The sequence below is a fragment of the Artibeus jamaicensis genome, unplaced genomic scaffold, assembly GCF_021234435.1.
Source record: "Artibeus jamaicensis isolate MK-2021 breed Jamaican fruit bat unplaced genomic scaffold, CSHL_Jam_final contig_447, whole genome shotgun sequence".
NCBI lineage: Eukaryota > Metazoa > Chordata > Mammalia > Chiroptera > Phyllostomidae > Artibeus > Artibeus jamaicensis.
The window spans coordinates 2,320,503-2,429,964 of record NW_026521834.1 but is presented as its reverse complement, the minus strand read 5'-3'; the positions used below and the strand labels follow the sequence as shown (position 1 = coordinate 2,429,964).

Here is a 109,462-nt window from a genome sequence, read left to right as displayed (position 1 = left end):
CCCTTCCCCTCTAAAGATAAATAAATAAAAAATTTAAAAAAATGGTGGTACATTTACACAATGGAATTCTATGCAGCAGAAAGAAAGAAGGAGCTCCTACCCTTTGTGACAACATGGATGGATCTGGAGAGCATTATGGAAAGTGAAATAAGCCAGGTGGTGAAAGACAAATACCATATGATCTCACTTTTAACAGGAACCTAATCAACAAAACGAACAAGCAAGCAAAATATAACCAAAGACATTGAAATTGAGAGCAGACTAACAGTTACCAGAGAGGATAGGGGAGGGGAATATAGGGGAAAAGGGTTTGCAGAACAATTATGAAGGACACATGGACAATAACAAGAGGTGACAGAAACAGGGGAAGGAGGTAGGGAGGGCTGGGGTGATGGGGAGGGGTGGGAAGAAAAGGCAGAAAACTATACTTGAACAACAATAAAAATGTTTAAAAAGCATTAATATTATATTATTAAATCAAATATTTTAATAACCAGATAAATTGGCCCTGGCTGGTGTAGCTGGGTGAATTGAGCATGGGCCTGGGAACCAAACAACCATGGTTTGATTCCCAGTCAGGGCACATGCCTGGGTTGCAGGCTAGTTCCCAGCAGGGGACACACACACAAGAGGCAACCATACATTGATGTTTCTCTCCCTCTCTCCTTCCCTTCCCCTTAAACACAGATAAATAAAATCTTTAAATAAATAAATAAATAAATATTTTAATAACCAAGATTGCACTCAGTATAGGGTGATAGATATACCACAATTGCTATTTAGACATAAAATGTATTTTAGCTGTAGAAACAAGAGATAAAAGATATTCTGCCTCAGGGATTTTTTATTTGTAGAATCTGAACAGAATTTATGAAACTTACAAAGCAGGAAACATGTGCTTTTCGATTAGATTTTACAATATGGCTTTTAGCAATTTCTTGTGAATCACAACTTCAGTTTCTCCTTATAGAAATGTATTATGTCCGAGATCAGATACACCTATAAATAGTAGGAATATATACAACAGAAGTTTGTTTGTGCAAAGGAATCAAGTATTATGACTCTAGTTTTATCTTCATTTTTCTCTGAGCTATACATGAGTGCAGCATATGGACTTGTGACTTCATATTAACCTAGTGCATACACGTGTGTGCACATATCTCTAGTGTCACTCAGGGAATGTTCTTGCACTATAGGCACTGAATGAAATTTTAACATATTGCATGGTTTTTTGAAATTATTTTAGTTATTGTACTATATACTTTACTTAATGCATCCCAACATCTACTTGAGGATTAATTTAATAATTTTGGTTCTGAAATAAGAGCAAAATTGGTTAAAAAAATTTAAAACCTTCTACTTGTGACTTCTCTGTGATGTCATTATCAACACATCATCTTTAGCTCTGAAAGATACAGAAATAAATACATCAGCCTATTTTTCTCCTAGTACTATGAAGTTCCAATTATATAAAAGTTTCTGCCCTGGCTGATGTAGCTCAGTGGATTGAGCATGGGCCTATGAACTGAAGTATCACTGGTTCAATTCCCAGCAAGGGCACATGCCTGGGTTGCAGGCCAGTTCCCCAGTTGGGGGGGTGGGAGGGGCAACCACACACTGATGTTGAAAAACAAATAATTTTTTTAAGTTTCTAAAGGAAACTTTAGCATTTGTCTCTGCTTTACTTTTTATTTTTAAATTGAGTTTATTGGGGTGACCCTTGTTAACAAAATTATATAGGTTTCAAGTGCACAGTTCTATAACACATCATCTGTACACTGGACTATGTGTTCACCACCAAGTTAAGTCTCTGTGCATCCCCATTTTATCCCCCTCCACCTCTCCCTATTCTTCTTCTCCTGGCAATCACCACATTGTTGTCCAGTCCATGAATTCATTCTCTCTCTCTCTCTGTCATTTTTTTTAGCTCAATTCCTCCAACCCTGCCACCCAGTGTCCCTCACAATTGTCAGCTTGCTCTCTGTAAGTCTGTCTCTATTTTGCTTATTAGTTCATGTGTTCATTAGATTCCATATATGAGTGAAATCATAAATCATTTGGTACTTGTCTTTCTCTGACTAGCTTTTTCAGTTAGCATAATAATCTCCATGTCCATTTACACTGTTGCAAAGTGTAAAATTTCCTACTTCTTTTTTACAGAAAAGTAGTATAACTTTGTGTAAATGTGCCCCAGTTTTTTTATCCAGTTATCTATTGAGGGACACTTGGGTTATTTCCAAATCTTGTCTGTTGTAAATAATGCTACAATGAACAAAACAATACATATATTCTTTCAAGTTAGTGTTTTGGATTTCTTCAGATGAATTTCCGAAAGTGGAATCACTGGGTCATAAGGCAGTTCCATTTTTACTTTTTGAGATAACTCCATACTGCTTTCCACAGAGGCTGCACCAGTCTGCATTCCCATCAACAATGCACAAGGGTTCCCTTTTCTCCCCATCTTCACCAACACTTGTTTGCTGATTTATTGATAATAGCCATTCTGACAGGTGTGAGGTGATATCTCATTGTGGTTTTCATTTGCACTTCTCTGATGATTAATGACATTGAGCATCTTTTCATATGCCTTTTGTTTTTCTGTATGTCCTCTTTGGAGAAGTGTCTATTCAGGTCCTTTGCTCATTTCTAAATTGGATTGTTTGGATTTTTTTGGTGCTGAGTTATATAAGTTCTTTTTTAAAAATTTTATTTATTGTTGATTTTTAGAAAGAGAGAGAGAGAGAAAGAAACATCAATTTGTTATTTCACTCATTTATGTATTCATTGGTTGATCCTATTTTTTCCACTGGTTTGTTCTTGTAGGTGCCCTGACCAGAGACCAAACCTGCAACCTTGGGGTTTCAGGATGATGCTCTAACCAACTGAGCTACCTGGTCAAGGCAGAATTTTATAAGTTTGTTATAAATTTTGGATATGAACCCTTTATCAAATGTATCATTGGTGAATATATTCTACCATTCAATGGGCTGTCTTTTCATTTTGTTGATGGCTTCTTTTGCTGTGCAAAAACTTTGGTGTAGTTCCATCTATTTATTTACTTTTTTCTTTTGTTTTCCCTGACCAAGGAGATATATCAGAAAAAATATTGCTATGAGAAATGTCTGAGATTTTATTGCCTATGTTATATTCTAGGATTGTTATGGTTTTGCGTTTAACATTTAAGCCTTTAATTTATTTTGAGTTTATTCTTGTGTATGGTGCGAGAAGGTGGTCTAGTTTTAATTTTTTTGCATATAACTGTCCGATTTTTCCCAACACCATTTATTGAATAGATTGTCTTTACTGAATTATATGTTCTTGCCTCCTAAGTAAAATATTAATTGACTGTTAAGGCATGGGTTTATTTCTGGGCTCTCTATTCTGTTCCATTAATATATAGGTCTATTTTTATGCTAGTACCATGTTGCTTTGATTACTATGGCCTTGTAGTATAGTCTGATATTAGGTAGTGTGATACCTCCAACTTCGTTTTTCTTTGTCAAGTGCCGCGGTCCGGCCGCAGCGGGTCAAGGGGTCCCACAGGTGAGGGTAAGGCGTCGGCGCTGGGTAACAGACGACATCACGCCTCAAAGGACAGTGAAGCTCTGTTCCATTTATTGCAAGTACAAGCAGGTTTTTATATTTTCATTTTAGGTAGTGTTAACATTTGCAGTATAACATGATCATTTAAGCAGAAAAAATTAATACAAAGGTAATCAGTAAAAGTACGAAAGTTCTCATAGATTTAAAGATTATTTTAATTAGGAGAGCCATTAATCAGACAATTAGAAGTATCTTATTGTATATTAAAGTTTTTCAGAATTTGTCATAGGGCAAAAGGATACGCTAGATTGAGTAGAGAAAATAGGAGATTTATTATAAGGCCCTTGTGATGTCTAACTTAGCTATCTACCTTTTTTTTTTTTGCTTAAAATGTTTTTCTGTGTACTATAAATTCTGACTCCCTAGTGACTGTTTAGTTTGTAATAACTAACTAGCTTTTGTTATTTCTTTGCCTGTCTAGTTGATATATATTCTTATTCAAGGTAAAGGAGGGGCTATTCCTATGTTGCAGGGGGCTTTTAAGGGTACTTCTTTTAAGTTTCTCTAGGAGTTCTTTTATAGACATGTTTTGTACTTTGATACCCTCTAAGAAAGTAGTGAGATCATCTCCTGATTTCCTAGAGTATTCTATCTTATCTTGGGTGTTTTTCCAATGATCTGTTATTGATTAAGCTTGAATTCTCAGATTGTTCTGGTTGTTTCCTTGTGCCTATATTCCCTGACGTTCTAGTATGATATTATTATTCTGTTCATTGAGCCGGGAAAGGTCCAGGCACACTATCTGAATCACTGCCAGGGTATTCATAATGATTAAAGCAAAAAGGGTCATGATCCCCAAAGCAAGCACAATCACAATAGGTATTGCAAGGCCTTCCATGCCACGTCCACCAGGTTGTAAACTGCTTCCTTGAAGTCTTACACCCCCTCTCAGGACCTTGTCACGGAGAGAGGGATCCAACAGTGGACGCGGCAGTGGACATGGCAGTCAAGATTGCTGTTGACAAAGTCTTTGACAAGATTTCTTCATCAAGATTGCTGTACTCAAGGTCTTTTGTGATTCCATATAAATTTTTAGAATACTGCCCTGACTGGTGTAGCTCAGTGGATTGAGCACAGGTCTATGAACCAAAGGGTTGCTTGTTTGATTCCCAGTTAGGGCACATACCTGGGCTGCAGACCAGGTCCCAAGTTGGGGGCACATGAGAGGCAACCACACATCGATGTTTCTCTCCTTCTCTTTCTCCTTCCCTTCCCTTCTTTCTAAAAAATAAATAAGTAAAATCTTTAATTTTTTTTCGGAATACTTGTTCCAGCTCCGTGAATTATACCATTGTTATCTTTTTTCTGTGTAGCAATTTTTTAATTGTTGTTCAGTTACAGTTGTCCCTCCATTTTCCCCATTGCTCTCCCCTGTCCTATCCCTCCCCATTCCCACAGTCAGTCTCTCCCCCATCGTCCATGAATCTTCTATTTGTGTTCCTTGGCTTGCCTCTTCCTCTTCTTTCCCCAGTTATTCTCCTCTCCCCTCCCCTCCAGTTGCTGTCAGTTTGTTCTTTTTTTTTTTTAAGCTTTTGTTCATTTATTTTTAGAAAGAGGGAAAGGGAGAAAGAGAGGGAGAGAAACATCCATGTGTGGATGCCTTGGTTGTCCCCGATTATAGGGTTGCACATGCCCCACCAGGGACCTGGCCTGCAACTCAGTCATGTACCCTGACTGGGAATCAAACTAGCGACCCTTTGGTTTGCAGGCCAGTATTCAATCTACTGAGCAACACCACCCAGGGAGTTTGTTCTTTATTTCCATGTCTCTGGTTCTATTTTGCTCATTTATTTGTTTTGTTGATTAGGGTCCTCTTATAGGTGAGATCATATGGTATTTGTCTTTTTACCACCTGTCTTATTTCACTTAGCATAGTACTCTCCAGTTGCATCCATGCTATAATGAAGGGTAGGAGTTATTCCTTCTTTCCTTACACAAGGAGTTCCATTGTGTAAATGCACCACAGAGTTTTGATCCACTCATTTACTGATGGGCACTTAGGTTGTTTTTAGCACTTGGCTATTGTAAATTGTGCTGCTGTGAACATTGGGTTGCATAGGTTCTTTTGAATTGGTGATTCTGGATTCTTGGGGTATAATTCCAGCAGTGGGATTGCTTGATCAAAAGGCAGTTCCATCTTCAGTTTTCTGAGAAAATTCCATACTGCTTTTCACAGTGGCTGCCCCAGTCTGCATTCCCACCAGCAGTGTACCAGGGTTCCCTTATCTCCAGAACCTCACCAGCACTTACTATTTGTTGATTTGTTAATGATGCCCATTCTGACCTGTGTGAAGTGGTATCTCATTGTGATTTTAATTTGCACCTTTCCAACAGGTAGTGATGTTTTATGTGTCTATGGGCCTTTTATGTGTTCAGGTCCTTTGCACATTTTTAATTGGATTACTTGTCTTCCTGGTGTGGAGTCATGTGAGGTCTTTATATATTTTGGAGATCAAACCTTTGTCTGAGGTATCATTGACAAATATGTTTTCCCATACAGTTGCTTCCCTTTTCATTTTGTTGATTTTTTTTTTAGCTGTGAAAAAGCTTTTTAGTTTGATGTAGTCCCACTTTATTCTTTCCTTTATACCCCTTGCCTTCAGGGATATATCAGTGAAAATATTGCTGCATGGAATATCTGAATTTTCCTGCTTATGTTCTCCTATAGGACTTTTATGGTGTCATAATTTATATTTAAGTCTTTTATCAACCTTGAGTTTATTTTGGTGTATGGTGTAAGTTGGTGATCTAGTTTCATTATTATTATTTTTTGCGTGTACTTGTCCAGATCTCCCAACACCATTTATTGAAGAGACTATTTTTGCTCCATTTTATATTCCTGCCCCATTTGTCAAATATTAATTGACCATATTGATATGGGTTTATTTCTGGGCTCTCTATTCTGTTCCATTGATCTATGTGTCTGTTCTTACACTGGTACCAGGCTGTTTTGATTATACCAGCTTTGTAATACAGTTTAATATTAGGTATTGTGATTCCCCCTACTTGGTTCTTCTTTTTCAAAATTGCTATGACTATTCAGGGTCATATAAATTTTTGAAATATTAGTTCTATATCTGTGAAATATATCATTGATATTTTGATAAGGATTACATTGAATCTATAAATTGCTTTTGATGGTATAGACATTTTAATGATGTTAATTCTTCCAATCCATGAACACAGTATACGATTCCATTTATTTGTGTCTTCCTTAGTTTCTTCCTTCAGTGTTTCATAGTTTTCTGAGTACAGGTCTTTTACCTCCTTAAGTTAATTTTATTCCTAGATATTTCATTTTTCTTGTTGCTATTGTAAATGGGATTTTTCCCTCTAATTTCCCTTTCTGATATCTCATTAATGTATAAAAATGCCTTCAATTTCTGAATGTTGGCTTTGTATCCCACTCTTTTGCCAAATTTATTTATTACATTGAGTAGTTTTATGGTGGAGTTTATAGGGTTTTCTATGTATACTATCATGTCATCTGCAAATAGTGACAGCTTTACTTCCTCCTTTCCAATTTGAATGCCTTTTCTTTCTTTCTTTCTTTCTTTCTTTCTTTCTTTCTTTCTTTCTTTCTTTCTTTCTTTCTTTCTTGTCTGATTTCTATAGCTAGAACTTCCAATATTATCTTGAATAGAAGTGGTGAAAGCAGACACCCTTGTCTTGTGTCTGATCTTAGAGAAAAAGCTTTTAGTTTTTGCCCATTGAGTATGATGTTGGCTGTGGGTCTCTTGTATATGGCCTTTATTATGTTGAGCTATGCTCCCTCTACGCCCACTTTGTTGATTTTTTTTATCATAAATGGGCGCTGTACTTTATCAAATGCTGTTTCAGCATCTATTGAAATGATCATGTAGCTTTTGGATTTCACATTATTTATGTGATGTATTACATTTATTGACTTGTATATATTGTACTATCCTTGCATCCATGGAATGAATCTCACTTGATTATGGTATATAATAGTTTTAATGTATTGCTAGATCCATTTTGCCAATATTTTGTTGAGGATTTTAGCATCTATGTTCACCAGCAATATTGCCTGTAGTTTTCTTTGAGCATCTTTATCTAATTTAGGGATTAGGATGATGCTGGCCTCATAAAAAGAGTTTGGTAGTCTTCCCTCTTCTTGGATTTTTTGGAATAATTTGAGAAAAATCGGGGTTAGCTGTTCCCTAAATATTTGGTAAAATTCTCCTGTGAAGCCATCTAGCCCACGGCTTTTGTGTACCAGGAGTTTCTTGATTGCTACTTCAATTTTACTAGCTGTTATCTGTCTATTCAGGCTTTCTATTTCTTCTTGACTCAGTTTGGGAGGATTATATATTTCTAGAAATGTATCTATTTCAACTAGGTTTTCAAACTTCATAGTTGTTTGTAGTAATTCCTTATAACTAATTGTATTTCTGTGTTATCAGTTGTCATTTCTACTCTTTCATTTCTGATTTTATTTATTTGGATCCTTTTTTTCTTTTCTTAATGAGTCTGGTTAAAGGCTTGTTGATTTTGTTTATCTTTTCAAAGAACTATCTCCTGGATTTATTGATATTTTGAATTGTTCTTTTAGTCTCCCTGTCATTTAATTCTACTCTGATCTTGATTGTTTCCTTCCTTCTACTTACTCTGGGCTTTGTTGTTCCTCTAGTTTGTAGATTAGTGTTAGGTTGTTTATTTGAAAATGTTCTATCTTTTTTAGGTAGACCTGTATTGCTATGAATTTCCTTCTCAGGACTGCCTTCACTGTGTCCCATAGGTTTTGGACTGTTGTGTGTTCATTTTGTTTCCAGAAAATTTTTTATTTCTTCTTTGATCTCATTGTTTACCCATTCATTATTTAATAACATGTTATTTAGTCTCCATGGGTTTGATTGTTTTTGAGTTTTTTTCCTTGTTGGTTTCTATTTTGAAGCCATTGCAATCCAAGAAAATGCTTGATATGATTTCAATTTTCTTGAATTTGTTGAGGCTTGTTTTATGTCCTCTGATGTGGTCTGTCTTTGAAAATGTTCCATATGCACTTGAAGAGAATGTATATTTTGCTTCTTTGTGGTGAAAGGTGCTGTATATATCAGCTAAGTCCATTTGATCTAGCTTGTTGTTCAGTGCCACAATGTACTTGTTGATTCTTTGTTTGGAAGATCTGTTCATTGTTGATAGTGGGGTGTTAAAATCCCCTACTATAAGTGTCATGCTGTCTATATCTTTCTTGAAGTCCTCCAAGGTTTTCCTTATGTATTTGGGTGCTTCTATGTTGAATGCATACATGTTTACAAGGGTTATGTCTTCTTGATGGATTACTACCTTAAATATTATGAAGTGACCTTCTTTGTCTCTTTTTGTGGCTTTCATTTTGAAATCTATTTTATCTGATATAAGGATTTCTACCTGGCCGTTTTTTCCTGTCGACTCGCTTGGAGTATTTTTTCTCAAATCTTTACTATCAGTATATGTAGGTCTTATGTTTTGAGGTAGGTCTCTTATAAACAGTATAAATGCAGGTCATGATTTCTTATCCATTTAGTTACTCTGTGTCTTTTGATTAGAGCATTTAATCCATTTACATTTAAGGTTTTTATTGATACATACTTGCTCCTTGTCATTTTTTCTCTTTGTACCTGTGATCCTCTCTCTCTCACTCTATTTCCTTATCTTCTTATAGCAGTCCTTTTAGCATGTCTCTCACTGCTTGTTTAGTGGAGATGTATTCTTTTAAATTTCTTTTGTCTGGGAAACTCCTTATTTGGCCTTCCATTTTAAATGACAGCCTTGCTGGATAGAGTAGCCTTTGTTGCAGGCCTTTGGCTCTCATTACTTGGAATATTTCATGCCATTCACTTCCGGCTTGTAGTGTTTCTGTTGAGAAAACAGCTGCTAGCCTTATTAGAGCTCCCTTGTATGTTAATTCCTGTTTCTCCCTTGCTGCCTTTAAGATTCTCTCTTTGTCTTTAAAATTTAGCATTTTAATTATTATGTGTCTTGGAGTAGGCTTCTTTGGGTTCATCTTGATTGGGACCCTCTGTGCTTCCTGAACTGCATGGCTTTTTCTCTCTCCAAGTTAGGGATGTTTCCTGTCATTATTTTTTCAAACAAGTTTTCTATGCTTTGCTCATTTTCTTCTCTTTCTGGTATTTCTATGATACTAATGCTGTTATGTTCCATTTTGTCCTGAAGTTTCCTTAAGCTATCCTCATACTTTTTTAGTACTTTTTTATTTTGTTGCTCTAACTGGGTATTTCTTTCTACCTTGTCTTCCAGCTTGCTGATTCAGTCCTCTATTCCACCCAGTGTGCTTATAATTCCTTCTAGTGTATTTTTTTTCTTTCGGCTATTCTATTCTTAATTTCCTCCTGGTTCTTGTTTATAGTTTCTATTTCCTTTTTCATGCTGTTGTAGTTCCCACTACAGGATGGTTCCTTGTAGTTTCCAATGAGTTCCTTGAGGATCCTTATAACCATTTTTTAAAATTCTAGATCTGATAGGCTGCTTGTCTCAATTTCATTTAGCTCTTTTACTGGGGATTCTTTCATTCCTTTTGACTGGAGCTTTTTTCTTTTTCTTTATTTATTTTTTTAAATATTTTCTTTATTTATTTTTCGAGAGAGGGGAAGGGAAGGAGAAAGAGAGGGAGAGAAACATCAATGTGTGGTTGCCTCTCAAGTGTCCCCTGCCGGGAACTGGCCTGCAACCCAGGCATGTGCCCTGACTGGGAACCGAACCGCGATACTCTGGTTCGCAGGCCCGCGCTCAATCCACTGAGCTACGCCAGCCAGGCTGGAGCTTTTTTCTTTGTCTCCCCATTTTAGGTGACTCTTTTTGTTTGTTTCTGCATCTCAGGGTGCTCTGCTTTGCAATCCTGTCTTCATGGGGTGGACCTCTGTGGTAGGAGTTCTGTGGGACGCAGTGATGCATTCTCTTTGATTTCCTTGTCTGGATACTCTAGGGTTGGCCTTTATTCCATTTGTATGGGCTCTCTTGTACTTGGGTTTTCCTTGTTGGTGGCTACTTTGTTTATGAGTTCTCTCCTCCAGCAGGCTTACTAGTAGTCACAACTCCCACTTGGTCTTATATGCTTTTGTACAGATGTGATTAAAAAAAGAAGTATTACCATACAACCAAACCTGCACCAGCAAAAAGAATCCCCCGACCACTTCAGCAATCTCAACTGTAATTGAACAAAGATTAATAAAGGTGAAGAGAGATTACAAATATTATAGGACAAAGGGAATATAAGATGACTAAAAGAGGGGAAAACGTTTTTGAGTGGGAAGAGGGAGCAGAATTGATAAAATAGAGACAGAACCAAGGTGAAAAAGGAGAGAGAACAAAATTTAAAACATAAGTAAAACACGGAAGGATGATGGCAAAAATGGGGTAAGAAAAAGGAAGAGTATACTATAAGGTGTGAAGTAAAATTAAAAAGGCACTGGACCAATGGGAGCAAAATTGCAGAAAAACCACAGCAGGATCAATAGCAATGACAGCTGAATGAATTTAATAAATGTAGAACTGTAATAAGAACATTGTACAGATGACTTCCACCAAGATGGAGGCGTAGGTGGAAGCACTGTGCCTTCTCGCACAACCAAGCTTAAAAACAACAAAGTTTTAGCAACAAAACGCAGCCAAACCACAGAAAATTGAACTACAGGGAAGTCTGACAACAACGAACCCTTCAGCCAAACCAGTAAGGGGCAGAGCCAGCAGCAGAGCAGGGTCGGGCAGGAAAGATCCACCGAACCAACCAGGGCACTCGACCCAGGTGTGCCAGCAGCCGTGGGCGGATCCCAGGTGTGGAGTAGCGAGCGGACCCACTGAGGGCGCAAGGCATTGGACCCACTGAGGGCTGATCTCAGTCACACATTCACGCGCAGATAAACTGGTAAAGTAGCTAGCAGTGAGATGGATCCCGCAGGCCCCAGTGGCAGGAAGCAGCAGAGGGAACCACCATTGTCCCTCTCTGACCCGGCCCCCACATGTAGCATCACAAACCAGCGACCTGAGTGGCCCGACCCTGGTGAACACCTAAGGCTCTGCTCCTCATATATAACAGGCACGAACAGATCAAAACATGGCTGAAGAACAACTCAGAGCCCCTGGGCCGATAAATCTAAGTGATGAAGAAATAGCTAAACTTTCAGATGCACAGTTCAAAACACTGGTGATCAGGATGCTCACAGAACTGGTTGACTTTAGTCACAAATTAGAGCAACATTTGAAGGCTAAACTAATTGAAATGAAGGGAAACACATAGGAAACCAATAGGGATGGAAAGGAAACTGGGACTCAAATCAAAGGAGTGGACCAGAAGGAAGAAAAAAATGACCAAACAGAAACAAGATGAAGAAACAAGAATTCAAAAAAAATGAGGAGAGGCTATAGAACCTCCAGGACATCTTTAAATGCTCCAACATTTGAATTATAGGGGTACCAGAGGGGAAGAGGAACACCCATGAGTGGAACACTTATTTGAACAAATAATAAAGGAGAACTTCCTCAAGCTGGCAAAGGAAATAGACTTCCAGGAAATCCAGGAAGCACAGAGACTCCCAAAGAAGTTGGACTCAAGAAGGAACACACCAAGGCACATCATAATTACATTAGCCAAGATTAAAATGAAGGAGAGAATCCTAGAAGCAGCAAGAGATAAGGGGACAGTCACCTACAAAGGAGTTCCCATCAGACTGTCAGCTGATTTCTCAAAAGAGACCTTACAGGCAAGAAGGGGCTAGGAAGAAGTATTCCAAGTCATGAAATCCAAAGACCTACATCCAAGATTGATCTATCCAGCAAAGCTTTCATTTAGAATGGAAGGGCAGATAAAGTGCTTGTCAGATAAAGTCAAGTTGAAGGAGTTCATCATCACCAAGCCCTTATTATATGAAATGTTAAAGGGCCTTAGGTCAGAAAAAGAAGATAAAAAAGATGAACAGTGAAAGGACAGCAAACTCACAGTTAGTAAGAACCACACCTAAAACAAAAGCAACTAAGAGGATAGCTAGATCAGGAGCAGAACCATAGAAATGAAGATCACATAGAGGGTTAGCAACAGGGGAGTGGGAGAAGAAGAAGGGGGGAGAAGGTACAGAAAATAAGTAGCATAGACGGTAGGTAGAAAATAGATAGGGAGGAGGGCAAGAATAGTAGGGGAAATATAGAATCTAAAGAACTTGTGACATGTGGTCATAAACTAAAGGGGGGAATGGTGAGGGAGTGGGTGTGCAGGGTGGAGGGGAATGAAGGGGGAAATAAAACAATTGTAATGGCATAATTAATAAAATATATTTTAAAAAAGAACACTGTACAAACAAAAAAGTGAATATGAGATGTCTATGGTAAAGAAAAAGGATTTTGAGAAGGTGGGAGAAGCAAACTACTAAGATGAAGGAGTTAAGCCCAGGCTGAGAGAGGGGGAAAATTGAAATAAAATTTCTCACTCAACTGATCAGGGGCAGGGGGAAGACGCAATGGAGTCAGACAGGGGGAGAGTGTAATATGGGATTTAAAGTACAAACGAATAGTGAAGAAATAGAAGTTCCATTTGAGAAGTACATCAATAACCACAGTATTTCACACAACTAGGTACAGTTTATAAAGGTGGAAAGGAAATAAGACTATTATAAGAGGGGGAAAAGAATGTGAACTGACTTAAGAAAGAAGAGCGCCTATGCGAGGTTAGATGGAGGAGAAATAGTGAGAATAAGGGGTAGAAACTTGGCATAGTGTGAGAGAAAATAAAGCTTACAACAACAGTGATAAAACTCAGGAAGATGGAGAAATGGAGTAAGACCAGGAAAGGGTGCTGTGTGGGATTTGGAATGACAATAATATAAAAAATATACATAATCTGAATAAAAAGAATAAAAAATAAAAGACCAAGAGTAGTGAGTTATTTGGAACACAAGTGAAAAAAGAACAATTAAAATGTTATATGAAAAGGAGCAAAACAAACAAAAAACTAAAATCACAGAAGAGAAAAAATTTTTAAATCCAAGTTCTGATCAAAAGCAAGGTGAATTTTGCCTCATCTATTGGTGTCCACCTTTCTGCATCCCGTTTTCTCTCAGTTCCAGGTCCCAAGTGGGTCTTCTGTTAACACTGCCTGTATCTCCTTCCCCTGCCTCTAGAGGGAGCTTCTGTTGCAATTGAGAGGGTGAGGTCCCTGTGTCTCCCCTGGGAGGCACTTTCAGACTTCCGGGAAAATTGTGGGTGCGTTCCCCACCCCCGCTCCATACACCTCTCATCTTAGTCTGTCCCAGTTTATTTCCAATAATGTACAGTTTCTGCTTAAATAGCTGTCCGTTTCATGGGGGCAGGGGGCAATCTGTGTAAGAGTATCAGCTTTCTTCTGCTTGGTATAGTCTGCGGCTCTGTGTGCAAGCCAAGTCTGGGCATTGCCCTGAATCCACATTTTTGTACCTTTTCCAAACTTCCTGTTTTGATGGCCTCAGTAAAATAGGGACCTAGGATCCAGTGTACTTTGTCTCTCCGTGGAGAGTTCAAAATGAGCCCTTTTAGGCTGTCTCACTCTTGGGAAAAAAGGCCCCCAGCTGGTTGTTAAGCCTGCCCAGCTGGTTTTGCAGATCTTCCCGGCTTCTGCAGGTAATGGGGGGATTTGGCTCAATTTTCCCTTTCTGTTGGTTCTAGGAAAGGGGCCTCAGTCTGGCCTACAATAATCCCAGGTACAATTTCCAGCTCACTGACCTTAAAGACACCTCTGAAACTACCTCTCTTTGCATCCCTTTGATCAACTTGCCAGGTGCACTGATTGGGAGCAAATCATGCCTACGATCCTTCCTCTCTGTTGGCTAGGCAGCTGCGCATAGGAAGACGCTGCCCAGCCCACATCAGTACCCCTTTTCAAAAAGGTCTCTGTGGGTTCCACTACCACTCTGAGCCACTGCCAGGCTTTCCACCACTCTGACTCTCTGGTAAGTTAAAAGTCTATCTCAGCCATGGCCCTCCCCTTCCCCCACCTCCAGGTGCCACCAGAATTCCACGCCCCCCCCCCCACACACACACGCTCTCTAGCACTGTCCCAGCCAATGACTGCTACCTAAGCTTCGGTGCACCCCCAGCTGTGTGTGTGTGTGTGTGTGTGTGTGTGTGTGTGTGTGTGTGTATGTGTGTGTGTGTGTGTGCAGCCTGTTCCTCCATGGTGACTGTGCACACTCAAGTCGCTCCCTGAACAAGTCTGTGGTTTCCTCTCCCGCAGAGGGGAGGGAGCGCTGGGCTGCTATCCCTGACATGGCTTTTCTCCTCCAATGTTAGGATTAATTTCTAGTTTCATATCATTATAGTCAGAAAAGACGCTCGATATAATTTCAGTCTTCTTAAATTTGAGACATATTTTGTGTCCTAACATGTGGTCTATCCTGTAAAATGTTCCATGTGCACTTGAAAAGAACATATATTCTTCCACTTTGGGATGAAATGCTCTGACAATATCAATTAAATCCATCAATCTAGTGTCATTTAAGGCTGCTGTTTCCTTTTTTAATTTTCTCTCTGGAATATCTATCCATCGATGTAAAGAGGGTGTTAAAATCCCCTACTATGACTATATTACTGTCAATCTCTCCCTTTATGTTCATCAATATTCACTTTACATATTTAGGTACTCCTCTGTTGTGCGCATAAATGTTTACAAGTTATATTCTCTTCGATTGCTCCCTTTATCATTACATAGTGTCCTAATTTGTTTCTTACTATAGCCTTTGTTTTAAAGTCTATACTGTCAGATATAAGTATTGTTATCCCAGCTTTCCATCCTTTCCATTTGCATGAAATATCTTTTTCCATTCCTTTACTTTTAGTCTGTGTGTATCTTTCATTCTGTGGTGGGTGTCTTGTAGAAAGCATATATATATGGGTCTTGTTTTCTTATCCATTCACCTACCCTACATCTTTTGATTGGATCACTTAAGCCATTTACATTTAAAGTAAGTATTGATAGGTATGTATTTATTGCTCTTTATTCTTTTTTAAATATATTTTATTGATTATGCTATTACAGTTGTCCCATTTCCCCCCTTCATTCCCCTCCACCCTGCACTCCCTCTCCCACCGACATTCCCCACCTTTAGTTCATGTCCATGTGTCATAAGTTCTTTAGCTTCTACATTTCCCATACTATTCTTGCCCTTCCCCTGTCTATTTTCTACCTGCCACCTATGCTATTTATTCTCTGTACCTTTTCCCCCTCTCTCCTCCTCCCACTCCCCTGCTTGCTAACCCTCCATGTGATCTTCATTTCTGTGGTTCTGCTCCTGTTCTAGTTGTGTGCTTAGTTTGTTTTTGTTTTTGTTTTAGGTATGGTTGTTAATAATTGTGAGTTTGCTGTCATTTTACTGCACACATTTTTTATCTTTTTCTCAGGTAAGTCCCTTTCACATTTCATATAATAAGGGCTTGGTGATAATGAACTCCTTTAACTTGACCTTATCTGAGAAGCACTTTATCTGTCCTTCCATTCTAAATGAAAGCTTTGCTGGATAGATCAATCTTGGATGTAGGTCTTTGGATTTCATGACTTGGAATACTTCTTCCTAGCCCCTTCTTGCCTGTAAGGTCTCTTTTGAGAAATCAGCTGACAGTCTGATGGGAACTCCTTTGTAGGTGACTGTCCCCTTAGCTCTTGCTGCTTCTAGGATTCTCTCCTTCATTTTAATCTTGGCTAATGTAATGATGATGTGCCTTGGTGTGTTTCTTCTTGGGTCCAACTTCTTTGGTACTCTCTGAGCTTCCTGGATTTCCTGGAAGTCTATTTCTTTGCCAGATTGGGGGAAGTTCTCCTTTATTATTTGTTCAAATAAGTTTTCCACTGGTGGGTGTTCCTCTTTCCCTTCTGGTACCCCTATAATTCGGATGTTGGAATGTTTAAAGATGTCCTGAAGATTCCTAAGCCTCTCCTCATTTTTTTGAATTCTTGTTTCTTCATCTTGTTTCTGTTTGGTCATTTTTTTTCCTCTTTCTGGTCCACTCCTTTGATTTGAGTCCCAGTTTCCTTTCCATTACTATTGGTTTTCTGTACATTTTCCTTTATTTCACTTAGTGTAGCCTTCATTTTTTTCATTTAATTTGTGACCAAATTCAACCAATTATGTGAGCATCCTGATCACCAGTGCTTTGAACTATGCATCTGATAGGTTGTCTATCTGTTCATCACTTAGTTGTATTTGCCATAGAGCTTTGAGCTGTTTTTTCTTTTTTTTTTTAAGATTTTATTTATTTATCTTCAGAGGGGAAGGGAAGGAGAGAGGGAGAGAAACATCAATGTATGGTTGCCTTTTGTGCATCTCCTGCTGGGAACTGGCCTGCAGGGAACAGGTCTGCAACCCAGGCATGTGCCCTGACTGGGAATCGAACCGCGATTGTCTGGTTCGCAGGCCCGCGCTCAATCCACTGAGCTACACCAGCCAGGGCGAACTGTTTTTTCATTTGGGCCGCTTTTTTTTTGTCTTGTCACACCTGTTACATATGAGGGGCAGAGCCTTAGGTGTTCACCAGGGTGGGGCAACCCATGTGGCTGGGTTGTGACACTATATGTGGGGGCGGGGTCTGAGAGGGAACAATGGTGCTTGCTCCACTCTCTCTGTCGGATTTCAGTCCCTTCTGCCACTTCCCCCAAGCAAACTGGGCCTTTCTAATGCTGATTCCCGTGTGGGTGGGCTGTGTACATTCTAGGACCCTGTGGGTCTCTCCAACGAACTCTCCTGTGAGGCTGGGAGTCTCTCCCTGTGCCTCAACCCACACAGATGTTCTCAACTGGTGTTTTGAAGCTTTATTTCCACACTCTGGGACCCTGGGTTGCACGGTCTGTCTTGCTCCCCAATTTCGCCTGGTTTATCTGCACACCAATGTGGGACTGCCAGTCAGCGGCCTTGCGTGCAGTGCTTCGCTTCACAATCGCCACCTCGCTGGGTCTGCCTATTGCTACCCCATGCCTGGGGTCTGCCAGCCACCACCTGAGTACCCAGGGTCCACCCGCTGCCTTCTTGCATGCCCAAGGTGTCTTTCCACATGCCCAGTGCCACCACTTTTTGTGCTGTGACCCTTCTCTGCTCGGCCACCCAACTCCGCCCCGATTACCAATCTGGATGAATGTGTCTGTTTTATCTCCTTGGTTGTCTGACTTCTATACAGTTCAATTTCCTGTCAGTTCTGGTTGTTATTTTGTTTCTAAATGATTTTGTCCTTATTTTGGTTGTGCAAGGAGACACAGTGTATCTACCTATGCCTCCATCTTGGCCAAAAATCCTATTTATTCCTTTAATCATGTTCCTTCTCCTCCTCCTTCTTCTTCGCAGATCTTTTTACATTTCTTGTAATACTGGTTTAGTGATAACAAACTTCTTTAGCTTCTTTTTTCTCTTCGGGAAGCTCTTTATTTCTGCTTCAATTTTAAATGACAGCCTTGCTAGGTATAGTAGCCTTGGTTGTAAACCTTGCTTTTGATCACTTTGAATATTTCATGCCAATCCCTTCTTGTCTGAAATGTTTCTGTTGAGAAATAAGCAGTCTATGAGAGCTCCCTGGGAGGTAACTAACTGTGTTTCTCTTGTAGCTTTTTAAGATTTCCTCTTTGTCTTTAATTTGTGACATTCTGATTATGATCTGCCCTCGTGTGGGCCTCTTTGGGTCCGTCTTTTTTGAGACTCTCTGTACTTCCTCAACTTTTTTCTTACACCAGTTTGTGGAAGTTTTCAGTCATTATTTCTTCAAATAGGATATTGACCCCTTTCTCTTTCAGTTCCACTGCTGGTATCCCTATGATGTGGATGTATTTTTGCTGGATGTTGTGCGAGAGGTCCCTTGAACTATCCTAACTTTTTAAATCTTTTTTTTCTTTTTGCTGCTCTGATTGGGTGTTTATTTCTACCTTGTCTTCCAAATTGCTAATCTGATCCTCTGTTTCATCCAACCTATTGTTTATTCCTCCTAGTGTATTCTCCATTTAAAATATTGTATTCTTCATTTCTGACTGGTCCTTTTTTATGGTTTCTGTGCCCTTTTTCATGCTGTTGAGCATCCTTATAATCATTACTTTGAACTCTACATCTACTAAATTGCTTGCCTCCATTTAATTTAGCTCTTTTCCTGGATATTTTTCATTCTTTCATTTGGAGATTGTTGTTTTTTTTTTTGTTACCCCATCTTGGTTGCCTCATTGTGTTTCTATGTATTATCTAGAGCTGCTATGATTCCCAGTATTCATAGGTGACTTTATGTTGTAGGCGTCCTGTGGAACTCAGTGGTGCAGTCTCCTTAATCACCTGAGCTGGATGCTCCAGGGATATCCCTGTGTGAGTTATGTGGGCCCTCCAGTTGTAATTGACTCTTCATTGCTATTGGCCTATTCATGGTTGGGATCAACCTGCAGCTCGGCTGATTATAAGGCTCAACCCCAGAAACAGTGCACAATTTGCTGTTTAGGTACTGACAACATGAAGTGGAATTTGCTTCAGAGATTTGCAAAGGGAGATTTGCTGCTGAGATCTCCCTTTGAATATGCTGCTTGTGAAGCTTATTAGAACCTGCTCTGTTGTTGTCTGAAGCTGGCCACTGAATGTGTTGGTCTGGGCCTCTTGTGAGAGACTCTGGTGTAGGTTACTATGTGACACTGCTTGTGACTGGCCCTGGGCAACCTGTTTGGAGCTACCAGCAATCCATAGTTTGTGGTTGCCTCTGCCAGGTCTAGATGCATGCAGGAAAAACCAAGCCGCTCACCAAAGCTGGCTTTTACCGGCACTGGTCTCAGGGATAGGTCGGGAAAAGTTCCCAAGCACCCCAAGATTTGCCTCGGCCTACATCTGCCTGACAGGTATCTGTTAGACTCAGTCACTGAAATAGCCTCTGGCTGTACTCCTCAACAGAGCATAAGCTCCATGGGATGGGGCTAAAGGAAGCCCAGAGAGTGGGGCTATTGTTTTTCTCCAGGCTGATGTATAAAGGAGGGGAGTGTTCCACCCAAGAAAGATGATGTCAGTTCTCTACCCAGGGCCACAAACCCCAGACTCTTCTCATGCAACATTAGTCCACTCCACCCTTCCTCCACTGGAGCCCAGGGTGAGCGCTGCAAACAAAATTTCATGTGTTGGTCCTTTAAGAGGGTGCTTGTGTCTCTATCCACCTCTCTGGTGTACAGAAAGCCCTTCTTTTCACAGCTAGATATTATGTGAATACCTCTTCCTGGCACATGTGCTCTGGGCTGGGGAGCTCAGCTTGGGGTTTAGACGCAGGCCCCTTAGGGGGAATCCCCCACCAGAGCTAAGATATCCCTCCAGAACCTAAACTACTACCCATGGGAGTGAGGCAGCCCTTTTTGCATCTCTGTCCTTCATACAATTTTAATGTCACTTTTTCTGTAAATTGTTGGTTATAAGGCTTCTCTTCAGCCTGTCTTCAGTTGCTTATTTGTGATGAGTGTTCTATAATTTAGTTGTAACTCCAGTTTGGTCCTGGGAAAAGGTGAGTGTAGCTTCCACCTACTCTGCTGCCATCTTGGATCTCTGTCTCTGCCTTACTTTTTGATGCCGTTAAACTGTTTGAAAGGTAATCCAGCTTTACTTTAATTTTAAAAAGTGCCATTCAACTGACAGAAATTAAAACTAGCTAGATATACAGTGATTGGAATCAGGGCCCATGTTAGTAAATTTTCTCAAAGATTAGTCTAATTGTTGAATGGTTAATAATTCTTTATCAATTATTTCTAGATATAACTTTGAGATTTTCAAAAATATTTTTTGTATTAGGCTGCTGAAGTTTTGTATTAATAAATCAATTTAAATTATAAATTGAAAAGGCACAAATGATTTCTTTAATACTTTAAGTTATTATTAGAAGTTATTTTAAAAAGATTACTGCAAATTTTGTCCCTCAGTTATGCAAACTTAGGGAAGTTTAGAAAATAACTCAGGTACAAGTAGACAAAACAATTATACATCCAAGAGATGAGTAACATAAAACATTATTTTTATAATTTATAAGCAAATGGTAAAAGATGTTTCTCCTTTATATTTAGAACACATTTGCATTACATTCCTTGGATATAAGATCTGGTAAATTAGCCCTGGCTGGTGTGACTCAGTGGATTGAGCACCCACCTGTGAACCAAAGGGTTGCCAGTTTAATTCTCAGTCAGAGCACATGCCTGGGTTGCTGGCCAGGTCCCCAGTAGGGGGCATGCAAGAGGCAACCACACATTGTTGTTTTTCTTCCTCTCTTTCTCCCTCCCTCTCTTTTTCACTCTATAAATAAATAAATAAATAAATAAATAAATAAATAAATAAAATATTTTAAAAGATGTAAATTTTTGTGAAAATATTCTAGCTTAGGAGTTCTTGCCCATATTGATAGATTGTCTAGCACTGACCACAGCATCAACTATTTTGAACAGTCATTTTGTTCATAGACTAGACTTTGTCAACAGATTTGGCCTCCCAGCTGAGGTCTATCTGTGAGCCTGTTCATCAGATTGAGTATGTCATTTACCTCATCAGTGAGGGCTTCTAACTTCTCATACATGTGTTTGTCAAAGACAAGGTGACAAATAAAGCAAGCCGAGGTTCCCTCACATGCATCCAAACGATCATTTTCTAGATTATTTTCAACCACAACATCTAGCAGAGAATCACCAACTCTTCCTTTGATTATTAACGTTTCACCATCGCAGTTTAAAAAGTAGACTATTTTATATACCCACTGTTGTATATGCTAATATTTACTAATAAAATATCATTGTCTTTAAAAATTAGACTTTTATTTTACTTGGTATGATATTCTCAAGATCCATCCATGTCACAAATGGCAGTATTTCATTTTTTTTGTCTGAGTAGTATTCCATTGCATATATGTACCATATCATACTATCCAATCATCTATCAAGGGACACTTTGGTTGTTTCCACAATCTGGGCACTGAATAATGCTTCAATAAACACAGGTGAGCATGTATCTTTGGGGATAAATGTTTTCAAATTTTTTTGGTAGATACCCAGAAAAGGGGTTGCTAGGTCATATGATAACTCTATTCTTAATTTTTAAAAGATTTTATTTATTTATTTTTGGAGAGGGGAAAGGAGGGAGAAAGGGAAGGAAGCATCAATGTGTAGTTGCTTCTCACACAGGAGCAGATTCACAGAAATGGAGATCACATGGGGGTTCTCAGTGGGGAGGGGGAGTGGGAGGGAGAGAGGGGAAAGTACAAGGAAGAAGCATAGATGGTAGGTCCAAAATAGACAGGGGAGGTTAAAATATAGGAAATGTATAAGGCAAAGAACTTATATGTATGACCCATGGACATGAATTAAGTGGGGGGATGGGGTGGGAGGCGGTGTGCAGGGTGGAGGGGAATAAAGGTAGGGTGAAATGGGACAACTGTAATAGCATAATCAATAAAATATATGTTTTTAAAAATCCCAGGTTACAAATGACAGTAGGAAACAAATTAATTGATTTCTTAGTCTAATGTACTTTCATTTGTAACTCTGAGTGTTATTTTAAAAAGTTATTACTATGGATTGAGCGCGGGCCTGCGAACCAGACAATCGCGGTTCGATTCCCAGTCAGGGCACATGCCAGGGTTGCAGGCTGGTTCCCTGCAGGCCAGTTTCCAGCAGGGGACCCACGAAAGGCAACCGTACATTGATGTTTCTCTCCCTCTCTCCTTCTCTTCCGCTCTAAAGATAAATAAATAAATAAAATCTTTAAAAAGTTATTACTAGAAAAAGCAAATTCCTTTGTCAATCGCATTGTAATCGGATTGGTAACTATGTCATTTAAAATATATTTTTGTCATTTAGAGATAGCATTTTTTTCTGATGCATTTGCAAAAATGTTTTGTCATCAAAAAGATCCATGGAAAGAACTCTTGACTTATTGTAAAATATGAGAGGGGACCCCAAAAATTTATTTATAAAAATTGTATATTTATTCTTAAATGTTTAAACTTCAGTCACCATCAAAGTTCCCTCCACTTAATGCAATACACCCACCAACATGTCCACTGCTCAAAACAGTTTTTGAACTCATCGATTTAGATGCCTTTAGTGCTTCTCTGCTGTTTTTTGTTTCCCCTCTTCCACACCAGGAAAATGTTTCCCTTTAAGGACTTTTTACATCCAGGGAAACAAAAGTAAAGTGGCTTGGGATGAGATCGGATGAATGGGGAGGGGAGGGCACAGGGGTTATGCTGTTTTTGATCAAAACTGCTGAACACTCACCAAAATATGGGCAGGTGTGTTTGTAAATCACCCATCATGAGATGGGCAAATGAGTTGCATCTTCAAAAAATTTTACTGACCCTAAACACAGCCTCTCACAATAACACCGGCTGGTACAGTGATACAGTTGGGTTCCTAGAACACTCACTGAGCAGGGGAAGCCTGTACTACAAGGGGTCTGCCCTCCAGAAGATGATTTCATTTTTATAGGGGTCCCCTCTCATACGAGTTTCTGAGAATAAATTTTCAAATCATACCTTTGAAATAGATGGGAATTTGTAGGGTTCTAGTAAATGACTGGGTTCATAGAGATATTGGTAAAAATCAGGATAAAAAATTTAATATGGGACTGAGTGAACTGATAACTACTGTTCTTATAACTTTGTTCAAATTACTGATTTTTAAAAACTTGTTTTCTTAGAGCAATGTGCTACATTGTCAATATTGACACATTTATATTTTTCTCCCTACTTAAACCTTTAAGAATATAAAAGCTTTTAATGAGTATTATTATTTTCATGACAATGTTTATTTGCATAAATCCAATAGGAATCTGATTTTTTCCAGTTTCCGATTGTGGTTTTATTAACCCAGACTTTGACTGGAGTGTCACATCTGAGACAGACACACCTAGATTCTGGATATCAGCAGAAAGCTTTAAGGAATAAAGATTGACTTCGAAAGTCAATAAAAGCCCTTTGGAGCCCAGGCTGGTGTGGCTCAGTGGATTGAGTGCCAGCCTGGGAACCAAAGGTTCCCCTTTTGCTCAGTGGAAAGGTTACTGGGACCCTCCTGCCTCCCCACCTCCCATCCTCTTTGCCTAGGCTCTGGAATGCAGGGACGGGGGGTGTGGGGTGGAGAGACTTGTGGGCTGAGGGAAGGGTGGCTGGATATTCAGTAATGAGGGAAGGCCTAATCATTAGAAGTCAGACAGACACTGTAACCTCCTGCTACAGGCCTTTGTGCTCTATTGAGATAGGAAATGGGGCCAGTGAAGTATATGAATGTGAGGAACCATGAAGTCTTTTGTTGAATCCAGTTCCTCATCTCCCAGCAGCTGTGAATAAAAACCATCTAGCCCTGGCTAGTGTAGCTCAGTGGATTGAGCACGGGCCTGTGAAGCAAAGGGTTGCCAGTTCAATCCCTGGTCAGGGTACATGCCTGGGTTGCAGGCCAGGTCCCCAGTAGGGGATGCGTGTGAAGCAACTACACACTGATGTTTCTCTCCCACTTTCTCTTTCCCTTCCCGTCTCTCTAAAAATAAATAAATATATTTTTTAAAAAGAAACTATATGTTAAAAAAAGAAAAGAAAAGAAAACCATCTAGAGCCCTGGCTGGTGTGGGTGGCTCTGTGAACTGAGTGCTGGCCTGCGATCTGAAAAGTTGCCAGTTCAATTCCCAGTCAGGGTACACGCCAGGTCCCCGACCAGGTCCCCAGTTGGGAGCATGCAAGAGGCAGCCAGTCCATCTCTTGCACACGTTTCTCTCACACACTGATGTTTCTCTCCCTCCTTTACCCTCTCTCTAATATAAATAAACTGCACTGTCCCTCTCTACATATCCTGTCTCCCTCTGCAGCCTAAAAGTTTCCCAAGGGAAGGCACTGGTGCTTCTTGTACTCAGAAAAGGGGAAGAGATTATAGATGGAAATACCTAAAGGGTTTAGTGACATAACGGTAAGAGCCACATTCTAGGAGTCAAGAGACTTTTAACTCAAATTCTGGCTCTGCCACCACTTCCAATGGTGGCCTTGGGCACATCATTTTCACTCCTTATAAAATCATAACTTGAACTAGATGATCTTAAAGATCCCATTCATCTAAAAAAAGTTTATTATATTTTATGAGACAAGAAACCTTATGAATTTTATTAAATGCAAGGGCCCAAAGTGAGGTTCTTATCTTGGCCAGCTGGTGGCATTATTTCTCTACATAACCACAATCTGGGGTTGCGAGGTGGTTGGGGGGCATGCAGTGCTGATAGAGCAAGAGAAAGGATTTACATTAGAAATTTAGAAAGGTAGAAAGGTAGAAAAAGAGAGAAAAGAGAAAAAGGAAGAGAAAGAAAAGAAACGAAGGAAGGAAGGAAGGAAGGAAGGAAGGAAGGAAGGAAGGAAAGAAAGAAAGAAAGAAAGAAAGAAAGAAAGAAAGAAAGAAAGAAAGAAAGAAAGAAAGAAAGAAAGAAAGAAAGAAAAAGAGAGGAAAGGAAAAAAGGAAGGAAGAGGGAGGGAGGGGAGAGAAAAAGGAGAGGAAAGGAGAGGAGAGGAAAGGTAGAAAGAAAAAAGGAAAGTGAAGAAGAGAAAAGAGAAAAGGAAAGAGAAGAAAAGAAAAAGACCTGGCTGGTATGGTTCAGTGGATTGAGGGCGAGCTGTGAACCAAAGGGTTGCTGGTTTGATTCCCAGTCAGGGCACATGCCTGGGTTGTGAGCCAGGTCCCCAGTCTGGGGCATGCAAGGGGCAACCACGCGTATTGATGTTTCTCTCCTTATCTTTCTCCTCCTCTTCCCCTCTCTGTAAAAATAAATAAAATAAAATCTTAAAAAAGGGAAAAAGAAATGATCAGAGAACCAGCTATTTCAAAGGACTAGGTGAACCCTGGAATCTGAGCCGGCTTCTTTTCTCCAAGGCAATAGAAAAAAGGTCTAATGCAATCAGTAGCCACCTTCACTGCTAGACTGGCAAAGTGACATTTGGAGGGGGGAAGAGTAAACATGGTCATGAGGCCAGGGGGTAAACCACAGGATGAACCTGAACTTGGGCTGGGTACTCCCCTTCTGCTATCTCCTTTACACCCATTCCTTGCTGAAAAACCCAAACATCCTGGCACTCAATCTGCATCTCTTTACCTGTGGGTTTCTTCTAGAGGGTTCATCGAACCCTCTGCTGATTTATTGTCCTGAAGGGCCCCTCCCCTCACTCCAAGAGAACTGAACATCAAACATTGTAATTAGTTGGCAGAGGGCAAGATGTTGGATATTTTAGGATCTGAAAAAGATTCACTCTTCTATCTACCCTACCTCCCACCCCTTCTTTCCCATCAAAGCAAGGGGTAGGGATGTGGGCACCAAAGGGGGGGACCCAGTGAAGCACCTTCTCCAGTTAGGCCTGCAATCATGAGGAGACGGGATGAGGTGTGGTGAGAACCATAGCTCTAAAACAAGGTTTGGGGACTGGAGAAGAGAGTGCAGGTGCTACTGACCTCCACAGACTACAGCAGGAAAAGTGCAAAAGCAGAGGTTAGCAGGACTACTTAACACTCGGGAGCAGGAACAGAAAGCGAGGGCATGCCCGGGTCTGCCTGGTCCTCCCGGGCTGTGTGCCCAGCAGCGAGGGAACAGGAAGCTGTGATTTCCTCTCGCCTTTCCCTCCCTGCTCTTAGCCTCAAGGTCACTTGCTGCTGTAATGAATTCCGACCTGTGTTTTAGTTGGCACTGTTCCCTGGGCTTGGTGATAACTGCTCAGTACTCTGCTCCCTACTGCCACGAACACCTCAAACTTTTCCTTTGAAACAATCATCCATTCAAACAGCAATGTACAAAGTGCTTTTTTCCCACCTATTATATAATTTCATCATACCAATCTTGTGAAGCAGAGACTTTTATCTGAAAATTTTAAGAAAGGAAACGAAGGCTCAGGGGAATAAAGTAACTGACCCAAAGTCATGCAGCAAGCAAGTAGCAGATCTAGAACTCCAGAACCTCTGCGTGCTCTCTCTCTCTGACACCCATTCTGACTTCCTGTCACGTGCCCCCCCCCCCCCCCAGGTACCTTCCCCCAGGCCTAAGGATGCACTTTCTGCTGAGAAGGGGTCCCTGTGCACTGTTAGGAAGTGGGGCTGCAGTTTGGTTTCTGTCATCCCTGCAATGGGACATTTCTGGTTCTCTCCCCAGGGTGGAGGCTTGGGGCTACCCTTCATAATGTGGCAATTCCCCCTTTTCTCCTCCCTTTCTGCCACAATAGCCTTTCTACACACAGGCTTGTGTGCACACACTGATCTCCCCGCCCTCTCTCACCCTGCCCCACCCACCACCAATCGTCCCATCTACACCCCGCCCTCAGAGGTCTGGGGCCTCCTGCTGAGAGCCCTCCCCCACCTCCCACTCCACCCTGATGTCCCCTGCCAATCTGGCCCTGCCAGGCACTGCGACTTCTGATGCCCTGAGATGCCCACACCCAATAGCTCTGCCCCGCTGCCCAGTTCCTGGGTCAACACCTCTTCTGCAGGCAGTACGCTGAGTGTGGATGATGCCGCGATGCCTGTCGAATTCCTATCCCTGAGGGCTGTGGTTGCCCTGGCCTATGGGCTTGTAGGGGCCATTGGATTCCTGGGAAATTTGGCTGTGCTGTGGGTGCTGGGTAACTGTGCTCAGCGGGCCCCTTGCCCACCGTCCGACACTTTTGTCTTCAACCTGGCTCTGGCAGACCTGGGGCTGGCACTTACTCTCCCGTTCTGGGCAGCTGAATCAGCACTGGCCCTCCACTGGCCCTTCGGAGGTGCCCTCTGCAACACGGTCCTGACGGCCACTGTCTTCAACATCTGTGCCGGCATTTTCCTCGTCACAGCGCTGAGTGTTGCCCGATACTGGGTGGTGGCCATGGTGGCAGGACCCGGCACCCACCTCTCGCTCTTCTGGACCCGCGTGGCCACCCTGGCAGTGTGGGTGGCAGCTGCCCTGTCGACAGTGCCTACGGCGGTCTTTGGGGCTGAGGGGAGGCGTGGGGTGTGCGTCAGTGCCTTCTGCGCTTCCCCGGCAGGTACTGGTTGGGGGCCTACCAGCTGCAGAGGGTGGTGCTGGCCTTCGTGCTGCCCCTGGGCACCATCACCACCAGCTACCTACTGTTGCTGGCCTTCCTGCGACGGCAGCAACGACGACGACGGGATAGCAGGGCCGTGGTCTCCGTCTCCCTCTGCTGGTTCCCCAACCACATGGTCACTCTCTGGGGTGTCCTGGTGAAGTCTGACCTGGTGCCCTGGAACAGCACTTTCTACACCATCCACACCTACGTCTTCCCTGTCACCACCTGCCTGGCACACAGCAACAGCTGCCTCAACCCAGTGTTGTACTGTCTCCTGCGGCGGGAACCCGGCAGGCCCTGGCAGACACCTTCAGGGACCTTCGAGCACGACTGTGGCCCCAGAGCCCTGGCTGGGTGAAGCAGGTGGCCTCAAAGGAGGTGGGCAGAGTGGACAGCACCCCACAGGAGAGTGGCCCTTCCACCATGCTCAGCACCTTGGACACAGGAGCACCTGGGTGAAGGTACAAGCCAAACACCCTCTTTCTGGCACCAGCCGGGCACAGCATCCATGCATCCTAGGGAGAGACTGGCTGGCTGCCAGGCTGCGTGCGATGCCCTCATGGGACGTCTGATTGGTGATCTCACTCTGGGTGTGGTGGAATCGGGGAGGCCTGGGCCCAGGTCAGGGCTGGGTATGTGTCTCATTTGGAGGTGGGAAAGAAGAGGATCTTAAAATAAACCTCTGGATCACCCGCAAATTGCCTTGACTTTTCCTCCCAATTCCAGCTCCATTTCAGTGTAGACAAAAGCATTCTTGCTCCACTTCTGCCTCCCTTGAGGACCCCCAGGAAACTTTCCCTCGGGGTTCTAAACTCACGGACCTGAGGTCAATGCCTGTCTCCTTCTACCTGTCCTCCCTGCCCCCACATCTCAAACAGGGTGTGCTCCTGTCCTCTGGTGCCGGGGACCAAAATGCCCACCTCCCCTGGCTATCTCCACCTTCTTACCCTCACCGGTGTCCCGAGGCCAGCACCTCCAAAGACCTCAGCTGCAAAAGCTATGATCAACCTGCAGGAAGATGCCCCATGTGGAATCTTGCTGGATTCCTGGCACCAGCCAAGCCTGGAGTGTAAAACCCTGGTGGTGGCTGGGAGCCCCTGTATGTCTCCCTTAAATGGGGATTTAGAGGGAGAAGTGAGGACAAGTCAAGGATGTGGGTGAGGTAGAGTGAGGTGAGAGATGCAGAGACAGGGTGGGGGGAGAAGAGGAAGCCAAACGTGGGGCTGGAGAAGTGGAAAGCAAGAAAAGTGGCGCTCACCTTCCCCACCCCACGATCTTCTCTCAGCCTCAAGGCCTGGGGATTCATTCCCATCCTAGCTCCAAAGGGACTCAGTGAGTTACTCTCTCTGTACCTGTACTCTCATCTACAGAACAGACTGCTGCCTGAAAGAGTGCTAGCCATTGTCCTTATACTCCATGTAAAGTGGAGACAGAGAGAAAAGAAAAAAAAATGAGGGGGTAGCTGGGAGATGGGGCTGGGAGGCCATAGCGGTCCTATCTGAAAAATTTTTAAAGATTTTATTTCTAGATATAGAGAAAAGGAGGGAGGGAGAGGAAAATGGGTGTGAGAGAGGCATTGTTTGGTTGCCTCTCACATGCACCCCCAGTCAGGGACCTGGCCCACAACCCACACCCTGACTTGGAATGGAACCAGGGACCTTTCACTTTGTGGGACGATGCTCAACAAGGGAGCCGCCACAGGTCAGGACTCATCTGGAATGAATTTTACATGTTCTGGAGTAAAATGAAAGCTTTCCTTAAGAACTGAGTGAGCAGCTGGCTCCTCAAGCCCCTCTTGAAGATGTGTTCTTTGGAGCAGGGGGTTCCCATTTGGTTTCCAGCTTCCGGAGACCCAGCAACAATAAAGGTTGGCTGTCACAGGGACTTTCTGGGAGGCAGCCCCTGGAAATGAAGGTGGCAGGAAGATGGGGCGGAGCTCCCACTTCCATTGCCCCACCCCCAAGCTCTGGCATATCCTGTGGCCTGAACAACTCTAGCTACTCAAGGTCGACCCCAGCGGCTGAGAGCAGCGCCTGCGTGCAGGGCTGCTCTGGAGGGCAGCCACAGGGTGGGCGGGCACGCTGCTCCGGCTGCGTCCAGCTGCTGAGAGGTAAACAGCCACCCAATTCACCATATATTGAGTAATATATTTAATTAGCCTCTTGATGTTCAATTTCCGTTTTCGATAATGTGTAAACTGGTTCTAACACTACAGGTCTGTTCCCAGCCAGTTCAGGATGGGAAACCCTTACCCACCCGAGTACGCTTTTGCCACCCCACGCGGAGCCCCTCCAATGGCCCTGCCTCTGCGGGGCCCCGGATATTGGCTCCTCTAGGGGCCTCTGCCTCATGGGACCCAGAGGTAAATATTGACACAGTTGAAACAGGTCCAATCCAGAGATCAATGCGCGTAGGCTCACCTTTAGAAGGGGTCGGGGAGGTGGGGGAGGTGCAGCAATGGAGGATGTGGCTGGGCAGTGCCTCTCGAATGGAAAGGCACTGTTGTGGCAGAGCTGGGCCCTGGCTGCCGGCACGAGAAGGCAAAGAGCTTTGAAACTGCAGGAAGTAGTTAAGACCGTTTCCAATGTGGGATTAGGGAATGGGCAATGTGACATCATGTTTCCGATGAGGAGGGGGTTTTGGTCAGGGGGCTGCAGGAGGGGTGGCACTACCAGGAATAGAGGTGGGTTTCTCCACACAAGCTCTGGGCCTGACCAGCATCCTTTACTGGGTCCCGGTGAGCATGTGGGAGGAGGCTGTGTTCCCTTCAGTGGTCTTTGGACCCTAACACCCTCCTCCCACCCAGCACTGGTCTTTTTCGGTCCTCTCCACCTGTACAGTGGGTCCCAACTGACATAGCAGAGGGCTGCTGAGCTGCGTACGGCCCGCGGGTTTGAGCCTGGAGCTCTGGTATTCTTAGGCAGAGTTGGGCAGGGCAGGGGGGAGTGAAGGACTGACCTCTTCCTGGACCCTATCTGGGTCTGGCAAGCCGTTTGCACCTAGATTTCCATGTCTATAAGATGACAGCCATTCCTACTGCAGACTGTGTGATGGGTGAGAAAGCACCTGGGAAAGCCTGACGCTGCTTGAGAATCAGAGGGTCCGAGGGCAATGGCTGCTCCCTAGTCCCACCGCCCACCATGGGATTCAAATTCCTCTTTCCAGCAGGAGGTCTCAAGCCCCATTCTCATCTCACCCCCCTGGCCCCCATGGAGGTACGTGCACGCAGGCCAGCATTTCTACACTCACCTCCCCCACAGCCCCGGGGAGGGTATTAACCAGAAACGGGAAGTACAAGTAATCAGAATGAGAAATGAAATCAACCTAATCTGTCAAAGAGCCAAAATGCAAGTAAACAGCTCCTCCGAGGGGAACCATCTTGAGAAGATACCCCAGGGCTCCGACTGAAGCACCAGGGTAGGTGGGAGCTCAACCTGGAAACAAACAACTCATGCAACGGGACGGGCTCAAAAGGGCAGGAAGGCAAGAGGCGGACGCAGCCTGTGGCACAGCGTGCAGACGACATGAAGACAAGTTTTCTAGCACTGGAATCCCCAACAGCCCCTGGAACCCACGCACCCCTTCATCTCTATCCTTGTGTTCGTGAGTATCAACAATAACAAAAAAGTTGGTAGCAGTTTCTTTTGTTTGGTCCCCTGTCTTCAGGGAGGCCACCTGCCCCTCCTGTGACAGGAAAAGACCCCTTTGGGAGGAACACAGGGTGCCACCTTCAGAACCAGCAGGCAGTCAGACAGTGCTCCATAGGGTTCCAGGTCTTTAATTCTCCTTGTTTTATCTTTCACTTGTTTCTTACAACCAAACTGGCAGACAAATGGCTGGGGCTGGTGGGCACTGGGGGTCCATTGAAAAATCCCCCAAATTCAGGCTGAGGTTCCAGCATTGTTGGTGAGGTGCAGGATAAGGTCAGGGCTTGTAGAGATTTCCCAAGGCGCCCTCGAACTGTTTCCAAATGGTTGGGGGAGAGGTCACACTAGGTCCCCCATTACTAGAGAGGGGGGGAGAGTCATTATTCCCCCATCCCTCAAGTTCTTCAGAGATGTGGAGATAGAAGGCTGCAATTTCTAATTGCCTACAATCTTCTGTTAAAAATATAAAACACGTGCAGTTGGCTTTGGTACAAAAAAAGAAAACAACAATAAGACATTCTGGCCCCTGTGGGTTTTTCCCTCAACCCCAACCGACCCTCATGGCCACCTCAACCTCTACTCCATCAACTCTAGGAAGCCGAGCTCTATCTCCTGGGGCTTCCACGGAGCACGAGAGAGAAAGAACAGCGGTACAAGGTTGAGGGAAGAGGGACATGGCCTTGCCCACAGCCCTTCTCGAAGGGGCAGTAGGGTCCTATGGTTGCAGCCTGCCTGTCTTTAAAGAGGCTGTTGCCGGAAAGGTGTCAGGGCAAGAACCTAGAGGCGCACGGTTCAGCCTGAGCAAACCCCAGTAGTGTTAAAGGGCAAGGCCCCCAATCCCTATGGCTTGGTTCCCATGTCCCTGGTCCTCTAATCTACCCTCTCCCTCCATAACTAATAAACAATAAATAAATAAATTTTCCTAAAGTAGAGGGAAGAAGGCGTGAAAAATTGGCATCTGTGGTGTAGTTTATGGATGCCACCAGGGGGCACTGTGGCCTAATTCCCCCAGCTTCCTAAATGGCCCCTGATATCCAAGAATCCCAAGAGCTGGCAGGGACAATCAGCAGTTCAAATGTTCCCTGGTCATTGGCAGGCTGGAGTCCCCAAGGTGTGCCTCCCTCAGTAACATTCTTCAAGGGGCACAGGAAGGAGGGAGGGGCCACCTTAGCTCTCCGAAGCTACAGACTCCCCATCGCGGCTCTCAGTCTCCTCTGGGATGTCCTGCATTCGGGTGAAATCTGAAGGGGACAGGGCAGAGTCAGTGAGTGAGCAGGCGCTCCCACGAACACCCCTACCCTGACGCCATCTGCAGGCTGAGCAGCTGAGGCTAGGAACCCCTGGGTGGGGGGAAAACTTCTGTCAACAAAGTAATGTGCCCACACCTAGGTACTTTATACACTTTGTAAATACATGAAGATAAAATTTGATTAATAAGATTCAAACTCTTTTCAGATTAACTATATGAAGTTACAGTAGCTTTTGGTTACTTTGTATTTCCTGATCCAACTATAAGAATTTGGAGGTCTTTGACTTTTGTTTTTTACTTTAAAAAATCTATTTCTACTTGAAAAGTTTGGGAATCACTGACTTATTGGAGAAGTGGTCCCTACATTCTTTGCTTCCTGGAGTTTCACCACTCATTCACGGTCAGACAAAACAGGAAATCCTCGTGTCCATCCCAAGAATTCCTATAGACCTCGGTGGTTAGTTAGGAACTTCCCAAATGTTTCCCATGCTCCCGGATGCAGGCTCCCTTTGGAAAGCACAGCCCAAGGGCCTGAACTCAAGCTGCACCCCCTTCTATTCCATGTCTCCGCCAGGATCTCACCTCGTGGACTATGGGGTGGAGACAGACGGCTGCTGCTTTCCTCCTCACTGCCAGTGTCAGGGTCACTATCTTGTAGCCGCTCCTCAGGGCTGCCCAGCTCCTGCCTCTCTCGATCTTCAAAGGGTCGATGGACAGAGCGACTAGTCACAGGCAAATCCAGGCGGTCATGGCCTCGGCTGGGCTATGGATGGTGGGCAAGAAAAGCAGCAGGCCGGGGAATGAGAAGTGGGAAGACAGCAGGCCCTGCTCAGCTGGAGGCAGTGTGCCCCATGGGGTCCCATGGCTGAATGCTCTCAGTAGATCCATCACTGACTTCTTTCTGCACCCACCTAAAAGTTCTAGCTCTCTAACTAGTATCCTAATATCCTTCAAGTCTGTTGCCCAATTTCACCTGGGCTCAAATCCCCAGTTCCTTTCAGGTTTTCCCATGGACCCAGATGTCCACCCCAGGTCAGTTCACTGCTCCAAGCTTCCTTACCTGTGGTGGAGTAAAACTCAAGTACAGGGCATCGCCTGCAGGGAGGCTCCGACGCCGAGGATCTAGAGGCCTGCGGGCCCAGGGGGCCTCCAGGGGGAGGGGGTCGGCCTGGCCCAAGGCGGCCAGCTGCCTGCGAGCCTCTTCAGCCTCCCGCTCCAGCAGAGTCCGGGCCTGCTCGCTCTCCCGGAGCCGAGCTTCCAGGCTGCCAGCCTCAGCTGCCCGCTCTTCGCCAAGGCGCCGGCAGCGCCGCAGTTCTTCCTGCAGCAGCGTGTGCTGCCGTTGCAGTAATGCCAGTTCTGTGGCCTGCTTTTCGGGAGCCACAGAGGTAGCCCCGGCTCTGCCAACCTCCCCATCCCGAGAGTTGGCTCGGGTCAGTTTCTCTCGTCGCTCGGGGCCCTCAGGAAATCGGGCTTCCATCAAAGTATCCTGCTGGGCCACAGCCGCCTGGCGTGGAAGGTGCACAGGTGAGTATATGAGACCCCACCCTGTTTCTTCTAGCCCCCACCCTCAGCCCCAGGGGCCAGGTCAGGATTCCTGGAGTGCTCCAACTGGGACAAGGTGCAGAAAGGCCAGTCAGAGTGACTCTGCCCGACCCGAGCAGCTCTGCTCTGGCTCCTCCCCTTCCCTATTCTAGCCCCTGCCCCACTGACCTGCAGGCCATGTAGAAGTCCATAAAGATTGACCAATCGCTGTAACGCTTCCTGAGGATAGAGGACAGAGGAGAGGGTGGGAACAGGGCCCAAGCTGCAGGATGAGAGAACTGCCTGGAAGCTAAGTGTGTGTGTGGGGACAGTAAGACTCGACACTCCGAGGTATGCACTCCCACACCCCTCCAACCTGCGCTCCAATTGCTCAGACTGAGAATCTCCTCCCTTCAGTCTCCTACACCATCAAATTCCCATCTCACCTCCTGGGGAGATCTCAGCTGATTTCCATTTCGATCCTGCAGCAAGGGGCAAGGGTAGGAGTCAGCAGGCATGCACGTCTCTAGTACGTGTCCCTGATAGTTCTGTGTCAAGAATCTATAGGCCAGCTGTCCCTTTCCCATCCTCTAGCCAAGTCCCAACACCTCCTGAGGACCAACCTTCTGGCTGGAGTCCGAGTCGGCTCTACAGAGCTCAATCGAGCCATTGAAAGTTCTGGCCTCGCCATCTGTTGAAAGGAGAAAAGAACAAGCCAAGCTCACTTCCCTAGGACCCTGACCACTTGGTCCCTGCTGCCACCCCTACGTTGGTCCCCTGCCCTGGCACTCACTGGCAGTGATTCCAGGACTCGTGTTACCACCACTTTCTGCTTCCATGGGCAGAGCTGGTTCCCGGGGTGTCAGGAGCAGCTCCACTCCGGGCCCCACCAGCAGGTCTTTCAGGCCCTCCACTAAAGGGAAAGAGTGAGAGGTGAGGGCAGAGGCAACACAGAAGCCTGTGGGGAATGGGAGGGGACGCCACTTGTGCAGCACAGGTGGGCTACGAGGGCTACGAGGCTGTCCAGGGGAACGGCCCTGCAGAGGCGAGCTCTTGCTCACACCGCCACGCACGAGGCAGAGTTCATCAAAGGTGCCCAAGGGCAGCCCACGTGTGTAGCATGAGAGGAATCTAACAGAAGTAAGAATCACGTCTCTTCCCCTGACTTTCCCAGCACCTGGCACACAGCGGGCATTCAAGGGAGCTTAGGGACTGTGAGGTTGATACCCCACAGCCCCTTTGTCTGTGTGCATCCAGGTCTAGCCACGTGTCCACATTCTCTGACAGTGAGTGGATGAGCGGGCACTCTTCCCTAGGGCTGCCTCACCCTCACGGATGGCATCCTGCAGCAGCCGCTCGCCACGAGGGGACTCGAGGGACTCGGAGCGGAAGAGGCTCCTGGGCAGGGTGGGCATGGGCCTCCCGCTGCTGCCATCCTCTTCCACCTGGAAGTGGGTCATCTCGGCGAATAGTCCAACCTTCTCTTGCAGCAGCTCCACCAGCGCCCGGTCTTTCTGTTGCAGCTCCACTGTGGAGAAGGAACCGGTGAGCACACAGGTGAGCGCACCGAAGAGCCAGCAGCGGAGCGGCAGCCCTCCCAGAGGCGGCCCCAGGGATCGGGGCCAGGCCTGGGCGGAGGAGCATGACTGACTTTGAATTTTTTGGTAATTATGAAAAAGTGTTTTGGGGAAAAGTAACATAGGTATTTTTGTTTTAAAAACAAAAGTAAAAAAGATTTGCAGCCTGAACCGAAGGCTGTCCAACAGCTTTCATCCCCGTCTTCGTTTAGTTAGAAAATGCACACGAGTTTCATCTGGGCACGTGGTACCCAGCTAGGCCTCATTTCCCAATCTAATTTGCAGCTAGAATTTGCCACATGACTACATTTTGGGTGATGGGTGTGCCTTCCAGGTCTACCCTCAAAACAAAGGGTACAAACTTTCCTTGTTCCTTGCTCCTCCCTGCCCCCTGCTAGCTGGGGTGCAGGCCATACCCTAACTAATATAAGGCCCTCCAGTAAAACAGTAAGTTACTATCTCAATCCTGGTCTTCCTAGTTCCCCTCTGCAGAGGCAGCCATAGTAATATCTTATCTTTGAAGAGACATTATAAACACACACATAATACCTTTGATGTATATTTATCCCCATCATTTTTACACCAAAGGTAGCATATACTTTATGCTGTTTTAAACCTTGTTCTTCTTTTTTAAAAGAAGACTTTATTTATTTATTTTTAGAGAGGGAAGGAAAGGAGAAAGAGAGGGACAGAAACATCAGTGTGCAGTTGCTTCTTGAACTGCCCACACTGGGGACCTGACCTGCAACCCAGGCACATACCCTGACTGGGAATCGAACAGGTGATACTTTGGTTCACAGGCCGGCACTGAATCTACTGAGCTACACCAACCAGGGCTAAACCTTGCTCTTTTCCCTTAATGATATATTTTAAGTATTGATCTACATCAGCCCTCATAGAGCCATCTCATTTATCAAAATAGTTGCATATAATTCCACTGTGTGAATGTATCATAAATTACTTAACCAACCCCTTGGGTGGACTTACTCTTAATTCGCCGCAGGTAAGCCTCATCCTCTGTCTCAATCAGGGGGAAGTCCTCCCTGGATGGGCAGCTGGAAGCATAACAGATCGGGTGAGAGTAGTGAAAGGAAGCGGTTACAGACCAGACATGTGCTGTGCTTTCCTGGTAAGACTCATTGGCTACATGCCCTGGTTTCCTTCCTTCGCTCTTGAACCTCCCCTTCTCTCAGCACTGATCATCTGCATTTGTTGCTATGTATGGACCTCTCCCAAGGTCACCTGGAGGTGGCACAGTGCAGAGGGGCAACTCCAGCCTTTGACAACTAGCAAACTGGGCTGATATCCTCCTGGCGCCACTGTTTACCAGGTGACCAACTTTCTACTTCCTTATCTGAAAAATGGGAATATCATCTTATAGGTTTTTCGTTAGGATTAAATGCAATAATATAACAGTGCTTTTGACAATGGTGAAAACTTAGTAAATGACTAAATAATTTTAATTGTAATTTTAACAATTACAAATATTAATACTATTAATAAAGGAGTCACTGTGGATCTAATGTCAATGGGACAGGTATTTCGCATTGTTTTGCTAAAATAGGCAATTTCATAGTTTTATATGCATTTCTGAAACCTTGGTTCAAAAGTCTAAATCGTGGAAATGAAAAAAATAGGTTTACATATTATGAAGTGGAGAAGAATCCATTTTTATGAAAGCTAAAAAGAATCCAACCGAGGTGAATGAACTGCTGCTTTGGCACAGTGAACGGTTTCCTTCTTGCCTCTATCGCATGGAGTTAGTTTATGAGACTTGCTTCTCTTATACCCAGTATCAATGCTTTCATTTCTTTTTCATTCGTTTTTAGAAAATAAAGGTAAAATGCAACACAACCCAAACAACTGCCCACTGCCTACAGACCAAGGTGCTAAGGCAGCTGAAATCGGGCTGTCGAACTGCCAGCTACCCCACCATATGTCAGCTCAAAATATTCCTTTGCTTGTCAGCTCATGTTGCATTTGAAAAGCAGTCAGGACTGTCATATATGAGAACATAAAGGATGACCTTTTCTGCCTTGGGCCATCCTGTCTCCCATCCAACGTCTGCCTCCACCTCTGAACTCTAGGTCCTACCCCATGGAGTGCTGTGGCCCGGGGCCCGAAGCCACAGGCACCCTGAGCCACACACACTCACAGGCGCACACTCTGCTGAATGACTCGGATCCAGGTGTTCCGGTCGTCTCGTGACGCCGTGTGGACCTCATACATCTCAGGGGGTGCTGCACTGATCAGAAACATCCCCTTCTCCTGGTTGGCAATGTCCCGAACGATGAGATTCTGCAGCGATACCACGGAGGGCTTGTCCTGTCAGTCAGGGAAAGGAAGGATTAAGCTTGGGAATCCTGATCCTTGGATATCTGGATGATCTTCAGTCCTTCTGGAATAACCAAAGGAAAGAAAAGTCTGCCCACAGTACAAAATAAGAGCCCCAACTTGGTGCCATCCAGAGAGGACTTAGAAGCACGCATAACCCTTGGCAATTTAATTAACTTTTTAAAAAAAGATTTTATTTATTTACTTTCAGAGAAAGGTGAAGGGAAAGAGAGAGAGGGAAACATCAGTATGTGGTTGCCTCTTGCACACCCCCTACTGGGGTCCTGGCCCGCCACCCAGGCACATGCCCTGACTGGAATTGAACTGGCGACCCTTTGGTTCACAGGCCTGCTCTCAATTCACTGAGCTACACCAGCCAGGGCCAAATTAATTAACTTTAAGCTTTACTTTCCTCATTTACAAAAAGGGGATATTAACTGGCCTTTCTCACAAGTGTGAAAGTGCCTGCATACAGTAACAATCCCTGTTAGTTTCCTATTTCTTATTTTATTATAATAATGGGTACAATCATAGCCATTGGACTCTATAGGACTGCAGGGTTTTTTCAGACTCAGGTAGAAAACCAAAAAGGGCCTGAAACACTAGTCTGTGCTGACAAAGGAGGTAGAAGGCCTTACTAGGGTAGGAAAAATGTACTTCTGGTCCTTCTCTTGGAGAAACACCAGCACATCTGTCATCAGCAGCATCAGCACATCTGGCGGGGGGACAAAGGCGGGGAGAGCAGTCAGCACGAGTGAGCGGCGGCTCCCTCTTCAAGCGCTCAAGGACCAGGCCAGGCCCACCCAGTCTAGTCAGAGCTCCTGACCCCCCTTCCTGGCCTCTCTTCCCTTTGGTTGCTCCCTCCAGCTGTGCAAGCCTCGCACCTCCCCACTCTTACAGCTTTGAAATTCAAGGGGAAAAAAGGATGCATATGCCAGGTAAAACAGCTTCTTGGGCTGGAAGAAACCCAGAGATCAACCAACTCCTGTGAAGACAGCCCTCTTTACCCAACTGAGGAAGGCTTCTTAACCTGGGGCCCAGAGGCCCCTCCCATGTCCATTGCTTGGCTCCACAGGCTCTGCAAACCCTCTGAAGCTGAGAATAAAAAGGATTCCCAGAGCAGGAGGGGCCGCCGTTTTTCAACTTTTCAACCCTGTTTCTAACCCTAGCTAACCTAAGACCATGGGGCTTATCAGACCCCAATCCCCATGCCCAGCATGGCCCCACTTCTCATTTTGTGCCAGGGAGGCAGGGGAGGTTGGGTCCCTCGCCCCCTCTGCCACAGCTGAACAATGCCATCTCCTTCCGCCCCAGCAGCCCCTTCGCTTTCCTCCTCTGCCCCAACTTCCAGGCTCTCACACCCTATGAGGTCCTGTACTTTCAGACTGCAGAGGAAACAAAGGTCAAGTCCATAAAACTCAGATGTCGTGATCAAGAAAATACATACCCCATTCCCTTGGAGATCATACTGAACTGCGGGCACACAGAAAGGGGGGGGTTCTGCTAAATGCTTCAGAAATAAAGATCTCCAGTCTTACTAGTTCTGACCTCCCCCCCAAGGCTTATATTCTTAGCTACTATGTGGGATGGATGGGAAGGAGAAAAAGGGAGGAAGGAAAGAGGCTGGTGAAGAAGACTGCAATCCCCAAGCACATGGGGATTCCAACACGGGACAGAGGCTCAGCCAGGCTCCGGCCTGAGGGCGCACGACTTACTTGTGTTGCCCACTCCTCACCCCAAGCTGAAGCCTAATACTGTCTCCCCCTGATTTAGGCAGGGAAGACTTGGTCAGTGCCATGTGGGAAGAGAGCCTGGGAAAGTGTGCCCATGCCCCAACACACCCCGTGGCTCTCCTGTCTTCTCTAGTCTAGTCTAGTCTATCCATCCTTTGCTGGGCTCCACCCCCACCTGGGGGCCTTCCCAGCTGTGTTTCCAAAGCTCCTGCCCACTCCCCAGCCCAGTGGCTGGGACTCCAGTGGGTACAGCCAACTGCCCCAAGCCTGTCCTAAGGTCCTGGAGCTTCTGTGTTCCTTATCAAAACTGATAGCTCTCTGGACATGAAAGGACCAAAGAAAGGAATAAATACTGACAAGGAAGCCCCTGTGCAGTGCATCAGGTTAAATCCAGAATGCAGACTTTCACCGAAACAAAGACTAAGTTTTTTTCTTCTCACTAGGTCTCGCCCACATATAAGGCTACAATGACAGATCTAAGGACTGGATGTCTCTCCCTCTCAATCTCTGACTGCAAACTCTTGCTCAGCCTGCCAAGGTGACCACTAACCTTTGAAGCGGCCAGTCGCTGTCTTCCAGAGCAGGCAACCATCATGGATAAGCTTGCGCCGCAGAAGCTCCTCTCGACCAAAGGGGCCCTTGCCAGGCACCGGTGTCTGGGCCCGGGGGTCCATGCGGGTGTAGATCTCCTGCAGGCGAGCCCCCTTCTCCAGCTCATGCACATCCTGGTCCACATTGGACAGCAGCTCCTTCACCAGCCCCAGAGCCGTCATCAGGTCTTGGCGCTCCTCCTCAAGCCCTGGCACCGAGGTCGGCACGAGGGATGGCTCAGCCAGCCAGCTTCACCTCGGTCCCAATTCCCATCTAGTCTCGATCACACCATCAGAGGCTGCCTAGGGTTCCACATCTGTCCCTATCCCTTCTCTTGAGCCTTTTCATATCCCAGACAGCCCTCACCCCCATCCTCTCCAGGGCCCTCCCTCTCACCGTGGGAATGCTGCAGGATCCGGCTGATGAGCACTGGGTACTTGGTGATGCGCTGGGTCACCAGCAGGATGCACTCCTGTACCCCATGCCGCTTTAGCACAGCCAAGCGGGTCACTTTCTGCAAGGGCAGAGGCAGGGCTCAGGGCCAGAGTGGGGCCAGAGGGAAGGGCAACATGGAGAACACTGGACTTGGAGCCTACGCTCTGGTGCTGGCCCTAACTTGGCCATTGACCTCATGCTGGCTTAGGTGAGTGCATCTGGAAGATGAGGATACAACGCCACAGGTTTGCTATGAGGACAACCAGACCAAGTAGTGGAAAGCTTTTGCTCTACTGCCATGAGGGGCTCCACAAGCACATAGTCCACAGAGGCTGGTGAACACCTAGTGCGTGGGTAGGTGCAGTGCACCTGTGCACCCCGTGAATGAGGCAGGCTGCGTTTGGGCCACAAAAGGAGGCTGAGTGTGTGTCCTTGAAAGGTCTGCTCACCCGGATAAACTGCTGGAAGCGTTTGTCTCGGGCATATAGCTCCTTATAGAGCTTTAAGGCCTTGGTGTGGCGGCTACAGAATTCTGAGTAGGTCTTCCGCATCTGCTCCGCACTGGCACCTGAGAACTAGAAGTTGGGGGAGCAAGGCTGGGTCAGTATATCCCCCAAAGCCACACCTTATCCCCTGATACCCTCTGGCCTCTGGCCAAACAGGCTGGCTTCCTGCCACTCCAGATGTCCCTGGCCCCAGCCCCTAGAGCTCGGAGGCAGGAAATGCCCACTCTAGTCAAACTTCCACCTATGCATGTAGCCCATGGGTCCTCCCTTTTCTCACCTGGCTGATGAGTAGGTCACCCAAGCGAGGAATGACGAAGTTCCGTGTGCTGCCAGGGCACAGGGCCTGACGTCGGCGGTCTAACAGCTGGCTAAGGAAGCGGGTATGGATGTCACTGAGCTCATCTACACAGGGGAACAGACCCTGGACCACTCCTGGCTCCAGCTGTAGCTCTTCCAGCATCCCCGTGCGGAAGAGGCGGGTCATGATTTTCAATGTCCGCACGTGGTGCAGCTCCGTCTGGATTAACTCTGTGTGGACAATGGGACATCCGACCTCTGTCCTGTTTGGCCACAACTGGTAGGACCTGGGCTGGGGGCTTCAGAGCTCTATTTGAGGTTTTCAAGGTTCCTTCCAGGTTAACATTCTGCATTATTATGACCTTAGATCATTTACTACTTTTTTTCTTTTTTGATTTTGAGAGTGTATTTATTAAAGCTCAGGACAGTACAACGAGCAAGGGCACAGCGTAGAGGAAGCAACAGGAGAGCCTAGAAGAAGCTGCTTTTGCTCACTAGAAAGTCAGAGAAAGGGTCCTTGGAGACAGGATGGGGGCAGGCCGGGGATGAGCTGTCACTGCCACTGCTCCCCTGGTTGCAAGTCTCGTGGGGACCCTTAGAGTTTAGGAGATGCCCCCGCGCAAGAGAAGAACAGCGTGGGGTACATTCCTGAGAGGAAGAGCAAGACTGGCCTTAGAGCACTTTCTAACCAATTTTTATCCTGATGACTGTCTTCTCAAGTAGTAAGTGGTTTTAGGGCAAGAACCACGTGTTCTCTACATGGTCTGCCAGGCCCTAGCGTGGTGTCGGGCATGGAACGGGCACAGAGTAAAGACCAGGAACTGACCTGAATGAAGGGATGAGGGCAGAGTCTCAGAGGGCAGTGGAGTAAGAAGGAAGGGTGTTGGGGCTGGGGGCTGGCAGAGGAAGGGTACTGACAGGACCTGGGGAAGGAAGAGAAGTCTCAAGGAGGTCTTGCTCACCATAGATGACATCCTGCTGCTTCATCACCTCCTTTTTGTGCTGCTGCAGGAAGCTGCTGTCCACAGCGAGGCTCCAGGAATCAGCTGCAAAGTCCTTCTCGTCCATCTCAAAATCACTCATCAGCTCATTGTAGATCACCTCCGCACCTGACCATCAGTGGGGGGAGACAACTCAGAGCCAGTCCCCTAGATCCTGGGTCCTTCTCGAGCACCCCCTCCCCAGGCCTGCCCACCAGCCCCCACCCCCAAGGCACCCCCCAGGCCCCACCCAAGCCCCACCCAGTCACCTTCATCAATAAGCGACTCTACCGACAGGGTTCGGTTCCGCATGTTGAGGGAGTCTGTGGACTGGGACAGGATCCGGCGCAACCCCAGTGGAGACTCGTCGTTGAAGTGTCTGAGGGAAGTGGGGGCTAACTGCATCACCCCAGCACAGGCAAGAGCCCTTCCCAGATGCAGAGCCACGGCCAGGATCCAACAGGCAGTCGCCCTAAGTTGTCCATGCCTGTCTATCTAGAATTCTGAGCCCAGGGATATAGACGGCGAGAACCCCTCAGCCCTGGTCTCCGCTGTCACATTCTCTGCCTGCCTGGCTCTCCCGTCCCCAAGCAGAGGCTCACCCAGCAATGTTGGTGGTAGAAACACTCTTGGCTAAAGACAAGGAGGAGCGGCCACGGCGGGAACCAAGCAGGGACTGCCGGAAGCTGTCGGAAGGGTAGATGGCAGAGCTCGGCCGCTCCCGCGTGGTGGCTGTCCGGGGTGTGAAGCAGGCACAGGTCAAACTGGGTGCCTTCCCAGGTGTCGGGCCCCCCGGGCTCCAGACTAGAGGTGAGGCCTCCTCTCCCACCTCACCCTCAGCCCACTTTAGTCAAAGAAAGTCGGTGATAGTCATGCCACCTTACGTTTGTGCAAGACTTTTAACACACGAAGGACTTTTCTTGTCTTATCTCTTCCCTACAATATGCCCATGAGCAAACTGAAGCTCGGAAAACTTATGAGACTTGTCTAAGGTGACTTAGCCAGCGGCCAGGCAGGGACTCTAGTCTTTTTGACTAAGCACCATGCTCTCTCGTCCTCCCAAAACTACCTGAACTCACAAGTGACAGCTGCCACGGACACCCAGATGCAGTACAAATGATAACAATAATGCAGGGCAACTGGGCTCAGATGAGCAGCCATCCCAAGCCCTCACCCTGATTTGGATTCTCCTGTTTTTCCGCCCCCTAAGCCCAAGAGTCTGGACATCTCACCATCTGCTTCCAGTTAAGGGAAGGTCCTGAGCCAGGGAACAGCCCCAAAGGGGTGGCAAAGCCCATGGGTGGGAAGGCTTGGGTCCAGGGCCCCCCGGGGGCTCCTGCACTTGCTCGCTACTCACTCTTACTGCGGAGTGAAACAGACTGCAAGGCAGTATTGTTCTTCAGCAGTGCAGCTTTCTGTTGCTGTGAGACAGAGCAAGAGAGACACCAAGGACAGCTGTCACCTGGAAGTCACCCGCACAGGCACAGGGCAGGAGTTGGACAGCTGGCCCCCTTGGGAGAAAGCTGTCACATTGGCTGAGGGCGTCGGGGCGGCTAAGCCCAGTGCTGGGGAGATACGCCTCCAGCCACAGGCTGGCCCACTGAGGGCCCGAGGTCTGTGGGTGAGGGTCTGGGCTGCCCCATGGTGAGGACAAGGGTTGAGGAACACAGGGCAGGAAATGAATGAAAAAGACAGAGGGCACCACATACTCACTACCCTCTCCCCCAGCCCTCGGCCCTCCCTGCCATCTCACCTTCTGCTTGACCTTGGTACAGTTGGCGAGGGTGTCTTTACAGCGGTTGTGGATAGTCACATTGCAGGCTGGGAGGGTGGGGTAAAGAGGGTGAAGGGAGGGCCGGGTGGTGCAGGAGGGGACATACCCGTATGCAGACACCCATCTCCCCCTGGCTGCACAGTCTCAGAGACTGTCCCCCCTGCCCAGACTTCTCAAACATCACTGCACCCCAACCCTCTCCTCCCACCTCCCCCTTCCTGAAAGCGGGAAGTGAAGTGAGGAGGCACACATGCTGACCGCAATTACGGGCAGAGCAGTGGGCAGTCCTGACTCCAAGGTGACCTGAGTGGTAAACTGCAGGGAAGAAGGGATTATTGGCTGCCAGAGATGAGCTCAAAATGCACAAAGGTGGTTGAGAACGACAGATGGAAGAGAGGACGCCCACGGGACAGAAGATGGCACAGGAACAGCTGGGATGGGGGCTAGGGGCCGAGGGAAAAAATTAACATTCCCCGAGCATCCAGCAGACGTTCCACATTTACTTGGCCCTCACAACCCTTGAAGGTAGACTCAATCATCCTCTTTTCGGAGATGAGGAACCTGTCCTGGACAGGTTAGATCATCTGCCAGAGGTCACACAGCCTGAGGTACGGCTGGTATTTCAACTGAGGTTAAGTCCACAGGCTGTCCCTTCCTGTGGAACCCCACATCTGCCCGTGAACACCGGCTAGACCTGAGCAGTGTGAAGGCTAACGGGCCCAGCGGCGGAGCGGGCACAGGTCCCTCCCGCTCCTCCACGGCTCACCTTCTGCACTGCTCAGCTTGCTCTGCCTCCAGTCAATCTGCCTTCTAGCTTCTAGGCCCAGGGAGTCGTGTTCCCCAACTAAGCTGAACCTGGAGCTCTCACTCCACCTGCTTCTCCCCTATCACCACCCGCCACACCTCGCCAAGGGGAAGGAGAGGACAGGAGAGGAGGAGCAGCCAGCAGTAGGCGCTGGGACCACTAGTTGTCCCTTTCCCCGACATGCCCTTAGCCCTTGGCCCTCTCCAGCTTCCCCTCCCCCTTCCAACAACACCGGAAACTCTGCTAACTCCTTCAGACAATACCCAGCACCTCGCTCACTTCCACAAATACAAGGCAAGCAGGGGAGGGCAGAAGGGCAGACAGAAGTGGGAGCGGGGGTGCCCCCATCCCGCTGGAGCTCTCTTCTCCGACACCCCCCGCACCCAATGTCTCTGGAGTGAACCTCCGCTTTCCACCTGCTCTGAAAATAGCACTTGCTGGCTGCCCGCCTCACTGGTTTCCCTGGCAACAAGCTCTGGATGGGGAATTTTGTCAGGTCTCTAAAGGACTCTAGATTGGGGTTCCCTCCTCATCTTCATAAGTCTAAGTTGAGCAACAAGAAAGTAGGGAGGCCATGCTGGCTCTTTCTGGGGGTTCCCCCCCAGTCCCTGAGGGACTCAAGAGGCTAGAACTGTGGTCTCGCTTTTCAGCGGCAGCTCGCAACACCTCAGTCTGGCTTTCATCACAAGTAGCTCTTGGCCATAAACTGGGGGTGGAGGACAGAACAGGGCAGAAGCCCTCTGTATGGACACACAGGCATCAGGGAAGGAAAAACTGCACTTCCTAAGTGCAGGACTACCCTCAGCGTGGGCGAAGGCCAGGAGTCCTAACCCCCCGCCCCCTGCACAGCACACACAGCTGTGTGCTCTCCCCCGTGGTGTGTCAGTTAGTCTCCAATGTGAAACAGAGGGTCCTAAGCCCATCCTCTACTTCAGGCTGCAGAGGTTTAGAGATTTCCTGCTCCACTCACAGTGAACAGAAAGGGAGGGGCAAAGGGCGCTGGAAGTCCTCAATGTCCAGTTCTGCCCAGGAGACAAGCAGAGACAGCTGTAAAGCCGGGTAGCTTGCCTCCCCGCCCCCCCACTCACCTGCCCTCACACACATTCTTGCTTGTCTCCCATCAGTTCCCCCAGCCGTCAGCAGCTGTTCAGGGAGCCGGACACACCCAGAGGAGGACAGCTGCACAGGGAGCCAGCCTCGTCTCCCCTCCCAGACGGTCCCGCTCATACTGTATTCCAACCGCCACCGCCCCTCCGCAAGAGGAAAGGGAGCAAGAGCTCAAGCGCCTGGCCCTGGCATTTGGTCGCTGCTGGGACTCTGAGCGGAAAGCGACCCCTATGGATCCAGGGCAGAAAGGACAGATGGGAAGATTAGGGTCAGTGAGCACCAAGTCAAAGTGACATTCAGGGGCCAACTTACTTGGGCAGATGAGGGCCTCCTTGGCTGTAATGCTCTTGTTACAGGCATAGCACATGGTCATGCCCGAAACAGAGATGGTGGTGAAGAGGTGCCCGTTGGTGTAGCGAGCATCCTTGGCTTCCTTCATCTTTTCCTTTTCCCGGGTCTGTGGAAGGGGTGAGAGACAGTGAGCTGGAAAACGCCGGAGTGCCTGAGGGGTCCAGAGAGACAGGCCAGGGAGGATGCGGGAAAGACACCACCGCTGGAAGCAAGAGCCTGCCGTAGCCGACCAGGACTCCCAAGGCCAGCCCTGAGGGCCTGGCTGGCCCCTGACCTACCTGGCCCCTGCGGCTGGGCTGCCTCCTGTTGCCACTCATCTCCCCAGCTCTAGACCTTGGCGTCCTCACTCCACCTCGAAGCCCTAGCTCTGCTCGCCCCCAAGCTGCTGTGCTCTCTTCTCTGTGCCAGGGGAATATGCGCAGAGAGGAAGGGAGAGCAGGCGAAGCAGAGGGTGCCAGCTCACCAGAGCCTTCAGATGTATGGGAGTTAGCTCTTCTTATTACCATGACAACTGGAGTTGGAGTTGCTGTCTGTCTCTGAGGCAGTCACAGTGGGAGGGCAGGAGATTCCCTTATTAGACTGGCGGAAGGGGGCAGCGTGCCTCCACTACCACCTTCAACTCAGCCCCAAAGCTCTGAGTCTTCCACACACACTCGGCCCAGGTACTGAGGGCCTCCAGGCAGGAGGCAGGAAGCAGCATGTTCTCTGCTCACCCTGAGGGAGGAGGAGGAGCCTGGCTTTGGCCTTGGGTCACTCCCTCTCCTCCTCTGGCTGTTTAAGGAAGGAAACCCAGCTGGATGGGTGTCATTTCTGACAGGAAGTCTCTCCTGCAGCATAGCTTTTATCTCTCTCATACAACCGTCCAAAACCTAGGGTGGCTCCTTCTACTCCTCACCCAATGAGTATCTTCCATCCTGGAAGCCCCTTCCCACAGCCACCCTCCGTCCTCCAGCTGGAACAGTTTCTCCAGCTCTGGTCTCCCGAGACGGAGCCCACTATGTGCCCTTCCTCAAACCTCAGAGAGAGGCGGGCTGTTCCCACCTCTGTACCTCTTTTTGTCCCTCCACAAGCCCCTGACTTCCCTGAAAGCCCGAGAAGGTGAGAAGATGGGATATCATCCTTCCCACCTATTTATTCCAGGGCCTTCTGTGGTGGTCACCTCAGATTTTGGAATTTCCCCTCCACTCTTAGAGGAAGGCAGCAGGAACAAGAGCCGACAAGACCGCCCTCTAAGGTTTCCTGGCTTCTCAGAACCAACAAGTGGATCATATTGCTGAAGCCGAGGGTACAAGACTCAAGTTGGAGGACATGGGTGGGGCCTGAGACACAGGATTAGAACTGGGGGAGAGCTCTCAGGACGGCCCCCAGGGGCCCAGTCCTGCCTCTCAGCCCAAGCACACTAGCAGTTAAGAGGTGGGGGAGGGGCCCGGACGCACTGGTCTGGTGCTTCTGGTGGAAACGGGAAGTGTGGAGGCACTGAGTCAACACCACAGGGGCCAAGATGCACTGAGCGCCAGCGTCCCAGCTCAGCCTCCAGACTTGGGGCCCAGGATGCTTCCCGCCCCTGCCCCCTACAGAGGCTCCAAGCTTGTCTGGTGATGAGAGGTCTTAAGTCACCCCCCCCATCACCTATTTTCCTCCTCTCCTGCTCTCCTTCCCGTTCTGTGCCCCCCCACCTCCTCTTTCTCACCCTCACTCCCCCCCCACTACCCGCGGCCTTCTCCCGGCCCACTCCTCCTCCTAGGCCTGGTTAAGAAAGCTTGACCAGCCCTGGCTGGTGTGGCTCAGTGGATTGAGCGTGGGCCTGTGAAGCAAAGGATCACGGTTCGGTTCCCAGTCAGGGCATATGCCTGGGTCGCAGGCCAGTTCCCAGTGGGGGACACGTGAGAGGCAACCACACATTGATATTTCTCTCCCTCTATCCTTCCCTTCCCCTCTCTCTGAAAATAAATAATAAAATATTTAAAAAAAAAAAAAGAAAGCTTGACCAGCCTCTACATAGCCTCCAATACTCTAGGCCTCCTTTTTTCTTTCTCTTTTTAAAAGATTTCATTTATTTTTAGACAGAGGGAAAGAGAGGGAGAAAGAGAGAGAGAACATCACTTGCCAACTGGGGACCTGGCCCACAACCTAGATATGTGCCCTGACTGGAATCGAACCAGCGTGCCTTTGGTTCCCAGACCTGCACTCAATGCACTGAGCCACACCAGCCAGGGAACCTCCCTTTTTCTATTCTGGAACCCACCTATTTGGACTACTAGAAAATTCTCCTTTTGGTCTAATCTCCATTTGTCTTGCTCTTTAGAAGATCAAATCCCACTCCGAATAATAACCTTACAGAACCTGGAAGACCAAGGCCCGATGTTCCTTTCCCACTGCCACACACACTCAAACCTCCCCTCCTCGCCCACCTGCCCAGTTTTCTCTAGGACACAAACAAAAAGTATGAGTACTTGTTATGTCGGACTTAAAAGCAAGCAATCAAATACATGAATATTGATATATAATAATCATATTTTTTTAAGTAACACATCTAAATCAAGGTCAACTCCAGAATGGGCAGTGCTACAGATCTGCCTAATGCCACTCCCACTCTCCCTGACCTCCCCGGCCCCTGGCCCCAGCCCCGGGCCCCCAGGAATGCTCACCGGGAAGGAGGCGGCATAGGGAGGCAGGCCTGGGGCTGCCGGGGAGTGGGTCGGTAGCGGTCCTCCCTCTCTGGCATCAGTGCCCCGTAGCCAACCTAGGTACTCTGTGCCCAAGCTTCTCGACCTCCCAGCACTCACCCTCTCTCCAAGTGACCCCCTGTCTGGGCAGACCAGCAGCGGGCAGCAGTCACAGCAACAGCACATCCCAACACAGGCGCTGCCCAGCAGCGAGCGGCCCCAGCACTGCCCAGAACTATTGTCCTGGAGGCAGACTGTGCCCGCCCCAGGGCTCAGGCTGGTGAGGACAGGAGGACACAGGGCTTGCTCACCAGGGGTGCCTGCTCTAGAGAAGGAGTGAATTGGTTTGTTTGGTTCTTGGTCCTACTCTTTTCCAGGATTTCTGAAGATAATCACATTGGTCCCTCACTTACTCACCTACCAAAAAGACAGCCCTTCACCTCCATGCCCCAACCTGTCCACCAAAGAAAGGGTCCATTACTCCACAATCCACAGCGCCCCCCCCAACACTCGGAGGCCCTTCCTGCTTGATTCAGCACTCTGCTGGCCAGTGTCTAGAGTCATTCTTCCTCATAAACCCCGCAAGGAAGTCTTTTTTGCTACACAGCTTCATCTACACTACTGCTACATCAAAGAGAAAGTGAATAAAGCACCCAGGACAATGGCTAGTATACAACAGGCACTCAAAACAGGTCATGTTTGGAAAGGACAGAAAGGAAGCATAGGTGGACAGATAGACAGACAGACAGATGGATGGACACCAAGACAAAGATTCCCAGCAGCACCCTTGCTCCTGCCCTAAGGGCCCTCAATGCTCCTTTTCTCCCTCCCCCTGACGGGCTCCCGCGCTCTCTCTTATTATCTTTGAGCTTAGACCTGGAGGCCAGAAGAAAGCTGACCCAAACCTTCCTGCATTGCCATCCCAGATCTTGGTCACTTTTGAAGACAGACAGGGGAAAACAGCAGAAGGCATTGTGGCTGGTGGCCCAAAAACTCAAGGCAGAAGCGGTCTCCCCAGAAGAGAGAAGAGGAAAACAGTAACGTAAATGAAGGACAAGGTGCTGCCAAAGCCTGGACCTGGGCTTCCTGTCCTCCCAAGGGGCAGCAGGGGGTGGCGGGGGGCGGCGGAGACTCTGAGGGAGCATCAGGGGCCTCTCCGAGGCCAAGCCTAAGCTCAGCTGTCCTTGCTCCTGCATCTGGTGTGTCCAAACCAGGGGCTCTGGGAGAGCCATGGGGTACTCAAAATTGTCCCTGCTCCAGCTGCAATTGGCAGCAGCCCCTTCCCCAAGATGGGAAGGCCTGTCTAGGTCCTCTGTATGGCGACCAGAAGGCCCCTGAGAGTTCCACCGAGATTTGAATCATCTGTGGCTCAGCCTCTGGCCAGTAGGAGTGCAGAGTCGTAGGCTGCGAGGGCCATGAGTCACAGGGATGAGCTACAGGGCCAGGAAATGAGAAGCGGCCCGTCGTCCATGGGACTGAGAGGAGGGCTACAACAGTCTCCACAAGGCTCTGTCCTTTACGAGCTTCCAGGGACAAGATAAAGAAGGCTCAGGAGAAGGAGGCCAACTGAAACACGAATGCCAAAGCCAGACACACAATGCACAAAAAATATCGCTGAGCACACAAAGGCTCTTAATAAATGCCTGCTTGATGGATGAGGATGAGACACTGGGCGATGGGGGTGGGCACGCTGGTAAAGCAGAAGAGGGGTGCTAAGGGCCACTGGGAATAAAATCAGGCTAGAGACCCTGAGTCCCAGGCATCCTGGACCCCAGCCTGCCCCCCACCCAGCCACACCTGTCGGGTCAGGACAGGGAGCCCAGCAGAGGGGCGGGGGAGTGACGCAGACAGACAGGCGTTTGTGCAAGTGAACAATAGCTGTGCCAGGGCTCCCTGCCCTCCTGGCACAAGGCAGGCTGGTGGAGCTGGGAGGGGGGCAGCTGTGGCTCGCAGGCCCCCTCCCCCAAGAGACATAAACAAACCCAGAAAGGCCCAGCCAGCTCCTCTCGGCCACTTCTCTTATCAGCCCCAGAACTCCGACCAATCTGCTCACTCAAGCTCCTGGATGATACTTTAAACCAGAGTTCAAAGCTAAGAATGGAACAGTTTTCTCAATGTCCTGTTTTGGTGACCACCATTCAAAGCAGTAACTCAGAGTATCTGGAGATGGACAGACAGACACACATACATATATACCCCAACACAGGTCATGAGCATGCATGGGACTCACACATTCAGATCTGTCCCCTCCCTGTTTCCAAGGTCGGGGATCCAGGGAAGCAGGGGCACTGAGATCAGACCCCTCTTTAAATCCCGTGGTCAGTGCCAGCAGGTTCCTCTCCATACTCATCCAACTCCTCTGTTGTCACTCAGTGACTTCCATGAGCTCTCGGCTCCCTTCCCCCATCCGTGCTTCTCCCCTCCTCCTCGGCTCTTTCCCTCACCTCCATGACCCCTAGAATCTTTTCCTCCGCCCCCAAAAGATTCACCCTCCTGGGGATCCTCAACTCTCCAACTTCCCCCCAAACTGCCACGGCCTCAGCTCCCTCCGGGGCTCACCCAGCCTTCCCCCTGTGGCTTCACTCCCAGTCCTGCACACAAAGCCAGTCACCTCTCCATTACTCAGGACAAAGAAATAACCTCTCCCCTCTCCTAATCCACCTGCCCACCACACTCCAATGCTGGGGTCCTAGAGATTCCAAGGGGACCCCCCACCCTCCACAGCCATCCCTGGACCTCTGGCTCCTGCTTGCTCCTAGGCAGGAAAAGGCCCTTTGTTCTGTGACAGGAATAAAGGTTAGGGTTTGGGGGAGGAGAAAGGAAAGGATGGGGTGGGGGTGCTAAAGAGAGAAGGGGGACCTCTAGGTTTGGGCCTGTGGAGTAGAAAGTAGAGCAGAGAGAACAGAGGGGGTGGAGGTCTGAAGACAGCCTGAAAGAATAAAAAAGGACTGAAAGGAAAAAAGAAGCATGGGGAGGGGGAGCCACAAAGAAAGATCTATGAGGGTGGGAAGGGAAAAAGGTTTGACTTAAATTTCTTCTTCTACAAGGAGAGGTACTGAGACATAAGGAAAGAAATGGGGGTCAGGGCTTTAGCTCTGAGCCATGCCCCCAAAAGGTAGCGGGAGAGACCATCTTCCTCAAATAATCTCATTTCCACAGGCCCCCCTCCACTTCCCACAACAGTATAAAAAGAAAAGAGACAGCTGGTGTGCATGGGGGAGGGGGGAGAGGGGATCCAGGGTTTGTTGGCTAAGAACCAACTCCCCCCTTTGTAACCACAGCTTTCCGGAGGTGGCCCTCCCCTTCCGATCGGGCCAAACTGACAACCACTTTCCTCCAGTGGCCTCTTTGCCCTCAAAAGTCCACCCACTCAGCCTTCCACCCCTCAAGCCCCACCAGATCCCCAGCACTCCCCTACCATGGCCACCCCGGGCTAGAAAGAACCAAGCTGCTAGATTCCCAGCTCCCCACTACCCAAAAACAAACAAAACCAGCTCAAGGATCCAGCTGTCTGGTATCCCAGCTCCTCCCAATAATGGAGGAAGGATCCCCAGGACCCTCCCAGAGCTCCTCTCTATAGCCTCTCTCTCTCCAGGTCTGTCTCCCACTGGCTCCCCCACGGCTTTCCTTTTCAGGATGAAACCAAATTTCCGTGGTTTCAAAAACCTCTCCACCCCCTTGGCTCTACTCCAGGGTTTCAGCTCAAATGGTTGAAAAATAAACAGACTTTCAAAGCTGGGGCCTGGCCTGGCACAGGGTCGAGAAGAGCCCGCCTGCCACCCCACTGTTCCATCACACTTCAGCCCCCTCCCCAGCCCTCAGTTTGTCTTAGGCCCTACTCAAATCCCTAGCTATTTTCCAGTTAGCAGATTCTTATCCCAACCTCCTGAGGCAAAGTTCCAGGATGAAACCTTTCCCAAGTTCGCCTGGACAGGTAGGCAGGCTAGGAGCTAGTAGTGGGTGGATTTCCACCGTCCTTGAGGGCTCCAAAGGGTACTGCTTCCTTGCCTGAGGTTGGTGGTAGTGACCAGCATAGGCTGGGAACCAGGGGCAGGGAGGGCACCAGGGTCCTGAGGTGGGTGAGAAGCCAGAGATTAAACCAGTTATTGACCACATCCTGGCCTTCCCTAGAATGGCTCCGGAGTGGGTGCCCTGAGTGGCTGGGAGGTGTTGTCTGCATGAACCGCCTTCCTCCCATCTCTTTTATTCACCTACAAGTCAGCTGCATCACTTCCTGGGCTGGTGGAGCAGTCACCGGGCTTTGGGAGGGGGCCTGGGTACACAGACAGGGATAAAAGATACTTGGAAAGGAGTGGTCAGATAGGGGTAGGGGAGAGGATAAGTATACTCCCAGACTCTTAAAATGGTAGGTGAACATCCCCAGGGGAAGAAATGAGGGAGCTGGGGGCTGGGGGGCGGGGAGTGCAGGAGGGACAGAGAGGGCACAGTGCCCAGTGGGTCAGCCTAATGGTTTCAGGTTGTTTGGGGTTGTAAGAACAAGGAGTTCAGAAGCTGGTGGGGCAGGCAGGGATGGGGGACCCTGTGTTGCAGGTATAGGGGTGCTCAGGGCCCCAAAGGATGGAGGAAAGGATCCCAGCTACACAAAGACCTCTGCTCCCTTCACCTGAGAGCAACGGGCTTGGGGAAAAACTAAGCCTTCCCTGACCTCAGCCACCCGCCTACCAGAGGGAACTGAATCACAGCTGGAAAGTCCATTTGCAAGGAGGCGCTGACTTTTGTCTAGGAGGGGTGGCGTCGGAGGTGAGAGTGGGAGGAAGCCCGGGAAACCACCCCCTCCCGCCCCCTCCGCCGGATGGCGGGGACAAAGGGGGAACGACCAAGCCAGCGACTGCAGGGTGTGGGGAGGTCGAGAGCCAGCCGATGGGAGCCAGGAGAAGGGGGTGCCAGAGCCCTTGCCACCCCCAACCTGGCACACACCCTCCCTCCCGCTCTGTCCCTTACCAGAGCAACTTTCTTTCCTACGACCTCAAACGCCCATGCCCCAAACACCCGATCCGGCCCGCCGGATCGGAGGCCGCCAACATCAGGTCCGCTCTCTCCAAGGGCCCTAGCCGTGGTAGGGTCGAGTCTACTGCCCCCCACCCCTCCCCACTTACAGTCCCCACCCACCTGGCCCGCAGCCTGCCCGGCAGATGTTCCACTGATTTTGGTGCGGGAAGACTGGCTGGGGAGGGGGGGTGCCTGCGGGAGGGAGTCGAAGGGCACCCTGGGGAAGTGGGCAGAGGGGAGAGGGATTGTAAAGCCCACCTTACTCGCCAGCTCTTTGCTCCGGTCGATACGCGCTCGCGTGAGGGATTCAATCCGAGACATAATCCCCCGATGGGGGTTTGCCAGAGGGGCACTAGGGACCCAGGCGTCCAGCTATTGTGGGGGAGGAGGGAACGGGCTGCCCAGCACACGTCGCTCTGGGGACAGGAAGTCTGACTCCCCTCGCAGCGCCCGCGCCAGTTCCTCAAACCCGAGTCTCCACCCCCGCCCCGGCGCAGGAAGGGGGAGGCGGGGCGAAGCAGGGCGGGTACCCGCGGGACTAACAGCTTGGTCTGTTGGGGGACAGCTCAGCGGAGTAGAGGGGTTCTGCGCAAGCAAGTTGAGGGCCCCCTCCAGCGCTTGGGCCATCCTCTAGCCCCAGAGGGCAGCCTCTGAGCTCTGGTCTTCCAAAAAGCCACCGCTGCCTAGCCCCGCAGCCCTTACCCCAGCCCAGGTCCTCCTTCCCTCATCCTCCCAGTCTGCGGGATTTAAAGACCCGCATGCCAGAGGATTCCAGCTGCCCCCAGCTCTCAAAGGAACCCACAACTAGTTCCTTCCAGGCCCTCGCCAGAGAAGAGGAGGGCGGGGAAGTCAAAGGGGAACTGAAGGCTGGGTCTTCAGGAGAGGAATTTACTTCCAGAGGACAGACTGCAGAGGAGAGAATTCTCCCACATGCCCCGCCCCTCTGGGATCTTCCTGATCTCGCTCTGTCCCTGTCCGTTCGCCTCCACTCCTAACTCCACTCTGCCAAAGAGGAATACTTTGTGGGTCCAGAGAGGAATTCGCCACCTTTACTAAAAGCTAAGAAGTTGAGGAAGTCCTTCCTTGTGTCTAACTAGTTCTCTGTTGCAAATTAGGCCAGAACCAAAAGAGCAGAAACAAGCCTGCCCAATCAGTTGGGGCAGTTGGGGCATGTCCAGCCTCTCCACAAGGAGGTGGGTGGGGCCGGTGTTTCTGGACACTTTGCCCCAGCCCTTAAGGCAACATTCACCGTTGGTGAACTTCCTGCTACTGGGAAAATTCCTCCTCTACTCACTAGCTATACCCACTCACACTGCAGCTCCTCACTGTCTCCTAAGGTCTCCCATTTCTCTGGGGAAACCAGAAGCACAGAATGGCCTGAGACAAAGTATCCCGTGTTTGCAGAGTTTTGCCTCATTCTGGTACCTAAAGGTGTGGGGGAGGAAGGAGGGAGAGGGAGCCCAACCCAGATTTAGTGGCTTCCTGGCCCAGCTGGCTGGGCAGCAGGGCCAGGCTGCAGGTTTCAAGCCCAACTCAGCCCTCTCGTAGGTGCCAATTTTAGCTTCTGCCACTATTTTGGGCTCTACTGCCTCACCACTGGCTGAGCCGGTTGGGCTCCTCACCCCCCAGCACCACCCCCACACTGCTCCTCTGGCTTCCCCTCTCCTGCCTAGCAACTCCTTCACCTCCTTCTTCACCCATTCCCCTGTTAGGATCCTTATATAGCAAAGACCAGAAAAAAAGGCGCAGAAAGAACCATGCCTGTTCTAGGCTGGATGGAAAGTAGAAAGCAGAAAGGACTTCCCCAGGATGGTGGGGGAGAACAGTTCCTCCAGGAGTGCACCTGCTGGGGAGCCCTCCTGGAAGGCCCTAGGAACTCCCCCAAACCAGCCATCCAGAGGCTCCCAGGCACAGAGTCCCAGACTTACCCACCCCCAACCCAGAGGGCAGCCAAGGCTGAAGAGTGAACTAAATTTAAAAACAGTCAGAAGCCAGAACCCTGGCTTCATGGCTCCACCCACTGGAGGGCCCACAGACCAGAGGTGGGCTGGGACCTCAGCTTTTCTCCCAGGCCTGAAGGTGGGAGGGTTCTACAAGCTACCATAGAATCTTAAAGGGCCAAACTCCAGTCTGAGTACCCAATAAACCTGAGACCTGAAGCCCAAAGTTATTTGAGGGATCTCTCATTCCCTAAACTAAATTTAAAAGGTGTCTCTATGAAGAGGGCCTACCTAACCTTCCACCTCTTCCCAGTCTCCCTCTCCAGTCTTCAGGCTACTTTTCGTCCCACCTGCTGTCTGTCACCCTGTGTTCTTCCTCCTCTTAGGAGATGAGCAGCAAGGAAGAGGACATGCGGATTGGGAAAAGGAAACCAGTCTAGCCCTGGCTGGTGTAGCTCTGTGGATTGAGCACAGGACTGTGAACCAGAGGACTGAGGTTGATTCCCTGTCAGGGCACATGCCTGGGTTGCAGGCCAGTTCCCAGCAGGGGACACACGAGAGGCAACCATACACTGATATTTCTCTCCCTCTCTCCTTCCCTTCCAAAGATAAACTTTAAAAATACTTTAAAAAAAAGAAGCTGTCATTGTTTAAAAAATAATACAAACACCTGGGCTGATGTGGCTCAGTGGATTGTGGGCCTGCGAACCAAAGGGTTGCCAGTTCGATTTCCAGTCAGGGCACATGCCTGGGTTGCAGGCCAGGTAGAGGGGTGCGTGAGAGGCAACTACACATTGATGTATGTTTCTCTCCCTCTCTTTCTCCTTCTGTCCCCTCTGTCTAAAAATAAATAAATAAGACTTTTTAAAAAATTGCTCAAATTAAAAGTAAAACAAAACACCTGAGCTAGACCTGCAGCTTGACTTCATTTCCATTCTCTGTGTCCTCTGGAACAGTAAGCCCTTTCCCTTCCTCCTCAGCATCCCTTACCCCTCCACCCAAACCACTTTTATCCTGGCCTCCTCAACTCCTAACCAGGGATATCTCCCAGATGTTCAGAAATTATCTTTTTAGATACACAAAATAAAAGCCAACTCTAATTTCTACCAGAATCTAAAAGTAGCCGCCACCTTCTTTAGCTCATTTAACTTAACAGATGTGTCCCCCACATTTCAGGGGCAAAGAGCCCATCCCAGGGAAGAACCTCACTGTTAGAGTCAGAGTCACGGCTAATAAAGTGAACAGATAGAGCCCCAGGGATTCCTGGGCCCAAGCACTTCAGTGCCCAGGAGGACCCCTGCTTTTCTTATTACTCTGGACTTTGTACATTCTGGGAGGGGATGATTAACACATAACTGACTCCAGACTTCTGCCAAGCACTGTACCTTCTCGCACAACCAAGTTTAAAAACAACAAAGTTGCCCTGGCTGGTGTAGCTCAGTGGATTGAGCGCAGGCCTGCGAACCAGATAATCGCGGTTCGATTCCCAGTCAGGGCACATACCTGGGTTGCAGACCTGTTCCCTGCAGGCCAGTTCCCAGTAGGAGATGCACAAAAGGCAACCATACATTGATGTTTCTCTCCCTCTCTCCTTCCCTTCCCCTCTGAAGATAAATAAATAAAATCTTTAAAAAAAAAAACAAAAAAACCCCACAAAGTTTTAGCAACAAAAATGCAGCCAGACCACAGAAAATTGAACTACAGGGAAGTCTGACAACAACGAACCCTTCAGCCAAACCAGTAAGAGGGACAGAGCCAGCAGCAGAGCGGGGATGGGCAGGAAAGATCCACTGGACCTACCCGGGCGCTCGACCCAGGTGCACCAGCAGCTATGGGCGAATCCCAGGTGTGCAGAAGCGGGCGGACCCACTGAGGGCTGATCGCGGTCACACATTCACGTCACGTGCAGATAAACTGGTGAAGGAGCGAGCAGTGAGATGGACCAAGCAGGCCCCAGTGGCAGGAAGAGGCAGAGGGAACCGCCATTGTCCCTCTCTGACCCCGTCCCCCCATATAGCACCACAAACCAGCAACCTGGGTGGCCCCGCCCTGGTGAACAACTAAGGCTCCACCCCTCATATGTAACAGGCATGAACAGATTAAAACATGGCTCAAGAACAACTCAGAGCCCCTGAGCCTATAAATTTAAGTGATGAAGAAATAACCAAACTTTCAGATGCACAGTTCAAAACACTGGTGATCAGGATGCTCACAGAACTGGTTGATTTTAGCCACAAATTAGAGGAACAAATGAAGGGTAAATTAATTGATATGAATGGAAATGCACAGGAAACCAATAGTGATGGAAAGGAAACTAGGACTCAAATCAAGGGAGTGGACCAGAAGGAAGAAAAAAATGACCAAACAGAAAAGGATGAAGAAACAAGAATTTAAAAAAATGAGGAGAGGCTTAGGAACCTTCAGGACATCTTTAAATGTTCCAACATCCGAATTATAGGGGTACCAGAAGGGGAAGAGGTGCACCCATGAGTGGAAAACTTATTTGAACAAATAATAAAGGAGAACTTCCCCAAGCTGGCAAAGGAAATAGACTTCCAGGAAATCCATGAAGCTCAGAGAGTCCCAAAGAAGTTGGACCCAAGAAGGAACACACCAAGGTACATCATCATTATATTAGCCAAGATTAAAATGAAGGAGAGAATCCTAGAAGCAGCAAGAGCTAAGGGGACTGTCACCTACAAAGGAGTTCCCATCAGACTGTCAGTGGATTTCTCAAAAGAGACCTTACAGGCAAGAAGGGGCTGGAAAGAAGTATTCCAACTCATGAAATCCAAAGACCTACATCCAAGATTGCTGTATCCAGCAAAGCTTTCATTTAGAATGGAAGGGTAAAGTGCTTCTCAGATAAGATCAAATTCAAGGAGTTCATCATCACTAAGCCCTTATTATATGAAATATTAAAGGGACTTAACTAAGAAAAAGAAGATAAAAAAGATGAACAGTGAAAGGACGGCAAACTCACAGTTATTAAGAACCACACCTAAAACAAAAGCAAACTAAGAGGACAGCTAGATCAGGAGCAGAACCATAGAAATGAAGATCACATGGAGGGTTAGCAACAGGGGAGTGGGAGATGGAGAAGGGGGGAGAAGGTACAGAAAATAAGCAGCATAGACGGTAGGTAGAAAATAGGTAGGGGGGAGGGCAAGAATAGTCCGGGAAATATAGAATCTAAAGAACTTGAGACACGTGGTCATAAACTAAAGGGGGGGGAATGGCAGGGGAGGGGGTGTGTGGGGTGGAGGGGAATGAAGGGGGAAAATAGAACAACTGTAATGGCATAATTAATAAAATATATTTTAAAAAAGACATAATTGACTCCAGTGGCCATCCATCAGAAGATGGTAGAAGAAGGGGAGAGAGGGGATAACTTATTATGTTAGCTTTACTCAGAGGCAGAGGTAACATTATATAGTTACAGCTCTAGGTTTGCAATACAGCTCCACCTCTTACCAGCTATGGGATCTGGGGCAAGTAACTTAGCCTCTGACTTATCTTGTCTTTGAAAATGGAGGTTAAAATGTTTATCTTTCCCAGAGTGTTACAAGAATCAAATAAAATGACCTCTGGAAACGTGTTTTGTCAACTCTATAATGCTAATCAAATTGGAAAAAATAAACCCTTCCTTCTCTCACTACTTGGACTGACCAGCCTCACCCCTGATGTTTACCTGCTTATGGCCCCTGTCCTGAGCTGGGAGGAAGGGGAAGAAGAGATGTGGTGAGGCAGGCACACACATTCATAAGCATGGAAGGAAAATGGACCAGGAGATAACAGAGAGGAAAACAAGAGGATAGGTGTGGAAAGATGCTGGTGTGGAAAGGTCGAGTGGGATAATGTCCTGACTTACTCTGGCTCTTTCCTGCTTCTTGTCTGGGCTCCAGAGTCTCTGCCCACGTTTCTCTAAACCAGGTTACTCAGCCCTTCACCAAATTGTTAGGCCAACAGTAGACAAATGCAGACAGACTGGGACCTGGGTGGCTCCTGGGCAGTACCGCTCCCCTACCATCCCCACAACAAGAAAAAGGTGATTCTGCCAGCAGACTCTCCTACCCTGAACTGAGCCAAAGAGCCTGTGGGGAGATGGGACTCAGACCCAAAGCCTTGAATGTGATTTGTTCTCCAGAGAACTCTGCTCCCCCATGGTAGGAGACAGGACTCACTGCCCACCTGCCCTCCCCCAACCCCAGCTTTAGGATTCTCCAGCAGCTCCTCCTCTTTCCAATACTAGGAGGTCTCAAGCCTCAACTCCCCACGTTGGCTGTAAAGAGAAGGTGCTAATGACTTGATTTTAACTCTGTCATCCCTGTCCACCCAAAGGAGGGGAATCTTGGCTAACAGGCTGGCAGAGGAGAAAGCCCTGGCACTGTGGGTGGGTGGGCCTGGGAGGAGCCTGGACAACCTTCCTGGTGAGACTCCCATGATTCTTCCAGGTGAATAAGAGATGCATTCTCTGGCGTGTCTCTCAATGCTCAGGAGCTGCCCTGGGGTGGAAAGTTATATGCATGATTGGGGGGGCCACCAGAGCAAAGTAGGTGGCTCATTCTGCCAGTAAATGGAGAAAGTAGAATGAATTTGAACAGCAGGCAGAGTCTTGGTTTTACCAGAGCCCAGGGGTTGGTAATAAGAAAGACAGCAATGTGCCTTCACCTGCCCAGGGTCAGAATTGCACGTGGCCTTACATGGACAGTGCGCATGTCCTTCCATATCATCTACTTTCCCGGCGGCTCCTCTGCCTATAGTCTAATTTCAACTCCTGCTGTTGCTATATCCACCCATAAAATTATGAGTGTGAAAGGCACCTTGCAAACCCTAAGACTTTATGAAGAAGTAAAAAGTACTGCTGTAATTATTATCATTATGCTCAGTGGTTATGATTTCTGCTGCCCATTTCTTAGCTATGTGAGTACTAAGGAAAGGCAGGGCTAGGCCACTGCACTCTGCAGCTGCTGAGGCTACTGACCGTCTCTTCCCGATGCCCACAGCTGGCTGCTAAGCTGCAGACATGGGGAAGACAAAAGAAAGGTGATTTGCTAGAATATAGGGAGAGACGGCGTATGTTCCCTTGAAACTTGAACATTGCCCTGAGTCTCTGTCTACAGGGGGAGCTGGGAAGCGAGCAGACGGTGGAGTGAGGAAGAAGGGAACTGGGGAGGAAGTGGGTCCCAGGCCTCCGACTTCCCCAGCTGACTCCTACCTTGGCCTTTCCGGTCATGCCCAAGAGGAAGCTGAAGGTCCGTCGCAGGGAGGAGCCTGCCCAGGTCCCTGAGCCCCTTTCCAGTTGGCTACAGCTGCAGAAAGAGAAGGAAGAGGTGAAGAAATAGCCCCAGAGAGATGGTGAGTGAAGGTGCCAAGATAAGGAGAGAGATAGAGGAGATGAGGGAAAATACTCAGAGAAAGGGTGAGGAAAAGAGAGAAAAGACTCCAAGAGAAAGATACTCCCACCCCTCCCAGGAGTTCTTGGATGTGAACACTATGGTTTCCCAGGCCGCTCTGTTTGTGAGGAAAACTCCAGGCTCCTCCCAGATAAATGCAGACCCACTCTCACCCCAACCCCCTACTTAATCCTGGCCCAATCTCCTCTCTCATGCTGCTCCCAACGGAAGTGGTATGGGATGGGGGCTGTCTAGGGTGGCATTTTCCCCTGTAAAACAAGAGCCCTGTTTACGACCCTCTCTGCTATTTGGAAAGGGCCTCTGGGCCTAAAGCCAGTAAGGACTGAATTTCCTGGGATTTCATCAGCCCCATCCCATGAGCTAATCCCAAACCCGGAGCCAGGAGGATGTGTCAGCTAGAGATTTTCAGGACCACAAATCAGAGCTTGATATCTTAAAGGGCCTGTTCATAGATCACACACCCACACCATCTTAGAGGCCCGACCAACTCTAATCAGGCTTCATCTGTAAGAGCCAAATAAACAGGTGCTGATTTTGCATGCTTATTGACAACTGTGTTTATTGAAATGTCTCAGTCTCTACCCAGATTCCTGAATTATGCTTTCAGCCCCTGCCCTCCGCCTTGGGGCTCTCCTTAGAGCCACTGCCCAGCTCTCCTTGGAGCCACTTCCCATTGGCCAGTCACCTGAGCCACCCAAAGCTGACCCATGGTCCCAGGCCACTGTCTTTCCTGAAGGCTGTCCAACAGCCCATCTGCCTGCTGCAGCAAGCAACTCCCACTGTCTTTTATTTCACTGACACCCTAGGGTCTAATACTCCTTTTCTTTCCTTAATTTATTCCCCATCCTGTGGGCTAAGAGGAACCTTCTGGTGCCTTCCCTAGCCATTGAGAAGGGGATCAATTATATGCAACTCAGGGAGAAGGATATTTGTCTTAGATCAGAAATATTAAGGGGAGCAATCTTTTAGGAAGCGTTGCTCCTCCCCCAACCAGGCCTTTGAAGGGCTCCAAGTCTCCCCAAACTCACCTTTGGCTAAGGTCAACTGCGGCAGACGACTGGGATAAATTTCCTGCCAACACAAAAGGAGATGAGAAGTGTCTGGCTGAAGCCTGACAAAGGCGTCCCGAGCTGCCGCCCCCACTCCCTCCACCTGGATCGGGTTCCCAAGCTGCAGGTGCAGGTGACGCCATTCTGCAGGGCAAGCTCTGGGGAATAGGGAGGGAGGGCGGGGTCTGAGCAGAGCTAAAGGACTTGGAAGCGGGAGAAACAGATCACCAGGGTTATGTGGAGAATGGGGCTGTGGACCCAACATCTCAGTCCTATTTCTGGTGAATGGGGAGGGCAGAGGTTTTGTTTTGACCTGAGTTCTCAATGCCTCATCTTGAGGACAAGGTACATTGCAGTTAACTGTCCTATCTCTGGTGATAAGGACAGTTGGAGAGCTTCAGGCTGTCCTATGTTCTCCTTCACTGGAAGAAGAATGTCAGAATGCCAGAGTCCTGAATTCAGATCTCTCATCTAAATAAAGGCACTTTGGGGTTTCCAAATAGTAAGTAGTTCGACATAACCTAGGACAGCTGAACGCTACACAGCGGGACCTGAGGAGTGGTGCTGAGACAGACAGGAAAGGGCTAGCACTGCTTTGCTCCCCACTTTGACTCACCAGCTGGATCTGAGCCGCCCAAGAAGCAATTGATGCTATTCATGGATACAGACTTGGAAAGCATGCCAGTGGCTGAATGGTCCAAGGGGCCAGCAGATGGACGACAGGAACCCTGACCCTAGAATCATGTCAAGAATCCTCACACGAGGTTAGGCTTCATCTATCTTCCCCCCCTCTTTTCACTTTCCCTCACAGCCTGACCCTTCTTCAGGGCTTCAGGACTTTCACCCCTCATCAGGACCCATACCTGGGATATTCCACTTGAAATAGTTGGGAAGTTCTTCCTGCTAGTTACCAGTCACTACTCTAAGCAGGCTTCCTTATTATAGAAAACATCTTAGAAAAGACTGTCTCTGAAAAGTTTACAAAGATGACTTAATCTATGGAGGCCAGACAGGGGATGAAAGAAACTGAGCCTGTCTGAGTTTAAGACAATAAGGAATAAAAATATTTATAAACCACACACCCAATCATTAGAAAATACTTTTTTTTCAAACCTACATGGAGTATTACAAAACTGGCTACATATTAGGTCATAAGACAAATTTTAATAATTCAAATAATCTGTGTCCAAGAGATCATAGGAAACAACCCAGAAGTCTCTTTCCAATAGGGCAGATAAAGAATCTGTGATATATTTATACACCAAAATAATACTCAACAATAAAAGTAAACCAACCACAGCTCGCCCAATAACAGGCGTGAAGCTCACAAACATAATGCAGAGTGAAAGAATCAAGACACAAAAGACTTACATGCTGTATGATTACATTCATATAAACTTTAAAGCAGGCAAAACTAATTGATATTGTTGGCATATACATATAAAAGTGGTAAATCCATGAGAAAAATCAATCTCAAAAGGCAAGAAAGTAATCATCTCTGCCAGGAAAGAGAGTTGTATAAAGGGTGCTTATTAGGGGCATATGGATTTTGGTGAGACTCCCTTTTTTTAACTCGGTAGTTACATTAGTATTTGCTTCCTAATTAGGAATATGCTTCCTAATAATGAGTAATTATTCATTACATTGTACATGTAAGTTTTATATGCTTTTCTGTATGTAATTTTTTTTTAATTTAAGTTTTGAAAAAATCTCTATGATTTAGAAATTTTAAAATACCAACTCCTGGACAAGATGGAAGTGTAGGTTGATATACTTTGTCTCCTGGCACAATTAAAAGAAGCACAAATACAAATTTGAAAACAAAAAACAACTGGAACTGCCAAAAAATCCAACTGTATGGAAGTCCGACAACCAAGGAGTTAAAGAAGAAACATTCATCCAGACCAGTAGGAGGGGCGGAGACAGGCAGCCAGGGTGGAGGGGACACACAGCAAGGCTACTCCTGGAGGACCAGGCAACTGAGGCAGTGGCTGGCCCAGCAGGTGGTCCCACATTTGCATGTGGACAAATGGGATAAACAACTGGGGAGTGAGACAGATCACACAACCTAGGGTTCCAGCATTGGAAAAGAAAGCCTCAAATCCTCTGGCTATAAAAACCTGTGGGGGTTGCAGCAGAGGGAAAAACTCCCCAAATCATAGGGGAGTTCATTGGAGAGACTGACCCACCCAAAAATCAGCATCAGAAGGGCTCAGTTGCTTGTGGGTAGCTGGGGAAGTGATGAAAGCAGGGCAAGAGTTGACCAAGCAGCATTTGTCCCTCTATGACCCCTCCCCGACATACAGTACCACAACACAGAGATGTAGTTTGTACCACCCTGTCGAATACCTAAGGCTTCTCCCCTCACAACCAAACAAGTGTGCCAAGACAAAGAAATATGGCCCAAATGAAAGAACAGATTAAAGCTCCCAAAACAGAACTAAGCAATGAAGAGACAGCCAACCTATCAGATGCAGAGTTCAAAACACTGGTAGTCAGGATGCTCACAGAAATGGTTGAGTATGGTTGCAAAATAGAGGGAAAAGTGAAGGCTATGCAAAGTGAGATGAAGAAAAACATACAGGAAACTAATAGTGAAGAGAATGAAACTGGGACTCAAATCAACATTTTGGAGCAGAAGGAAGAAATAAATATTCAACCAGAACAGAATGAAGAAACAAATATTCACAAAAGTGAGTTTAGGAACCTCTGGAACAACTTTAAATGTTCCAACATCCAAATTGTAGGGGTGCCAGAAGGAAAAGAGGAAGAGTGAGAAATGGAGAACTTATTTTTAAAAATAATGAAGGAGAGCCCTGGCTGGTGTGGCTCAGTGGATTGAGCATCAGCCTGCAAACCAAGGGGTTGCCGCTTCAGTTCCTGGTCAGGGCACATGCCTGGGCTGCAGGCCAGGTCCCTGGTGGGGGATGTGTGAAAGGCAACCACACATTGATGTTTCTCTCCCTCTCTTTCAACCTCCCTTCCCCTCTGTCTAAAACTGAATGAAATTTTAAAAAAAATAATGAAGGGGAAATTTCCCAATCTGGCAAAGGAAATAGACTTCCAGGAATCTCAGAGAATCCCAAAGAAGTTGGAGCCAAAAAAGCACACACCAAGGCACATCATAATTACATTAGCCAAGATAAAAGATTAGGAGAGAATCTTAAAAGCAGCAAGAGAAAAGGAGACAGTTACCTACAAAGGAGTTCCCATAATACTATCAGCTGATTTCTCAAAGGAAACCTTGCAGTCAACAAAGGGACTGGAAAGAAGTTTTCAAAACCATGAAAGGCAAGGACCTACATCCAAGGTCGCTCTATCCAGCAAAGCTGTCATTTAGAATGGAAGGGCAGATAAAGTGTTCCCCAGATAAGGTCAAGTTAAAGTAGTTCATCATCATTGAGCCCTTATTATATGAAATGTTAAAGGGACTTACCTAAGAAAGAGAAGAAGAAAAAGAAGATAAAAAATATGAACAGTAAAATGACAACAAACTCATAAATATCAACAACCAAACCTAAATAAAAAACAAAAACAAACTAAGCAAATGACTAGAACAGGAACAGACCCACAGAAATGGAGATCACATGGAGGGTTATCGGCCAGGAGTGGGGAGATGGAGAAAGGGGAAAAGGTACAGGGAATAAGAAGCATAAATGGTAAGTAGGAAATAGACAGGGGCAGGTTAAGAATAGTAAAAGAAATGTAGAAGCTAAAGAACTTACCTGTATGACCCATGGACATGAACTAAGGGGGGGGGGATGCTCATGGGAGGGGGTATGCAGGGCAGAGGGGAATACGGGGGAGAAAAATGGGACAACTGTTATAGCATAATCAATAAAATATACCTTAAAAATAGCAAAAACAAAAATAATGAAATGGAACTAAATGGAAGAGGAAAATATTGGAGTACATAGCATGAGGGAAGCGAAGGCACAGTATCACAGAGCTTCTTTGTTTCCTATATGTGTGTATGTGTGTGCTGTGTAATGAGGCAAATGTATTCTTTTTTAATTAAATGTATTGGGGTGGCATTGGTTAAAAAGATTATATAGGTTTCAAGTATACAATTCTATGATACATCTATATCAAGTATACATTGCATCTATATATTGCATTGTGTGTTTGCCACCCAAAGCAAAATCTCCTTTCATCACCATGTCTTTGAGCTCCTTTACCCTTTTAATATTTTCCTAAATTTCTACAAACTGTTACTTATAAAAATATTTTAAAGTCAATACATTAAACAAAAACAAACAAAAATTTTAAAGGGGATATTTTAAAATACCCCTTTAAATAAACGTACTGGTCAAACAAGCCATAATGGAAATTTAAAGATAGTTTGAAACAACAATAATGAAGATAACACAGAACAGCCCTAGCCAGGTCACTCAGTTGGTTACAGTGTTGTCCTGATACACCAAGGTCGCAGGTTCAATTTCTGGTTGGTCAGAAAACATACAAGAATCAACCAGTGAATGCATAAGAGAACAAACAAATCAATGTCTCTCTCTCTCTCTCATTCTCTCTCTGTCTCTTCTCAAATCAATAAATAAACTTTTTAAAAAATGAAAGAAAATATTGCAGAACAAAACCTGTGGGAGATGGCCAAAGTGGTATTTCAAGGGTAATTTGTAGCCATAAAATGCTTATACTGAAAAAATTTTTAAGCTGAAAATTAATGAGTTATGCCAACTTAAAAGTTAGAAGAATAGCCCTGGCTGGTGTAGCTCAGTGGCTTGAGCATGGGCTGTGAACCACAGAGTTGTCGGTTCAATTCCCAGTTGGGGCACATGCCTGAGTTGCGAGCCAGGTCCCTGGCATGGGGCATGTGAGAAGCAGCCACACATTGATGTTTCTCTCCCTCTCTTTGTCTTTGTCTACCCCCCTCTGTAAAAATGAATAAATAAAATTTTTTTTTTAAAGTTAGAAGAATAACAACAGAACAAACCCAAAGAGAAGAGAAGGAAGGATATAACAAAGATATGGCAGAAATCACTGAAATAGTAAACAGATAAAATAAGATAAATAAAGCTGAGTTGTTTTTTAGGCAAGTAAAATAGACAGTAAGAATGACAAAGAGAAAAAAGAGTTAAGTAAAAGTAAATGGAGCCCTGGCTGGTATGGCTCAGTGGATTGAGCATGGATTGCAAACCAAAGGGTTGCTGGTTCGATTCCCAGTCAGAGCACATGCCTGGGTTGCAGGCCAGGTCCCCAGTAGGGGGGGTGGGGCACGTGAGGCAACCATGTTTGATGTTTCTCTCCCTCTCTTTCTCCCTCCCTTCCCCTTTCTCTAAAAATAAAGAAATAAAACCTGGCTGGTGTAGCTCAGTGGATTGAGCATGGGCCTGCAAACCAAAAGATCACGGTTCGATTTCCAGTCAGGGCTCGTGTCTGGGTTGCAGGCCAGTTCCTAGAAGGGGCCAGTTCCCAGCAGGGGATACACGAGAAACAACCATACATTGATGTTTCTCCTCCTCTCTCCTTCCCTTCCCTTCTAAAGATAAAGAAATTAAAATTTTAAAAAATGGTAATAATATCAGTAACATGTTTTTTAAAAATAAAAAGAAATAAATATTTTTTAAAAATTAAAAAAAGAAAATACTACCTACGGCTTAATGCCAGTAATTTTGAAAATGCACACAAGACAAATTCTTTTTCTTAATGATCTCTAACTTCTTTTTAAAATCACCACCGAAACTTCTAGCCAAGATGGAGGCGTAGGTGGAAATACTGTACCTCCTCGCACAACCAAAATTAAGGACAACAAAGATTTAGAAACAAAAACACAACCAGAACAGACAGAAAATTGAACTGTATGGAAGTCCGACAACCATTCAACCAGACCAGTAAGAGGGGCACGGTTGGCAGCCAGCAGAGAGGGGCTGCAGGAAAAAAAGGCAGTGGCTGCCAGACCCAGGAGCACAGGCAGCACGGGGCTAGCAGAAGGAAACAAGCAGAGTGCACAAGGCCACTGGCTGACCACGGTCACACATTCTTACGCAGATAAACTAGGAGAAAATTGGCAGTGAGACAGACCACGCAACCCAGGGCCCCAGTGCGGGGAAATAAAGCCTAAAAGCATAGATTAAAAAGGTGCTGGGAGAGACTCCCAGCCTCACAGGAGGGTTCGTTGGAGAGACCCACAGGGCCCCAGAACATAGGGCCCGCCCACCCAAGAACCAGCACCAGAAGGGCCCAATTTGCTTGGGTGAAGCGGCAGAGGGGACTGAAATCCAAGAGAGAGCAGAACAAGCACCATGTTCCCTCTCTGACCCCGCCCCCACATACAGCGTCACAGCCCAGCCACTGGGTTGCCAGCCCCGGTGAACACCTAAGGCTCCGCCCCTCATATGTAACAGGCGCAACCTGACCAAAAATGGCTCAAACAGAAGAACAAATCAAAGCCCCAGAGCCAATACTTTTAAGCAACTAAGAGATAGCCAACCTGTCAGATGCACAGTTCAAAACACTGGTGATCAGGATGTTCACAGAATTGGTTGATTTTAGTCACAAATTAGATGAAAAAATGAAGGCTACACTAAGTGAAATGAAGAAAAATGCACAGGGAACCAATAGTGATGGAAAGAAAACTGGGACTCAAATGAAGGGAGTGGACCAGAAGGAAGAAAGAAACAACCAAACAGAAAAGAATGAAGAAACAAGAATTCAAAAAAATGAGGAGAGGCTTGGGAACCTCCAGGACATCTTTAAACATTCCAACATCCGAATTATAGGGGTACCAGAAGGGGAAGAGGAAGAGCAACAAGTGGAAAAGTTATCTGAACAAATAATAAAGAAGAACTTCCCCAATCTGGCAAAGGAAATAAACTTCTAGGAAGTCCAGGAAGCTCAGAGAGTCCTAAAGAAGTTGGACCCAAGAAGGAACACACCAAGACACATCATAATTACATTAGCCAAGATTAAAATGAAGGAGAGAATCCTAGAAGCAGCAAGAGATAAGGGGACAGTCACCTACTAAGGAGTTACCATCAGACTGTCGGCTTATTTCTCAAAAGAGACCTTACGGCCAAGAAGGGGCTGGAAAGAAGTATTCCAAGTCATGAAACCCAAAGACCTACATCCAAGATTGCTCTGTCCAGCAAAGCTTTCATTTAGAATGGAAGGGCAGATAAAGCGCTTCTCAGATAAGATCAAATTCAAGGAGTTCATCATCACCAAGCCATTATTATATGAAATGTTAAAGGGACTTATCTAAGAAACAGAAGATAAAAAAGATGAACAGTGAAAGGACAGTAAACTCACAGTTATTAACAACCACACCTAAAACAAAAGCAAACTAAGCAGGCACCTAAAACAGGAGCGGAGCCACAGAAATGGAGATCACATGGAGGGTTAGCAACAGGAGAGAGGGAGGAGGGGGCAGGGAGAAGTACAGAGAATAAGTAGCATAGACAGTGGGGAGACAACAGACGGGGGGAGGGCAAGAATAGTATGGGAAATATAGAATCTAAAGAACTTGTGACACATGGACATAAACTAAAGGGGGGGAATGCGGGTGGGAGGGGGTGTGCAGGGTGGAAGGGAATGAGGGAGGGAAATGGGACAACTATAATGGCATAATCAATAAAATATATTCTTAAAAGAAAAAATAAAAGAAAAATCACCAGCCAAGGATGCAATTATTGATTTTAGAAAGAGAGGAAGCAGGAGGAGGGGAGGAGAGAGGGAGAGATAAAGGGAAACGTTAATGTGAGAGAAATATCCATTGGTTGCTTCCCATATGTACCCCAACCAGGAACCAGGGATCAAACCTGCAACCTAGATATGTGCCCTGACCCAGACTTGAACCCATAAACTTTTGGTGTATGGGATGACACTCCCACCAATTGAACCATATGACCAAGGTGATTACTGAACTTTTTATTGGCTTCCTGCACCTCCAAGGGGTGGCCCACTTCTGCTGCCTTTAATACCTCAGAACTTGGGTGTCGCTAACCTGAGACACCACTTTTCCATCCACAGTCCTGAGGCTGATGGCCTTTTGGAATGACTGTATTGCCTGGTTGTTATCCAGCGTGTCACTGAGATTGAAGTCTTCCCCTTCTTTCAGCAGGCAGTAGTAGTGACGAACAATCTCGGCCTCCAACTTGACATTGATGTTCAGCAGATCCTTGTACATCCTTGGCCTGGTGCTGCACCTCTGCCCAGGTCTGGGCCAGCTCCGACTGCAGGTGCAGCAGGACCCTGCTGAGCTGTTCCATCTGCCTGGCATGGCGTGTCTTCCCTTTCCTTGAGCTGTTCTCCAAACTGGCCTTCAGATTTCTCATCACATCTAGGTCAGTCTCCAAGGACTGGTGTGCCTCCTCAGGTCTGTAAATGTCACCTCAGCAGCTCCTATCTCAGCAGTCTGAGGCAATCACAGTGGTGGGCTCCTCAGTCTGCTGGGACCAGTACTTGTCTTGCTCCTCTCAGTTTTCTGAGGCAGCTTGTCACACTGGGCCTGGGTGTCCACCGTGAACTTGATGAGGTCCTGAGATTTGGGGGAGTCTAACTCCACAGTCAACCTACAGTCGGTGACATGGCTTTGAAGACCACATAATTCCTCCTCGTGGTTCTTCTTCCTGAAGAGCAGCTCCTCGTTGAGATCCTCAGTCTCTGTCTCCAGGTGCAGCTGAGTGATATTGGTGTCATTGGTGTCATCAATGATCTTTCGGACTAATGAAAGATCAGCCCGAAAGATCATTGATCTCCACAGACTGATGTGTGACAAGCGCCATCTCATACTTGACTCCGAAGTCGTCAGCAGAAAGGTGGATACTGTCCACAGAACTTGCAAAAATCTAAGCCCTCAGTTCCTCAATGGTCTTGAAATAATGAGCCCAGTATCTGACCTGAGGTCCCTTCTTCTCCAGGTGTTCCTGGATTTTGAGCTCCGGTCTCCAATTACCAGCCTCCAGGCTTCTCACCCCTCCAGGTAGGAGGGCAGGCAGTCATTCAGGCATTGCATAGTTTCCTTCTTGCTCTGGATGCCCCCAGGCCCACCAGAGTCCCAGCCATCTCCACAGCCAAGCTCCTGGATCTCCCGCTGCCCTGCCTGCTGGTGGAGAAGGACACGGAGATCCAGAAGCCAGAGCCCCCATGACTGCATAGATGTTGGCTGTGCTGCTGGCTGTGCTGCTGGCCAACCGGTACCCAGTGGCTGAAAGCCTGCACAGGGCCCAGGGTCCAGGAGTTTGTGGAAAAGCTGGAGCATATGCAGAAGCTCATGTTGTTTAAGGAGGAAGGTGAGAAGCCGAGATTCTGGTTCAAGTAGCAGGCAGTCAAGACAAATGCTTTAAAAGATGATTGATAGATAGATAGATAGATAGATAGATGAAATAGAAAGTCTGGATGATCCTAATAAAAATGGAATCAGTAGTTAATCTTCCTATAAATAAAACACACCAGGCCAAAACCAGTTTTATAGGCAAAGGACAGATCTTTTAAGGAATAGATCACTGAAATCTTATAGAAGGGGTTATAGAAAGAGTTAAAGAGTTTTTGTTTTTTAGGCTTACAAACTCTTCCAAAGCTTAAAAAATAAAAACTCTTTAACTCTTTCTATAAGGTAAGTATAACCTTGATTCTTAAACTACACACAGACAATATGACAAAGGAAAATTACGGGCTTATCCCTCTTATGAACATAAGCACAAAATTCCCAAACAAAATAGCAAACAGCTAATAGCAAACTGCGATAGATTTTAATGTCCCTATTGTGGCCACTGTGGGCTGGCCTGTGACTTACTATGATGAATAGAATGTGGCAGACATAGCATTATGTGATTTCTGAGGCTTGAGAAACCTTAAAACTCTCACTCTTGTTCACTGGGAATAGTATTTCCATTTGAACAAGCCTAAGCCTAAGCCTCCTGGAGAGACTATGTGGTAAGAACCAAGGTATCAAAAATTAGCAGCTTGCCGGCCAATAGGCATGAGTATGGCCGTCCTTGACCATCGGCCCCATTCAGGCCACCAGAAAACTGCAGCCACATAAGTGAGCCCAAGTGAAACCAGCAGCAGAATGCCCAGCTGAATTCAGTCCAAATTACTTATCCACAAAATTGTGAAGGAAAAAAAGGCTAATTTTTAAACACTAAGTTTGGGTTGATTTGTTATGTAGCAGCAGTGGATAACTGATCCACAAAAGAAATCCGGCAATGTATAAAAAACTTAACCCAACATGACAAAGTTAGATTTATCCTAATGATACAAGGGTGGTTTAATATGAGAAAAATCTTTAAATGTAATTTGCCTCAATAACATTTTTTTTATCCTCACCAGAGGACATGCTCATTGATTCTAGAGAAAGGGGAAGAGAGGGAGAGAAACACTGATGTGAGAGAGAAACAAGAGACATGGATTGGCTTCTTCTGGCTTGGGCTCTGACCTAGAATTGAACCCTTGACTTTAGGTTTACAGGATGATGCTCCAAGGAACTGAGCCACACAAGCCGAGGCACCCCAATGACATATTAAAAGGAGAATAAAACATAACCATCTCGGTACAGGCAGAAAATCATAATAAAATTCAATATTCACTCATTGTAAAATCAAAGCCTTGGCAGTTAGAAATAGAAAGAATCTTCCTTAACCTGAGGAAGAGTATCTTTCAAAACTTCACAGCCGAAAATCAATTCCAATAGTGAAGCATAAGACAAACTCCCTCTAAAATAAAAAACAAGAGAAAGGATACCCATTATCATCATTTTTTTTAAATTGAATTTGTTGGGGGTGACATCGGTTTGCCAAACCATACAAGTTTTAAGTGCACAATTCAATGAAACATCATCTGCTCCCTGCCTCATGTGCCCAGTCATCTCAAGCAAGGTCTCTTTTCGTCCCAGTTTCCACCTGCCTTTGCCCACCTCTACCTATCCCTGCCCATGTTACTACCCTTTCTGTTCAGCACTGCCTTAGAGTCCTAGACAGCATAGTAGGGCAGAAGGAAGGAAGGGAGGGAGGAAGGAAGGAAGGAAGGAAGGAAATTAATTAATTAATTAATTAATTAATATTGGGGGGAAAAAGAAACAAAGCTTATGTAAAGATAACATCATTGTCTACTTAAAAAAATGAATGACTATAATTAATCCAATTTCATGTCAATAAACCACAAATGTGATTTACATATAAGAAAGTATTTATAATAGCAACAAAAACTATAAGGTACCTAAAAATAAATTTAATAAATATTGACAAGACCTGTATGAAGAAAACTAATATTTTATTAAAAGGCATATATATTTTTTTAGAAAGCCTAACTACATAAGTACATCATTTTTTAAGGATAGGAAGATTCAATATTAGAAGGGTATCAATTTGTCCTAAAATAATCTTTGAATTGAATACAATCTCAATCAAAATCTGGCCCTGGCTGGTGTGGCTCAGTGGATTGAGTGCTGGCCTGCTAACCAAAGGGTCACCAATTCAATTCTCCATTGGGTCACATGTCTGGGTTGCAGGCCAGGTCCCCTGTGTAGGGGGCACTCGAGAGGCAACCACACATTGATGTTTCTCTCCCTCCCTTCCCCTCTCTAAATAAAGAAATAAAGAAATAAAATTTGTTTAAAAAATCTAGTATGAATGTTGTTTTTTTTTGGAAATTGACAGACTGATTCTAAATTTCACATAGAAATGTACAGAACCTTGAATAGCCAAGATAATCTTTAAAACTAGTAAGTGAAGGACCTACACTACTACGAATGGAAGGCTTACATTTAAGCTACATGAATCAAGGCAATGTGATATTGGCATAAGAATAGACAAATGTATCAATGGGACAGAGAACAAAGCCCAGAAAAAGACTCACACAAATATAGTCATTGATTTTCAACAAAGGCACTTCAGCAGTTCAATGGAAAAAAAAAGTTTTTTCACTAGAGCAACTAAATATTTATCATATTTCTAGACCATATGACACACCTAGGTTTTAGAGAAGGAAAATAGAGAAAAAATTTTTTGAAGCAAAAAATGAGGTAAAATATTTAATAACATAAATAACATAATATTTTACCAATGTAAATGTAAACAGAATTCAACAGCAGCATTAACAACCATTATTCCACCCATATTGGGGGGGTGCATCTTATAGTCCAATAAATACAGTATATAGGAAAACCACCATGAAACCTGATTTCTAGCATATACAAGAATCTAGATAGCTTATAGATCTAAATGTAAAGGCTTCTAAAGGAAAATATTAGAGAAAAATCTTCACATTCTTGGAGTAGGAAAGATTTCTTAAACATGATCAAAAGTACTAACCATGAAAAAATTGATAAGCTGGGCTTTATCTGAGTAAAAACTCATGCTCATTAAAATACACTATTAAAGTAAAAATGCAAGTCAAAGCCTGGGAGGAAATTTCACAGTACACATATTTGACAAAGGACTCAAATCCAGAATATATAAAGAACACTTACAAATCTAGGAAAAAGATAAGCTGTTTTAAAATTTGGGTAAATGAGAACTAAGGGGGGTGGAAATAGGAGGGAGGTGGGGAGCAAGGGGCGGGGGAGGCTGGGATGGGAAAAATAGACAAAAAAAAACTGTACTTGAAAAATAACTAAATAAAATTAATTTAAAAAAAAAGAAAAATAAATAAATAAAATAAAATTTGGGTAAAAGACCTGACTAGACATTTCACAAAAGAAGATGTTCAGATGGCCTAGAAGGACATGAAAAGGCCCTGGCTGGTGTAGCTCAGTGAACTGAGTGCTGGCCTGCAAACCGAAGAGTTCAATTCCCAGTCAAGGCACATGCCTGGGTTGCGGGGCCTGTGAGAGACAACTGAGTGATGTATGTCTCGTGCATCAATGTTTCTCTCTCTCTTTCTCACTCCCTTCCTCTCTCTCTAAAAACAAATTAAAATCTCTTAAAAATAATTTTTAAAAGAATATAAAAAGGTACAAAAATTTTCAACTGGGACATGCAAATTAAAACCACAATAAGATACCTCTAAGACATACACAAGAATGGCTAAAATTGAAAACTTGACAAAAGAAATATAATATACCTAAGAATAAATCTAACATATATCTACAATATCTCAATGGGAAAAAACTATAACACTAATGAAAGACCTGAAATGGAGAGGTATACCATGAAGACATGAATAGGAAGAAGCATGTTGTGGATGTCAACTTTCCCCAAAGTAATCTTTAGTGTAACTCCAATCAAAATCTCAAATTTGCCCTGGCTGTTGTGACTCAGTGGGTTGAGCTCGGGCTGCCAGTGAGCTGGTACCAAAGGGTGGCCGGTTGGATTTCCAGTCAGGGCACACACCTGGGTTGCAGGCCAGGTCCCCAGCTGGGGGTGTTCGAGAGACAACTGATCAATGTATTTCTCACACATCAATTTTTCTCTCCCTCTCTTTCTCCCTCCCTTCTTCTCTCTCCAAAAATAAATAAATAACATCTTCTAAAAAATAAAAAGCAAATGAAAAACACAATAGAGGGTATTAGCAACTCTGGCAAACTGGAGAATACAGGTACCATTTAAGGACATATGAATTTTTAAAAGTGTAAATACCATGCTAGCCAAACAAAATAAATTTTGGAGCTAGTTTTGGCTCATGGGCCCTTGGTCTGCCAGCCCCACACTAACTTAATGAGTCTCAGACTTTTGGTCTGTAGAATTTGGTGGAGAACTTACATGCATTTGCTATTGCAGGAAGAAACAAAAAACTCCAAACATATAAACAAGGAGAAGTCTAAGGGGATTGCTTAAAGACTAGATGGAGAGGGGAGGGGAATCAGCAGGAAGGCAGAGAGAAACACTGGGGAAAGGAGGAAAGAGGTAAACACACAGTGCCCAGTAGGGAAGAAGTGATCAAGAGAAGAGAAAGGCAGGAAAGAGGGAAAGCAGTGAGAAGGAATGCAGGAGAGAAGAAGAAAAAGAAACTCATTTCTCATGCTTATGCCTCTGTACTTTGACAATTGTTTTTCATGTAATAATCACAACTTTAAAAGATCGTTTTTATTATCCTGACTTTCAGAAAGATGAAATAAATTCTTCAGCTGGTAAATGAAGAATTAGGAGTCAGTTTGATTCTGAAATCTTGGGAGGTAAGGAAGACTGGCGGAGAGGCTCACGGAGAGGAGTGGGTGATGGGCAGGATGGGTCCTGCTGCTCCCCCTGGGGGCTGCAACTTGTAACAGTCTCCTTCTTTCAGCCTCTCTCCCAAACCACAGGCACCCAAAACACCAGGCTGGGGTTGGTTCCCCTGGCCAGCTAAGAGCTTGAAGAGAGGAAGCCTTTTAGTCACCAAGCTTGAGACATTTCTGTGTACCTAGGAACCCTTAGCTGGCCAACCGAGGGGTATCTCTAAAGCTCTTGTGTACCCTCAGTGGTCCGTGAGTCTGGTTTTGAAATTCTTGTTGTGTACCCCTAAGCCAGAAGACTAGGCAATCTCTATTTCTCATTCAATAATTCTCTGATTATCTTGCTAGAGAACTACTGTCTCTCAGGGTACCAGATGCCTAGTTTCTTCTTCAAATCTGAGAAGTGGTTGTAACAACTAGGGGAACAGGGCCCTTTTAATGAGAGATGAACAGAGATTCCCACATCAACATAGAGACCTAGACCCAGCAAGGAAAAAACAGAGAGTCTAAGGAAAAGAGGCAGAGACAGGAGACCCAGCATGGAGGCCTGAGCACACTGACCCAGGGGCACAGACAACAGAGTCAGACTAGGTCGGCTGATCTGGAGTCGGAGTAATGCCTGGGCACAGAGACCCAGCAGCTGGCAGAACTGAAGAGGCACAGAGTGAGGGCTGGACAGGTAAGGGGAGGAGGTGGGGGCTTCCTGGGGATTTGTCTGTCCATACCACGCCGGAAGGTTGGCCACTTTCGTGCTGCAGTTCCAGAAATGGGTCCAGGTCCTCTTGGCTCTGCAGTGAGGGAGCCTCCTGGGGTCCTGCGCATCCCAGGGCCTGCAGCTTGATCCTGAAACACACATCGCCACCACTGCCCTCTGTATCCAGTGGCCAGTGACGGGTACCAGAGGAGAACACTGCCTCAGCCCAGCCCTGTTGCTTGTCCCCAGCCCAGCCCTTCCTGTTGGCACTGGTGCAGCCCAGACCCAAAGTGGCCTCCTTCTCTTTGGGGCTGTGCTTGCTTGCAGAGCTGGCTGCAGGCAAGGGTGGCCTCTGGTGGTCAAAAGACAGTACTGCCCTCCAGAAGAAAGGTAGTGTTCTGGATAGGCAAAGAGCAAGCTGAATTCTCATTCCTTGCCTGCTTTCTAAAGCCAGCTTTTGTCCCTATTTATCTAAATGATGTACCCAGGGATCCCTTCTCTCTCTACACAGGGGGCATAATGAATATCTGATAGTGAAAGATGATGCCTGGAAGACCTATCCATATAAGGGGTACCCAGGGCATCTGTCTTCAACAGGCTGCTCTTAGGAAGGTGCTACGAGCCAAGGCTTTTCACTAGAGTTTCGGTTCAAGCCAGTTCATGGACAAGGCACAGGGTCCTCTCCCCACACCCATTCAGCCAGCCCTGCCCAAGAACCAGAAGAGGTTAGTCCACTCACCAGAGCTAAGGAAACTTGTGCAAGACCGTTGCCAAAGCAGAGAGACAGGGTCTTTGCAACGATAGCAGGCCCTCACAATAACCACCCACACTGAACTCTTTATGCTGACCCCTGGGCCTTCTCTTTTTGACTTCCTCTGTCTTTGGGGAAGTGGTCAGGGATTTTCCAGGAGAGGGTAAGAGAAGGGTCCCTCTCTGCCCATCTGCCAAACATACACAGCCCTCTGAGCACGACCACGCTTCCCCCAATGAGGGTGGCCCTGGGATGTCCAAGACATCTTGGACAAGGACAAAAAGGTGTGCAGGTCCCCTTGGCTCTGCAGTAAGGGAAACTCCTGGGGACCTCGCATCCCAGGTCCTGCAGTTTGCTCCTGAAACACACTGCCACCACTGCCCTCTGCCTCAGCCTGGAACTAGCAAGTAGACAGCAGTTTGGGAAAGAAGCAAGTTCAGTGCCCCAATCCTGGGACCACTTCTTTTAAGAAACCTCCCAGTTCTCTGGGCCTCAGTTTCTTCATCTGTAAAGTGAGCAGATTGGGCCATATGATCCCTGACTCCCTTCCAGCACTGAACGACTGTATGTTCTTAGGAACCCAAAGTAGGAGGTGGAGGCAAGACTCAAGTGTCCTAACACTCACCCCAACTCCATACCTCCCCCTCTCTATTTCCGCCCCACTGCCCTGGAGACCAGGTAGAAAGAAAGAGCTAGGAACATGAGGGAAAGCCACATTTTGAAAGACAAGGTCCATCTTCCCCAAGGGCTCACTGTAGGTCTGGGTACTAAAGCCTCCAGGGAAGGAACTAGAGACCATGGTCTCTTTAACCCCTGTCGTTACTTTCCAACCAGATCTAGGACTTAAGGGAAGTAGGGACAGGAGGCCCCGTGGATTTACCTGCTCAGTGGATCCTGGTGCTCCCAGTCTGGCCCCCAACTATGTCTTTTGAAGGGGCCATAGCTATGGCTACGGGCATGGAATGCTCCTAATCTTCGGAGGGGCACAGTGTGGAGGCCATCTCTCTCTCTTTTTTGCCCCTCCTCTTCCTCCTCTTCCTCCAGCTGCTCTTTGGATTCGACTACAGACAGGCAGCAGTGAGTGTGCTCTTGGGGCACCAGGTCTCCTCCACCTGTGAAGGATACCTCTGGGGCGTCTCTGTTCATGGGGGGCACACGCAGTCCAGTCTGAGTCAAGAAGACAGAAAGGGTGAGCAGAGTTCTAGAACTCTGGAGCCTTGGAACTAGAAAGGTGTCACAGTCAGCCAGGCCTAGAGCACCGAGTCAACCCTCCCGTTACTGAGGCACAGGATTGGAGAACGTCCAGCTCAGGAACACACCAGGGACTTGCATGGCCAAGTCCAGCATTGGGGTTTTCTGACTCCCAGCCTAGTGCTCTTTCGGGTTCATAATGACACCCTAAGTGACTCATTACTATATCTTTGGTGAGCACCTATGTGGCAGAAAACCAAGCTGAGCAAAGAGAAATATTGTTCCTTGCCTCGAGGAATGCACAATCTAGTGAGTGACACCCATGCACATCTGCATGTTGTGGACAAAAACACAAATCACAAATGACTAATGGGCTGGAGGGTGCCAAATGCCACCGGCGAAGTTTCAACAAAAGGCTTTGTGCTATCAGAGGAATGAATGTCCTCCAGTTGGAGGACTCAAGGGAGGGAAACGGAAGTTGACAGCCTTTGAGACGGGCCTGGAGGGGAGGAGGGTTAGGATCGACCAAGTTGGAGAGAGAGGAGTCTAGGCAGACACGACAGTAGGGAGAAAAGGCTCATGAGTAAGGAAGTATTATTTCTTCTGAAACTGGCTCTATAGGGAGTAAGAGGACTGTTATGAACTCTCCCAAGGAGCAGACGGAAGGGCTCTAAAATCCAACACGTGGCAGTTCCTTCTCTCTCCCAGGTGGGCATTGTTCTCACTGCCCAACACTTCTGGCCACCACCAGGGCTTGCCTCAGTGTGTCTCAAAGATAAGAACCCTCAGGTGCTCCTAAAGTTGAAAATGATAAGCCCATTCCATGAAGAAGTACCAAATACCAGAGTGCAAAGGTGGTAAAGGGGCGGGGAAGGAGCTTACATTTACTGCAACCTCTGAACCCCGCATTTCCAGGTCCAGTCACTCTGGGCTTTCTGCTAGAATGAGTTTCCCAGGCTCCCCTTCTCCCAGGACCACCCCCGGCTGCTGAGATGTTGGGTGTACCCAGGAGGACCAGGAGGCAGTGAGGCAGAACACTGCCTCCTTCCAGGCTTTCTATGAGGGTGTCAAGTCTCCTCATGTTATCTGATCATCCCACTCACCCAGGAGCCTCCAGCTTGTTGAAAAATTGTTCCTTCAATCTCCTTTTTCTGCTTACTTCAATCTGACCCCATGCCCACCAGGACTGCTGAGAAGACACTCTGCCCGACTCCCACAGCAGGGGAGGGGACAAGTGCTCAAGCCTCTGCGGTAGCATTCTGCCGCCCGGATGGGTAGATTTGAGGATAAAAACAGCCAGGCCTAGAAAACCCCTGTGCCCATCCACCCATGATCACAACATCTGGGAGCAACGAAGAGGGTATTATTCCTCAGCAGCCATCAGCAGGGATCCTCTCTCTCCTTGCCTGCAGACTTGGGCCTCCTGCCATTTGCAAACAGGACGTGCAGCTCTGCAGGGAGCAGGACAGAGCCTGAGAGCCAGCCCTTGCCACCTGGTAATTTCCAAAGCTAAGATGTGGGGAGTGAGGGGGGTTCACCAAAAGTATTGTGAGGAGCAGAAGTGGAGGGAAGAGTAGCAACTGGCGGTGCTCACTGGAAACTGAGGAATGGGGACTGGGAACAGGACAGAAATTGAGGGGCACTGAGCATGCAGTGGCCTGGGAGACTGAGGGGACAGAAATCGAGGGGTCTGGCACGCAGTGGCTTCATGAAAGAGGAAACACTGTTGAGCTGTACCCTCTGTACCCAGTCTCTCTCTGTCATCCTTGCCCCAGTTCTGCCCACAAGGCTGGATTTGGTGAGATTAATGACATGCAGCGACCTGAAGCCTTTTCCTTTCCCTCCATCCCTGGAGATGCTACCTGCTGGAGATGGCACCCTGCCGCCCTGGCCTGGTTGGTGGACAGCTCCAATCATGAGATCTTTATGTTCTGAAAATTCACCCTTTTTCCTCCACCTCAGAATAACCAGATTCTGGCATCTTCTGAAATATTACCCTTTTTCCAACATCTTTGCCATTTGATTCATGCCCTCTGCCCTCTGGGAAAATGGAATACATTCATCTCCTTCTCCTTCATACCTTCATTCCATTTCTCAGAAAGTTCTTCCTGTTTCCTAAGTTCAACCACTCCATGCTATAATGTCGATAATTTTATTCTATCCTGCAAAGAGATAAGGTTTTCTCAATCCCTTCCCAGAGATATGCCCTCCTCCATTGCCTGAAATTCAAGCTGGGGCCTCCATAGCTGTATTTGCTTCCCTCCTCTTCTTATTCACTTATCTATTTAATTTGTTTTTCCTCACCCAAGGACCTGCAACCTTAGTATATTGGGATGACACTCTGACCACATGGCTGCTTGACCAGGGCTTCCCTCCTCTTCTTGTGTTGACTCTCCCAGCTCCCCTTCTGCCTTCCCCTGTCCTCTTGAGCCCAGGAAATTGTACGAGGGAGCAGCCAGGGAGGGCTGGGTCTCACACACTGGCTTTATTTAGCTCCCCAATGTGATCACATCACATAATTGCTTCTGCTGAGCAGAGACAGAAGGTGCTGAAATACTACAGGTCTGGGATCAAAAGCCTGAAATGGGGCAGGGGAGGAAAGCAAGAAGGGCTCTGAGAAGCTATTTGAAGCCCTGGCCGACTAGCTCAGCTGGTTAGAGCACCGTCCTGCTGCATCATGTTTGCAGGGTCGATCCCTGGTCAGGGCGTACACAAGAATCAACCAATGAGTGCATAAACGAGCAAGACACTGAGTCAATGTTTCTTCTTCCCTTCCTCTCTCTCTGAAATCATTTTTTTAAAGCCATTTTACTTATTTTCCTGCTCCTGGATTAGATGGTTTCTCCACCAGCAGAGACCCTCCATGTCTCTGCCCACCTCTGAGTATGTAACCTCCACTAACTGATTCCAGGTGGTGAGGTGGGAGCATATAACATTTTAATAGAGATATCCATTATTCAAAACTCTGAGACCACATATACATATATATACACATACACATATACATATATATACACATACACATTTTTTATGGTGTTATAGTGGATTTAAAGCTCATCAGGATCACTAATTTTGCCACCTTCAAAAGCCACATGACTCGGGAACTGGCTTAATGTTTTTGACACTGGTCAGCTATAAAAAGGGAGGAGTCCTGACCAGTGTGGCTCAGCTGGGTGGGTGTCATCCTGCAAAGCAAGAGGTGGATGGTTCGACTCCCATTCAGGACACGTGCCTGGGTTACAGGTAGTGTCCCAGTCGGGGTGCATTTGAGAGCAACGACAGATGTTGCTCATTCACATTGATGTTTCTCACCCTCTATTTCTCCTTCCCTTCCCCTCTCTCTACAGATAAGTATTTTGTTTTAAGTGGCAATGATAATACCAAGTTTATAAGGATGTTGAGAAATGCTAATGTATATACAACTAAGATTGTTCTTGTACCATATTAGGTACTTAATAAATGCTAGTATTATTGTTTTGTTTTGTTTTGTTTTGTTTTGTTTTGTTATATCAGGGGCATAGAGAAACAGAGTTGGAGAAAGGAAGGCCGGCCCAGACCAGAAGCTGAATAGGTACTATATGATGGTTTCCCCACCATGCTCTCTTATAGAAGAGAAAGAATAAATAACCCATAGGCCAACAAGTCACAACTGTGTTGGGAACTAATTATCATAAATAATTCCAGATAGAAATAGAGTGCATACAACCAAAGCAAGAAGGAGCAACAAGAAACAGCTTTTCTCTCCTGGCTGATGTGGCTCAGTGGATTGAGCACTGGCCTATGAACCAAAGGGTTACTGGTTCTATTCCCAGTTGGGGCACACGCCTGGGTTGTGGGCCAGGCCATGTCCCTGGTGGGGGTCTTGCGAGAAGCAACCACACATTGATAGTTCTCTCCCTCTCCTTCTCTTTCCCTTCCTCTCTAAAATAAATAAATAAAATCTTTTTTTTAAAAAAGAAGAAGAAACAGCTTTTCTGTCCTTTGGGCCCCTGATGAACCCTGATGAAGCTGTCCTCTTCTAACAGAAGGGGGGACAGAGTGGCCCCACCACTGCAAAGCAGGGTGGACAGACTGCAGCCCATAGGCCAGACTGCCCTGCTATCTTTTTTAAATGGTAGGAGAAAACCAAAAGAAGAATACTACTTTGTGACATGTGGAAATGATGTGAAATTCAAACATCGCCGTTCACAAAGCCTTTTCAAAATGCAGCGATGCACATTCGCTCATGCCTGGTCTAGGGCCGTCTTTGCAACACGACAGCAAAGCTGCTAGTTGCAACAGAGACCATGTGACCCACTGAGCCTAAAATATTTATTACCTGGGTCTTTACAGAAAAAGTTTGCAGACTTCTGATTTAGAGCAACTGGGTCTCTAAATCTCAGGGAGGAAAAAGAGATCAAAGACAGACACCAAGGCCGGCTGCACCCCAACCAGTCACTCTGCCACAAGCTAGGGGAGGAGGGACACTGAAGACCCCAATGTACCCATTTCCTAAATAGTCTCTGCAGCCCATGGGGAGGAAAGTCAACCCACGAATGTCCACATCACCTTGCTGGTTCCTCACCATTTCTTGGAATACATCATTATCCCTACTTTTCATTGGAAGAAATGGGCAGCGCAGAAAGGTAAAGTAACCTGCTGAGGTCCCAGGGCTACAGTAGGGAAGCTGAGTGTTCAAAGCAAATTTTCACACTATAGGGCCTGAGTTCTTTTTTTTTTTTAAGATTTTTAAAAAATTTATTTTTGGAGAGAGGGGAAGTGAGGGAGAAAAATATCAGTTGCTGTTGGCTCTCATGTGGCCCCACTGGGGACCTGGCCCACAACTCAGGCATGTGTCCTGACTGGGAATTGAATCGGTGACCCTTTGGTTCGCTGACTGAGCTCAATCCACTGAGCCACACCAGCCAGGCCTGGTTTCTTTTCTGAAACCAGAAGAGAAGCCATCAAAGAGTACAAGTAGCTAGTTTTGAAAGAAACCTGGCAACATTGTTATTCATCACACTCTGTTCCCACCCCACCCCACCCCACCCCACCCCACTTTCACCCCAGCCAAAGAAAAGAAGAAGCTTCTTAAGAAATTAGATGGGGCCTCCGGAGAAGTTAAATTTGTTCTTTCTACTCACTCTGTTCCCTTACAAATCTGAATGAGGCCATGGGGGCAGGCAGGCTTCTCTACCTGTGTTCACTACCAGCAAACACTGGGGACAGTAACTGCTGCTGGCAACCACACAACCCTTCTGTAGCATGGGGGCCTCCTGGGTCAAGCTCTGGGGTCCTGAATCTCCTGAAGGGGGGCCAAGGTGTGGAAGACCCAAAGAAGCAGATAATAAAGAATAGAAGTGAGAGGCCTGCTGGTTTTCCCCCTGATCTCCTAGGCCTGGGGAGGACAGGGTCATAGAAAACCCTTTGATGGTTCAAAATTTAATCTACCTGCTTCTTCTTCCATAGCAAGTAAACCATTAATCCAAGAGCCTCTGCAAAGGGGGCTAAATCAGCACTTCTCCTATCCTCAGGTAAAGAAGGCCCTAGGAACCACAGCTCCTTCCTGCCCTGGACCCTGGACACCCGATTCTACGGCAGGTAATAGCACACAAGTCTCTGATATCTCCCTCCTCACCCAATGATTTGGCCACATCATTACTCTATTTCTCAATGTGAGACACATGAGATTTTGACATGTGTTGAACATGGGCTGTCCTGGAAATCACTTTTCTTCTCTGACTTTCCCGTCAACTGCCAAAAAAAAAAGGAAAAGCAAAGGGTATAGAGAGAGAAGATTCATTCATTCAGGTGTCAGACCTGGAGAAGAGCACCCAGAAGGGTCTATGCGGAAACACCACGGGGGGATGTGTGTGCCACCTCTTAGTGGGACAGGGTTAAGTCCAGGCAAAAGCCATCTGCCCACCTCAGCTTCCGGGTTGACCTCTGAGAGGTGCCCACCTGCTTCCAGGGCCCAAGGGGCAGAGTTATTGACTTTATTGTTACAATAAAGTAACAATATTAACAATTATTGTTAATTCCGAAGTTCAAAGCTAGAGAGTCAGGCATCCCCAGCCCTGACCTAAACACATCTTCTCAGCCAGCAGCCAGGCATCTCAAACAACCGCCCCATTAAATAGCCCCTCCTCTTTGGTAAATGTTAGGCTCACAAATTATCCAGGAATTTTGCTGTTTTGGGTTTCCAAGTGTGACCACTTTTTTTTAAATTGATTTGCAAACCAAACTTAGGTTTGCAAAATCACCTTCTTTCTTTCTGGTGGACCTTAATGCTTGTTGGCACCCAGAGTAGCCCATGACGTGTGGGGACTGCAGAAGAGAGGGACAGGTCAGTCCTCTTCTGCCTCCTCCTGCCACTTTCTTGGCATGTGTCATGGGGACCGTGCCAGAAAGGTGGGGCAAGAGAGGGTCTGAGGTTCAGAGGGACACACCTGAGAAGACTTTGGCCACTGTATCTCGGGGAATTAACCCATCAGATCCCAGGGGACAACTAAAGGTGGTGGGCAGGGCAGGGAATTAGGATCAGGAAGTTCCTGGCTCCAGGTATGAGTTGGTGGCCTTTTAAATGTCACAACTAACCCACAGGGATATAGGGACAATGTTAGGTACTGAAGGAAGGGGACCCTTGAATGAATTAGGATATCGAGGCTTAAAAATCCTAGAGCCATCCTTCCTGTCTACATCTCCTTAGTAAGAAACAAGACCAGAAGACAACATAATAGACTTTGGTGTCAGAGGAACTTGGGTCTGAACTTGAGTCTGAACACCAGTCCTACAATTTACCTCAAATGACAAGGTTAGCTATTTAATTTTTCTAAACCTCATCTTTAATATAACAATTATGGTATGTCAAACACATAGGGTTGGGAAGATGAAGAATGTATATGAAGGGTTTAGCAACACTTGTCACACAAATAGTTAAGTGTTGTTGGCCATAACTGTGATTCCCCATTTGCGTGCACACGCACGCGCGCGCGCACACACACACACACAGCCCCCTAATTAAATGGGAGCTGAATGCAGGGGGCTGGTAGAGAAACTACAAACTGCTCTGCCCCCTCCTGGGGGGCAGGGGGTACCTGAAGAGCTCTGCTCCTGGGGGAATGCCCATTTATAGGGGTCCATAGGGTAAGACCCCAAGAAAAGGGAAGGGGGAAACTCACCAGACCTGGGAGATGTCCCAAAGATGGGGGACTTGTCCCTGCCCTCAGTTGGTGACTTCAATATGGGAAAAAGTCCTGCTTCAGGTAGCGCCTCTAAGAATCCAGTCCAGGACCTTGATGGGGGTGCCTCTCGTTTGGTCCTTTCAAGGGAAGGGCTCATGATCCAGAAGTTTGCATAGGAGACAGGGGGGACTCATTCCAGTCCAGACCAGCTGCCACTCAAACCCCTCCAGCACTTCCCTCCCCGCCCTACTTCAAACACCTTCTACAGTGCTGTGCCCAGGGCTTTAACCCCTTGGGTGCCATCGCTGGTCCGAAGGCTTCCTCGGGTTCCTCATGCCCAGCATCCCCTGGACAAAGGGCATTTTGGGTTTCAGGCTCATGTGGAAACAGGTAGAGGGAACCAAGCTGGGGTCACACTGAGGGGACAGTATGTGGGAACCTGATGTCCCAGGGAACTTCCACCTCCCTCCACTCAGAACAGGGTGAAGTTGAGGAGGGAAATGGGACGTCTCAGGGAAAGACCCACCACTGGCAAATTAATCACAAGGTCCTACTGGGGTCAGGGAGGACCTTTGCCTTCTTTCAAATTTGGCTTCAAAACTGCTTGTCAGTCCCTTTAAGAGGCAGGCTAGAGCAGGGGATAGAGGAGGAAAGATTGTATTTTCTGTGATGAAATACATACAGGGAGGAGCTTGAACAGGGGCAGCTACATCTGAGGAGGCCCCCCTCCTGCCCACAAGTCCACGGTGACTCCCACTCCCTCCTCCCTACCACCCTGTGGTGGAAACCAGGCACTGGATGTCTGACCCGTTCCACACCCATTCCCTGATAACAGCTTGGGGGCCCTGACTCACGCTCACTTCTTCCCTGGGGCAGAGGACAGCTGGGCAGACACTGGACTTCCTGAGGTGAGGAGTCCTCCTCCTGACAGCCCTGCTGGAGCACAAAGGCCTTGGGTGGCCCTACCAGCTCCCTAGTTGTGGGGCCTTGGGGAAGTGACCTGTTCCCTGGCGTCCTCGTCTGTCAAACGGGGGCGTTAGGCGAGATACGTGCACACGGTGACATGCACGTGCAGGGCCTGTACTGGTTACGCAGTAAAGAAGCTGCCACTTGCTGTGTGACCTTGGATAAGCCACTTCACTGTCTGTGCCTTTCCTGATCCATTAAGTAAGAGGGTTCACTCTAACTCTTACTACCCTAAAGGAGGGTAGTTGCTGCAAGATGTGAAAACGGTCCTTTTTCTGCCTAGCTGGACACCAAATCACATGATGGTGAGAGGGGAGCTTCTCACTTCACAAGAACAGGGGAAACACCTGCTTCATTTTACTGGTGTGGGGGTTCCTCAGAAATCCGCTCAGTAAACCACCTCCTGATTGCTCAGACGTGGCCACCGGGAGGACCGTGAATTACCTGAAGCCAGTGAATTACCTGAAGTGGTGGATGGGGGTGGGGACGCCCAGCCCTGCTGCTGTCTGTGGTCAGTGCCACTTCCACCGCCCTGAGCCGCTGCATTCGTTTCCTGGAAACTCTTACACCCGTTTCCCATTGACTCTTCAGGTAGGGCCCCAAGGCCGAGTACGTGAAGGAGGTGAAAACCTGACACCTGGTTGCTCCTGGTACCAGGGCTGGGTTTGTGGGTGAGCAGGTGCCAGCTGAAAGTGTGGACAATGTGGGAAAAATCGACGGCTGGTTTCCCAGGTGGGATCTGGAATGTGTTGGCAGCTGGGTTACTCTCTGTACTGCCTTTTAGTGAGAAGCCCCTCCGTTTGGGTATCCAACCTCCTGGAAGGACGTGCTTTCCTTCTCCCCTGCAGATCTGCAGGCAACCTGGAGATCTGAGTACCCTCCTTCCTAGCGTGGTTTCCATGAGAGCAAAGGACTGCTGTCTGCCTCTCCTCCTCCCGTTCCACTACCTCAAGAAGTTACCAGAGTTCGATCACAAAGCCAACTCCTCCAGCTAAGTCTGTCTACAGATTTTAGAGGCTCTTAACATTCTCCAAGCCCACTACTCAGGGGAAGCTCAAGTTCCACCCCTACCAGTGGAAGCGCATCTCTTCAGAGGAAGTATCTGGTTCTGGCTGCTTTTTGAGGTGCCTATGACACTGGCTGCCTTCACAATGCTTCTCTTGTTACCTGCCTGGCCTCCCCCCACCCCCTCCCCAGTCTCCTCCATTCTAACAAGGACCAGAACACAAAATGCTGAGTTGTGCAAGGGAAGGACTGCTCCAGCTTTCAGGAAAGGAGCACCTCTGGGTTGGACTGAGGAAGAAAACTCTTCCATCACCTTCTGGTTACGAAGCTTATCCTGTCCTCTAAAAGCAGAACACCTCCTCCTGCAAGCTAGCTCACTGTTCCCGTGGAGGCCACGTGGAAGGAAAAGTGTGCCCCCCCCCAAAGATTAATACTTCATAGCCCTAAGAGCAAAAGGATACGTATCAAATAGCTCCCTTTTCCCTCCCTACACTTACTTCTCAAACCCAAGCTTCTGACCCACTGCTTTCCCCCACATTCTCCAGAGGAAGCTCCAGGTCTCCGCTAGAAACAAACAGCACACAACATCCTCCTCGCACGCTCACCTGGCCAGTCCAGGGGTGTCCCAGCCACAGCTCGTGAAGGAGGGATGTGAGTTGGTGGAGAGATACTCCATTCGGAGTCTCCCGTTGTCTCCATGTCCTTTTCATCCCTCCTGGGGCCCAGAGGCTCCACTGCTGGGCGAAGGAAAGGTTAAACCAGTTGGGCAGCAACCTCCCCTCTGCATCCCCAACAGAATCTAAACTGGGAAACTTGGTAGCAGGAACAAAGCGGGTGTTTGTTGGGCTTCTCCCTGCCTGGGAGGCTGTTCTCAGACCACGGCATTCCTGGGTTGGACAGTCAGCTCCGAGTGCCTTCTCCCCACTGCTGCTGCAGCAGAAACCGCTGCCTTTCCACAGGCCACGCTTAGGGGACGACTCAGGGCATCCAAGTGTTTCTGCCTGGCCAGAGCTCAAAGCAGAGGCATTAAAAATAAATCCAGCCCTGGCAGATGTGGCTCAGTGGATTGAGCACCAACCTGCAAACCAAAAGGTTGCTGGCTTGATTCCTGGTCAGGGCACACACCTCGTTGTGGCCAGGTCCCCAGCTGGGAGTTTGCAAGATCGATATTTTTCTTCCTCCCTGCCCTGTCTCTAAAAATAAATCTTTTTTTAAAAAATAAATTCAGGGTTAGAGCATAGTCCCCATATGCCAAGGTTCAATCCTTGGTCAGGGCACATAACAAAAAGCAACCAATAAATGTATAAATAAGTGGAACAAAGAATTGATATTTATCTCAAACCAATTAAAAATAAACTCAAGCTTAACAGAGGAAGGAGTAGAATCAGGTGTAAGAGATAGCTTCTCAAGAAGTCAGTAAATAAATCAGACCAGAATCTCCCATGAGAGAATAGCTTCCCCATCCTACCTGAGCTGTGGAGAAGAGCTAACAGTCAAGAAAGGTTTAGGACATCTAGGGTAGTATGTGGTGATCGGTGAGAATACAGAAGGAAATAAATGAAAGCAAAGGTGCTCAAGAGGGGACAGACAGCTCCATGGGAACAGGACCCACAACCCTCACCACCCGGGAGCCTCGGCACTTGAGCCCGACGACCTGCATTTACCCAGCTGATGAGAAAAGGGACGAGTCAGTGTGGCATTTGTTTTTATTAGAAAACCCATTTGGTAAGCACTTCCCTAACTCAGAGACTGGGCAACCTCCAGGAGTCCCACAGCCTTCATTTTATCTTCTGTCCTCTTCAAGGAGGGGAGAGCAGGAGATGGGGGTCGTGTCGTGCAGTGTCTGAATGCACCCCCGAGGGTTCACGCCACCAGCAGCACACCACAGGGCATCTCAGTGGCACACCAGAGGGCCCTCTAGGCTCAAGGCATTCTTGTTTGTATGGCTTCGAGAAGGAACCAAGGAGGCTCTTACTGACTCCTAGGCCTAGTTCGTCACTCTGGTTGAGAGCAGGGCAGGATCCAGGAGGCGGCCCAGGGCTCAAGGAGGCAACTGCATCTGAGATACCCTTTGGAGTCTGGAAAGCACCTGGATTTCTTGGGGAAGGGAGGGCCATGAAAACCCCACTCAGTTCTTCTTGGTTTTGGGAGTGTCGTATTTCCTCTTGCTGGAGTACCACAACAGCAGGGGGACCCCAATGGAGGGGAGGGTCATGACCCCAAAGGCTGCCCAGTCCAGCTGCAGAAGACAACAAAGGCCTTGCTTAGAAACTTGGAGCAGGGCACAGGACAGGACAGGACCAGACCAGGAGGGAGGGTTCCAATGAAAAAGGCAGCAGCCCACCTCAATATCTGGCAAAACCTTGACAGGAAGGCTCCTCGCTGACCATGCCTGACAGAGAATGCGTCTCTGAAGACAAACCTACCTTTCAAACTCAGAGACCAAAGTCTCACCTGACCCAACCCAGACTGGAAGAACAGCCTTTCTCTCCCGGAAACATCTAAGGGCGAGGGCCAGGCCTTGCCCCGCCAGGCATGCCTCCTGTCATCTAACCCCAATTTCACCTCCGGCCCCTCTTCCCCTCCCCGTCTCAGTCTACCCTCCAGGCTCATTAGAGAACTTACCATTCCTGGATTGCACCATGCTTTTTCTCACTCTGAACTGCTCCCCCTTCCTACAAAGTTCATCCTTCCTAGTCTCCTCTTTGATTTGTTAAACATCACCTCCTCCAGAAAGTCCTTCCTGATTCGCAGAGACCAGGTTCAATGTTCCTGCTGCACACTCCTCCAGCACCTTGTGTGCGATCTGTCACAGTGCTTTTCCCCACTGACTTGTTCTGTCACTAGCAGCCCCTAAAATCTTTAATGGAAGGGACTGTGTCTTGGTCACCATTCTTTCTCAAAGCAAAGTACCAAACTGAGCACATAATTAGGAACTTCGCAATTACTGAATGAGTAAATGAATTTCCTCATTCAGCACTTTACTTCACCCTTCCCAATGTTCCACAACTCCTGAATTCAAGCAGATACTCTTTTTAAACCTCTAAACAGGCTGGGACTCCAAGATGGGGCTCTACTCAAAGCTGAGTAAAGGGAAAAAGCAGTGTTTTTCCAGCAACTATGATCTCATTACCAAAAATCCCTGATCATAGTTAAATCAGGTATTTGATGGCTGTATCAGACACCAAAAAACAGGTATGGCAAGAACCAACCACTTAAACAAATCTTCTAAGGAAGCTAAGAGGTCCCAGAACCAAAAAGGCGCTCATATCCCAAACACCGCGCAGCTTACAAAGTGCGGCGAGAATCGCCGATCGAACTCCCGCTGAGCCAGGATCCCACCCTGTCCAGGTGCGCTGGTGAAGCCGACCTGAAAAGCGTAAAAGAAGCGCATCAAGGCAAGTCCCACACTTTCTCATCTGAGAAACGGTAGTTCCAACCAACCCAGTTCTCAGCATTAGATTCTTAGAGCTTCAAGAGGAGGAAAAGCTCTTAAACTAAAGAGAACTGGATGAGTCTTACTGTGTTGTAAAGAGGAGTAAATTAGGAGCCAGGAGACTCAAGAAACACATGATGAATATTTACTAAACATGGCAGGCCAGGTATGCAGCTCACATTCAAACCGAATCCTTCTTAGTCTCAGACTCTGAGAAGTGAGTCTCACCACCACTGGCCCCTCTGCAGGGCCAAGTACATAATGGAACGACTTGCCCTTGGCACTCATTTCCTCATCTCTCCAATGAAAATACTCTTCTAAACTGAGTGCCATTAGGCTCAAATGAAATGAGGATTCTGAACAGCACAGAGCCCTACCCAAATGTACATTATAAGAGGGGCTGAGTCTGGCCCACATTCCTTTGTCTTGGAGAGGAGGCCCAGACTTTGGAGCACACTGCAAACAACTCTGTCCTAAAGTGGCAGCTGAGCCTTTGGTTTTGTGTGTTTTAACCCATCAAATACTTTGCAGAACCGTAGAGTACTAAAGCTGGTTCCTTTTTTTTTTCCTTCCTCCAACTTTACATCCCTATAATTTTTTTTTTTTTTAAGAGGGGAAGGGAGGAAGAGAAACATCAGTGTATGGTTGCCTCTCTCATGCCCCCTTCTGGGGACCTGGCTTGCAACCCAGGCATGTGCCCTGACTGAGAATGGAACTGGTGACCCTTTGGTTCGCAGGCCAGCATTCAGTCCACTAAGCCACACAAGCCAGGGCCCCATGACTATTTCTAAAGTTGGATCTGAAAGAAGTGACACAAGATGTGGAACTGTAACTAGGATTATAAAAATATGATTCTACATGGTTTATAAAAGAATAAAATTCAGAAACTACAGTGAATGTTAGAGAATCTCGAATTTCTTTTAGCTCTCTGGCTGACTCTGTTCAAAGTCCCTTCCCACCCTGACTGCTGTGGCTCAGCAGGTTTGGAGTCATCTGCGAACGGAAAGGTCACCAGTTGATTCCTGGTCACATGCCTGGGTTGCAGGCCAGGTCCCCAGCTAGGGGAGTAAGAGAGGCAATCAATCAATCTTTTCTCTCATATTGGTGTTTTTCTGCCTTTTTCTCCTTCCCTTCTCCTCTCTCTAAAAATAAATAAAATCTTTTTTAAAACATCCCTTTCCTATGGTGGACTAACTAAGCAGCCAACAGCCATCTGCATGGCTGCGTCGGGCCTTTATGAAATCATGACCCAAGCTTTCGGAGGGCTGGGACAGTGTCTTAATCTTGGTATTCCCCAGAGTCTAGCTCATTGCTGTGGACGCAATAAATGTCTGCTGACTTTCACGTCAGTCAAAGGTTGTTCACTACTGTTTCTATTACATATGGGAAACAGAGAAGTCTAAGACGAAGTCCCTGGCTTTAAGCAGTTTACATTAAATTGGGAGGTGAGGGTGGGAAAAAGAATACGCATGAGAAAGAGAACTACTAAAGACAGTAAATAACTAAACGCTCAAGTGACATACAACATAGGAACTACAGAAGTTTAGTTGCATTAGCTGAATGTTTACTGAAAGAATGCATAGGGAACAGCAATGTGAATTGTAAGAGCAGAAGACATAAACAAGGACTTGTAGCTCAAAGCTAGGTCCTGAGAAGGCTTCAGATAAGGGAGCAGAGTGCTTCAAACACAGAACAAAGGCAAGGTGGAAAGAAGAGCAGAGAGGAGCAGGGAGGACAGGAAGGAGCCCTGCCCAACCAGGACGGAGGGTCTTCTGGGGTGAGTGGGAGAGAAAGCTGGAGAGGCAGAGGACAGCCAGACTACTGGAAGGTATGCAATGAGAGGCAGAAAAGCTTGGCCTTGACGCAATGAGGAGGGTTCGAAGCAAGGGAAAGACACAAAAACAGTGAAGATAGGGAATAATCAGACAACAATAGAGGAGATGAATTGGAAGGGCAAGGACAGCCATAAACTGGGCAGTAAATGACACATTCCATATTACAAACTGAGCAAAAGGAAGGAAGAGGAAGGCAATGCTACAGTATTCCCTTCCCAATCATTTCAACTGCCTTATTTTCGAACTTTACAATTCGAAACATAATTCCTAAGGACAATATCCCAAGTTTCTGGTCTTTCTTATGCGTCTCAGAATTTAGTGGCTGCTTTGAAAATTTTCTGCAAGAATTTTCAAAGGCAGATCTGAGCGCATCCAGCTAAGCATCTTGACAACTCACCACCACGGGCCCATCCTCCTGGGCCAGGTAAGTAACAGTGGCCGAGGTGAAGTTGAAATAACCAGCCTTGAGAGGGCGCAGGACAACGGTGTGGGAGACGTTGCTAGCACTGGCCCAAGAGTTAAGGAAGGGAAAAAGATGAAGCTAAAGCTGTAACAACCTTTCAACTTGCAAGCTCAATGCACCATTCACACACAAAAAATTGCCAACACATGTGGTGATTTCATACTTGCAATACTCTGTAAGAATGATAAACACACACATATTTGTAAGTCTAAAGTGTGTGTTATAATATGATGCCTTTTTAGCCAAGCTTTAAGTTCATAATGTACTCAATATTAAGGTTTTTGAAGTAAACCTTCAAACCAGTATATGTTACAGATGAAAAATTAGTCACTTAATTAAGCTCGCAGAAAATCTTTCATTAACTATCAATGAAGGAAATTCTTGAAAAAGCACAAAATAAAAATAAACAAACAAAAAAAAACACAAAGAGAACACCTACCCTCATCAGAAAATCTAAACATACTTTAAATCACGAGGGAAAAAAGTCTAATCCAAAACACTCAGGAAATAACTGGTGGATCAGAATCAGAGACTTGCTGACTAAAAAGAGTCTTAAAAGGTCACCAGGTCCTCCACGTTAGCATCCAACTGAATTTTTTTTAAAAGCACTTTACTCATCTTTGCCAGAGCACAAACACCTATTTGTTATGTATAATGTGCACTTTTTGGCCCAAATTTTTGAGGGAAAAATAAGGGTGCACATTATATATGGGCAGGTGTCTAAAATACCTTGTATCTGTTCTTGTGTGTTTTAATAATTTATTACATATAATTTCTTATACCATAATATATTAAAAAATAAATGCTAAAATTCCTTTATAATACAAAAAACCAGCCCTGGCTGGTGTAGCTCAGTGGATTGAGCCCAGGGCTGCGAACCAAACAACTGTGGTTCAATTACCAGTCAGGGCACATGCCTGGGTTGCAGGCCAGTTCCCAGCAAGGGACGCACAAGAAGCAACCATACATTGATGTTTCTCTCCCTCTCTCCTTCCCTTCCCTTCCCCTCTAAAGATAAATAAATAAATAAAATTTTTAAAAAGTATCTATCTCACGATAAAGAAATCAATAAATAATTGTTTCGAAAAGTTAAAAGTTTTTTTTCCTGAAAGTTTGGGCCCAAAACATGGGTGCACATTATACATGGCAAGATACAGTACGTGTCTACATCTTCCCAACAGAGTACGTTTTAGGGCCTTCTAACCTGTCCAGAACCTCAGGTCTGCTCTCAATCACGCTCCCGCAACTGTCACCAGCACCTCTGGTCCCATGTCATCCAAAGAGAGACAGAAAAATGGCCACGCCATTTGTCTGAAGTGACCCTGCTGCTCTGCTGGCATTGTTCCCTCCCCCACCACCAATCTTCATCACCCTGTGTCAGGAGGATACGGGGCAATCCGGTCCCATTTGACATTGAGCATTCCAGAGACAATACCAAAGTCTTCTGGAGGGAAGGAATCATCAGATAATTCCACATCTAATGCAGCACTAGAAAACAGAAGCAATGAAAAAGGTTAGGAAGTTATGGATATGAAAATAAAAGCAATCAGCAATCCAATATACCTGCCTATCCTAAAAATTGAGAACTACAAAGACAGACATGAGTCACATAGATAGTAAATTAGGTTTGTTGCACTGAAGAATCCAGGCAAAGACTTGATTCTATGGCTTAGAAGCACCAAAATACTCAAGTATTTGGGAAGAAATGGGCCCAAACCCATCCTTGCCTGAGTTTCTCCATGTGTGTGTTGGGGGGTAGGGGGAGAGGAGCTAGACACATATATATGAAAAATCTACTTAAAGGCAATAAAAATGTGTACAGGCTAATGAAACAAAGGCAGTTGAAACCTTAAACCCTGAAGATCCTAACAAAGGATCATACATTTTATGCCTTTTCATCTTCCTCTCCCTGTTTAACAATTCTTGCTTCTTTCCCACCCTGAAACTCTCCCAACTCAAAAAAGTGGAAGGCGGTTTTTTGAAGCTTCGATAAGAATGTCCTCCTCTTCCAAAATCAGGTCCAGCCGTATGTTCATTTACTTACGATGTCTGTCGCTGGAGGTCTCCAGAAGATAAACCACTACCAGTCCCTGTTCTCAGGTGAGAAACCGAAGAAGCCTGAAGAGTGCCCAGCTTGCAGCCCCAGAGCCTCTCACCTGGAGCCAACATTGTAGATGTTGTACTGCAAAGTCAGGTCTCTCCCTTCCACGGCATATCTGTTCAGCAGTGACTTGGAGGCCAAAAGCCTGGCTCCCTCCTCTGCTTGAGTGACGGCAAAGAGAGCCACCAAAAATGCCAGCAGCCTCATCTGTGAAGAAAGAAGCAAAGTGAGCACTCAAACCAAACGTGTAAAATCACCAAATCTCCCCAAAGTCCTCCATGACAAAATCTATCACAGCTCTTTGTTCTTACCAAAGCAACAGCCCCTTGCACAGAGCAGTCCATAAGCCACTGGACTATTCGAGAGACTCTTATGACCCCACAAGCCCTCGGAAACTCGGTCTAAGCACCAAGCAGCACATCTGCTGCTCTCTTTCTACCAGGGCCCCAAGGTGCTCCCCAATTGGTAGGGTCTTCTGAGATGACACCACGTGGCTAGAATAGGGCTTTCCTTGGGGTGCCCTATTTCTGCCCATTTCAGACCTGCAGCAGCCTCCAGCTTTGCTTTACACAGGTGTCCCTCGGCCGCTGCCTTCCGGAACGCGGCCCTCTCCTCCACCACCCGCCTCCACTGAGACCCCACCGCGCCACCGCGCACTCGCGGGGTCCTCCCCTACGCCCCTGCATCCCACCCTCCAACTTTCCCCCTGGATCCCATTCTCTCTGTCCCCACAAATCTTTGTGGGTCCCTCCTGGGGCTCAGTCAGCTCTGGACCCTCCCTCCTCTCGCCAAGATTACTCTCGTCTGCCAGCCGCGTGCCCTCTCCCCGCCTCTGCCGGAGCTACCCTCAGCCGCTGCGTGACGTGCGGAGAGGAGACTGTCCCCTCTCTTGCCCGCACTCCTAAACCCACTGGACTCACCTTGAACATCTCAAAAGCCTTTCTCCCGCAGGGCAGGGTGGGGGCTGAGTGGGCGGTAATGAGAGAGAGACAACAAAACCGGAAGATAGCGTCAGCATCCAAAAGACCGGAAATGAGCTCTGGCCAGAAACCGTAGTGCTCCGCCCGATGCCTTCTGGGAGTTGTAGTTCTTGGACAAGCCCAGCTTTCCCTTCATCTTGCCCTTCTGCGGTGGAGACGCGAGGCACGTAAGACAGACTTGTCTGTGCGTCCTTTAATGCTTTCATTATTCTGCCGTCTTCAGTGTCTTTTCAAGCTGTCTTGCCCTTACCGTTTGTGAGCAGCGCCTCACCAGATACTTTTCGGAAGTGGCAGACCAAGAAATTTTGATCGTATTATCTAGATTGTATCGTATATCTAGATTGTGGAGTGTACTGTCGATCTAGGAATTAGAGAAAAGCTATTTCTCTCAGGGTTACCATCATTCTTTCTGTTTCCAGGCAAGACACTTAGTCATCCCCTACATCCAGTAAGTCACCAAGCCCTTTGAGATGCCAAAAAGTTAATCCTTTCTTCTCCATCCCCACTATAACCTCTTTAGTTCATACTCCTAACTGTATGCAGGGCCCTATCTGAGACCTTTCCCTGCACTTTTCAAACTCCCCAAACAGCATTTTGAACAACAAACTCCAGGCGCAAAGGTTGGGCTGTATTTAGGCAGTCATGAATTCAAGTTCCAGTTCTGTCAGTTGCTGATTAGGTGACCTCAGGACAAGTGTTACTTGTATAAAGCCTTGGTTCCCAAATATTTAAAACGAGATAATTATAAAACTCTCAGAATGTTGGAGGATCACGTAAGATAATGCATGGAAAACTCAGCATACTCTCTGGCACATATACGTGCTCAATAAATGATAGCTGTCAATATTACTGTTTCTATACCTCCTTTGTAGCTTTTCTTCACTCAGTCTGCATCTATTGAGCACCTGATTGATCTGTGCTTGGCACTGTTCTCAGCACTGAAGATTTAGTAATGAGCGGGACGGATAAGGCTTCTACTTCCTGGGGGCTTATGTTCTTGTGCAATAATACTTATGACCTATATTTGTTTTTGGATCTTCCTCCATTCCCTACCTCCCAGACTAGAGCTCCCTGAGAACAGGTTGTCTGTTTTCTTTTCTTTTTTTTTAAAGATTTTATTTATAAATTTTTAGAGAGAGGAGAAAGGAGAGAGAAAGAGAGGGAGAGGGAGAGGAACATCAATGTGTGGTTGCCTCTCATGCACCCCACACTGGAGACCTGGTCTGCAACCCAGGCACATGCCCCCACTGGGAATCAAACCAGAGACCCTTTGGCTCACAGACTGGCACTCAATCCACTGAACCACACCAGGCAGGGCAGGTTGTCTATTTTCCATTGCTCAGTGTCATGCTTGAGCACACAGGAGGTACTCCAGGTGGGAAAAATAACTTCTCTACATGCAAACACCAATCGGCTCTTTTTCACCCTCTGTGTGTGGCTTCCTTGAAATGCCTGTTTCCTCATGCAAATCCCATCCGTCCCCATCCCATGTGAGTAGCCTTCCTTGGCTTTGCCAGACAACATCGCTCTTTTACAGTACCACAGCTTAGTATGTTTTTTTTCTCAATGTTTCTGGCCTGAAAAATCTGCCTTGACGATGATGTGCTACTTCTCCAGAGTACACTTACCCAAGTCCCTACAACCAGATGCTGAGCACACAGGAGGTGCTCAAGAAACACCCGATGGCAGAAATTTTCATTCGTTTCCAAGCAATTCTCCAGGATTGGAAAAATGTGAAGTGTGGGTGTTCTTGGTTCTCAGACGCAGGTGCATCAGAAAGGAATCTGTTTTCAGCACGCAGTCTGGACACCCTATATGATAGCCACTGTGGATTTAGTAGAGAAATGTCCTTGTCCTTACCATACCCATTTACACATTGACTCTTCTGCCTCTACCCCATCCATTTGAGGCACTTGTTCATTTACTGATATATTTTGCATTCATTTTCTGAGTGCTGATTATATGTCAAGCACTGCAAGAGTTGCTGTGGGAAATAAAAGATATGGCGTCTGTCCTCCAGCAGTTTAGAACCGAGTGAACCCTCAAAAAAATAAATAAACATTCAGTTGCTTCCATTGTCAATGGAATTCAATGCAATTCCTTTGTCTGATACTTGTCCCTTCACTGACATCTCTTCTCCCTTCTGCCTTGGCTAAACAGACCACTGCCTCTTGCTCGCTTTCTCATTTTCAGACTTTTGACCCAGTGCAAGCTATCCAAGTTCAAAAATGTTTATTAACCACATACTTTCACCAGTACTGTGCTAGTTTCTGGGTAGACAAATATGTATAAGACACAACACTTGACCTGGAAGAGTTTATAATCTGCTGAAATTAGAGTTGGAGGGTGCTATATAAGCAGATTATTTTGACACTGTCCTAAGTGATGGGAAAGAAGTTGGCATGTGATTTCCTAGTCTGTGGTTTGTCTTTTAATTATTTTTTAAAAATATATTTTATTCCTGGCTGGTGTAGCTCAGTGGATTGAGCGTGGGCCTGCGAACCAGAGTATCGCGGTTCAATTTTCAGTCAGGGTACATGCCTGGGTTGCAGGTCAGTTCCCAGAAGGGAACGCATGAGAGGCAACCATACATTGATATTTCTCTCCCTCTCTCCTTCCCTTCCCCTCTAAAGATAAATAAATACAAACCTTTAAATATATATATATTTTATTGATTATGCCATTACAGTTGTTCTATTTCCTCCATTCATTCCCCTCCACCCTGCACACCCCTCCCCCACCATCCCCCCTTTAGTTTATGACCACGTGTCTCAAGTTCTTTAGATTCTATATTTCCCATACTATTCTTACCCTCCCCCCTATTTTCTACCTACCATCTATGCTACTTATTTTCTTTACCTTCTCCCCCCTTCTCCTTTTCCCACTCCCCTGTTGCTAACCCTCCATGTGATCTTCATTTCTATGTTTCCACTCCTGATCTAGCTGTCCTCTTAGTTTGCTTTTGTTTTAGGTGTGGATGTTAATAACTGTGAGTTTGCTGTCTTTTTCACTCACAGAACTGGTTGATTTTAGTCACAAATTAGAGGAACAAATGAAGGGTAAATTAATTGAAATTAAGGGAAATGCACAGGAAACCAATAGTGATGGAAAGGAAACTGGGACTCAGATCAAGGGAGTGGACCAGAAGGAAGAAAAAAATGACCAAACAGAAGAGGATGAAGAAACAAGAATTCAAAAAAATGAGGAGAGGCTTAGGAACCTCCAGGACATCTTTAAATGTTCCGACATCTGAATTATAGGGGTACCAGAAGGGGAAGAGGAACACCCATGAGTGGAAACCTTATTTGAACAAATAATAAAGGAGAACTTCCCCAAGCTGGCAAAGGAAATAGACTTCCAGGAAATCCAGGAAGCTCAGAGAGTCCCAAAGAAGTTGGACCCAAGAAGGAACACACCAAGGTACATCATCATTATATTAGCCAAGATTAAAATGAAGGAGAGAATCCTAGAAACAGCAAGAGATAAGGGGACAGTCACCTACAAAGGAGTTCCCATCAGACTGTCAGTGGATTTCTCAAAAGAGACCTTACAGGCAAGAAGGGGCTGGAAAGAAGTATTCCAAGTCAGGAAATCCAAAGACCTACATCCGAGATTGCTCTATCCAGCAAAGCTTTCATTTAGAATGGAAGGGCAGATAAAGTGCTTGTCAGATAAGATCAAGTTCAAGGAGTTCATCATCACTAAGCCCTTATTATACAAAATGTTAAAGGGACTTATCTAAAAAAAAGAAGATAAAAAAGATGAACAGTGAAAGGACAGCAAACTCACGGTCTTTTAATTATCTTAATGATGTCCTTTTGATAAATAAGAGGTCTTCATTTTAATTACAATGTTTTCTTACAAAGCAGTTAGTGCTGCCTCTGAAATACAGGCTCTTGGTGCCTTGGGCAGCACACGTGGACCTTGGACATTTGGGAAGGACATAGACACCCAACACAATATGATGCCTAGACCAAAGTGTAAACATTGGTAAACATTTTCACTAAAATGACCCACATCCAAGTGAATCTGCCTAGAAAACCCCCTTGGAATTAGTATAGATTGCTTTTTTCCCTCTTTCTCTAGAACCAGAGAGAACCCAGGAGAAAGCTGTGTGAACAGACCATTTTGCCCCTGGGACCCTGACATATCCCACTGTGGGTCAGAAAGTCTCAGACAAGGCATGGAGATACATCATCTCTGTCCACAGTCTCTGTTGGAATCTACTCTGACTAGAGGAAAGATATTGAGACTCAGTGGTTAAGGGAAAATGTTTCTGTTGAAAGACTTTCAAAAGAATACAACTGCTTTCTGCCATCCTCAAGGGGACCCCGAAGCAAGAGCTTGAGCTTTGTTGGACGTGCAAAGAGCTGTGAGCCAGGAGCAGAGGCGCACAGAGCTGGAGGAAGGCTACCCAGGGTGCCCACTGTGTGTCGCTAGTTTCATGCCTGTTTCTTTCTTTTCTTTTTTAAAAAAATTTTGTTAATATTTATTTTATGCTGAATTTACTCCTGGGCCATATGTTTTTGTTTCTTCAGTTTCTTCTGAGATATCTTTTCTTCTGTGCAGTGTCGTCTTATGGCTGAGGAACAATCTGGTCTTGTAGGAAGGGTGGCCCCAATGTGGCAGGGAGAGCTCGTGTAAGGGTTAGTCCTCCCACAGGCTCTGTAAGTTCTGTGCTGCATCTCCGGAGCTTTGTCCACCTGGGTGCGCTCAATGACCAGAGAGTCTGCATGTAAACCCTTAAGTTCAGCATTACTCTTTGCATTTTAAGCATGTGCAGCAAAAATTTAGCACTCTTTTTTGGGCCACTATCCTGTTGTTTGGCCTGGGCACACCTACCAGCTCCAACTCCACCATTGTAATGACAGAACGGCACACAGTGCTTCTGTAAAGTGACATCCTTCAGATACTTGGTGACTTTTATTTAAAAAAAAAAAAGATTCCATTTACTTACTTTAAAGAGAGGAAGAAAGAGGGAAAGAGGGAAACATCAATGTGTGGTTGCCTCTCACACACCCAACACTGGGGACCTAGCCCACAACCCAGGCATGTGCCCTGACTGGGAATAGAACTGGTGATCTTTTGGTTCTCAGGCCAGCACTCAATCCACTGAGCCACACCAGCCCGGGCAGATACTTGGTGACTTTTCAAATATGCATACCCCTGATGGCCTGGGCAGTGTCACAAGTGTTCTTACAGTGAAAATGAAGATTTGAACCTCTTGATTTGCATGATTTGGGGAGAGGTTTCTGGGTCAAGTGAATAGTGAACCATTTTTCAGAGGTTATTGCTGGCCACTTTTGGGAAGAGTCACAACCTGTTTCTTAATATTTAAGACAGAACCTTGCTGGTATGGCTCAATGGATTGAGTGCTGGCCTGTAAACCAAAAGGTTGCTGGTTCAATTCCCATACATGCCTGGGTTTTGGTGTGGGTCCCCAGTAGAGGGTGCTTGAGAAGCAATCACACACCGATATTTCTCTCCCTCCCTTCCCTTCTCTTTAAAAATAAATAAAATCTTTAAAAAAAAAAAAAGAGCTCAAGCTGCCCACTGACCTCTCTTTTGGGATCTGCAACAAGAAGACAACCAAAAGAGTGTGTGGCGAAGCTGAGAAGGGAGTGACAAGCTGGGTTTTGGCTGGTGGCGAGGCAGGAATGTAGACACAGAGCCTTGCTACCAAATCAGGAGACCTCGGATGGGCACGAGCAAGCTGGAAGGGCGCTCTGTAAGTGGTAATAGGTTGAATATGAACCACAGCCTAGGCATGCGCCCTGGCCAGGAATTGAACTCATGACCTATTGGTTTGCAGGATGACCCAACCCACTGAGCCACACAAGTCCGGGTGACACTTTCCTTGTTTTTGATGACTTTGAGAGTTTCGAGGAGTACTGGTTAGGTATCTTGTGGACTGTCCCTCAGTTGGGATTTGTCTGATGTTTTCTCATGATTAGACTGGGGTCAAGGGTTTTAAAAAGAAAGAGAAAAGAGGTAAAATGCCATTTTCTTCACACCATCTCAAGAGTACATACTATCAACACAATTTATCTCTGACCTTGGTCGCCTGGCTGAGGTAGTGCCCACTCTACATTCTGCCCCTCCTTGACACACCACATGCTTTGGAAGACATATGCAGCCCACACTTGAGAATAGGGACTTATGCTCCACTCTCTTGAAGACAGAATATTTACATTAGTGTTTTGGAAATTTTCTGCACAAATCTGTCTCTGATCAACCATTTATTTATTTATTCAATTATTTATTTATATCAGTACAGATTAATATGGATTTATTTTATACTTTGAATTATAATCCTATACTATAATACTTTATTTTGTTGCTCAAATTGTCCCACCTTTGGCCACTGGCCAAAGAGTCTGTATGTAAACCCTTAAGTTCAGCATTACTTTCTGCAGAACTTCAGAGAGTAATGGCAGCTCCGTCAGTGATTCCCCCTGTCCCTGTGAGATGCCCCATCATTGTAACTTTTTTACCCTCACCCATGGGTACTTTTTCATTGCTTTTAGACAGAGAGGAAGGGAGAGAAGAGGGGAGAGAGAAAAGCATCGGTGCCAGAGAGAAGCATCGATGGGTTGCCCCTGGGACACACCCAGGCTCAGGACTGGGGATCAAACCCATGACCTTTAAGTGACACTCCAACTGTCTGAGCCACACTGGCCAGGGCTGTAATCTTTTTTTTTTAAATCACTTCCTTCCTTTCTGGCTCTACAAGGTGCTTCAGCCATAGCTTGTACACTCCCTGCCCCGGTCCTAAAACCAGCCATTTCTTGAAGGAGCCCTGTTTCCTTTTATTGAAGAATGACATTAGAAACCAAGATCTGAGTACTAGATGTACTTGCTGCCACTAGATGTCATTACACCTAGGCTTCCTCAGCTGACAAAGCAAGGAAATACGTGTGGACTAACCCATATCTATAAATAGTACTACTTATAAATATCTGTACCTGTATGAAGCTAAACATGAGTTCATTACCATGTTTCCACCTCCAACCCATTACTGAATAGGTCACTCTAGCTTCATCCTCTGTGTACCTGTGAACTCCCATGCCAACAGTGAGATGCCAGGCTCCCGCCACCGACTTAGCTGTTCAACTCCAGCGTGCGTGTGTAGTGGTATCATAGTTGTTCGCATGGGACATATGTCAACTAGACACACAACTGACTGTGTCAAATAGAGCACAGTGTTTGTGAACAGCTCCTTTTGTCTTTGGTCTTACAGTTTCCACTCATTTCCAAGTTACTTAGGTCAGAGCAGTTATTTTGCACATTTGTGTTAGCTTCTCTGGCTACATTCTTCATTTCATCCTGGGATCTCCTGACTTCCTAAATATCTATGGTTTTAGTTTGCATACATTAAGTTTTACTCTTTGTATTGCAAAGTTCTATGGGTTTGGCAAATGCAGTGTCACACACCCACCATCACAGTGTCATACAAAGTAGTTCACCCTCCAAAAAAAATCCTGTACTGCCCTTGCTGGTGTGGCTCAGTGGACTGAGGGCCAGCCAACAAGAGATCCAGAGGGTCACTGGTTTGATTCCCAGTGAGGGCACATGCCTGGATTGCAGGCCAGGTCCTCAGTAGGGGGAACAAGAGAGGCGACCACACATTGATGCTTCTCTCCCTCTTTTTCTCCCTCCCTTCCCCTCTACCTAAAAGTAAATTAATTAATTAATTTTTAAAAATCCTGTACTTTGAGAATAAGTAACATAAATGGTAGGTAGAAAATAGATGGGGGGGGGGCATTAACAATAGTATAGGAAATGTAGAAGCCAAAGGACTCCTATGTACAACCCATGGACATGAACTAAAGGGGGGGAACATGGGTGGGAGGGGGTGTAAAGGGTGGAGGGGAGTGAAGGAGGGGAAATGGGACAACTGTAATAGCATACATAGTCAATAAAATATAAAATAAAAAATCCTGTACTTCTTGACATGTATTCTTTTTCACATATAATAATTTCTTCATTTTTACAAATTTATTATATTTTGACATATTGCTTTCTTGTCTTTTGTTTTTAAATACTTTATTTATTTTTTAGAGAGAAGGAAAGGAAGAAAGAAAAAGAGGATGAGAAACATCAGATTGACTACACCCCGGCTGGGGACCTGGTCTGCAACCCAGGCATGTGCCCTCACTGGGAATGGAACCAGTGACACTTTGGTTCACAGGTTTACGCTCAACCCATTGAGCCACAGCAGCCAGGGCTTGTCTTGTTTTCTTTCTTTAAAGTATATTTTATTGATTATGCTATTACAGTTGTCCCATTTTTTTAAACTTTCAAATCACAATTATTTACAAGTATTTCAAACTGAGATTATAACACAATATTATAAAGTTTTATATAAGATCTGCATTAATTGTGACATATTTTCCAGTCTCCTTAAATAAAATAAAGGAACAAAGAAATATATGTAGTAGTAGTTAAATTGCAACTGCCTACAATTTTCTGAATTTGGCTTTAAAAAATAGAATAAGTTAATAATAGTCATGATATACTAGTAAATAGTATAGATAATATTATGAAATTACTCAGGTTTATTTACTGTCTAGAGTTTGTTTCTTTCTAATTTTTTTAAATCTGTAGTTATAAAATATATCTATGTTATGGTAAAAATATTTATATATCATAACAAGACATATGACTTTTCAAAAAACATTATAGGAACTATTTTGGGAGCTATTATAACTAAAATATATTTCTTTTCTTTTTTAAAAAAATATATTTGATTATGCCATCACAGTTGTTCTATTCCCCCTTCATTCCCCTCCACCCTGCACACCCCTCCCCCACCATTCCCCCCCCTTTAATTTATGACCACGTGTCTCAAGTTCTTTAGATTCTATATTTCCCCTACTATTCTTACCCTCCCCCTTATTTATTTTCTACCTACCATCTATGCTGCTTATTTTCTCTACCTTCTCCCCCCTTCTCCTTCTCCCACTCCCCTGTTGCTAACCCTCCATGTGATCTTCATTTCTATGGTTCTGCTCCTGATCTAGCTGTCCTCTTAGTTTGCTTTTGTTTTAGGCGTGGTTGTTAATAACTGTGAGTTTGCTGTCCTTTCACTGTTCATCTTTTTTATCTTCTTTTTCTTAGGTAAGTCCCTTTAATATTTCATATAATAAGGGCTTGGTGATGATGAACTCCTTCAACTTTATCTGACAAGCACTTTATCTGCCTTTCCATTCTAAATGAAAGCTTTGCTGGACAGAGCAATCTTGGATGTAGGTCTTTGGATTTTATGACTTGGAATACTTCTTCCTAGCCCCTTCTTGCCTGTAAGGTCTCTTTTGAGAAATCCACTGACAGTCTGATGGGAACTCCTTTGTAGGTGACTGTCCCCTTATCTCTTGCTGCTTCTAGAATTCTCTCCTTTCTTTTAATCTTGGGTAATGTAATGATGATGTGCCTTGGTGTGTTCCTTCTTGGGTCCAACTTCTTTGGGACTCTCTGAGCTTCCTGGATTTCCTGGAGTCTATTTCCTTTGCCAGCTTGGGGAAGTTCTCCTTTATTATTTGTTCAAATAAGGTTTCCACTCATGGGTGTTCCTCTTCCCCTTCTGGTACCCCTATAATTCAGATGTTGGAACATTTAAAGATGTCCTGGAGGTTCCTAAGCCTCTCCTCATTTTTTTTTTGAATTCTTGTTTCTTTATCCTCTTCTGTTTGGTCATTTTTTTCTTCCTTCTGGTCCACTCCCTTGATCTGAGTCCCAGTTTCCCTTCCATTACTATTGGTTTCCTGTGCATTTCCCTTAATTTCAATTAATTTACCCTTCATTTGTTCCTCTAATTTGTGGCTAAAATCAACCAGTTCTGTGAGCATCCTGATCACCAGTGTTTTGAATTGTGCATCTGGTAGGTTGGCAATTTCTTGGTCGCTTAGAGTTATGGGCTCTGGGGCTCTGAGTTCTTCTTGAGCCATGTTTTGATCTGTTTGAGCCTGTTACATATGAGGAGGGGAGCTTTAGGTGTTCACCAGGGCGGGGCCACCCAGGTTGCTGGTTTGTGATGCTGTATGTGGGGGCAGGGTCAGAGAGGGAGCAATAGCGGTCCCCTCTGCTGCTTCCCACTGCTGGGGCTGTCTGGTCTGTCTCACTGCTCGCTCCTTCGCTGGTTTATCTGCGTGCAAATGTGTGACCGCAGTCAGCCTGCTGCCTTGTGCCTTCATTGGGTTTGCCTGTTGCTACCCCACACCTGGGATTCGCCCTTGGCTGCCTGCACGCCTGGGTCGGGGGATCTTTTTTGCCTGACCCGCTCCAATGCTCGCTCCGCTCCTCTTACTGGTCTAGCTGAGTGGTTCATTGTTGTCGGACTTCCGTATTGTTTAATTTTCTGTGGTTCGTTGTTTTTAGACTTGGTTGTGTGAGAAGACACAGTGTTTCCACCTACGCCTCCATCTTGGCCAGAAGTTTATTTCTTCCTTCTGTTCCAAATTGTTGATTTGAGACCCAGTTTCCTTCCCATCAATGTCGGTTCCCCGTCTATTTTCCTTTTCTTTTTTTTAAGTTTATTTATTTATTTTAGAAATAGGGAAAGGGAATGACAGGGAGAGAAACATCAGTGTGTGGTTGCCTCACACACTCCCTACTGGGGGCCTAACCTGGCCTGAAACTCAGGCATATGCCCTGACTGGGAATTGAACCAGCAACCCTTTGGTTCACAGGTCAGCACTCAATCCACTGAGCCACACCAGTCAGGAGCCCTGTCTATTTTTATTTCACTTTTCATAGCCTTCACTTTTTCCTCTATTTTGTGACCATACTCAACCAATTCTGTGAGCATCCTGATTACCAGTGTTTTGAACTTTGCATCTGATATGTTGGCTCTCTCTTTACCACTTAGTTCTATTTTTGGAGCTTTGATCTGTTCCTTCATTTGGGCCATACTTCTTTGTCTTGGTGCACCTATTACATTGTAAGGGACAGAGCCTTGGATATTCGCCCAGTCAGGGCAACCCACATCCTTGCTCCCTGTGTTTTGGTACTGTATGTGGGGGAGGGGTCTGAGAGGAAATAATGTCATTTGCTCAGCTCTTTCCCCACTTTTAGTCACTTCCTCCACTACCTGCAAGCAAATTGGCCCCATCTGGTGCTGATGCCTGGGTGGGTGCAATTGTGTATGTTCTAGGACCATGTGGGTCTCTCCAGCGAACTCTCCTGTGAAGCTGGGAGTTTCTCCTGCCACTGCAACCCCCACAGGTTTTTATAGCCAGAGGTTTTGAGGCTTTCTTTTCCCATGCTGGAACCCTGGATTGCACAGTCTGTCTTGCTCCCCTGTTGTTCCTCCCGGTTTATCCACAAGCAAATGTGGGACAGCCCCATCTGCCAGCCACTGCCTTGCCTGCCCCGGTCCACATGGTCCTCCTGCTGCCACCTTGCTGCATGTCCTCTCCTTCCTGACTGCCCGCCTCCACCCCTCCTACCAGTCTGAATGAATGTTTCTTCTTTAATTCCTTGGTTGTCAGACTTCATACAGTTCTAATTTCTGGCAGTTCTGATTAGGTTTTGTTTTCAAATTTGTTGTTGTCCTTCTTTTGGTTGCGCGAGGAGGCAAATTGTATCTACCTGTGCCTCCATCTTGGCCAGAAGTCTGCATCTTTTTTTTTTTAAGTTTTATTTTATTCTCCCCTTTAATTAACTAATTACATATTGCTTTCCTATCTAAGGACTTAGCAAAACTTTCATCTTGCCTTACCGTCTAACATTCACTGACACTTTGGTCTCCACCAGCACAACACAGACTTTAGTCCTCTAACTCAATTTACCAGTGACTCCTGTGCTATTGTGTCACGTCTTAATTCCCTGTTTATATATTTTAAACACCATGACACATTGTCATTTTTGTTTTAGAGTCAATGTTTATTTAAATTTACACATGTATTTGTCACTTTCATTGTTCTTCCTTCCTTTCCCTCCCTTTTTCTATGACAGAAGATTCTCTTTAGAATTTTCCTTAATGTGAGTATACTGGTGGTGGACTCACTTTTTGTTTGACTGAAAATATCTTTGCCTTCAATTTTAAAAATATTTTATTTATTTATTTATTTTTTGAGAGGGGAAGGGAAGGAGAGGGGAAGAGAAACATCAATGTGAAAGAGAAGCATTGATCAGTTGCCTCTCATACCCACCCTAACCA

At 46.6% G+C, this 109,462-nt stretch overlaps 3 protein-coding genes, 1 long non-coding RNA gene and 1 pseudogene across 11 annotated transcripts; 2 read left to right on the top strand and 3 right to left on the bottom strand.

The window, feature by feature from the left end:
• Positions 1-26,957: 26,957 nt before the first annotated feature.
• Positions 26,958-28,224, top strand: RXFP4 (relaxin family peptide/INSL5 receptor 4). The gene is given in 3 exon segments (XM_037132662.2): positions 26,958-27,531; positions 27,534-27,911; positions 27,914-28,224. Coding segments are annotated over 3 exon segments (1,089 nt in total). The 5' UTR covers positions 26,958-26,990; the 3' UTR covers positions 28,084-28,224.
• A 2,141-nt stretch (positions 28,225-30,365) lies between these two features.
• LOC128627565 (uncharacterized) lies at positions 30,366-40,242 on the top strand. Of its 2 annotated transcripts, none has more exons than XR_008391811.1 (3): positions 30,366-31,227; positions 35,565-36,948; positions 40,129-40,242. It is a non-coding gene; the product is annotated as an uncharacterized LOC128627565 (long non-coding RNA). The 2 variants fall into 2 exon arrangements; XR_008391810.1 differs by lacking the exon at positions 40,129-40,242 and adding an exon at positions 37,448-37,798.
• On the bottom strand, positions 31,383-77,612 carry ARHGEF2 (Rho/Rac guanine nucleotide exchange factor 2). 6 transcript variants are annotated; one of them, XM_037132550.2, is made up of 26 exons: positions 77,443-77,548; positions 63,230-63,347; positions 62,593-62,635; positions 61,366-61,459; positions 46,493-46,637; positions 44,248-44,315; positions 43,852-43,915; positions 43,097-43,226; positions 42,764-42,873; positions 42,477-42,623; positions 41,495-41,745; positions 41,161-41,286; positions 40,673-40,790; positions 40,236-40,484; positions 38,591-38,667; positions 37,774-37,943; positions 36,606-36,673; positions 35,369-35,569; positions 34,835-34,954; positions 34,665-34,732; positions 34,488-34,523; positions 34,231-34,281; positions 33,581-34,024; positions 33,103-33,283; positions 32,438-32,512; positions 31,383-31,754 (listed from the first exon to the last, which is right to left on the bottom strand). In XM_037132550.2, exons 2-25 carry the CDS (start codon positions 63,291-63,293, stop codon positions 32,439-32,441), a joined length of 3,099 nt encoding a protein of 1,032 aa, XP_036988445.2. In that variant the 5' UTR covers positions 63,294-63,347; positions 77,443-77,548; the 3' UTR covers positions 31,383-31,754; position 32,438. The 6 variants fall into 6 exon arrangements, with proteins under 6 accessions (XP_036988445.2, XP_053522219.1, XP_053522220.1 ...); XM_053666244.1 differs by having other exon boundaries at positions 31,383-31,724; XM_053666245.1 differs by having other exon boundaries at positions 31,383-32,512; positions 77,443-77,612.
• LOC128627562 (keratin, type I cytoskeletal 18-like) lies at positions 70,544-71,844 on the bottom strand (annotated as a pseudogene).
• A 12,563-nt stretch (positions 77,613-90,175) lies between the features above and the next one.
• SSR2 (signal sequence receptor subunit 2) lies at positions 90,176-97,346 on the bottom strand. 2 transcript variants are annotated; one of them, XM_037132663.2, is made up of 6 exons: positions 97,243-97,346; positions 96,378-96,529; positions 95,593-95,709; positions 94,156-94,264; positions 91,780-91,857; positions 90,176-90,726 (listed from the first exon to the last, which is right to left on the bottom strand). In XM_037132663.2, exons 1-6 carry the CDS (start codon positions 97,249-97,251, stop codon positions 90,616-90,618), a joined length of 576 nt encoding a protein of 191 aa, XP_036988558.2. In that variant the 5' UTR covers positions 97,252-97,346; the 3' UTR covers positions 90,176-90,615. The 2 variants fall into 2 exon arrangements, with proteins under 2 accessions (XP_036988558.2, XP_036988559.2); XM_037132664.2 differs by having other exon boundaries at positions 95,611-95,709.
• Positions 97,347-109,462: the final 12,116 nt, after the last annotated feature.

Excerpts from the sequence above, each read along its gene's own strand:
- ARHGEF2 (XM_053666245.1), bottom strand. The coding sequence starts at position 63,293 with ATGCTTTCCAAGTCTGTATCCATGAATAGCATCAATTGCTTCTTGGGC. Across the intron at positions 43,916-44,247 it reads GTACCAAGGTCAAGCAGAAG|CAACAGAAAGCTGCACTGCT; the intron begins GTGAGATGGCAG and ends TCTGTCTCACAG. Across the intron at positions 40,485-40,672 it reads GATCCTGCAGCATTCCCACG|GGCTTGAGGAGGAGCGCCAA; the intron begins GTGAGAGGGAGG and ends CCTCGGTGCCAG.
- SSR2 (XM_037132663.2), bottom strand. Across the intron at positions 94,265-95,592 it reads CCGTATCCTCCTGACACAGG|TGCTAGCAACGTCTCCCACA; the intron begins GTGATGAAGATT and ends CTCTTGGGCCAG. Across the intron at positions 91,858-94,155 it reads AGGAGGATGGGCCCGTGGTG|GTCGGCTTCACCAGCGCACC; the intron begins GTGAGTTGTCAA and ends TACGCTTTTCAG.